General features: G+C 38.8%; 2 long non-coding RNA genes across 10 annotated transcripts; one reads left to right on the top strand and one right to left on the bottom strand.

Moving 5' to 3' along the window:
• Nucleotides 1-58,721: 58,721 nt before the first annotated feature.
• On the bottom strand, nt 58,722-108,210 carry LOC135290697 (uncharacterized). 9 transcript variants are annotated; one of them, XR_010353470.1, is made up of 8 exons: nt 105,225-107,494; nt 103,440-103,522; nt 94,309-94,436; nt 65,872-68,181; nt 62,376-62,496; nt 61,547-61,631; nt 60,701-60,836; nt 58,722-60,082 (listed from the first exon to the last, which is right to left on the bottom strand). It is a non-coding gene; the product is annotated as an uncharacterized LOC135290697 (long non-coding RNA). The 9 variants fall into 9 exon arrangements; XR_010353469.1 differs by lacking the exon at nt 58,722-60,082 and having other exon boundaries at nt 60,605-60,836; nt 62,376-62,493; nt 65,872-65,940; nt 67,440-68,181; XR_010353467.1 differs by lacking the exons at nt 58,722-60,082; nt 105,225-107,494 and adding an exon at nt 107,865-108,210 and having other exon boundaries at nt 60,605-60,836.
• Nucleotides 108,211-109,245: 1,035 nt separating this feature from the next.
• LOC135290698 (uncharacterized) lies at nt 109,246-114,456 on the top strand. Its single transcript, XR_010353475.1, has 3 exons — nt 109,246-109,476; nt 110,812-111,066; nt 114,285-114,456. It is a non-coding gene; the product is annotated as an uncharacterized LOC135290698 (long non-coding RNA).
• Nucleotides 114,457-144,179: the final 29,723 nt, after the last annotated feature.

Genomic DNA, 144,179 nt, shown 5'->3' with positions numbered 1-144,179 from the left:
GGATTCAGATACTGCAATAATTCTAGCACAAGTTTCAGTTAAGAAAAGATTCCAAGTTAGGATTTGGTGTGGAGGGAAATAGAGATGTTTTTCATCATTCTCTGTATTAATACAGAAGTGAGGAACTAGGGCTAACTCCAGATTGTTTTTAGATGTTTGCAAAAGAGATATCAAAAAACACTTGAAGTTCTTAGTTTTCTGGGGGATTTTTGAGAAACATATGTCCCAATTATTTTAGAGTTGAATGTATGATGGTATTTCTAAAGCTCCACAGGAAGTCTGTACCTTTTTCTTCAAAATAACAGTATATAATGAAAGCATATCTGTAAATATTCAAAATTTTCCTGTTGAGGACTTGAAAGGCACTGTTATGATTTTAATAAAACATTAATTTCTGCTGATGTTTAGAATGGTTTCTCCCAATTTCAGAAACATTTTAACCAGATTTTTAATACAGAGTTGGGAAAAATACAAATTTTTAATTGAATTGCTATTATGGCCGGATTTGCAATGAGCCTTTCAAGACACTTCATTTTATGGATTGCTATTAAATGTAATTAATTGCTTCAATTATGTATCTCCATGTGAATATACACATGGACTTACACACATGTTTATATACACATGCATGTAAGTAAATATTTACACTCTAGAAACACATACATGGACAAGGGAGATACAGTCACTGCAAAACTTTGCTTCAAAATTCTGTTTTGTAATATTTTCAAGGTTCTAGATAGAAATGCCATGCTCTGTCATAGTTTTTTTCCTACTGTTTCTATTTTCCCATCCTTTCTTAGAGCATGAGTAAGGCAATTGTGAGATACTTGCATAATAACATATACACATGGTGAAATCAAATTTTAAGGCCCTTTGTACAGCTACGTCTGACTTCAACAACTTTGGCATTTTATTTCCTAAATCCTTCCATCTTTGGAAATTTTCTGCTTTCCTCAGTTTCCTACCTTCTGTGGCTATTTTCCTAAAAAAAATCCGAGTAAATTCCTCAGATTGCACTGGTTATGGGAGTAGTGAGACTGGCAAGTATAACTGCTCTTGATTCATCCATTTCAGTTAGTCAAAGCAGAGGTTTCAAAGGAGACAAAATCAGGTTGATCTGTGGTTTTCCTCCTCTGCTGAGAAAGACAGGATCTCTCAATACACTCCGGTGTGTCTGGGATGCCACATGGAAAGATCACTTGCAGTATTTCAAATACCTAGATAGCCATAAATGGCTTTCTAGAAAACCATGGTATTAGTAAAGGCTGCTACTTTCAGGCTAGATGAGGTCTAAAAGACAGAAACACTCAGACAGAGGTCACCCACACCCTGGTAAAGCTTAAGTTTGCAGTTACCTAGCTTGAGCAACCAGACATGCCTTCACAGGGCCTTAACCTTTGTGTTGTACATGTTGTGCATCAGAAGATGAAAAAAAAGCAGAACTATTAAAAGCATGTGAGAGTCAGGACTGAAGTTCCTGCCCTCAAAGCCTCATCCCTAGCCATGATAATTCCTCCATTTTCCCTTCCTTTCGAATGGACACAAATATTTTTCTTCTGAGTCTTCCTGCCACCAGAACTAAAGCTGTAAGAACTGGCAAGACTGACAAATACCTCCTCCCATCTCTACCACCTCTGTACTGTACTTCATACTACCTCTCCTGACTTTTATTATACCAAACATTGTAATGTTAAAATTGTTGACACTTTTTTTTTAATAGAGTAATGGTTAAAATTCTGATAAATTACAGTGGGTGTTATTTTTGATAATTTAACTTAATGGATGCAGCCTTTTCACTAAAGTAGCAATTAAGTCATCACTGTTGCCTGGCCTACACAAATTTATTGTGTCTCAGTTTATTGCTCTTACCTTCAGAACCATTTTGCCACAAATCTGACACCAAAGTCAGAAATCATGCAGAGAAAACTGGTAGAAAAAGAAAGGCCATTAACTGAAACTCTTATTTTTCAGAATTCTCGACTGATATTTAAGCAGTTGCAATTAGCTCTGCATCTAAAACACTGTTTTCCCCTGCAGTCATTGTGCAGGTACATGTCTGTTTCAGTCTATTTTCACTCTGAATAAGAAATACACACAAGGATATACAACCAGAATAATATGTCTTTAATGTGCTTTAGCTGCATTGCTTTTCTTTTAATTCTTGGTTTGATTATGAGCAAAATATGTAAAAGATTCCCATATTTATGTCATGCCATCTCTTCTTTTTCACAGAAGCCCATGTACTGATGTAAAAACAAATTCCATTACAAATTTTTGTCGTTCTGGTTATGGTGTGGTTATTTATTGTTTTTTAAAAATTTCATTGCTGTGGCTGCTGCTATCTATACTAAAATAGTGACATAGAATCATAGACTCACAGACTGGCCTGTGTTGGTAGAGACCTTGAAGATCAGCTTGTTCCAATCCCCCTGCTATGGACAGGAACACATTTCACTAGACCAGGTTGCTAAGAGCCTCATCCATACTGGCCTTTAAAATTTCCAGAGATGAGGCATCCACAACTTCCTTAACAACCTCTTCCAGTACCTCATCACCCCCACAAGAAAAATTTATTTTCTAATCTAAACTTGCTCTCTTTCAGTTTGAAGCCATCCCCCCTTGTCCTGTCACTACATGCTCTTGTAAAGAGTCTCTCTCTGTCTTTCTTGTAGACTCCCTTCAGGTAGTGGAAGGCTGTGATTAGGTCACCCTAAAGCCTTCTCTTCTTTGGGATGAACAATCGCAATTCTCTCAGCTTTTCCTCACAGGAGATGTGGTCTTTCCCTCCAATCACCTTGTTTACCCTCGTCTGGACATGCTCCAACAGGTCCATGCGCTTCCTGTGCTGTGACCCCAGAGCTGATGCAGCCCTGCAGGTGGGCTCTCAGCAGAGCAGAGGGGCAGAATCCCCTCCCTGGCCCAGCTGCCCACGCTGCTTTGGATGCAGCCCAGGACACATTTGGCTTTCTGGGCTGGACGTGCCCATGGCTGGATCATGTCCAGCCCCTCATCCATGACTGTCTCCGAGTCCTTCTCAGAAGAATCTGTTCATCTCACAGCCAGTATTGGTATCAGGGATTGCCCCAGTCCACAGGCAGCACCTCCTACTTGGTCTTCTTAAACCTCTTAAGATTTCCATGGACCTACTCCTCAAGCTTGTTAAGGTCTCTCTGGATGGCATCCCATCCTTCAGTATGTCAACCACATCATTCAGCTTGGTGTCATCAGTGAATTTGCACTTGACTTCTTTGTCCATGTCATTAATGAAGATGTTAAAAAACACTGGTCCCAGTATGCACCCCTGAGGGACACCACTCGTCACTGATATATGACCCCTGAGATATTGACCCCTACCCTCTAGATGTGACTGTCTAACTACTTTCTTATTCATCAAATCCATCTGTCTCCAATTCAGTGAGAAGTATATTATGGGGCCTATGTCAAAGGCTATACAGAAGTCCAGATAAATGACATCGGTGGACCTTCCTTTGTCCACTGATGAAGTTACTCCATTGTAGAAGGTCACTAGGTTGGTCAGGCAGGACTTGTCTTTGGTGAAGCTGTGCTGGCTGCCCTGAATCACCTCCCTGTCCTCCATGTGCCTTAACATAGTTTTTAGGATGATCTGTTTCATGACCTTCCCATGCACAGCAGTGAACCTGACAGTTCTCAAGGTCCTTCTTTCTCCTCTTTTATGTTTTCCTTTTTCCATTCCCTAGGACTTCAACCAAGTGCCATGACTTTTGAAATATCTTGGAGAGTGGCTTGGGAGCTACATCAGCAAGTTCCCTCAGGACTCTGAGATGCATCTCACTGGGTCCCATAGACTTGTTTAAGTTACTCTTTTACAGCATATCAGAAAGGAATCATCAGGCTTTTATCTCAAGCCTCATATCTAACAAGAACAATTGTGAAATTCTTTCCTCCCAGTTTAGCTAGCAATTTGAAAATTCCATTATTTGTTTTTGATATTCCTAAACTGATTCGGAATAGAAGCTAACATATCAGAACCATCTGCCTTGCATCTGACCTTATGCATGGACTTAGACAAAACACCAGTTTTTCCTATTTGTTTTGATATTTGTAGTTATAGTAATGACAGAGGAAGCCAGATACCATCACAGCCTTGAAGGGTCCACAGAAACCTGTCCTGCCTTGGCAATCTGTATGCTGCTTAGTGGAGAGACGTGTGAGCATAAAGACAGTTCCAGCCATGTACTGCAGGTACACACACAAGGGTCAGGAAGTAGCCAGCACGTTATCAATTGGCAGCTGAGCTTACTTTATTCATGTAGTCATGACCCAAGATAACACTAGAATAAACCACCTACTAATAAAGCGTTAATATACAGCAAGTGCCTAATTACATAAACCAAGTTAGAACTGGCCCTCATTCTTCTGTGAAAAATTGTGGTTCTTAAAAATCCTAGCTAAAGGCTTTGCAGAAAGGTATGCTGTCACATCAAAACCCAGTATAATACAAGACCCAGGGGGACTGATCAGTTTAAAAAGAGAAACTAGTCTGCCCCTGGCAAAAAAAAAAAAAAAAAAACCAAACCAAAAAAGAAAAGAAAAAAAAAAAAGAAAAAAAAAACCTCAGAGCAACACTAATTCACACTACCAAATGGAAGAAGACAGCAAGCTTTCTGCTCTATTGATAATATTATTCTCTCTTCAGCTACCCTCCTCCCCTACAGGGAGAAAAAAAGAGAAAGAAATCTACTTCTACCAGCTAATGCAGCTTCAGGGGATTATTTTTACTCCCCTAAACTCCAGTTTGGTTCACAACACTGTTCCTATCACAAACAAAATTCTACATGTGTATGCTGGGTAAATAGGAAGCATTACAGGAAAGAAAAATTATTAAGTCATCGCTTGTACAGGCATGCTATCCTTCATTTCCAGCTAAAGAAGGTCCTATATGAGCAGCTCATTAAAGGGATTAAGTATGTTGTCTTTAACTCTGCTAAACCCAGCAAAAGGAATTCCAGATACCCTAATGTTTTGTATGTCCAAAAACACCAGTTTGGGCTTGAATGAAGTTCTGTTCCTGCAATAAAATCACAGTGTCACACTAGGCAGTGGGGGTCTTTCCTTCTCCCTACCCTCATTTCCCTTGCAGTTGTTGCTGCAATCAACGACTAAATTGATCTGACACTTCATCCATATAGCAAGGACCCCAGGGAGAGGGGATGTATGCACCATGTGGAGTGCATTGGAGAAGAGAGGATCTGGGTGGGTGGCAAGGGGTGGGTGGGAATATAAAGGGTTCAAAAGTAAAGTCATCAAAAATAATGAGAGTTCTGCCCAGCTTCCACTACAGCAGAGGAGCAAAGTGCCCTTTCAAATAGGGTGTCCCAGTCCACCGCTGAAATAACTGGTCACAGAAAGCTGCAAGCAAATTGCCTTGACAAGGCTGTTACTGTTGTTAAGGGTTCAAAGGTTTTGGACACTAGGTCAGCAGCTGCCAATCAAGCAGACAGAAAAAGCTGCTCATTGAGCCTGTGATTTCTACCTAGGCTGCTATTATCCCTGACTATTCCTGTACCTCAGCAGCTCCTCTGATTAAACTAGCCTCCCTTTTACATCTCTTTCAGAGTGAGATTCACACACTAATTAGTTGCCTGCTCTCCACTGGGATGTCAGACCCTCAGTCAATTTATCTCTATTTCAGCCTGCTCAGAGTGACTTCCCCAGTTATCAAAATTTAATCATGCCTTCAAAAATGTTGAAAAGTGGTCATTAGAGGCAAAAGGCCACAGGATACAATATTCATTTTTCTCTATCTTCCAGTCATCCAGCTGGCATCTATAATGGATATCCTGGGGGCTGTGAGAACACGTTGATTTATGCAACCTTGCTCTTGCTCTCACTGTGGTGCACCAGCTTGCTTTAAAGAACAGGTTTTAACAAGGTCTGAGGTGGGAGGACATTAATCATGGTAGCATTGTATGTGAAAAAGGGTGCTGTGTAGTCAGAAGAACCCCCTACAGCAGGGCAGTTAGATTTTTTTACCACCTTCTCAGAGATAAAGGAGAGTTTGACAATTGATTAGACCTTTCTGTAACCTTGCAGTCCTCTGAAATGATGAGAGAGAGAAAGGGAGGGAAAAGAACAGTGAGAGGGGGAGGGAGAGAGACAGAGAATGATTCTCATACTGACGGTCTTAAATGTGCAATAACTTTATGATTCTTGACTGAAACTGGCTATCAAAATCAGTCCCAACTCAATACAGTCTAAAAAAGAAGATCATTCCTTGAATAAGAGTCGTTTCAGCTGTACATGTCAGAGGCAATCATGGGCACCAGCAGCCTGCAGTGACTTCCCTGAATACTCTGTATTGCACAGTGAAACCCTGATATAAATGGCATTGGATAACATCAATCCAAGCTGTAACATTCCAAAGTAGGTTTCAGCAAAATCAACAGTGATGAATTGAAATTTGTTGACAATAGGCTGGGGGGTGAAGGGGAGCAGGGGAGGGTAGTGGTAGTGTGATTATTATTCTCTCTTTTTCTTCCTTGAAACCAGAGGAATGATTTCCAAACCTTGGTGCGCACAACTGAATGCATACATTTGCATGTGATGAGCCAATGCAGAATACGAAGGCAAAATCTGAGTGTGCAAATCAGAGCCTTGCTTTGCCCGTGGAGGGTTCCCTGGTGAGCAATGCATATGTAAATGAGTGTTGAAAACTGGGCTCACCCAGTTTGTTTACTCTACCATGACATCAGGCGTTGTTTCCCTTGACCAACAGACAGGAGTAGAGGGTCACATCTTAAGAGTGTCTGGAGCAGGGTACAGTATGTTCTGCCTACTCCATACCCACTCTGTCAAGTGACTTAATTGTTAACTGCAATCCCCCTGTTATTTCTGTCCTGAGCTTTACTCTCTATCAGATGCAATATTTGCCATTTTCCATTATCCTGTCCTGGGATTTCTCAAGCTGAAGAAGTCTCTGGAGTTCTCTCCCTCCCTCCTTGCTGACACTTGAGACCCTAGGGGTAAATGTTCAGCACAGTATGCAGGCATTGAGCTGAACAACTCATTACTTGAATGGAGAAGAGAATACAGCTAATCCTCATATGCTGGAAATTTAACCTTGGATGTCATAAGACACTGTTCTTTTCCACAGACAGCATTAAAATGAGCTGGAGAGAATGTAGGAAAAAAAGCCTCAAAAGCATTTTCCAATTTTCCTTCTTGGCATTGGTGGACTGAAATCCATTTCTTGACTGTGGCCAGCCCACGAGTCTACTTCAGTTTTCTAATTCCAAAGCAGGTCGCTGCTAGCCACTTCAGAAAGTGCCTCTTAAGGGCAATGTTAGATACTGATCTAGGTATTACAGGTCAGTAAAGTAAATTGCATCAGATCTTTAAAATCTTTGGAGTCATAAAATGCAGGGCCAATTTTTTTTCAACTGTACAAGGACATTTCTCCACAACACATTCTCCCTAGAGAATGTGAGGACATTTTCCAGTCTATTACTCAGTCTCTGTGTTTCAAACATGCACTGCAATACTAGATAACAACTTCTGCATTAGGTTGCTAACCTGTTTCTTGGTCTCTCCTACTGAGCAGGAAAGGCATCAAGCACCAGCTATTCTTCAGCATATGAGCTACTCCAGGAAAGCAGTTCATTTGTCACTAAGCAGCCTGTGTTATGATGCACCATGAGATGTATTCAAAAGGATTTAGACTTGCTATTTAAAGGGGTATATTGGAGCAATGAACACAAGAGTGCATGTGCCTAGCCACATTAATTTCAGACCGGATCCTTTAAATTCAGTAGCACTGGTTCACACAAGCAAACCTTGGATACATTAGCTGAATGTAGTCAGACATAGTATTTGTCTTGGACTGTAATAGACTGTGTAGACCGCAGTAGACTGAGTGATACTGAAAGGTTGCTCAATTTTCAAAAAAGGTTGGGGGAGCTCTGCCCTCAGCACCTTTGTGAAAACCAGCAGTGCTGGTCTGGAGAAGAAACCCTCCATTTTCTGCTAAGATTTTTGAGCTTGCAGTCAAACATGTTCTACATGCAGCATGTATGCGGGACATCTCTTGTAAAAAAGGAAAAATTATTTTCGAGGCAGCAAGAACGAATCTTGAATACAAGCACCAAAAGTGGAGTGTAGGTGGGTTTTACTAAAAGACAGAGCTGTCACATTTCTTTCTTTGTTGACTCAAGATTATTCAAAGAATATTCATAAGTAAAAATATCATCTCTTGTTCTGGTATTTTACAAGGTTAACAGTGTATGAAAAGGAAGGGAAGTTAAAAATCCTGGAAAATGTTGATTGCATGAGACTAGTAGCCTGGTAGCTGCTAGTGTTTTGGACAGCAGACATTTTACGTCAACACCTCCCCATATTGTATGTCAACAGTATAGAAATAGAGGCATTAGTTATGCTTTCTGTTTGGTAGAAATGAGTGGAAGTACTAAATTATGGTTTTGCTCCATGTACTCTGTCTTTGTGGCACTGTTGGCAAGCATGAAAGCTGTAATTTTCATTAAAAGACTCATCCAGATATTTGGCAGCAATTATATTATTGCTAGAAAAATTCAGTCACAAACAGAAAATTAGCCCAAAAAGTAGTGCTCATATTAGATTTAATTTAATTTTTGTTATTTATCGGTGGTACAAAAAGAAAAATCTAAATGAACATTGTAAATAAATAAATAAACAACATCACAAGGCAACAAGTTAGTAGTGACTATGGAGGGAAATAGTTCACTCTCTATTTTTATACCAATAGTGTAACTGAATAAAACCAAATTAGGACCTACAGCAAAATCCATTTTAAAAATAGGGGAAAAAATATCCAGACTACATGGAGAACTTGAAGAAATAACACTGCACTTACAGTATTGTAAAAATTCTGACTATAGCTGATGATAACATTGGAAGAATGTGTATGTATCCATTTGCCTGTGCAAATATATTTATGCACATATAATATCTAGTTCATATAACAGTGGAACTGATAACTATCAACTAAAAGGAGAGGAACTTATGATGTATATAAAGCACTTACAACACACAAAGATTCATGCTCTATTTTTCCTACTTAAGGATCTAAATTGACATAAAATAAGTACTTCAAGAGACACCATTTTTCAACTGGAAGATTCTTAGTAATGGGCTATTAGTCAGATCCAATAAATAACAATAATAGTCATTTGCATGCTGTTGCAGTAGTATAGACATAGTGCATTTACCAAGGAAAAAAATTAACTGCTAACACTTTTCAAAAGTGTTAATTCAAAGTAACTCATCCCAAGCCAGTCACCTTGAGTCACTCCACAACTCTGGAATTTCACTCTGAAATTATCATTCAAGTAAACACTTAATCCCAAGAAATTTAACAGAAACTGCATACAGCAACAGGTAAAGCCCTAGTAATGTCTCAGGTTTTAGCTTTTATATTTTTCAGATTCTGTACTGCTTTAATGTGTAGTTCTGAGCTTCGTATTAGGGGATACTAAGTTCTCTTCACAGAGTAGGCAGCTAAAACAATTGCTTCTCTAGCTGGGGACCAAGGACAAATGATCCAAATTTCAGGCCCAAGAGCATAAATAATGTGGACTGAAGAAAGAGAAAACAAGGACGGGACTTCATAAGCTAAAGCTTTAATTGGACAATTAACTCCAATATGCTAATGGACCAGAACTTATAAATGTGTGAGACGGCATGCCCAGTCATCCATTTTGTCTATTTTGGGTCCATCTTGGGTATAGCCCTCGCCAGGCTCTTTTATTGCCCAAGGTGTATCCATTGACGCCTTCTAATAAATACCTACTTTAATCCTTTAACTCTGTCTAGTCTCTGTTCCAGGTCAGTCTTCACAAGGCGCCACTAGAATGTCCTCGCAGATACTGTGAAGAGGTTGGGAGTTCTTGTACAGCTTTCAGGCAAATGGCTTTCATAAAAGTGAATTGTGAATTTTTATATTGTAAATTATAACATAGACCAACACTGATATCCATAAAAAAGAAATGTCAAAATAGTTAAAAATAAAATCTTTTACAAAGAACAACATCCACTATTTTTCATATATTGCAGTTACTAGAAGAGTGTACATTCAAAAATCCAGATGCTGTCCATTTCACAAAAAACTGAACATTGTAAAGCAAGATATTTTTTTTGTAAATATGAATGCAGAGATTTTTTTTTGGTTATGGGGTTTAAGAGGTAAATAATAATGTACTGTTATTTAATTTTTTTAATCAGTGTCTTTACTCTTACTCCCACACATGGTAAAAAAGGTTTTTTTAGGAGCCTATTAGAAGCCACTGCTAAATCCACTGAAACAACCAAACAATATGAATATTACTTGCCACAACAAAATACATGTTTTCAAGATAAAATAACCTGCATGTTCTAAAGTAACCCACATATACCAAAATTATGACCCTGCTATATTTATACACATGGGTGCAGTTTTCACACACTGTTATAGTCTCACATTGTATATCTTTAAATCATGCTGCAAAAGTTTCTGTCTTCCCCTAATGTCGGCTCTAATTTAGGATGAACAACTACTCTCATAAAGAAAAACTGCTGCTGCTGCTGTTTATTAGGCTGCAGAAAGGTCTCGCTGACTAATGTCCCAGGATTAAATGAATGTGGAATAATAAGAGCTGATTTATTTGTGCTCCAGCAGGATAAAGCTGCCACTGATTTTACAAGAAACTATTCATCTGAGGGCTACTACAGCTAGTAAATTGTGGTTGTTGCTGAAATTAGTCTCCAGGCCTTCGTACAATCTACAGAGTGAAGTAGCAATGCGGTAATAAAGCTATTGTGAGTACTTGATGCATTTAAAAGGTCCCACTTTCATCCCAGTCTTAAGGGACTGTAGAAGTCAGCTTTCAGAGTTTGCCATCAGAATATCTACTGGCTTTTCCCTACAATTTACATTTCTACACTGGGAATGTATGAGAATTAAAAATATATAGCTGGCAAAAAAGGAGAGGAAATCTCAAGATTGTGGAGATTGAGCTTCTTTGGGGTTTTTTCTTTTCATGTATTGGACAAACGTTTTCATTTCAGAATTGCAGTGGGAATACAGTTCTCCATCCAGACCAGATATTTTACTAAGACATGGATAGTGAATCCTTAATAAGATAGCAAAGAACCCTTTTTTTTTGGGACTTCCTAAAAATTTTCTGATGTTTGCAGTAAGATAATAATGAACTGAAAATGACCCAAATCACATTAAAGGAAAAAAAAAATAAAATGGTTGAGCAGTAAGGAATTAACAGAGCCCTTTACAAAGAAGAAATAATGGAAAATTATGTAAATAAAAATTTAAAAGTGAAAACCATATTTTTATACAGGTCTGGGAGCATTATACCCTAATCCAATAAACGGCTTCAAAGTAGTATGTCAGATAGACAACTGCAGAGATATGAATGAGTGGCTGAGCCTTATGCAGAACCCCCATATTGAAAACAAAAGTGAAAACCTTTTCATGAAATTTGTAAATCTCAACACATAATTTTTATTTAAAATTAATTACATTTTTATCCATCAGGAATATTTCTTCCAGGCTAAAGATCAGATTATATTTCTCTTGGGTTTTGCATTGATGAAATGGCTCCTGAGGTATTAAAGAGTCTTTTTCCCAGCCCCACAACTGAAGAAGAAGCCAAGATGCATCAGTTCTGCTTTTCAAGGTTGTTTATTTTTCCTTATCTATAACATTCTTTTTCTGAGCTGCGGAGGTCTGTCCAGCAGGTCAGTTCACGGCACTCTGACCACCCCTGGAGCGTTAACATTTTATACCAAAAACTACGTGTACTTTATGTACAATAATTTTCCAATACCTATCACCTATGTTAAACAGTCTACTGTAAACCAATCCAAAAGTGTCATCACAGCAAAAGAGGGAGGACAAGAAGAAGGAGAAGAAGGAGAAGAAGGAGAAGAAGGGCAGAACACGCCCAGATTCCTCCATCTTGCCTCTTGAACCCTCATTCTAAAACCCCAAAAATTCTACTTTTTTCACCCTGTGACAAATTAACTATCATTCTACTTAAACTCTCATGGCCTGTACATCTTCACACAAAATTACCACACAAATGGTAAATTTCTCCATGGGTTGAAATCAAAGACAAAAGTGTCTTTGACTCCGTGCCAGGATCTCTGAGCCCCCTGCCAGGGTCTCAAGCCATCCAGGGCAGCCAGAGGAATGTCCTGGGTTCTGACATATTTCTATAATAATTTGATTCTCTGTCTTGTATGTATTCTCTGAATAAAATATGATATACATGATTCTCCAAGTCCACAGTTACGAAATCCATTCAGCTGGAATAAATCAACACACATGTTCCACATGCATTGGTGCATTAAAGTGTGGTAGCCCCTATTTCCTTCACAGGAAAACTTTGTTGGTGATACTGCTATAGTAATGTTGGCATGACATACATTTCTGTGGAAATGAGTATGAGAAGTGCACACCATCTGAAACTCCAACATTAACTCTCACAATTTATTCTGAAATATAAATATGACTGTCACACAAAGAGGTCACACAACCACACACACTTGAACAAGTAAAGCGCACACACAGAACAAATAAAATCTTAAAACTTACAGCTGAGAGATAATATGTCCTGAGAAGAATTCTGCCATTCCATTTTACCCTTCTTACTATTTTTGCTGCCTATTTCTGAACTGAACGCAAAAGTATGTAGGATCTATTTAGGCTTGAAATGAAAATTCGGCCTGGGATTTCTTTGGGTAAAGAGCATCCATTAGTGAATTATTCTGAGATATTGAACAAGCTGAGAGTGTCCTCTGTCTCCAGTTCAGACTATGCTAGACAACACTTCTCACCTACAGTGTATTTAATTTCTTTTTGTTGTTACTATAGTGACAAATTTTATCCATAAAATATATTGCACTCAGCACTAGAGCTTTTTGTTTTCAAATGAAAGGTTACCAACTTTTTCTTTTTATGCAATAGTTTATAATTGAGCATTATCTTCAGCTATCCTATCCCTAATTTTAGGCATAGTCAGTCTTTATATTATAAACATTTCTTATGGTGTATACTTAATAGTGCCAAAAGTGCTACAGGGGAGGACTATTGTGAAGACAATATTATAGGTTTAAGTTCCTTTTCAGGAGGGGGGGTGAGAGTGATCCATATATTTGAATGCCAGCATGCACAATAATCATAGGAAAAGGTACCACTGCCTCTGAGCTGAACATTTTGTTACAATTGAATCATTCTTTTCCAGAAAACTAAGATTTTTCTAGGTTCTTAGGTACTAAAATTATTGTTACCAAGCTCAATTCAAATTTCTAAACTTATGATCTGGTTTTATACTAAAAAAGGCTACTTTTTTTTTTCCTCTAAGTCCTCTGCCTTCAAGAGCTTTTGAACGTCTAGTTGCTGCAAATGAACAGGAATTATGCACTTTGAGGAAAGGAAATACACAAAAAGATACTGAGAATAAATACCAAGGCATCCCAGGAAGGGAAAATAAACTTAGCATACTGACTTAATCACATTGTTATTTGGTATGGTGCATGACAGACACATTTTAATGGAGATTTCAATGCATACATTACACCAAAAAAGGACCATAACTGCTGTTTAGAAGCTCAGAGCTCAGAGATAATAGTATTTATATAGCCAACGTGTTAGCAATGGTTTCAAATCCTTCTAGCTGGGCTCTTTTTTCCCCCTTACATTTTTTCCAAGCATTTCTTTGTAAAGTAAAAAAAAAAATAAAAATGTAAAAAAACCAACCAAACAAAAAACCCTACCCCTACCAAACAAGCACACATTTCATCAAGAAATTTTTCGGTTATAACCAGATGCTGCATGAGTATACCAGACAAACCAGCTGTAACACTGGGGGGCTGGGGAAGTAGGATATGAAGTGTTGTCAAAGAAAAGCACTTACAGTGCTGTTTTCAAAAAGCAACAAAGTGAAAAAGTCTGAGGGATTCCTTATTAGCTTTTAGCATTAGATTTTTACAAAACATGATCACAATTACAGAAGCATGTTTTTCCTACATCATTCATAAGGTGCAATGCTGGTTAGTGATCACCTTTGTTATCTTGTCAGAATAAAACTGCTTCAGAATTAGATGCTGCTCATTTATTGAAAATGAAAGGATAAATTAACTTTTTAAAACTCATTTGTAACTCTAGCTATTCCCAAAGTAATGAGTAATGCTCACCACAGTGTTTCATCAGTTTATCACCTGTGGTCATATTTAGTTCTGCTCAAGTTCTTGTGCCAGATCTAATGTCAAGACAAAGCCCTAGATCGAGGGAAAAAAGTCTGCCTGTATTAAGTAAAGTTACTAATTATTGGGGGTAAAAACATTAAACTTCTGTTTGTCTGAATATCAAGGAATCCAGCAAGCAAGAGAATTGCTTTCCTCTCTATGCAAAGCCTTTGAGACAGAAGAATTCAAAACCATCTTCTCTCAGACAAACTTCTCTTAGTAGTGATTCAAGATGCTACTTCTTCCCAATGTTTCTCTTATTTCTGTCTTTCTGAGATGTTTTCTTTGCTCCTCATTTTTTTCCTATTTTTTCTTATAAGCAAACTTTGATTACATATTAAAAATAAATATTATTAACAATGTATGGATATTCATACATAAAGTTCAAATGTTTTGGTGGGACTAGATTTGCTGAAAATAGTGACAGATGGTTTTTGGAGTATAATCTGCTCTTATATCTCAGAGAGTTCTTGACATTTCATACTACATTCTTGCTGACTTCAGTGCACAAACATATGAAGATTTCAGGAACAGTTTGTTGAATATATGCAGCACTCACAAAGCTTTAATATAAGAAATTAAGTTTATTACAATTAATAATATTTTTCTCTGGTAAATATTGAAGGATAATAATGTAAAGAACTTGAATTACAGTGGTTATGTAAAGAGGAAATTCAAGCCACAGCCCTCTTCTAACTGGATATCAGGGTTGTGCTTGTGTGCTGTCATCAAGCCCCCATGTCATACAGGAGAGCTTCAACCAGTTACGGCACAGGTGTGAGAGCAGATAGATGTAAGACATGGTGATGGACTCCACTTCCAGCTGCCCTTGTGACAGGGAGTTCAAAAAACATCTGGACAATTCTCCCAGGCACGCAGTATGACCTTTGGGGATGGTCTTGTGCAGGGCCAGGAACTGGACTCAATGATCCTTGTGAGTACCTTCCAACTCAGAATATTCTGTGATTCTGTGAAAATATTTGACTATATGCTACAGAACACTTCAGGAAAATTTTGGAATTTGGAAGATTCCCCCATCAACTGTGCATAGTTCAGCTGATGCTCACTATTTATACACTGAGATGTGTTGATTATAATCCTGGGTGGAGATTCCAGCCATCCAGACACCTTTGGCTGCATATCTGACCAAACTGCACCTAAATGAGACCCTAGTGAATTTCAAAAATATGTCCTTCAGATACAGAAATAGACATGTAGGATGACCTTCTGCCTATTTGTGCATGTTTCTATTCTAGATGGCTTAAGATAATCAATAGCAATGGATGGATTATATATACTTGGGAGTTCTCACGCAGAACCACTGACCACATGAATAATAATAATTCATCAGAACAGTTCAGGGAGCACAGCTGATCCAGCAAAGAAGAGGAAAACCTCCTCAATCCAGACAACTGACCCTTGGATTCGAGGGATTCAGTTCTACATGGGATTACTTAACTTTGCAAAAGGAGAATAAAATCAGTTTTAAAAAAAACAATGTGGTCATGATTGACTGTTGAACAGAAAAAACCATTTGCTGGAAATCCATCCTGGAGTCTAGGAACTCGTACTGAAAGACAGCAGCACTGAGTGGGTAAGCATCAAGTCTAAAATATTTTTTCTAAGATTGTCCTTCCAATACTATCTCTGTAGACTTACATAGGTAAAACTGTCAGCCAATCTTTTCTGATATATCCTGAAAATTAGATGGAGGAGCATCTATAACTCCACAAAATGATCATAAAATCCTACTAGATTACTTCATCAGAACTTGATAATGAATGGACTTTTGACAAAACTTCTCTCTAATAGTTCTGGAAGGTGGTGGGGTTTTTTTGGTTTTTTGGGGTTTTTTTGGTGTTTGGGTGGTGTTTTTTTTGTTTTGTTTTTTTGTTGTTGTTGTTGTTGCTGTTGTTGTTGTTATTCAAATTAGTTACTTTTGGAACTTTTTTTTTCTTGTGAGCACAAAGTTCAATTGTTTCCTTGTATACTTTAATCCACACTTCTAAAAAATTTATTATAGACTAAGAACATGGTATTTTGACAGCTTTGAGTAGGAAGCTGTTCATATTAAGGAAAATTCAAGTCATATTGAACTCAACCAAAAATCTCCTATAGAGAAGATTTCTCACTTCAACTCTTTATAGAATTTTCATATAAATTAAGAATGAGAAAATCAGTCTGGCAAAACAAGCTACTGAGAACAGTTTTATGGAAATATTTGTTCAAGCTTCTAAAGGAATGTCCTTCCAGTCAGTTTCAAACTCTGTTCTAGATTTTGGGGGCGGGTTGTTCATATTGTGGCAAACTTCTGGAGAAGAGCATTTGTAGATGATATCTGCAATGGATTTTCAATAGAAATCTGAATAATTTTTTTTACTTTAAAAATGCACAGTCATTAGTAATATTTGGTTGACTGTCTACTGTTTCAATCAATATCACAGTATTGTTAAACATAGCATGGATATTAATTTCTATCTAATAAGTAAGAAAACAAAAGCAAGCTGCTTTGCATTATGCAGGGACAAAACAGCTCACCAAAAATTCAAATTCTTACAACTGTGTGATCAAGGTCAAAGACAATGAAAGAAGAAAAAAGTAATATGGACACTGTGAAACTATAGTATGATTAAAATCTCATTTTACATCAAGAAAATTGCTTGAACACAAATAGAACCTCTTCTAGCTAACTTTTTACCCTGTAAACCTTTTAGATGTTCTTGGAATGTTTGATGAAATTTTCATCCCCTGTACAATAGCCTTTTGTAGCTTTTCTTATTAGTGTGGACCTGCAGCCTGCCAGCATTAAACATTAATCCTCTGCATAATGAAACTGTGAGAATGGATTTCTATGAAATTTCACACATTTGTTAGTCTGGTGAGGAAGATGCTCATTTTCATGTCTGGCTTTTCAAGGTTCTCTGATTAAAAAAAGCATCTCTAAACTCAGAATCAGTTGGAAACTGGGAATAGTTGCTTTTTCCCTTATTAGTGTTAATGTTTTGGGTTGATATTTAAGGAAAAAAAAATAAATTATTCAGTGGAAAATATTTGGGTTCAAATGAAGCACATAGAATGTAGTGAAATTATGCACAACTCACACTAGGCACAGCAGTACCATATGACCAGCACTGTCCAAATATGCCCAGGTGATAATTCACAAGTACATCATAGTGCATAATTGCTTTTCTTTGCATTTGTACAAATCTAGGGTTTTTAGATACAAAAACTAGCAGGATCTACACATGACCACAGTCTCCATACTTAAGAGAGCTGGGGGTAGGGGTGGGTCATATCCCAGATTTTAAGGCTTAGACTATTTGACTTCCCATTAGCAACACAGGGATGCAGATGCGGGATAACAAGTTGAAGTCATATTCACCTGGGAGGAGACATTGAATGAAACAATAAAGGAAATTACAGACTAGGTGAAACTACATTGAGTTAATTTGCTCTGTTTCAGTAGCCAGAGAGAATAAAAGCTCTTTCATCTGACTCTCCTCATGGATGGATGTGTCCTGGTGAATTTGTGGTTAAATGCAGACAAGATGATGATACTGTCAGACTCTCTTCTGAAGACATTATCCAATACCTCAGCAAGAGGCAAGAGCCATCCCTGAGATAAGTACTTTTGGCTTCAGAAAGCTTCTTCCATGAGTCAAAGAACATTTCAGAAATGAAGCAAAATCTGTCTCTCTATGCATTGAAGAGCACTTGCGTCATTTTTGTCACCAGCATCCCAAGTAACATTTCCTGTAAATGGAAAAAAAAGGAGTCACTGGATTTGACATAACTGATGGAAATGGTGATTTTAGAGTATGACATTAGCATACATATATCAACATTTTCTCCAGCTGGGCTTGAAGCATATATCTAATCAGTTATACATGCTGTTACCTAATATTGGCATACAGACCCAGTGCATTATAAATGCAAATATAGACATACATTTTATTAACTCCTGAGTGAATCTCAAAGTGTTGGTCCTGAAATGCTTTCTTTGAGAGAGATGGATAGTTTTTCAAATTACTTCAGAAGTCTCTAGGGCAGATAAAAGTAAAATTTGGAAAATGTCTAACAGAAAACATCTACAAGTGCTGTAGTAATCTGAGAAGTAAAACAAGTGTCCATGGTGTTAGAGAGTTAACCTGCTGTTACACTGATTCTGTGTACAGGTGAGGAATTAGCAAGGATTGCATTTTTTCAGGATTGAATGGGATCTGCCAGTCACAGTTCCCTCTCTGAATTCTTTTGCACATCTTATCAGTGCTTAAAAAGACAATTTAAAACCAAAATATAGCTTCTAGAGTTACAGCAGCCGCCAAAAGATCCCTTCCTTTACACAAGACAATAATAAAAAGCAGCCATTAACTAGTGTGCTCAATGCACAGCAGTGTGAGGTAAGACTGCCTAAAGCGTATGGAGTCCACTACACTTTCAGTTTCAGTAAGGGTAGTGATGACCTTTTGGATGGAATTCTCATGTCTTTTAGAGTTAAGGGACTTAGGATGACAAGGTTTCAAATCATGGGCTGTTTTTCAGGTATGAAAATGCAAGAGCTCCTACTTCAAACAAATTAAATTAAAATATGTAAAAGATGGGAAAAATGCAAACACCACATTAAAACACCAACTTGATGGCTAATGCAATGTCTTTTGTTGTTCATAGTATTTTGAGTTATTATGCTTCATTCACTCCATAATCATTCAACACCACCTAGCTTGTTCCTGTATTCACTGTCATGTATTTTCCTGTCAAAGGAGCTCATTAACCCACACTTCTATAGCATTTCCTTTCCCCTTTTTTTTTTGAACAGAATTTCAGAATTTTATTAACAGAATGGTAAGACACTAAAATAAATATACAAATAAGTAATTTATTAAACTTAATTATTTTGCTTCTCAGCAATCAACATATGGTTGTTAAAGGGAGATTTCACTGAGCAGCTTTCCTGACCATCTCAAGAAGGAAAGAAATAGCAAAAAGAAAATCTTAGCAGAAAATCTGCATTAAAGGTGTTGGGAATTGACAAAACAAGAAAGTGAAGAGGAAAAAGAAAGGTAAATAATATCAGAATTAAACCCTGTGTTTTAAGAGATCTGACTTTAGCATTGCAGCGTGCAGCTGATTGCTCAGCAGCAGGAATGTAGCAGCACCTGTCTGCTAACGTCAGGAACTGCCACTGTTAAATTTGATTTCAGTCATTTCATAAGAATCAGAAATACTGATATATTGCAGTGTTGGGGAATAAAAAGGTATTTATTGACAAGTGAAAACAAATAAATGGGTCAGTTTCCCAATTCTGGTTTCAAGTCACAATAAACATATTTGGAAAGTATCTCGTTTTCCATGATTGCTCACCTCTGTAACATAAGATTAGTGAACTTCAGATTATCACAGAGGACTCACACCTGTATCAATTATGTGAATCCTTTCTTGAAATGCACAGGTAAGTATTGGAGGGAGAGACTTTCTATGGACAGAATGATATAAAATGACAGGCTACAGATTTGACAAGACACTGGATATGTTCTGTGGAATTTCCCCACTACCATGTGTAAATCTAGATAGTTAACTGTATTGGGTGGGCACAAAAAAGCTTCAGTAGCAGGGCAGGACTACAGGGGTGGCTTCTGTGAGAAGCTTCTGGAAGCTTCCTCCGTGTCCTTTAGAGTCCTTGCCAAGATGGCTCAAAGAGACACTCACTGGGCTGGGCCAAGGCTGGACCAGCACCTCTGTGATAACACACTTAAGAACTGAAAAGAAGGTCTTGAGCAGTTGTAATTGTGGCCAGAGAAGAGCAGGATGAGCATACATGAGAAGAACAACTCTGCATACACCAAGGTCACTGCAGAAGGAGAGGAAGGAAGAGCTCCAGATGCTGGAGCTGAGATTCCCCTGCAGACTGTAGCAAAGACTGCAGTGAAGCAGCTGTGCCCATGGAGGAGCCCCACACAGGACTAGGTAGATGCCTGAGAAGAGGCTGTGACCCCATGGGAGGCCCATGATGGAGCAGGCTCCAGGAAGGGACCTGCAGACCTGTGGAGAGAGAAGCCCCCATTGGAGCAGGTTTCCTTGTTGTACCTGTGAACCCATGGGGGACCCAGGCTGGAGCAACCTGTCCTTGAAGGTCACAACCCATGAACAGTGACCTGCATTGGAGTAGTTCATGGAGAGCTGTCATCCATGGGATGGACTCACATTGGAAAAATTCATGGAGAGCTGTCTCCTTTGGGTGGGACACCACACTGGAGCAAGGGAAGGACTCCCCTCCCTGAGCAGTGGGAGGCAAAACATGTGATGAACTGACCATAACCTCCATTCCCCGTCTCTCCGCATCACTGGGGGAGGAGGTAGACCTGGAAATGAGGCAGGGGGAGAAGAACGTGTTTTTAAGGTCTGTTTTTACTTCTTATTATCCTGCTCCAATTTTTGTAGTAATAAATTCAATAATTACCTCTAATTCCAGCCTGTTTGCCTGCAACAGCATTTGACAAGTAGCCTCTCTCTATCCCTATCTCAACTGAAGAACCCTTAGTTATATATTCCTTCCGCTGTACAGCCATGGAGGGGAGTGAGAGATCAGCTTGGTAGATGCCTTGCACCAAGTCACTCCATTAACTTACACCAATGTTGAGGGCAGGAGGAAATGCTGACTTTTTAGTAATAAAATTATATGGATATTCTTAAAAATATATAATAAAGTATAAAACTTTTGTTAAAAATAGAATAGAATCAATGTTCTCTTAATTTACCATCCACAAAATCATTTGTTTTTGAAGAGAGAGAGAATACTAGAGGTCTCTAGAAAAAATGAAAAATAAGATCTAATGGATAAAACAGACCATTTAAGTGTTGTTACACTGTATGCACATCTAAGTAGTCATCAATACCTACAAATTCAAACTCATCATTTCAGTACAACACAGAGATACATGAGTTAAGCATATTGGCAGTGTGCAGTTCTTACCGGTGCCAGAAAGGAAAATCCCAGCACTTGCATGACTACTGAAAATCATATAAAAAGCTGCCAATATTCAGCTAATCAACCACTCCAAACATATGTGTAGTCAGAAGAATTACCCATTAAAACAAAAGGTACCAAAGAACACGTGCACAATAGGGAATTTGGCTCCAAATACCAAAAATATATCCAAATTTGGCTTTTGGATAAAATTGTCCAAATCACCATAAAGATTTGGTTCTTTCACAGAATCACAGAATAATAGAATCATCAAGGTTGGAAGAGACCTTCAAGGTCACTGAGTCCAATCATTCACCCAGCATTACCACAGCAACCCCTTAACCACTAAACCACATAACCCAGTGAAAGATCCAGACTTCTCTTGACCATCTCCAAGGATGGTGACTCCACCACCTCCCTGGGTAACCAATTCAATGCCTGACCACCTGAACCATGAAAAGATTGTTCCTTGTATCTAATCTGAATCTCGCCTTAGTTTCAGCCTAAGGCCATTTCCTCTGGTCCTCTCACTGCTGGCACAGACGAGGAAACCAGGCCCCGCCTCATTACACCCTCCTTTTAGGGAGTTGTGGAGAGCAATGAAGTCCCCCCTGAGCCTCCTCTCCTCCAGACTAAACAAACCAGGATCCCTCAGCCATTCCTTATAAGACATATTTTCTAGTCCTTTCATGAGCCTTGTTGGTCTCCTCTCCAGCACCTCAAAGTCCTTTTTAAAGTGAGAGGCCCAGAATAAACACAGGATGTGAGTTATGGCCTCCCCAGTGCTGAATGGAGGAACAATCAGTGTTCTGGTCCTACGAGCCACACTATTCTTGATACTAGCCAGGATACCATTGGCCCTCTTGGCCATCTGGATATATTGAGTCATGTTCATGCTCAGTTGTCATCCAGCACCCCCAAGTCCCTTTCTGCCAAATTCCAGCCACTCTATAGCACTGCATGGGGTGCTTGTGACCTGAGTGCAGGACACAGCACTTTGCCTTGTGATACCTCAGATAGCTGTTCCTCAGCCCATTGATCGAGGCTGTCAAGGTCTGTCTATAGAAATTCCCTATCCTCAACTAGATCAATACCCCCACCTAACTTGGTGTCACCTGAAAATTTACTGAGGGTCCACTCAATCCCCACATCCAAGTCATAAATAAATGTTATTCCTAATGGAATTTTCTATAAATACTAGAAAGTTCAGGTGAGTGTCATTACTAAATGGGTTATCAAATATACTTCAATAGAGAAGGCCATTTATAGTAGCCAGATTTCTGCCCCACCACAGTTTATTATTTTTGTCATTACTGGTGACCATGCGAGCTTTGTTCACATGATCAGTGATTGCACAGTAACTGAACATTCAAAATGGCCAAATTTCTGCCATCACCTTTGTCAGTTATGTAGCTAACAGAGCCTATATTTGTATAGCTCTCTGTCTTCAAATGTCTTATGTAGCATCTTCTCACACTGAATTAAACACTACCCTAAAAGTCTAATCCTTATTTATTATAAGATCCTTTTCACCTCTGTTCATAAAGTATGTACTTATTTAAATGTCCCTCTACTCCTTGTCAAAGTATAGAGGAGACTTAGCACAAATTAAAATCTATTCCTAAATATGCAAAGAGATGAAGTGACAGAGTAATATATTGAAATAATTTTCTCAATGCTGCAGAAGAGATACACATATATCCCCTTCTCCTTGGGTGTCTATTGCTACCTGCACATGAACATTCATTTGAATTCTGTTCTTCTTTAAAGGGCTTCCTCCACACAGTTATCATACAGATCACAAATAATAGCTGAAAGAGACTACTAGCGTGGTTTGTCCTCATGGACCATTATAAATAAGGACAGTAGTTGAAAATCAATATCAATATCATCATTAGGTCAAGGGCACTTGATACTTCAGAGCAAGAAGGTGTGTCTTGCTCAGTTTTATACAGAATAGCTGGAGAGGCAGAAATTTCTGTTTATGTGAAATTCCTGAGCCTTTGTGATGAAGTTACTATAGTGTACATATTTCTACAGCCAGAGTTCTTTGGTCAGGACATTTAAACCATGAAGTGCTTTTGCTGTTGATTCGGCTGTTACCAGAAGAAAATTACCTGTAGAGACATTCTGAGTAGCTAAGCATTTTGTATACATAATGGCAGCGAAACATGTAAAGAAAAGTGGTAAGAATGAAGTTTACTAAAGTCAGTACAAGCAGCTTTATTTTCCGTATTACAGCAAGGAATTCATAATCTTCTAAACTAAAGGGAAATAAGCCTGTCAAGATAAATACTCACAGAATTTGGGATTTGCAGAATCAGATGGAATATGTTGAAAAAATATTTAAAATTACAAAGGCAAATAGCACAAAACTTCTCAACCTCTCCTCAGTGTTGTCAAGAAGGAAGCATACACATGAAGGGAAGTATTATAAGTGTAGGCCTTGGTATTGAAATTATTTTTCCAGGAGCTATGATGAGGGCAGAGGGCAGAGAGTCAGCTCAGAATCCTGTTTGCCATGCTGATGTACAGCAGGACCTATAAGTGGCACAAGGACTACAGTCCTCCCAGGCATCTCCTAGAGATCGACACTTCTAGAGCAGTGCTTCTCGGATGCATGATCCTGTAAATATTCATTGCATATCTGTGCTCCTCTGCTGTTCTTCAAAAGAGCTGTCACCAGGCAGAGACAACTCCTGCTGGACTTCCTGTAAGGATTGCCTGAGATTTCAGTCCCGTGCTCAAGGGAAGTACATAAGGTGGCCAGAATACTTCCTCCTTCAGATAGTGCTGTCCAACCAAACTGGTGGTAAGCTACATACGTCATGAGCAATGCCATTCTCAGATGACCACATAAAATGCCAAGGAAATCCTTTCCTTACTGTGCTGTCCAATGGGTTTTGATTTAACCTTTCAGTCCGCTGAGCAAGACACAGGAACACATTGGTCCTACTTTGCACGAGGCAGTTAGTTCTTGTTACTGAATGAAAAAGGTAATTGAGGCATTAAGATATTTCCTCCCACTGACATTGTTTGAAAAATGAATGAACCTTTTGTTTTCTAGGATTATTGAGCTTTCTATTTTAATCACATCATTGTAGCTGCCTCAATATGCACAACATCACTTCTGGAAACAGAGAAACACATATGATTTAAAAGACTTAGAGATTGCTATTGCTACTTTTATTTTTTATTTGCTTTCATGAACATCACTGCAGCTAAAGATCTGTCAGCATTTCCATTAAAAAACTAAACTTTCAGCAGTTTATATATCAACTGTAAAAATTCACTCCGGGCTGCACCTGGGCAAACAAATCTTTAATTGAGGAGTAAATCAGGATTCTTTTTTTCTTTTTGGGTTGGTTGGTAATTTTTTGTTTTATTTACTTCATGTATTTAAAAGGAGTTTTGGTTATTTGAAAGTTAAGTCAATACAACCCTAGAAATAAAGAGATAAGCAATTTAAGCTGCACAAAAAAGCTTGCTTTCCAAAAAAAGTTTTCAAACAAGCTATAGTAAACTACAACAAATATACCTTGGCATTTTAAAAACAAAAAAAACCCCAGGATCATAATTAATTTTTAAATATTTAATAACAAATTTCTATGAAGACATTTTCACTTTAAGGTGCACAACCGAATAATTGGCTAATTACCTGCTCATAAAGCATGACTATAGAACATTTTCAGGTCTTTAATCAAAGCAATACTTTATACAGCTTCCAAATTTCTTCATCCCATCTTCTGCCTTGCTAGATACAGAATACAAATTCTATACAAACATTTCTTCGTGTATGGAAGTAGATGCAGGTGTGTAGGTGCACAGGGAATTACCCCAGAGTTTTCAAATGGATAAAGTTACCTCATATCATTTGCAGTTGCTATATGCCACATATGTAGCAGCTGCAGCCAGCTCTCCCAGCCACTTACAGCCATTGTGTGGTAGCATTCAAAGCAATTCAGCTTTTCCATTAAATATGCAGAACACATAGGCAAACTGACAGTGAGGTAAACATGACCCTAAGGACTGTTGGTTTAGTTCAGACAGATGTGGGATCCAAAGTGATACAAAGCTAGAGATACAAAGCTGGAAGAGACCAAAAAAGCATTTAAAAATCCCTCCGGCAAAGAAGAGAAACACATGAGCACAAATGGCAGAAGTGTCTGAACAACAGTGGAGTAATTAAGAGAAAAAACATGTGTTGTTATCATTACCCAGGCTACAACAAAAAAGAAGTACAGAGAGGTAACATAAACAGCTGTTGAAAGCTGCTTTGCACTTCTTTCTACATAGGTTCTAGATAAGGAAAATATTTTCTCTGACTCAGAGACCAAAGATAGTGAGCAGACATGTTGATGTATGCGCAACCTCCTCTTAAAAGTTGTGTACCACAGATCTTCTGAGCCAGAAACTATTTTCAAGGTAATTAATCAAAGTAGACATGTAAAAATGGCAGCTGCTGAAGTACAAGCATACAGATTTACAAGCAGTAGTTGTGTAAGAGGACCTTAGTGAACAACATTTAAGAGAGCCCAGTGAGTTCTCTGCACTGAGCTGATGGATTGGCAACATATGCTGTTTCACACACAGCTTAGGTTATATGAAATAATTCCCCAAACAGCAGAGCTGAGCACAGACCATCATGAAACTAAATAAGCATGGGAGACATGTAGCCTTTCCTTTTGTAACTGATGTTACTCATGGTATGAATTGACACACACAGGTAACCAAGGCAACCACCAAGCTACAGCTGAAATACAAAGAGCAGATTTATTTCAATACCTTGCTAGCAATACCAGGCAGCTGAGACACATGGGGACACAGGCTCTGTTAGGGTTAGTTCATCCTAGAGCCCTGGGATGGGGTCTGCTGGCCCACCTGATGTATCAAAAGGCTTCATGAGGAAACTATTCAAATATTCCCTCCTCACCAAATCTTTCAGTTTCAAACCTTTTCTCCCAACACTCATACACAGAAATATATACAGGTCCTACATGCATGAAATGCCCATTCTCTCCCTTCCTTCATTCCTTTTATCTTTCTTTCTTTCTTTCTTTCTTTCTTTCTTTCTTTCTTTCTTTCTTTCTTTCTTTCTTTCTTTCTTTCTTTCTTTCTTTCTTTCTTTCTTTCTTTCTTTCTTTCTTTCTTTCTTTCTTTCTTTCTTTCTTTCTTTCCTTCCTCCCTCCCTCCCTCCCTCCCTCCCTCCCTCCCTCCCTCCCTCCCTCCCTCCCTCCCTCCCTCCCTTCCTTCCTTCCTTCCTTCCTTCCTTCCTTCCTTCCTTCCTTCCTTCCTTCCTTCCTTCCTTCCTTCCTTCCTTCCTTCCTTCCTTCCTTCCTTCCTTCCTTCCTTCCTTCCTTCCTTCCTTCCTTCCTTCCTTCCTTCCTTCCTTCCTTCCTTCCTTCCTTCCTTCCTTCCTTCCTTCCTTCCTTCCTTCCTTCCTTCCTTCCTTCCTTCCTTCCTTCCTTCCTTCCTTCCTTCCTTCCTTCCTTCCTTCCTTCCTTCCTTCCTTCCTTCCTTCCTTCCTTCCTTCCTTCCTTCCTTCCTTCCTTCCTTCCTTCCTTCCTTCCTTCCTTCCTTCCTTCCTTCCTTCCTTCCTTCCTTCCTTCCTTCCTTCCTTCCTTCCTTCCTTCCTTCCTTCCTTCCTTCCTTCCTTCCTTCCTTCCTTCCTCCACTTCCTTCTGCCACTTCTGCCCACCACTTCCTTCCTTCTGCCACCTCCTCTTTTCTCATTTGAAATACTTTCACTTCCCTGGAACAGTTTAATTCCTGAAAGAATACTTTTTGGCTTTTATTCCTGGAAGAATAGCTTTTGGTCTCATTCATACACATTCCATCACTTAATAAGGAAAGAAAGTATTTAATACAGTCTGAAGAATTAAAAAGAAAGCATTCCTTGATCTAGCAAAGAACATCTACTGGTAAAGAAAGAATTTTCTCAATTTGCTAATGGTGGTTAATCCTGCTTTACATCTTCAATACATACTTTCTAACACTGTGCTAAAAAACTGCAGTTTCTTTGCATTTAATTCCCTAAAAGCAGAATATTTTTGACCCATTCTTTAGCAACAACCTTCTATATATTATATCTTGTGAACTCAGACCCTGATCTTATTTTTTTCATGTTTTGTTTTTTTGTTTTCACTTTGTAGTGAACTGCAAGCCAGGATAATGCAACACAGTGTCTAAAATTTCAGTTTTCAATAGCCATATATTGCTTAACTTGTATTTACGTATTGCTTAACTTGGATTTATCTCAAGCCCTAGATACTGCAGTCCAATCTGAGAATGCATGCAGACAGTAGACACTGGAAAATATGTCCTTGTGTAAACACAATATAGCTGAATCTGTTTGTCAGGATGCAAAGGTGTATGAAAGGACACTGCACTTGGTGCCCCAAAGGGAAGATATGATGTACTATACAAGGCAGAGTATTAATCATAGCTGATATTTCTGGGCAATAAAGTAGAGTAATCCTTGTGAACAATCTTCCTTCAAGGAAAAAAAAAGCAAAATAAGAAACTGGCAGTATCATATGAAACTACATAGCCTGACATAGGACAAAGCTAGAAGCACCTCAGAAATCTCATATGAAAAACAGTTTAATAATTGCTACATGGTTTATTTGGGCTAGGGTAAATTTTCATCCTATTGCATCATGGTTATTATTTTGCTTGCACCACAGACACCTGGTCTCCTTGTAAAGTTAGCAGACGTGTAGTAAGTGAAAGCACTTTTCCGTTTAGACTTATAGAGTTCACAAGGTTAGATCATTTCTCCCACAGACAGAAAAAATGTTATTATAATTTCAAAACCCCCAGGAACCAGATATGTAGACAGTGATACTGTTACCCATTCCTACAAGGCACTTCAGCTGCTAGACATCTGATATCTACCAGTATCATGTGATGAAACAGAAATTACATGATGGGACACAGTAGGTTCAGTTTTAAAGAAACATTTCTTTTCATAATGAATGTACTGAACCAACGTGGGTTGGCATGTAGTTTTAGGACAGCAACACTGGGAATGCAGTGGAAGGATTTACTTAAGTTCTGACTACATAGTCAGGAGCACTGGAAATGTTCTCTGACCTTGCACAGAAGCGAGTTCTTTTGATTATTAATTCTGCTTTGTAAGTATAGAATCTTTCTAAAAGCAGAAAGCTGTATGTTAAAATGAAGAGAAATGAGGTCCCTATATATCTGGGTTGAAAACAGTGAAGACTAAGAAATACAAGAAATTCATTAAACTTCAGCCACACAAAAACCAATGAAAATTCTGACCTCTGAACACCAAAATCAATACTTTAACATTCCCCATGTAAAAGATTGCCATGCTTTTTAGACTAGAAACCCTGAACTTTAACTCATCTGAGACAGAAATTCACACAGTGGTGGCCACAATTCACCACGGTCAAAGAAATGTTCCTGGTTTTCATCATTTTGATGGGATATACCCAAGATAGCATATAACAGTACCAATGCATTATAGTTAATGCAGAGTTTCAGGTTCAATATAAAAACCATTGTTTTTTCCTTTGGGATGTTTCCTTGTTGAGTGAGTAAATATTAAGCATGCCAGGAAATGGTTTTGTCGTGGTTTGGCCCGGAAGTGAGTTTCTGGAAAAGTTGAGGTCAAACCAATCAGTGGCCAGATTTGAAATTGGCACCTGGTGTGGCCTCTGGGGATTTGGGATACGCCTCTGAGAACACACAGGGGTTAAAAGCAGAAGATTCCCAGAGAACTTCCTCTTTTGGATCTGGCGGTGAGTGGAGTCTGAACCTCTCCCCTGCTCGTCTGGGTGGGGGAGGGGGAGGCCATGTGGCCTGTGGGGAGGAGGCCAGAGCCCCGAAAGGTGCAGGGGTGGAGGAGACCGTGCAGGGGTGGAGGAGACCTGGGATGTTTGGGCAGCCCCCCCGGAGAGAGTGATAGAGCCTGTGCTGGCAGCACGCCCGGCCAGAAGCGGGGGATGCATCGAGAGAAGGTGCCCGGCAGCTGTGGGAGTCCTGGGCAGGCAGAGGTGAAGATTTTAACCCCTTGGTAGAATAATGGAAACCTTACAAATACTGAATCCTCCTGAATCTGAATGAGGAGAGAGAGATGAGAGATGAAATGGGCAAGCGTGAGGAAAGCTGGAAGAGGTGAGAAGAATCCTAGGTGGGAAGAGATGATGGAGTGGCCTTGGGCTGGACTCTTTCTTGTATGGCCATGGACAGACCCATGTTTTTCCCTGTGACCCAGAGACTGTATTTAAGGGGAGGCAATGCCTTGGAGTCAAGAGTGAAGCAGTGGTGTGAACAGAGGTGGGTGAGGAGGGTGTGGGATGCCCTCTGTCTTTAGTGAAGAGGAAGATCTCTGTTCATGAGGCCCCTCGGCCCCAGGGGGTGAAATCTGGGGGGGACTGGTGTCCCGAAGCTGAGAGACTGCTGCTTTTGGAACTGGGTGGAGCATCCTTAAACGGGGAGCCCTAAAAGCAGTCCTGGCCCATGTGCAGTGGTGAGAGCACTGGACATGGGGGGAAGAAGTCACGAGGGCCGATGTTCTCTGGGCGGTGCCATGAGTGACACAGAAACACAAGAGGTTTCAATTGTGTTTCCAGGGGAGGCCTATGGTGCAAGGGGGGACTCCTCTCTCCCTGATGGATTTGAGGGTTGATTATTTGAGGGGTGATGATGGACTGAAAGTTGATTACCTGAGAGATGGTGACTGGGTGGAGATCTAAGCTGTTATTTCATTCTGTGGAGAAAAGGGAGGGGGGAGGAGGAATGTATTTGGAGGGTTTTCGTTTCTTAGCTTTGTGTGTGTGCTCCTTTTTAGATATTGTAATTAATAAAGTGTTGTGTTTTTCCCTCCATCCCCAAGTGGGAGCCTGCTTTGTTCTGTTTCCAGGTCACATCTCACAGTAACCATTTTGGAAATACACCTTTCATGGGGGCCCTGGCATTGTGCCAGGGTCAAACCATGACAGGTTTTGATCTGGAACACTGGGTAATCTGTTGTGACTTTTTAGCCCTTCCTGCTTCTGTTGACCATCCAAGGAGGTCTGGGCAGCATCTGGCTTCCCTTGTTCTTCCTGCCTTCTCCATTGTCATCATCCTCTCAGGGTTCTCCATCTTCATCCCCTCCCCCACTTCCTTTCACATCACCATCTCTCCACAGAGGTTCCCTGCACAGCAGTAGAGTGCACAGTACTGCCCAAAGGGCAGAAAAGGCTCCCAGAGAAAGGCAGAGGCATGTTGAACACACAGACTGCCACTGCCCAGATTCTGACTGCTCTTTGTGTGCCTCTGGATTTGACCAGGGCTAAGGAAGAGAGTGCCCAGACCTCTGTGCAAGATGGTCTGTTCTCTTACACATAATCAGCCATCATCTTCCAGCTAAGCCTAATCATTGGCCTTATTCCTCTCTTTGGTCATAAACAGACAAAAACTGCCCTTATGCCTAAAAACAGGTTGGTAGGGTATTTTCTCACTTTTCTCAAGTGTTACCAGCAATCCATGATGAAGAAAACAGCAATAAGAGATGGCACAGTCCATGCTGAGGATATAACAGATTGCATGTCTGGAGTTTCAGATGGAACCTGAGCCCTTGAAAAGGGACAATGCTCAGTCACAAACATTTAGTGAGTGAATGGCTTGTTACAAAAGGAGAGGGGAGTTTTAAACAAGTTTCTGTCTTTCCCAGGCCTCTGGCAGTAGACAGTACTTTAACTGAGGTGGCCAGCACCCCAAAACCCACGCTTGTTGCAAGTTCTTAATAATGGCTGATTAGGTCTATTACAAAATGAATTAATTATTTGATAGACACATATTTAACAGACATAAGACTTTAACAGATTACTTACCACAGAGGATAAACAAAAAAATACTACTAGTGGATAAACACTAGAACAGGATTGAGGCTTCTATATAACAGATAGCAAAGAAATCAAAATTAGGATTCAATGCATCTTACCATCCAATTTCTGATGGGCCATATGGAGGACCCTTCCTTTCAATTTCCAGAAAACTATCCATGGAGATGTGTCCAAACCTTGTGGGGGAAGCCCTGCACATTTCCAATGAGTGTGTAGGAGGCTTCTGTCTCTGTGATAATTTGTGTAGTTTTTATAGTGCAAAGTGGTGGTTTTGCAAATTAATGATATTTAATCTTTGTCTCTCCACATCTGCTCTCCAGACCAAGATATTGATGCTTAGCAGGGGGTCTCAGCCCTCTTGGCACCAGAGACAACCCCCTGTCAGTCACTGGTCCTGGCCTGGGCTACTTCTTCCATGAGCACCAGCTAAGGTGTTGGTGGAGGGGGCAGGGGGCATCCTGCCACAGGGCTCATCTCCTGCTGTCTCATTTCATGTCCCCAAATTTAGTATCCTGCAGCTCCATATTCCAAGGGGTAGATAAACTCAGGCTGTTGCCAATGCTATTACTCACCCAAAAAGTCAACAGCAAACTGTCAAGCGGCACCTTTCAAGCACTTCGCAGATGTCATTTATTTTAAAATATTTGCTTGGGTTTAAATTTTTTATATAAAATACAAAATTAATGTGGTAAACAGTGAAAGCAAGAAATATTTTATGAACACATTTACCAAAATAAAAAGAGCTCCTAATGCTGCTGCCTAATGATGGAGCATTTTAAGTACACTCCTTTAGCACTATTCTTTGTTGTCTGATCCACAGCTTAGGGCAGGAGGATTTAATTTTTTTGGTGTCATCATGAAATGCAGTGTGCAGCATATGAAATGTTAATGTAATGCATAAATGTGCAATTAAAAAGAACAAAAACAAGGTGATGTAAAGAAGGAAGTATTGAATAGCTGAAATATTCCATGGTTTGCAAGTGCCATTAGGCAAAACAAATTGGGTTTTTTACTCATTTGTGCTTTGACATAATTCCCGTTTTTTCTTTCTCTTAATCCCTTAAATAAAGTTTCCAATCTGAACTGAGACGAACCACACATTTCTTAAGCCAAACATAATATTGCACTGATTAATACAGAGAGTACTGACCTTTCTACAGATGTGAACCAGTCAAACTGCAATGCCATCAGTGAAGCTCCACCACTAAATACCAAGCTTGACTTACTTGGACAACAAACACAAATTAGGGATACTTTATAAGGACAATAAGAACAAATTTTATAATTTTTTTTAATGTATGAAAATTGAGAGGTTATTTTGAGATTCAGTACTATCTCTGTGTCTTTTCCACAACACTCTTTGCTCCTGGATTTGAATGACTGACATAGGCCTAGAACTGACTAATTGACTCAGAATCTCAGACTGACAGTGTTCAAGAAGCATTTGGAAGATGCTCTCAGGCACATGCATGACACTTGGGGTTGTCCTGTGCAGGGCTAAGAGTTGAACTTGATAATCCTCGTGGGTCCCTTCCAACTCAGAATATTCTGTGACTCTCTGATGATATGATGCATGATAGTATATAAATGACAGTATAACCCCATCAGGTAGACAGAGGGAAACCTGGTGAAATCTAATATTTGTTACTAGCACTGAGAGTCATCAAAATGTCCCATAGGTGCCTCATCTGATTACTAAAGTTCGTAGAAATGCCCCTGCCCGAATTAAGGTGCAAATGAGACAATATGCCAGCGACAATAGTGCAGGTTTTAATTGATAGTAAATATGTGAGAGAGAGAAAGAGAGAGAGAAATTGGAAGTAGATGGGGGGGTCAGAAAGAGAATGACAGGGACAGAATAAGGAAAAAATTACCACTCCGTGGATCCTGGTGGTGTTCCATTGATTGTCTCCAGCTGGTCTTCTTGCTGGTGAAGATCCCCCCAAAAGCACAGAATCCGATGGTTAATATATGTTTAGACCAGGTAGGAAAACCCAGGCACCTCCCTGAGGAGGAGGGGGCAAGTATGCCGCTTACAACAGACTCAGGGTTTGTGCATCACATGCAGTCCTGTGGTGCAAGTCTTCAGGAATGACTCTGGGGGGCACTTCAGGGGGCCTTTGATGGATTAAGGCACCCCTCAGATACCCCTCATGTGAACGTCCCTTGGATGTGGCATGTGGAGAAAAAGCTCTGCTGCGTTTGGCTTTCATGTGGGTGCATTCCTCTCCTTCAGCATTGTTTGTTTTGTCTCAGCCTGAGATTATTAAAAAATGGGGTTTCCCTTTATTTAATCTTAGTGATTTAATTTACAGTCCAAAGTTCCAGTCAGGTATCTTCAGGGAGGATTCTTTGGTTATAGCTTCTTTATACAGTTTTTGTTATAACGAGCAAAACTTTGTAGCAATGTTTGAGTCATGAAATGTTTCAGTCTTTGACAATAAGGAAATAGCTAATTCACTCAATAAAGGACTGAGCAATGAGATGCCATACCTAGGCTGCTGTTGTGGTTTAACCCCAGTAGACAGCTGAGCACCACAGCACCACAGCTGAGACTCTCCCCCTCCATGTGATGGCAAAAGATAAAAGTGCAAATGCTCATGAGTTGAGATAGACAGATTAATAATTTTTTTAAGGGAAAGGCCAAGGATGGTGGGGAAAGAGAAGGAAACAAAACAAAACTTAGGGAAAAAAGCTGTGCAAGAGAAAAAAAATGGTCACAACCTACTGATCCATGTGCACCCTGTCCCTGACAATCAGCAGTCCCCATCATCTTCCACCTCTCAGCTTTCTCTGCTGAGCATGGCATCACATGGTATAGGGAATACCCCAACTGGGGTCAGCTTTTCCAACTCCATGACTTACAAACCATGTGTGCACCTCCAGCCCACTTGCTGGCAGAATGAGGAGCACAAGAGGCATTCATGCTGTGTAAACACTGCTCAGCAGTAATGAAAATATTCCCAAGTTATCAACACTGTTTCCAGCACAAATCCAAAACAGAGTTCCATGTTAATTATTGTGAAGAAATTTAACACTGCCCCAGCCAAAACTAATGCAAATGTGAAAAGTAAGAGAAACAGCACCCATTCATATCTCTTTCTGATCTGGCATATGAACACAAGAGAAATGCAAAATTAGAACACAAGATCCTTGGATAATTACATGTCCTCTTTAATCTATTGTATAATTGTTCTTGATTTGTCTGATTTAAACATCTGATTTGTGGCATAAATTGTAATGTTACATTTTATAGCAAGAAGTGACATAAAATGATCTCTGGAGAAAAAAGGAGTTGAAGTTTAAAACTAAAGAATTTCTGTTATCTTGTATATTAGTCCTCAAGTGTTTAAGTATTCAAGAGTACATAACACACATAATTTGAAACAATAACCAATCTACAGAAGCTGTTTTAATAGGCAGGTGATAGTAATAATTCATTTTTCTTTGAAAGACACCAAAAATTTCATAGTAATCACAATTAAGAGAGAATAAAGCCATGAAACCTTTTGATTTCCTTCTCTGTTGTCCATTCATTTGAAAAAAGTCATTAAAAAATGTAAATAGTTTTTTCTTTGTATCATAAATTTGTGATATGTTCATATCTCGATTTTCTACTCTAGAATGCTTAAGTTGTGACTTTGCCTTTGAATAAATTAAAACTATTGTCTTAAATGTAAATGTATAGCTAATTTTTAGTGAGACCTGGACCAGCACATTTGCAGCTAGAAATTAGGCCATAGGGTCACCATATTTTTCACTTCTGCATATCAACATTAAATTGACCTTCTCAAATACTCCAGTATTTTAAAGTAAAAAAAAATAAAAAAATTAAAAAAATAAAAAAAAAATAAAAAAAATTGGAATATTGCAGCCAGATCTACTTCAATGCTTCATGTAGTTTGTACAAACTCCCACAAATCCAAAACTCACAATTATCAGCAAAATTGGATCTGTCTTACCTGAAATGCTATGAGCCACAAACTTTGTACTCAGCCAGCAGTGGGTGGGCCAAGGGATGAGAAGAGGTGATCAGCACCCTCAGAGATGGGCCTGCTGAGATTCTCCCTGAAGACCCAGCTTCTGACTGCCAGATGTGAAAAGGCAGGCCAAATCTGTGGCCACTAGCAGGTGCTCATTCAAACCCAGTGATTTCCTGTCCAAGACACCTGGCACTTAACTTGAACTTGAGTCTGTCTCATACCACACCTAAATTTGTTCTTGAGATCCAGATATCCCTCCCTCTGCTCTTGCATGGAAGGTCTTCCAGGTCTTATCTAGCTCCCAAATATTAAATCCAAACTGGCAAAACTGATATTTTCATTATCTGTAATATTAGTAGCAGCAACAGCAGCTGTGTTAGAAGTATTAAATAGCTCAAGTTAGTACCTCCTAATTCCATAGCCTTGGCAGTAAACATGGAACCAGAGAACATCCCTGTTGGTCCTGTGAGAGTATTCACCTTTCAGCAAGGCAGTATGTAGCCTTATCAGACTTCAGAAAGTCCAGAGGGAAATGCTGATACAACTTGGCTACTCCTCTGAAACTTGTTTTTGAAGTTCTTCCATTTCTTTTTCACAAAAACTCAATAGAGATTTAGTTTTAAGCTCCTGCCTTCTCTCCTGAGCTGTGTTTGACAACTCTGTCCAGAAAGAGAATACCAAACTCTGTTCTCACTTGCAGCCACAAATCTCAGTGGAAGTCATTGTACAAGATCACTTTTTGTGCTATTTTTACTGTGTAACTTTAACCTTGCAACATAAGTTAAACAGATGGAATTGATTTCAGTAGAATTGTCTTGGATGTTTATGAGAGCACACTTGATCCAGAAGTAGATTATGTAAGAGACGAGCAAAGCAAAATCCTGTTAGCTTAAGAAGGAGACAGTTGACACCTTACAATGCAAATCATAAAGTCAGTCCGGATTATGAACTGGTTTCTAAAGTTTATTAAGCATATTTTTTCTGTAAAATTCTGCTGCAGAAGGAGCAATCTTTTTCACCATGTGCAAGCAATGCCTTATGTTGCAATGTTTTCTCTTAAGGTTCTACGTCCTAGAAGGACAAAACAGTCTTCTGAAGAAATCCTAAAGAAATATTTTTGAATTATAGCAAGTATAATGGAATGCTTATTTAATTATTTAATCATTTACAACAATTAATCATTTATGTAAGGTAAGGTTTGTTTAAATAAAACATTTCCAAGTCAGATCAGCTCCAGTCAAAGGAGTTTCTATTATGATACAGTTACACGTAAACAGAAAAGAGGGTGAAGAAGAATTGCAAGATTTGTTTGAGAGTATAGATGATTTTTACTTCTATTAGGTCTTCTTCACCACTTTTGCAAAACTCCTTTTACATTGCTCTTCCGTCATTTGTGTTCTGTCTCATCCTGCCATTTGCTTTTTTCTAATTTTTTTGCCTACTCTTCCCTTGAGTTTATTCCCTTTGTTTTTCTCTAATACAAGAAAATAATTATAAAAAACATTTACAAATGTACTTCTATGTTTTTTGCCAAGGATTTAAAAAGAAATCCTCTGGACTACGGGGATAGTCTCCATGACTGTCTCCCTCTCTTTTTTTCTCTTTTGTGTAATCATTCTCCATTTTCTGTTCCATTGCCCAACTTGAACACATGGATCTCACAAGAAAAAGGCTACCTAGAAAAGCATCCTGGATTATTTCACTCCTACCCAAACTGTGCTTTCCCAAGGAACTTAAGTTTCCCTTTTCAATAGAAAAGGTAAGTAACTGTATAGAAAATACCTCCAAGTTCTCTTCTATAACTTTACCGTAGCATGATAAATCAGTGTTTAAGAAGGAAGCCATGAAATATTAGTGGTTGAGATAGTTCTAACACAATGACTTTTCATTGAAAGATGCTGCTTATTTAATAATTGGCAAACTCTTACCAAAAGTCAGGCAGAATTCCACCAGAAAGAAACCTTCCCGTTCTCTCATTTGTTCACCTGACACCACACTCTGGATCACAGGACACCCTCAGAGACACAGGGCTGAGGACCCCAGGGCCTTCAGGCTCAGCAGAGGAAGAAAGCCCTGAGCTGAACAGACATTTAGAGTGTATCTGAATTTCCCCCAGTTTCAAACCTGATAGCCCAGCATAGCAGATCACTGTGTCACCAAGATGCAAGAGGAGTTAATGACATGGAGAAATTATATTTAGATGGTGGCTTACTTACAGATTGTGCCTTGACCTTTCATGCAATCGGCAGACTAACTATGTCACTGCTTTCTGAGTAGCAGCTGGAAGATTTTACAAGGAGTGAAATAATGGCATGAAGAGATGTTTTGTTGCCAAATTTGTGGGATTACTAAACTCATTTTCATTGACAAATATCTACCAAAACCCAGAAAATCTCTAAATGCTTGCAGATAATGGATATGAACCCAGCCATTTAATCAAATTAACAGCCCCTTTGAAAATCATTTCTGGACAACAGACAAATCCAGAGGGTGCCTTATGAGGCATTTGACCAGACTCTTTCTAGTAGTGTTTCAAATTACTCAAGCACCAAAGGGGCCTACACCACATCCTTTGGGAGAGAATTTCACAAACCAGAAGACCTTACACAGGTAAGGCGGCCTAAAATGTTCCCTCCAAGGTAATCTTTTACCTTGCATACCCTTCCAGACTTCTTGCAGCATTATGAAGAAGCTCTTCTCATATACTTCTCATATTGGCAGGTGGAAATCTGATTAAATGGGAGGTGCTGTCAGCTCCACATCATTTTGGTTGTGAGATGAGCTTCTATAATTGTTATGTACTGAAGCTAAACTATGAGTTGCAAGGTGAAAGGGTAATCTTGCTGAGACATTTTGTTCAGCCTTAGAAAGGATGTTTATAAACCAACACGGGAGAAATGGCACAAGCCTTGGCATTTGTAGTCAAATTGAAACACACAAGAAACAGGCAGAGATGTTTAGCCCACCAGGAAGAAGGCATTAAGCAGAATCTAGTCCTGAAAGCTGGATCTTTCAACTTGCTTTGGGCTTCCTAACTAGAAATACTAGAGAGGTACTTAGAGATATGAGAATTGTAATAAAGTGAAGAATTATATGGAGAGAAATGAGAGGAATCTGAAAGCCAACCAACTAACACTGGCCCCACAAGTACTGGACATCTGCAGGAGACACGTATGTAAGTGATTAGAGTCCTGGAATTGTTAGCAACTTCTCCATCTCCCTGCAATATAAAGAATAGATAAATAAATAGTGGGCATATGTGATATATATTTAGATTGTGCATTAGACTTTAAAATCTCAGTCTAACTGAATGCATTAGCCTGTATTTTCTGTTTATGCCTCTGGGATGCCATGGAAACACAGCGCTGAATCGTAATGGGTCTCTCCTGGTAATAAATAAACAAAGTCTTTGTCTGTTCATGTTTCAATTTCTTTCTTTTTCTTTTTATTCATGTAATTTACAGTTTCAGAAGGAAAACAGACTTACCCCCACCCATTGTCTTTGGTTGCAAGGCATGCTTAAAATAAATGCAAAATGCACCTTCTAGTGGCCACTGTGGCTTCCTATACAGCTGCTAGTACCATCAGTAAGCAGTGAATGCCACCTATTTGTGTTGAACTTCCTTCTGAGGAAAAATGTGGCCTTTATAATTGAACCTGGAGTCAGGGTTGCTTTACTAAATTGCAGCTAACCTAAAGAGCACTTAATATACTCATTGAAATTGAAAGCTGTTCTTTTCCTTGCAAGTCTAAGAGGCTACAGGCAGTCCCTTTTTCTATAGACGGTAACAACATTCATTGCCTTTAAACTGCTCCTCCAAATCAATGACACACTATCACTTCCCATGCTCCAGAGCTTATTAAAGCAAACCAAAGCAATCATCCCCATCAGGCTAATGCACGGGAGCAAGGTGAAACTCTAAGCACCAAGTGATAGAAATACCAAGTATCACACAGCATCGGTTTGCCATCTGGCACCTGCTGTCCCTGTCTGAAATGAATAAAGTCATTGAGAGGGGATGTTGTGCAGTAACATGAGTAATAGAAAGGCTGATAATTATCTATGTGGAGAAGTGGGCAGATTTAATTAGAGTACTCAAATCTGAAAAGTCAACTGAATCCAAAGGCAGTAACCTCGGCTGTGGAGGGCAGCCATATGGCTGCTCTCAAGCTTTCAGGTCAGACTGAAATTCAGCAGGGACCTTCGTCACTAATTTAGAAATGCAAAGCCATGTGCTTGACACCACATCTGTCAGGCAGTTCTCAGGCAAGAACTACAGCAATACCAGGTACGCAGGTTTGGTGCAATGAAGGCTAGAGTGCATTGGACCAAACCTGCATACCTGGTATTGCTGTAGATGTAAGATGACTTTCCTACCACCCCAGCTGGTCAGCCCTGGGAAGAGGGAAGCAGGAAGAAAGAACAAGGGTACAAAATGCCCTTAGGGTGGCATTCAAGTGTATGGCTCTCCAACACAAGGGTGAAACTGAGATACCTTTTAGCAGCCTTGGGTCTCCTAAATGCAAACGGGCTCATGAACTGAGGCAGATCTCCTGGGTGGGACAACTGATTTTCTTATGAATTTGAATCATATAATGAAACATTACTGTGCTGGGAACCAGATGGTGAAGAATTGGTCTTGGAAATCATAGTGCAAGGTGTGAGCCTTAAAAACCTTTTCTCTTACTCTTCTCCCAACCTGAGTGCATGTACATAAAGTAAAATACATGGATTGCTTTCTTTTCCTGCTTTTCCTTTTTCTGCTGCCAGAAGCATTGATCAGTTGTTCATTCATATTGGGATTTTTTTTTCTAATCTGACCATCAGGCTAGGATAAAAAATATTTTAACTTTAATAAGTAATAATATATTTAATGATATTCTGGTAATCCCTGGAGAATAAAACAACAGTTTTCAGAACACACGTAGTACATAAGGGAACAAGTAGACCATCACACTATGTATTCCAGAGAGAGGTACCAAGAATCTAGTTAGGATAACTGGATGAGAAAAGTAAGTAAATGGTGGACTTAGTTTGGTTTGTTTCTCTAGGATTTGCAAAATCTGTAAGGCTTTGACTGCACTTCTCTTTTGGACATGCTTTTATACCAGAAGGCAGTAGATTGCGAGGAATCTACCATGCAGGGAATGACAATTTTCAGCAACTGCCTGCCTCCTCCTGGGTCATGCACGGCTACAGCAGAATCTCCTGCCCCGCTTCTGGCCAGCAAAGAGAAGGAGCAGATGCTCTCCCAGGAAGTAACTTGCTATTTGTGGAGATGGCAGCACTACAACAATCATGGACCAAGAGTGATGTTGGATGTAACAGTTGGGCTCGAGTCAAACAAATACAGACAGGAGGGCTCAGTGAGCAGCACAGTATGAGCTTCTCTGAGCCCAGAAAGATATAAATTCCAGAGTACCACTAGCAAACCCAGCTACTCAGGGTTTCCCATACCTTCAGTCATCTGGGAGAACCATAAAAAACATGGCATGAATATGACTGATTAATAGTAAATTTTAAGGTGTAACTGGTTAAAATACAACTTAGTTATTGTCACCTTCTCTTATTTTGTCACCCTGTTAGATACATGGTTTTAAGGGTTTACATGTCCCAGTGGTGGGGTCAAGAGGCCCTGCTGTCCACAGCACTTACTTTCGCACAGGGAGATTTGGCAAAAAATTGCCAGTATAAGGAATTGTTCAGAAATCTCTCAAGTTTATGTCAGTGTCTGCTTCTTTCAGTATCTGTGCAGCACTAGATTTTGTGAACCTTTACATAACATGGAAGTCAGTCTTATGCTCTTGCCAGGGATGCTTATCTGTGTAGTTTATCACACTTCATATAAGCAGAGAACACCAGCACTGAGCAGCTAAAATCATTGCAGAAGGTTCTAGGCATTTGAGGCTGGAGTCATCTGTAAATGTACAAAAAAGCATGACCTAATCTCATTAGATTAGCTAATATAATCAGATAGCTACTATTTCAGCTGAGGCCAATCAAGTCAAGAATATGCCTTTAAATCACAGGGTTTTTTCAGGGAAAAGAGAGACAGACAGATGGCTACAGAAAATGGTTACACTGCATCAAGCACTGTGGTAAATTGACCTTGGCTGGACACCAGGTACCCACCAAAGTGACTCTGTTAATCCCCTCCTGAGAAGTACAGGGAGGAGAAAATATAACAAAAGGTTTGTGGGTCAAGAAAGGACAGAAAAACATCACTCATGGGCAAAAATTATTCAACATGGGGAAATAAGTCTGTTACCAAACAAGTTCAAGTTGGATAATAAGAAATATAATCAAATATTAAAATACCTTCCCTCAATCTGTACCTTCTTCCTGGACTCAAGGTGGCTTCCAAATTCTTTACCTCAGGGAAATGGATCTTGTGGTCAGTTCACCACACATTGTGTCTGCCACTCCTTCCTCCTCAGGGATAGGACTCCTCACAATCTTCCCCTGCTCCAGCATAGGGTACCTCCCATGGCACACAGTCCTCCATTAACATTTCCAGTGTGAGTCCTTCCACACGCTGCCATTCTTCATGAACAGCTCTAATGTGGGTACCCTCCACAGAATTCAGTCCTTCAGGAACAGACTGCTTCACCATGGATCCTCCAAGCAACCCAGTTCCTGCCATTAAACTTGGTCCAGTGTGAGCTTCTGTCTTCTTGGGAACACAGGTCCTAGCTGCAACCTGCCCCAGTGCAGGCCCCTCTCTCCATGGTGCCACAGCCTCTTTGTTCATCCAGCTGCTCTGAAACTTGGTCCAGCAGCTACAGGTGGATCTCTGCATCCCCATGGACCTCCAAGGGCTGCATCACAGGCTGCAGGAGAATATCAGCTTCAGCATATGGAGCACTTCCTCCCCCTTCTTTTTTACTGACTTTGTTTTCCGCAAGGCTGTTTCTCCCACATATTCTCACTCTTTTTTTTTTCAGCTGATTTTTGGGTCATAGGCCACACAAAGCCATTTTGAGTACTTGCTTGAATTCACATGCAGCACTGATGTTTACCAGAGAACTTAAATATTTGCCTGCATTTCCCCTCTGTCCCTTTTTTATTAATATGCCCAGCTCAGATTGTTAATTAGATTAAAGCAGTGGCTGCATATATAGCTCAGAACACTTAAACCATTCCATATGCAGGACAACAATGCTTCTACACTTGGAAAAACAAATTATGAGAAGGACAAGGTATTCAACAATATTTTTGCCTCAGTCCTCAATAGCAACTTCTCTTTCCATGACTCTTGAGTGGATGGACAGCAGGATGGGGACTGGGACAGCAAAGTCCCTCCCACTGTAAGTAAAGATCAAGTTCATGACCATCTAAGGAACATGAGTGTACATAAGTCTATGGGACCTAATGAGATTCATCCCAAAGTCCTGAGGGAATTGAATGATGTAGTTGCTAAGCCACTCTCCCTGACATTTCAAGAGCCACAACATTTAGGTTAAGTCCCACACAACATCCCTCTCCCTTAACTTTAGAGAGGTAAATTTGATGGGTGGATATAAGGATATATCCCTCGTAAGGATAAAAAATTGGCCAGACAGTCACTAGTAGACAGTAATCGTCAATGGTTCACAGTCCTGATGGACATCAGGGACAAGACCCTCAGGGTCCATATTTGGACCAGTGTTATTTAAAATCTTCATTTATGAAAGAAACAAAGGGATCAATGTGCCCTCAGCAAACGTGCAGATGACACTAAGCAGAGCGGTGCAGCTGCTACACCTTAAGGACAGGATGCCATTCACAGGGACCTGGACAATATCAAAAAATGTGCCCATGGGAACCTCATGAGGTTTAATAAGACCAAGTGCAAGGTGCTGCACCTGGGTCAGGGAAATCCCAGGTACCAACACAGGATGGGAGTGAAAAGATGCAGAGCAGCCCTGAGGAGAAGGACTTGGGGGTGCTGGTGGCTGAGAGGCTGGACATGACCCAGTTATGGGCACTCCCAGCTCACAAATTCAGACGTGTCCTGGGCTGCATCCAAAGCAGCATGGGCAGCAGGACCAGGGAGGGGATTCTGCCCCTCTGCTCTGCTCTGCTCTTCATTCCTCTGCTCTGCTCTGGAACACTGCATCCAGCTCTGAGGTCCTCAGAACAGGAAGGATATGAGAGAGTCCACATAAGGGCCATAAAACAATTAGAGGAATGGATCACCTCTCCTGTGAGGAAAGGCTGAGAGAACTGGGACTGTTCAGCCTGGAGAACAGCATGCTTTGGGACTACCTAATCACAGCCTTCAGGTACCTGAAGTACTTACCTACATGTAAGATGGAGAGAGACTCTTTACAAAAGTGTTAGTGACAGGACAAAGGGGAATGACTTCAAATGGAAAGAGAGCAGATTTAAATTAGATAGTAGGAAAAATTTCTTTCCTCTGAGTGTGGTGCAGCACTGGCACTGGCTGCCCAGAGAGGCTGTGTATCCACATTCTTGGAAATGTTCAAGGACAAGTTGGATGGGACTCTAGTCTAGTAGAAGGTGTCCCTACCCATAGCAGGGAGATTTGAACAAGCTTATTTTTAAGGTCCCTTCCAACTCAAGCCATTCTATGATTCTATCAAAAAAGAATGATCTAATCATTCTGATGACAAATGCAGCAGAAAGTTAATATGAATATCAACTTACACTTACAGGTGTATGGCACATGTCACCACTACAGTCCTGCATGCTCCCCAGCTCTTAGAGAAAGATTGATTATTGCTTGTAGTAGAAAAATCTGAACTGAATTCTGAATTTCTGTAAGTTTTCTATCTACATAGTGAAGCTTTGGAATGTTTAAAATGCAGATCTTCATCCCAGTTTTGTGACTTGAATATTACCAGAAGAGCATACTATCTATGTATACGACAGAATTGTTTTCTCATCTTCCTACAAAGTCCGATGGCTTCTAATCCATCAGCGTCTAAAAGCAGATAAACCTACTCATTGCTCTCAGCATACAGGAGTGAATTTTATATCAGACATATGTGTCTCATTGTAATCCCTGCAGGGGGTCTTACACTTCACTGAAATGAGTCCTCTGATTATGCCTTTCTTCCCTGCTCTCAGCCATGTCTATTAAGACCTGGGCATTGCTTCCAAAACTTCTGAAAGACCACATATTCTTTTTATGCAAATACCAAATAATTACACCATTCACACATTCAGATCCATCCTTTTCTTATGCACTAGCTTCTCTATCGCTTCCAGTTCCTTCAGTTCTCCTCTCCATGCTCCACCAACCACATGCATAGCCCACACATTAAGCTGAATGCTTTTAATATAAGAAAATATGTTTCAGATGCACATTTTTTTGTCTAGTGGGAATTTTTTTCTGAATCCTTTGAAACAAAAGCCACCATTTTAGTGGTACTCTGGTACCTGATACATGAGGGCAAATCCTTCACACAAGATCTCCACAAGCTTCTGAAACCACATGCGGTGCCTGCCAGAGCTTTCTGGTATTGATGACTAGTGAAATGGAGCTACTCCTGCAAGGGCCAAAGGCATCTATTCTTCTGTTTGCCTTATTCAGTTATCAGTTGTACTTGCCATAGTCTCCTCCATTCTAGGGACTTCATATCTTAGTTCTTAAATCAAAGGGAGACCTTTTCAGATAGTTGCATTGTTTCAAATTGTTTATTGGTATCCCACCACTTCACGTGGTAATATTTTTTGAACAGATATGTGTAAATTCATATAAACAAATTACTTAAACTTCATTACCCTACCCTTATGCCACACTGATTTTCTATTCTCAAGCTGTGCTTTTGAATGTATCCACATGTGATCCTAAAAAATACTTCTGAGACTTAAAAAATCAATGTCAAACTGTCTGGTCTAATTTCCTGCAATTCTTTTAGATCCTTTTCAAAAGTAATTGGAGCATTGCATTAGTTATTTCTCTGGCCTCCAGAGACTTGCCCTGTTTCCTAATATTTTTTCAGTTTTTTGTCTTTCCTTTTCTGTTCCTTCTGTGCATCTTGTACCTGGTCATATTCAAGACTCTTTAAGGGGTTCAAGACCCTTCATTCACGGCAGCATGATCTTAAAGATCACACTCTGTCTACATGCTTTTCAGCTTCTGCTGTTACAAATGACACCAAAGGTATATAGACTCAAAAGAGACTAGAGAGAATTATGCTTCCATTTTCTTTAATTTGTACACTTGAAAGTATTTCCTTCTGCAGCTAGTTCTATAGTTTTCCTCATTTTAACAAGCTTCAACTGGTTTTTGTACAGGTCACTCAAACGGGTGCATGAAACAGAACAGCAAAAAGAAAAAAAAAAAGAAAAAAATATAAAAAATAAAATTAAGACACCAGAAGGACCTGAAGACAAATGTGGTCACAGGAACCATTTTTAACTAATTTTCTAGGCAAACTAGTTTTGAAATTATTATCATCTTTTCAAGTGGACAGGGCAATCTGAGCTGCCAACGAGGAAAGGTGCTAGGACTTGCATAAGATATGTTCTCCTGAAGACCCACACAGCAGATGAAAATAGCCCCACAACTTGCCATTCTCTGTGGAGTCATATACTAGATACACTGCAGCTCCCTGTTGGTTCATGTATCAGTGGTACCCTCCTCTCTGCTGACAATAAGATTTGCCATTTGCCCTTTTTCTATCACCCCACAGCCAACAGCGCCAAGAGGACACAGAGCAGGAGGCTCCCCACTCCAGGCTGAGCAGCTGGAACACCCTGCCCAAGGAGCTGCTATTCACAAAAACACTGGGGCTCCATGCAAATTCTCCAGCACAGACAGGATGACCAGCTTTGTAGAGCTACCCGTCATGGAAACTAGGTGTCCACCCACACCTGAGAGGTAACCAGGGTACTACTTCCCAGGTGCTGTGACCTGAGTAGGGGAATTGGAGAGGCCCACTCTGCTTCACCCCAAGCTGCAGAACATGTACAGCTTTGATCTCTGAATATCTCCAGTCAACAGACTTTCACAAATAGATAATTTTCCCCTCCACCTCAAGGCCTCTGCACTCATCACCAACAGGGTACTCCAGGGCACTCCAGGCTGGAAAGTTTCCTCCAGCATATCCCTATGTAGCATAGTGCACAAGATCTGGAGAAAATTTAGTATCAGCATGGCAAGGTGATTAGTATCAACTTCTACTTAAATATTGCAGTAATCAAAGAGTGGAAATACCTTTGTTTATGAATGAGCACAATTCATGTTGTACTTTCAATATATCCAGCTAAGAAAGAAGGCAAACTGGGTCCTACTTATATTGGTCTATATATTTCAAGTAGAAACAGAAAGTAGTAACACTGTACAAATGTAGTGATCGCTGGGGAACAATTCTGACTGCAGGCCTGCAGCTGGACTCTGCTCTGCTGATCACAGCCAACAAGATCTGCCATTCAGCCAGCTCTTGACCCACTTCTGGGCCCATTGATCTAGTCCACATTTCTTGAGCCTACCTATAAGGATGTTACGGGAGATAGCATCAAAAGCCTTGTTGAAGTCAAGACAGACAACATACATTGCTTTTCCCTTGTAGACCCATCCTGCCATGCCATCATAGAAGTCTATCTGATTAGTCAAGTAGGATTTCCCCTTGAGAACCCATCCTGACTACTCCTGCAGTCCTGATGATCTTCTTGTCTTCTACATGATCTTGATGATCTCCGGAATTACCTGTTCCATCACCTTCCCAGGAACTGAGGGGAGGCTGGCTGGCTGGTAGTTTCCTGGGTCCTCTCTCTTACCATTTTTGAAGGTAAAAAATTTGCCTTCCTCCAGTCACGAGGCACTTCTCCTCCATAATTTTTCACAGGGCGTGGAGAATGTAACATCTGACAACTTCATTAGGACCTCTGGGTGCATCACATCAGAGCCCTTGGATTTATGGATGTTAAGTCTGCCTAGCCAAAGGATCTCTAACAAAACCCTCTACAGCCCAGGGAAAGTCTTCCTTTCTCCAGCCTTCTTCTCTTGCTTCTGAGGTCTGGGATTCCTCCAGTTTCATAAGTAAAGACTGAGGAAAAACAGCATTCAGTAATTCTGCCTTCTCTGCATTGTCTCTTACCAGAACATGCCCCTGATTCCGCAGCAGCCCTACATTTTCCATAATTTTCCTTTTGGTGCTGCTGCTAGTGCCCTTCCAGTTTTCCAGCTGTCTTGGATCCCCTTCTCATCTAGAGCCCTATCCTATAGGATTCCTCCAAGGAGGTCTTTGAAGAAGCCTGGTTAACTGTCTGCTGGTTCAGGGACCTAGTGTTGCTTACTGCTGTGCTTCCTCCATGCAGGATCCTGAGTTCCATTATCTGGTGGTCACTGCAGCCAAGGCTGCCACTAATGTTCACATCTTCAACTAGTCCCTCCTGATTTGTTAGTTCAAGGTCCAGCAGCACATCTTTCCTCATTGGCTTCTACACCATTTGCATTAAAAACTATTATCAGTAATCTGCAGGAACTTCCTAGATTGTGTCTGCCAATTGTGTTGTCCTAACAAACATCAGGGTGATTGAAGGCCCTCAGAACCAGGGCCTGTGATCTCAAGGACACTTCCTGCTGCCTGTAGAAGTCCCTGTCAACTTCCTCCTCCTAATCAGGTGGCCTATGGAAAACACCCACAACCGTGTCATTTAGCCTGTCCCTTAATACCTACCTCTAAGCTCTCCACTCATTGTCTGTCCCTGGATCGAGTTTGATACGTCCAGTTGCTCTCTCACATAAAGAGCAATTCCACCACTTCACCTTCCTGATCCATCCTTTCTGAAAACACTTGCCTTCCCAAATTTCTCTTTGATTATTATGCAAAAGACACTCAAACTCATCATCCCTAGCCTTGAGCACTGTAGAGTTGAAACACTTCCTAACGGAGACACTCCAACACTTCTCCGTCCTTGTCTGTCCCTTGTGAAGAACTTGTAGCCATCCAGTGCAGCACTCCAGTCATGAAAGTCATCCCACTATGTTTCCATGGTGGTGACTGAGTCACAGATTTCCTGCTGCACTCCAGCTCTTCCTGTTTCTTACCCACACTGTGTGCATTGGTGTAGATGTATTTCTGCTGGGCTATTGGTTTCATTCCCAAATTATATTTCATCTTCAGTTCTTCTGAAGATGGTTTAGAACTTCAAGTGGTACTGATTTTCATGGGTTTTGGTTGGCTGCTTGATTGAGTGTTTTTTTCATTTCCCTCCCAGAATAAACAAGTTGAAAAGCAAAACAAATATTTTTGATCTTCTTCATAATAAAGTATGTGTATGAATTTAGTATGTTCCTGCACTTAAGTGACAGGAAAGCAAGCTGGGAAGAATTTTCATGGTTGTAACTTTCAGAATATCTTACAGCAGTGAAATGCATAAGAAGTGCTGGAACATGGTTTTCAATTCTTTTTGTACAGAAAAAATCAAGGAGTTCTGCAAACACAGTGTTCATTTTGCTCACTAAATAGAGCAACTGAGACAACAATTGTATTTATTCAAATAGGTACAGTAAATCCTAGATCTTAGTTCCTACAAATATGACAAGTTGAGCAGTTGTGGAACAGTTTTCTTCAAGTCTTCGTTTTCCAGGTACTCATTGCTTGAGACAGATAAAGCAGCAAGCATAAGCTGATATGCAGCAGTCTCCTTTTCTGAATAAAAAGCCTTTTTTAAAAATGTGTATCTTCCCACTGTGCTAAGCTGCCTTCACAATTTGTGTTGACTTTTTACACAGTTTTACAACTGTGATTTATTGATTTATTGTCATAAAATAATCATTATATACCATGTTTTAATTTGAGTCTTGGAATAAGAATATCCCAAATCTCCATATATCATGTGATGGAAATCGGGTTTCAACACAAACCAAAAAAGTAGAAATTAAAATCTCAAAAAAGACTTGAATAGGCTTTGTTAGATATACAAGCTGAAGCTACCAGTGTTATGCTCAGGAAACTCAGGGTAAAAAGTCATCAAAGCAATAACTTTATGAATGTTAATAGCACATAAACAATGCTTCTTAGAAAAAAAATTTCATTTCAGTCTTCACCATAACAAACACAATGACAACTTAAGCTTTTAACTGACTAAGATGGTTCTAAAAATTAATTATGAGAAATACTATGTTGTCCTTTTTGTGACCTCTTTTTACCAAACTAAATAGCTCAGATCTTGAATATTCATATTCACTAAATGGAATACAGCCCAGAGTGTTTGTGCCACATTGTCTAATAATAGAAGCATTTGAGAGGAAAAAGAGGCTAAATTTAACAAATTATTCACCGGAGATTACTCACTTTTCTCTGATGAGAGCAGGAAAATGTGACAGCATGAACAAAGTTTGTAGGCTCATTCGTGTCAGTTGAGCATAGTTTTATGTCAAAAAGAATGAATGATAAAAGCCACAATTCAGAATATTAAAATAAATACCTTCAGGGGAAAAAGACAGCAAAGACTACAACAAAAGGATAAGACAGAGTAGATAGAGCCTCTTCTGAATGTACAGCAAAGAATTCATCACTTTACTATGTATTTCTAATTAGTAGGAACACAGAAAAGGCATAGAAATTTTGGTAACATTGAGCAGCAATTACTGCTGCAATTTCACTGTTGCAAATACTTTAGGGAAGGAGATGACCAAAGGATGTGACACTGCACCTTCCCATGATGCCATATATTTTCTTTGATTTAGACCCTTTTTTCCACAGAGTATTGAGCAGTACCAAACAAACTGTGACCAATGACCAACCAAGTGAAGCAGTTAACAAAACATTTCACAAATATTTCTTCATCACTGGAGAAAAATGTAGTAGATTTCTCATTTTTTGTAAATCATGGGTGAGCTTTTCCTTCAGTAATGTGAGGAAGAGCATCCCGATGCCACAGCCAATGGGCAGAAGATTGACTTCAAATTCTACTGACATGTCTTTGAGAAATGTATCCTTAGTATTTCACTCAAATATCTCTTAATTTCTAGGGCAGTTAAAGCATTAAATGTTTAAAATTCTGCTCACTATCTAAAAGCTATCTGAAAATGTTTTTAATGGCCAGGTATAACACAGTTTTATTCTCATTTCAGACAGTAAGTAACTTTATTTTCTACCCAATATGGTAAATTTTTCTAGCCAGATTACCAGCACACTGATAGCCTTTGGCAATTTTTTTAAGACTGAGAGGCTTTAACATTTGCATGAAGGAGAATTGTCATTGACATCCTGTTGTAAACCAGCATGACAAGCTGAAAAAGGGAATGTCACTATACAATTTCTCATCAGAGCAAGCAGAGGTGTCACACACAGAATAGAGCACAGGAATCATGATATGATCTGGCCAGAGTATTCATTCTTTTGCTGAGCAAGCCCAACACAAACAATGAGAGGACTCAAAGCTGCTATTTGGTTCTCTATGTCTCAACTCGAGAACCAGAAGAACAAAAAAATTACAATAATACGTTCTTCACAATGAAACTACCAAACCACTTCCATTTATAAAATAAAAACTCTCAAGGAAACAGAAAAAAAAATTACAGGTTACAGACTTGTGAGAGCTGACAATATATATAAGTAAAATATATGAAGTAGGCATGTATTTTTTTCTTTCTCCTCCCTATTCCAAAAGTTTATTTGGGACTGGAGTTTCTAATACTTGGGTAATTGAATTCTTAATGAAAGACCAAAAAAGTAATCTAATCTCTGAATGGCCCATATGTAGCTGTATCATAAAAGCCATGTCTTCATGTAATCACAAAGATCCTTCCTATCACTTGTCTCTGGCATCAACAAAGAATCCTTTACCCACTGCTTTGCAGAACTTCAATATTTACTGTTTTCAATTTTGGAAACTTTTAATGCTTAGAAATTTTCAAAGATAACAATTTGTCATTCAAAATCACTGTACACCATCTCAGATGTCTTTTATCAGATGCTACTTAATTCCTTAATGGTAACCAGTGCTTGTTTATGGGCAACGTCTTGCAACGTTGGATCTTGCTGAATTAGTACTTTAATCCAACAAAACAGACCTCTACTTCTTTCTTTATTTCATTTCCAAATAGTCTTTGGAAGAAATAAATAAGTAAAGGGGAAAAAAATATCTTTTTTATTAATCCAAACCAATGTGAAAGAGAAGCATATAAACTTCAGGTATAGGAAGCAAAAGGTTCATTTGTGTTTCTTATTCTTACTGCAGCGTACATAACATGAAGGAGCCCGGCAAGCACAGCAGAATCCAAATACCTGTTTATCAAATGTGTAACAAAGGTCTGTTACACATTGCTCCTCCTCACTGCCAGCCCAGAAGGAATGATATAGAAGAAGCAGCTGGAGCAGAGATCCAGGCCACTGGAGTGAGTTAGAAACAGTCTGAGGCTTCCTCTGTACTAGGGCTGCTCAGGTGACTAAAGAGTGACCCCAAAAGGTTTGGGAAGCAGCCCGGCAAGTCTTTTCAAATCACCTCAGGGCAAAAAGGCCAATGAAAAGTCCACACAGCACTCATAGGGATAATATAAATCCAATCAGTCCAGGTTACATGAGGTTACAGAGTGTGAATAGAAATCTCATTATGCCTGACAAGATTGTTTGGCAGGTGCAGAAAAAGTGCTTGGCATTTTGCAATTTATACTTCATGCATTTGGTAGCAGCTGGGACAGCTTCCTAAGTTTAGTCATGTTTTGGTGTCATTTGCTGTGAGATGAGATACACCACTAACAGCGATAGCACTCACACTGGATGACAGCGGAAACCAGACACAGGATACTACACAAATACATCAAACATTCACAACTGGCAGGCTTGCAAAACACTAGCTTTAATTTAGCTAGCTTTGATCAGCATGAGTTGACCCTTTCTCACTATCCAGAACTTTAAAATTAAGTGTTTACATGTTTATTTAGAAAGGAATTTTCTTTTACAGGGAGATAACTAAATTTTGGCTAAATAATGATAAGTCCTATTTGATTACTTTTTCCCATACAAGTCTTTTTTCCAGTTTGGATGCTAGCCTTAAAGTAGAATAATGAAGTAGGGAGCAAGGAATGTAGTCGGTTTAGCCATTACTCTATCCACTTTTTTTATTGATATGGCTGGAGAATAAGTTGTTCTGTGAACACGAGTAGCTTAGTCCATGAAGCAGAGCACTATGACCTGCTTCTCCTCTGCTGAGCTGTTAGGCCTCTGGCAGTCATTATTCCTTTTTGAACTAATCCAGAGAAGATGCAGACCACTCCTCACCATGAGTCAACCTTTTACATTTTGTTCCTGGTCTTTTGCTACTCTGTGTTCTATGCAGTTCAGCCTAAATTTTCAAATGGATGTTCTGAAGGAAAAATGCTTTGAGGCTGTAGCTGCCTTAGCTTCTTCTGAGCATACTCAGGAGTAAAAGTCAGAGACAGATTTCACCCAGAAATAAAACATGACCAGTACACCAAGAACCAAGGAAAAGTACAAGAAGGATTATTCGACCATCAGGAGGAAAATGCGGAAGTTCAATGCTGTGCTCACACTTGTCAGGCTGTTCAGTTGTTTGCAGTGGCAGTATATTGCACCATGTAGCCTCTTTTCTGTGCCTTCCTAGGTTTATTCTCTCCCATGCTGACTTCTCCCTTCCCCTTAGAAAAAGAGATTTACTTTTAATCCATTTTCAAGTTTCTGCAAATCTTTGCAGTTTTTTTGAATAATTGAGATTTTCATCATGGAAAGACCTCCTGTTTAAAGTGAGTGAAGCAGTTTGGATAAATCAGGGCCAAACAGGATGATTTGTCAAAACTGAAACAATGGAAAAATCTTTACTGACTTTTTTTGGTAAAGACTGGGTAGACTTTTTTGGTTTTGTTGATTGATTTTTAAAATAAGCCCAGTGTTTAATGTCTCTTCAACATTATTAAAGGCAATGCCCTAATTACCCAGGCCTAAAACCCCAGAAGTTTAAAGACTCATTTTCTAGATCAGAACAGAGATCTCTTTCTGCAGTGCTGCCTTCAGCTTCCCATCCCTCAATTTTTCCATATAATTAAGATTACCCTGTCCCAGGCAGAGAATCCTGGGCTGCCCAGCATTCTAGCCTATCCAGATCTCTCTGTGAACCCTCTATAATCTCCAGGGAGATTATAGCCCCTCCTAGTTTAGCAGCATTGTCAAATTTAGTGACATTTGTTTCCAGCATCCAGAACATTTACAAAAACATTTAAGAGCATTGGCCCTAAAATTGAACTCTGGAGAACCCAGCTGTTGATTGATTTAACTCAGCTTACTATAACCCTTTGAGCCTAACATATCAGTAAATTGCTCACCCAATGTATTATGGACTTGTCTAGGTGTGTGCTGGACATTTTTTGCAGAAGGATACTTGTAAAGACACTAACAATACGAAAACATGTTCATGAACTGAACAGAACAAGGCAAATCTTTTACTGAACACAGAGATTGAATTTCTGAGCCTAAAAACATCTTCCTTTTACTCCCAGGCAGAACTGGTTTTCTCAGTATAACTGAGGTTGTTGGATAGTAGTTGTTACCCAATCTGGCACTGCCCCTTACCGTAAGAGCATTATTTTTTCTGCTCACTTTCTTCTTAGTGCAAATTGTTGTATGCACGATAAAGAACAGTAATGCTCCTTCTATTCTTAGCTCACAAAGGCATACATTTTTTAAAAAGTTATCTGTTTTGCAAAACTGGCTATTGTCAGGCTTGCAATGACCTGAGATGTCTCCTGTGACAGTATCACTCTGCAGCCTCATAGCACTGAAGCTGCACCTGTTAAAATGATCATTCTGGGCAACACACACTTCTGAATTTTCCTCCACTTCAGATTTAGAGCAAGCACTGAATTTCTAGTGTAAAAAGTGCCATCATAATTCTTGCATTTCAGATGGGCAGAACACTACAGTTTTTCCCAAGATCAGCTCTGTTCTTTAGAGAGAAATGCAGTGTAGATAAATTGTGAATTAAGTTACATTGCATCCCTTCAGGTTTGGGACATTCAGCAGTTGTGGTCTGAACTGTCTTACTCTGCATATCACATACTCTGCATATAAATGAGTAATATGTAAGCTCTTATGACAGTATTGTCATGTACATTCTAAATTCCAAGACAAAAGGATTCTTCACCTTTAAGTTAAAAGACAGAACTAAAGCATGGTATTTAATGACAGGCTGAAGTTTGTAATTCATTCCTTAAGGTGTATACACCCAGTTGAGTGTATACTCTTTTAAGTTATGGCAAAGTGCAATTACAGTTTAAAGGGAATATTTATGTACATTAGTTAACAACATCATTGCAACTTAGTGCTCACACATCAACACTTAATTAGTGTAGGCATAAGTGACATAATTGCTACAAGGCATGTATTACCCATAATGTGAGGTAATTTCATGCACTATGCGCATTTTAAATATCTAGTCTGTATTTTTCCAGCTCAGATTTTTAAATCAATAGGAGATGTTTGCATATAGTTATCTTAAATTATTTTGCATTTTATTTGAATGCAGGGCATTGTCCTGAAATAGAGAAAAAGAAGTTTCTTTCTCCTTGACAAAAATCTAGCCACCTTTCAATATCCAAACCTGAATTCAAAAATGCTGTATTTCAAAACAACAGAAATGTCTATGTGAAGAATACACTAAGTTTTATATTAGACAAACATTATTCATGTTTTATGCACGGAATAGTCAGTCTTAATATGCTGATGTTGTTCTTCTGTAGGACTAACCATGCTTTTGTCTCCAATCCCACTCCTCACATGAAAGACCCTTGCTAGCTGATCAATAAAGCCTGCAAAAACAAAATTCAGTATATCGTGAAGAACCCCAGTAGTTATGGTAACTACAAGAAACCAGTGAACTAATGAGTAGAGGGGGCATCTGGGATTATATTACGGATGTAGAATAGGTTTACATATACCAATAAAAATGCAGTAATTCATTCTCTGTTTTGTTTCCTATTTTATAAGAGGATTGTCTCTTGGATTTTATTTTCTGTTTCAGAAGGAATGACTCTACCAATACTCTACATGAAATGCATTTTGCATACGACTGCATCTTATGGTAAAAGAAAACTAACTTTATAATCTAAAGACAGGAAACAGAAAATGCTTATGTCTTGCTTTGGAATCATTTGCAGAAGTTATATGTGATCATACAGAGGCAAAAAGAAACTAAGCAGTTTTAGAAAGTTTTAATATTCTCCCATCATGTTACATAAAGAGCTAGAAATCTTCAATAGGATTGCTGCTTCCTGCCTAAACCTAATAACACATTCAGCAATTAGTGTTTAATAGTTCTTTTAAAAGGATATTCGAAAGACCATCCTTCCCTCTCATAACCTATAACTTATAAATAAGAATAGAGCTTAAATATCCGGAAGAAATCAGGAACAGCAAAGTTTCTCTGTTTTTTTAGTAAGGAGGGGATGGGTTCAGTTAACACAGTTGACAGAATTTTATGTGTAATCCCTCTTACTCTTTATTAGTCAGTTATATCACTATTGAAGCTGGAGAAAATTTTACCAGGAGAATATTTGCCTGATAGAAAATTTTCTTTTGTATCATATAAAGTCTTCCGCAACAATATACGAATGTTGAAAAGTTTCTTTAAGAAATAATTAATAGTCTGAAGGATGACATTTGTTCTATGCTAGAGCTGTCAGAACTTTTATTGCACAAAGATTTTTTTCTACTGATTTTAATTTTTGTTATTATAAACCAAATAAATCTTTTAAATAAAGACAAAAACTGAACATTTTTCTTTGAAACTGTTCTTTTGTGAGGATAACTCAAAAATATAAACATCACTGTAATTTGCAATAGTCAATCAAAAGAAAAAAGTCCAGTACCTGTACAAATCCACCTGCAAACTTACTGGAAGAGTTTGTACAAGTGCAAACACTTGTGGGATCAAAACAGAGAAGTAGTTATTTTTTCTTTATATAAATATAGTTTTTCTAGTCCATGACTTACCAAGAGAGAAGCACCCAGTATAATGACCTATTAGTGTTTGAAAAAAGAATTATGAACATGTTTATCTTAGTATAATTTTTTTTTTATTGTCATTGACATAAATCTTAAATTTTTTGTACTTACTGGAAAGATTGATCAAACAGTCATCAAAATTTGGGAAGATGTTGCAAGTAGAAGTACCAACTATTTGGGGATAATCCATTGACCTTTAAATTAACTGACTTTTCTTACATCTTTTTTTGAAAATACCCATCAGAATTTGGATCTGGAGCAAGCTTGATAGATCCTACAAAAAGCCACAATATAAAGTCCTTCCATGTATTTACTGAACTCTACTAGGACAAGTGTAAGAGTTGGGATTTTTTCCCAAAAGATTTGTGTGTTTGTTATGCTCAAGCTATACTTAAGTCTCAGTTTTCTCATGCTGGGAAAAATGCAAGTTTGCAGCCCTTTATTTGCTGCATTCCTTAAGTTCTTTTAACAGCAGTAATATCTACTAAAAATATTTTCTCATATTTGTAATGCAATAATAATTACAAATACAACTTTTTTTTTTCTTGATCTACCAACACAATCTATTTGGTGGTCTTCTGATATGAGACATTTCCTAATCTCTCAGTTGCCCTCTTCTGCACCCATTTGATTTGAGTACACCTCTCTGAGTAACCAGTATAGGATGTGATTACTGCTGTCACCGATAATTTCTATAATAGTATCACTATCACTTCTACTGAAAATATCTTGCTTGATATACCCTAAATCATATTAGCTGGTTTTACTGACATATCACATTAATGACTCACACTTAATGTAAGATCAATAAGCACATCCAAATTCTTATCCTTCTATGTTGCATCCAGTTCTGAACCCATCAGTTTATAGCTTACTTTAATTTGAAAAGTATTTTACAGTTTATTTTAATCTGAAAAATACATTTATACAAATAAGACCCATAAGGTATGTGAAAGATGAGGCATTAGCTTAGAATATGCATTGGTACTTACCAGAAAGCTTACATACAGTCTTATATTAATATAAATATGTATATCCACATATTATTATGTATTTTCTAATGTGTAAAATTAGATTTATAGTTTGTCATTACTCTTATTATTGTTTATGTAATTAAATGCATTCTACATACAGCTCCTCTCTCTAACCTACCACGTACTCCTGTAAAATCAGATCTCCTGCTTGACAAGATAATATATTGCTGTCACCCCACTGAATATTAGGATAATTCTGATTTTAGTTTACTAAAATGACAAATGCAGCTACTTTATAGCTGCTTTGGACTATAAAACATTTTGAAAGTTATTTTGCCACTGAATCAGTACTGAAGCAGATATGCAAGAAGATTTGGCATTTAATATGTGAAGTGGTTTTGCCCCTTTTCTGTTGTGGGAAATTTGGTTATAAATTTTTCATGACATAGTTCTTTTGTCTGTCAGCACCTTTTACTTTGGGAAAAAAGTCTTCTTGACAGCCACTTTGAGCCTGCTCCTCCAGAGTTTTTACTCGTCACAGTAAAAAAGTTTAGGAATAATAGAATAAAAATAAAAAAGAAGAAGAAATATGGACACAAATAAAAAGAATCTAAGAAAATATTTCCTTATTTGCTGCTTTTTAAAAACCACTAGATATGAGATATCTGTCTTCACATGAAATGAAATGAGGAAATGTTTTATGGTTCAGGAAGAAATCAGAAGACAATGTTTGTAGCTGCAGGCCAAAGGCTCCAGGATTGTCTGCATTCCACATTGCAACCAGGATTAAAAGCCTTTCCTTTGAAGGAAGCAGACTGAGAAACAGTAAGGCCCTAAGTGATACCTGTGCTTAATCTTATGAACAGTGAAAACTTACACTCTTCTAAAAGCAGAGCTTTCTCTGGTACAGGTACTCTAGGTGTACAGAGATTGTCACAAGTCAAAACCAAACTTGCTCTTCAGGGTTAACTGATATGTATTGCACTACCACCATAGTCAAGAAAATTAAGGAATGCTAGCTTGTCTCTGTACATATGCAACAGGTTTGGTATAAGTAATTACATTTCTCATACCAAAAGGGATAAATATACAGTTCAGTGCTCCAGGTAAAAAAATGTAACTACAGACATAGCTGTACAGAAGTATTCAGCCATGTTGGTCTTTAGCTGTGAGTAAATTTCCTCAGAATACACTTCAAAAAACTCAGCTTTCAGTGCTAACAGACCAAGAAAAAAGCAAGGTCATCTATTATCTTAGATGTAGGTAGGGGGCACTTAAGTGCATGTACATTGCATTGCATCTCCAAAAGTGGACAGTACCTCATGAGAAAACAAGGCTTGCATTTTCCAGAGAGTCCATAACAACTTATTTTGTTTAATCTAGGGTGAATGGTTATTGCCTGTTGTCTCTTGACAACTTGCCTGACTGCCATTTCAAGGAGGTGAGTACCTCCACCCTCCCAAGGACATCAAAACAAGGCAAACATGACAGCCTGCATACAGATCAATGCCACAGAGAAAGTTGCTCTCTTTCCTCCAGAGCAGTGCCATCAGCAATGCTGTCATATTTTGCAACCCAAGGAATTCCAGTTTCAGAGTTAATTTGAGGAGAAGGGGTTTTTTCCCAGAAAAACAAACAAAAAAAAAACAAACAAACAAACAAAAAAAAAAACCCACAAAAACCCACATGCACACTAATAACTTCCATTAGACAAGCCACAAATGTAAGACAACATGTGAAACTCAAATCCAAAAATACCCCTTTTTCAAATTCTGCATGTAATTTACACCTGGCAACAACTAGTCTCCAGTTTATTGATTACAGAGTTCATTTGATGTATCCAATTTTCCCTTTATAGAGTTAAAACCCTTTAAACAAAAAGTTACTTGCCGCATGGCTACAGAACATAAATCACATTATAAAAAACATAAATAAAACAGCACAAAATCTGAGTATCCAATGTGTAAAGCTAAAAGGAAATAATTTTACACATTTCATTAGACCTTCTAAGAGAGACTCAGTTTCTTCTCCTCCTCAGAACTTGGCTTTAGTCATTTTACATAAAATAATTTCTGTTGCACAAGAAGTGGTGATTTTCCTGTTTGAGTTACTTTCTGTTTTCATCATTCCTTGCCTGCAGTCCTTCCTTCATTTTAAGAGTCCTTGAACAGTGCTTCCTGTCAGTCCTCCCTTGTCATCATACTGTAATCAGCCAAAACTCTCAAAAATCACTCTCAGTGTCTATTAAAATGAATTGTCTGTATAATCTGTTGTTGTTCAAAAATGTACATAAGGATAAAGAATTGATGGGAAAACACCAGTGCTTTACATTACCTTCCTACAACATGCATAGCTGGAGAAAGAGAATGAATCAAAAGTCATAGTAACTCTGAGCAATTCAAACAGTCAGGCAAAATATAGTTAGCCCAACAACATTGTGAATATTTCAGTGACTTCTGTAGTCTACAGTGATGGTCAACAGACAATAAAACAACCAGATATTAGAGAAATGAGGAATGATTTTTTCATGCCTATACCTCTTCCTCATTTTATCCCATTGGCCATGGTCACTCAAGAGTGAAGATGAGCAACAATGAAAGTCCCAGTTTAATAGTTTAAACTATTAAACTGGAACTTTCTGATAGTTTTGGGGGCCTAGAGAGTTTTGGGGGCCTAGAGAGTTTTGGGGGCCTAGTTTTGGGGGCCTAGAGCACAATAAAATTCAAAATTTCATTTGAAATTATGAAAAAAAAAATTTTGGTGGATGTATGGTTTTTGATAGACATTGTTTTTTATAGCATGAGTCATTCTGTTTTACCCTTGGAGCATTAAAAAAACCCCATTAACATTATCTGAAAAATTTTAAAAAAACCTTGGTAAAATATGACAAATTTTGAGAGTTTTATTTTTTTTGCTTTATAATAAATACAATAATTTTCCTTAAAATGTTATCCATAATTTCTTTAGCTAGTTATAGTTGCCATGCACTCAGAGAAAAAAAATTGTAAAAATTTCTGTTACATCACTCTTATGAATAGAAAGATGTCTTCACCTAAGCATTGATGACTGAGAAAGAATGAGAAGAATGGTTCAGTTCAACAGGATGATGTTGGCAGCTTCCTCATTCTGAAAGGAGTATAAATAAATATGCTGAACATTGCAATCTCAAGTTTAAAACCTGTATATGAAAGAAACACTCTCTCCTGCTGTGTATTTTTTACACCCTACTATTGTGTATTTTGTAAGACTGATGATAAACTTTCCTTTGTGATCTTGTATATCATCTTCACAAGACTGGATAAAAGATTCTAGAACCCCTTCCTTGTGGAAATTGAATGGAATTTTATATTAATTAGAAACCTATTTTTCTCTGTGTGGGTTTTTATAGCTCTTTGCAGGTCATGTTTTCTTTCTAGTCAATAATACCATAATATTAATATTAATATTTATTATTTTAGAGTTTTCTTTACCTTTTACTGTCCTACTCGTTTTTTATCTCTATGTGACTAGAGAAAATTATCAGAGTGCTTTCACTTTTCCAAAGTGGGGTTTTTCCTAGTTTGAGGAGGAAGGTAGGGTAAAGAGAAGATAATTATTTCCTTCTCAAGTACAGCATTATGCAACACAGATGTGTTTCTAACACAAACATTGATCTTTACTGTTTTTTTATTAATATCAAGGGTATGCAGCATGATTTCTGAAATGTAATTAATCTCAAACTGCTGAACCCAAACGAAGACTTACATTTATATCACAATTATATTTCAATGGCAATGATGACATCACCATAAATTACATGTGTTTAGCGGTAGGAAAGCCATCAGAAAGCCATGTTGTCTCCTCCTTGCACATGCAAATTTCTTTTGAAGACATTATGATCCTATGAAAAAAACAAAGAAGTTAGTCATTCCCAATTATGGCAAATACATCCTTGTTGTCATCGTGTTATGAACTGAATGCCCATTAAATCTTTGGAGAATTATATCTCTTCTGTACTCAGTCTGTCACCATCTTACTAAACCCTTCAGCTACACAGGAATAAATTCATATACAGAAATTATGGTCAGCAATAAGTAGGTCATGTTTTTATCACCACCGACATGAGGAGCAATACCTTAAAGAAATCAGTATTTTAGTAAGTACGGAAAGCTAACTATTTTCACAGAAAATGCTTTGCATTTCTGGAATCTTCTCTGTTTTCCTTGCCTAAACTCCAACCAGGGATTAACACTCTGCAGCTCTAATTCCACAAACACAGCCGGCCATTCACCACCTTCCCTCCCCAGCACAAAGCACTCCTCGGAGGTGAAAGCAAACTCCTACAGAGGAGATCTTGTCCCAGTCCTACTCCATCTGTCTCCATCCAGTTACTTCTGCAGGTAACTATTGATGGCTCTAACAAGTCTTGCTGTGTGCATCACTTTTCCATTTTGCCTCCAGACTGTCATACTTTTAAATTGGTAAGTAATACGCATGTTAGTCTATAACAACCATCTAAAAATTTGACAGGTTGGACTGATACAAAAAGTCAACAGATAAAAACGAATGGTCTTGGTAAAAAACCAGATATATTGAAATCAGAACAGATACCTGAAATTATGAGATTTTTTTTCTTTGCTTTTAGTTCTCTCTCTAAAAGGCATTTCTCCTCTGCCAGGCATAAAAAGTAGCTCCACTGTTATTACATGGAAACAAAAAACAGGACTTTAGAGACAAAGGTCTGACAAAAAAGAAAAAAAACATCATTCTTTCACAGTTCTGGTTTTAATTGCCTTAGGCTGTACTAATATGGAAACAGGTGCAGTTTAGCAGTTGAAGCACTTATAAAATTGCAGCAAGTCATGCCTGTCTCTAAATCTCCCTAGCTTACATTTTTGGGAGGATACATTCCAAAACTACAATGCCTTACAACACCATTCTGCAGACCCAGCACAGCTTTTGTTTTAGTAAAGAAAACATTAGATTGAGAAAATTCTGCCCCTTAAGTGAAATGGAAGCTGCACCTTTAAATTATGAAAAAGTTTGCCTACTCCTTGTGTGGGTTGAGTTTTTTTATGGATTGCTCAGGAAGGCATGATGTGTTCTAAGTGAGAAACCTAGAAGCAAGACATCTGGGGAAGACTTGTTAGTGAACTCAGTTTTCTGAAGCAAAAATAATTTCTCCTCCTTCAATTTTCCCAGTGTTCTCTCATGTTTATTTTCTGTAATTTTTGTCACAAGGCTGCAAATAAATCAGCAGAGGCTTGCATTTCTTGTCAGGCTTTTTAAAAAAAAATTAAACACGTTCAGTGTTGCTTGCAAGGTTCTCCCCTTCACAAGACACAAACCTTTATGCACACACATGCATGCACACACGCACACAGACACACACAGACACACACGACATCATCTTGCTACTAGACAGAGATAAATTCCTCACCACTGTGATCATCAGACTCTAAGCCAAACTCATCTTCTTTTCTTTTCTTTTTTTTACCCCACTCTGTTATTCATAGAGACCACAGGTGAACCAGGAGAAAATTATTACAGTGTGATGACTGCTGAAATGATAGAAGGTAAAGAAGATGGATTATCACGGTGCTGACATGATTTGTATGGATTTCCAGAATTAAGCTGTTCACTTAAAGTGACCGTCTTCTTTGCACCCACGATATTGCAGCTGCCCTAGTAATAACCTTCATCTGCACTTGTGAGCCAAGTGAGCAGAGCACGTTTCCCATTACCTGTCAAGCGAGTATGTAGAGTTCTTCTGGCCTCACAGTAATAGCAGGGCTGCTGGTGAACAGAGTAATAAACACCTACTGAGAGGGATGTAGCGTGAAAAGATCTCATCACCTGCCATTAGCACGCTGATGAATAATGCAGCATTTTCGGTGGCAGATGTCAGGGGTGGGAGGAAGAATCACTTCTGTAAATGCTCTGGTGAACACTTCAGCACAAAGTGAGAGGTGATAGCAACAGATGCATGTGACAAAATTACACTTGCTATTGTGTTTTAAAAGAAATGGGAACATTTACTTCACAAATAGCTGGCAGGCTTTCCTTTCTCTCTCTCTCTCCCTTCCCATTTCCTCCCCTTCCCCCCGCCCCTCCCCCCTCCACCTTTTTGTTCCCTCAGAGTCACAAGAGGCTGCAAACTATCAAACTAATTCACATATTGCTAAGCATTTACAGCTCCTAACTTAACCACTGTGTAAGAGGCAGTGGGACTTGGCAGTCCAACCAGTTAAGTGCTTTTTCCTGCAGACCCAAACTGGCAAATCAATTGAATAGATTAATAATAATAATAATAATAATAATAATAATAATAATAATAATAATAATAATAATAATAATAATAATAATAATAATAATTCCTTTCCCATCGTACATTTCTTTTCTCTCTTTCAAAAAATCCTACAAGCCACTGTAGAAATGACAGTGCCAAATGAAGCGACAAGTCCTGGATTTCATGCAGTTAAATCCCTCAGAGGCTCTGGCACCAGTAAAAAAGGTCTCACTTTAATGTTAACATTATTAAGAAACTGCCTATTAGTCTTCCTGTTCCACTCACCCATTTTGCTGCTGTAAATAAGGCAAAGAAGTGACCTAGCAGTAGCACAACTGGTTCCTGGGTGTGATTTCAAGCATGGAAATCCCCCTCGGGTAATCTAAAATCAGGACAGGTGATGCTAATTTTTCACAATAACTTTTTTCACTTGAAAGAAACCACACACCCAGACCAAGTCCTTGTTTATGTCAAAACGTTTTGCATTTTGGGATAGTAAATGACTTCCAAGCTGCCACAACAACTTTATTCCCTGTACCTACAAGCATAGGTCTCAGAAAACAGTCGGTTGAATTTTATGTATGTTTTATGCCATTACTTTCTTGCAGAAAGAATTCCTCAGTGCTAGATATGAATGAGGCTCAAAATCTGTCATATCTGACACCTACATGTACTGGAGGGGAGAAAAGTATGAATTCATAACCGATAATAGTATTATATGACTGAAATATTATTCTTGGCATATGCTATCATATTGTCTGGCAAATCACAGATTCCAGTAATTTAAAGCAACCAATCCCAAAACAGAAATGTTTTCCAATCGTCTTCAGACTTCTCTTTTCAGTGGCATTTTAGCCAAACAGCTCTCTTTGGTCAATTGCTGCCACTTGGCATAATAACTTACTAACATCAAAGGTCCCCAACAATCAATCATGTGTTTGACGCCTGAAGGACAGCTGAGAAGAAAAAGTAAGAATTGTGGGTTATACCAGGGGATGGTAATGCTTAAAAACCTTATTGTAACAAGTGAGACGCAGGATGACATATATGGTGTCATTGCTCAGAAGACTTGTTCTTGTGCAGGTGAACTGCACAAGCCACAAAAGCAAAATTTATGTCAGGAATCCTTGTTTCTGCCCCTCTGCAAGCCGTAATTTTCATAATTTTCTGATTGGTTACTGAAAGTCTAGGAAAGGCCACTGGCCTTTATAAGCTGGGCATCAAAGGGCCCTGAAGGATGAAAAAATGCCTCCACTGTTAAACAGATGGAAAACATACTGTAGGACAGAATCTGTCCTCTGATCACCTTTTTGGCTGCAGCTGTTATTGCCTAAATTCTTCTGCCACTGCCTGCTCATACACATTTCAAAGGTCAGTGGTCTCTTGTTTGCTAGGGCTGTGTCAGAAAGACACAGTGAGACTTAGACAAAGATGCAACACTTCAGCAAAACAAAATCTGTGAGATGAGCAATGCATTGGGGAACTTCCTTTGAATTATAAAAATGCCATTATCAGAAGCAGAGCAGGCAGAGCATATATCCCAAAAGAAAAAGAGAATGCTCTTTAAGAAGAAAGGCATATAATCAACATGAAGCAGGGATGATCAAGACAAGGAAAATTCTCATAAAAATCCCATATCAACACAGTTCTTATTAGTACAGGGTTACTTTGAATTGTGATTTAAAGACTGGGTAGAATTGAGAGGAACAGAGACATAGTTTCAAATAAATCTGGCACACAGGACCTGTGCCTGTTAACACAGAAAGTTTCAAAGGATGGGTATAAATAACACCAGTTTCCTCTGGAGAAGAATCATGAATAATCTGGGAAAAAAGATCACCACCCCTTCACCCTCACCACCCAGCCTGTTTATCTGGAAAATTTATACCAAACCCAAGGAATGAACCCAATTTGGCTTGTTTGGCATTTCTCTTTGCAGTAGATCAGATTACATGGAAGTAGTGTTGTAAACAATATGCTTGTAAATGATGCGGATAGTAAGTGAAAGTTACAGGAATCAAAAGACATCTGTCTTCGAGGTTAAGGATTGAATCACCTGTAGATAATCCTTGGATCAGCTAAGATTTTGTTTTTCAATCTTGAAATGAAAAAGAAATATGGTAAGTGTAAAATAAATATTACTGTATAAAGGAAATTGGTGGTTCTCCTTTTATATCGGGGATCAACTTGAGACTGTCTAAAAATAGAGAGTTTGTTGTTTTGGTAATTGTATACCCACCTGGAAAACTGCTGTATTATAATTTTTTTCCTCATAATTTCATAGCTTTTTATATACCAAAGCAAATACATCTTCCCTGCCTTCTAAACTTGTAACTCTTCATTGCTACACTTACAGTTTGATACATTTCCCAACAGGTGGCGTTCACAGAAGGTTTGTAAATATCACAAGAATTCAGAAGAAAAGACATTAAAAACTAAAAAAAGTTTTGACAAAAAGCAACATTTGCCATGTGTTTTGTGCCCTACTATTATTCCCACCAATATGTAAGTCTAAAAAGGGCCACCTATTATTGTAGTGATGTATCTAAAAAAATCTCAAGTTGCCTGTAATAATCTCCATTATGTATAATGACAATTTTGATAATAGTCTTTAGAAGAGGTAATGGCCCCGCTGAATGGTTATTACCTGTCTGCTCATGCTGGAAGCAAGATGCAGAAGCCAAAGGGGACAGTGAAATGGTCCTTGTAGCGCAGTCTGAAGGAATAAGAAATATTTAACAGAATGCAAGTAACAGACAAGTAAGCACCTTTGCTTGCAAAACTGTCTGCAGTGACGCAGTAAGCCATTGTGAATTTTGTGAAACAACAGAGGTATAAAACAGTAAATAAATGAAATAATAATAATAATAATAATAATAATAATAATAATAATAATAATAATAATAATAATAGCCAAACTATCACCATGAGAGCTATTTTAATTTTAAGAGTCGTAAACTTTAATAGAAAATAAAATATTATCTGACTGTTAAGCATGGTTGGTTCATTATTGAATGCTAAATATTGTTATATTCCAATTCTAGACTGTGCCATAAGAGCAATATCACTTTAGTCCAGAGAGGCCTCTGCACAAATCAAGGGTCAAAAGTGTTTACATCTTCCACACAATTACTCCAAAAATGTCCCTATATACAAAGATACCGGGCTATAAAAACAGAAAATAAGTCATGTCAGAACTCTGAAGTCTAGCTTTTAAAACAGACAGAATTTTCTTGCAAATGAAGCCTGAGCATAGACAATCCACTGCCACAACAACATCAGGACATCAACAATTCATGTCACCTTTGCCCAGGCTATATGATCAGCTCTAGAAGTTAACTCTGAATTCACATCCATGAAAATAGTAAGTTCTTCCAAGCAGATATTGCCTTTAAAACCTGCACAGTGTTAAATAAAATTTGGCCCCGATTTCAGTTGCAGCCTCTGGGATTTACCACAGAATAAAGATGTGTGTAAGAAATAAATGCTGAATTACTAAATTATTAAATATTATTCTGGACTCTTGTTTAGAAGTACAAGTACCAGAAATACTACTTCACTCAATAAGGTAGGGTTAAAAACAAAGATCCTGTATTTGAAACTAAAGGAGACAATTGCGAGAATCTCAGTTTAATCAAAAGAGAGGTAAACTCTTAGTTCAAAATGCAGGCCACCATGAATTTTGCATGGTTCACTCCATGTAGATTGAAAAATACTGCTGAACCATGGTATTTCAGAAACACAGTACAAGGATGTGTTTTATGTCTTTAGGTGTATTACATTCTCCTAACACTTACTCTGTTTTCACCTCTCAGAAGCTCTGCATGTAACAGAAAAATGTGACCATTCAGAAAGTGAGATCTCAGACAGATCTGTGATCATTTGAAATAAGGAATGCCTTTAGCAGAGATTCCTTTTGTCAACACACTATTGGGTTTACGAAAACTCAGAAGTCCCAGTAAGAAAGCTCATATATCATAAACATTTTATTGCTTTCTTCTCAAGGTTGTTCAGGAAGCGATGAAGGAATGCCAGCTGCATGCACTCCTCTGGCATCTTGTTGTGTGGTAGTGCCTTTTTAAAGTAATATTTCTTCACGTTACTGTCATATTTTATTCAAAGTCTTCTATGATAGTTTGCCCGAATGGACCCCACTGTTGGTTTTGCCCAGAAGCATTTCCTCCCATCTCCTGATCTGGTATCCCAAGTACCTACCCCTTATCCCAGCTCCTTCTGTGTCTGTCATTGTAACCCTGCCCTTTCTCCCTACCAGTCATTGTAATCCCTACCCATTTCCAGAACCCTCTGTGTCTGTCATGGGATCCTTAGATCCTTATTGGTTATGTGAGAGTGTTCTCCTCCCCTCAATCCCCTTACTGGTTTTGAGGTCTCCCCAGAGACCTCCTCCCTTTATAAGCTGCAGCATTGCACTGTTCTGGGTTCCTTTGGCACTGCTTTGCTTCAGAGTTATTCCTTTGTGCCTCTGTATCATCATCTCCCCCTCAGGGACAGAATAAAGGCTGCTTGGAGACGCAAACAAGGTCCCTCCTTGTTTCCTTCACTGCAACCCTGGACATTTCATAACACCAGTCCGCGGTGGAGATACAGCATCCCGTCCCGGGCTGAACCGCTGCCTTTCTGCCGGCCTGTGGCTGAGGCAGGGAGCGGTCACTCATGACACGCGATCCGAGGGAGGAAGCTGAGCCAGCCTAAAGCCTCCCTCCCCAAAATCGGGTATGGCATCCATGTTGTACTTGATGCACTGAATGGAGACATTCCATCACTCAAGAAGAAAGAGTTACTAGAGCAGACCAGTGGGCACTGGCAATCCTGGGTTCAGGTCTCCCTTCTGGATTGGCTCAACTTGTGGCTTGAAACATGAAGTTTGGTCTGCAGGGATAGTGATGAGATCTCCTGTCTCGTTCTTCTCCATTTTTATTACATTAGCTTGCTATCACTAACAAAAGAAAGAGGGCAAATTACAATCAAGATTTAATATGTAACAGATGTTTCATTTATTATTACAGACAATACTAACAAGTAGTTTTCTCTGTCCTCTTCTCCCATTTTGACTCCTTTTTTGGTCTTAAATTGGATTCCATAGATCATCTCTCACTCAGTTCTACAAGACAGAGTAGGTAGGTTTTAGGTAGAGTGTTTCTTCTTGATGTGTGAAAGAACTTTTTTGGTGTTGTCTCTACTTGACCAATTTGCCCTTTGCCTGAGAAGCCCATAAACATTGAATATGTCTGGAAAAGCAATTCAACGTGTCTTAAAATGTTGATTAACTTGATGAAGTTACATATTCTGAAAACACAGTTGAAACCCTGTATCATGAAGGGGTTTATGAAGGAATAACAATGATAAAAAACTGTCCAGAATAAGAAAGTGCTAGAAGGAGAATATGACACTTTTTGTCAGAAATGGGAAACAGCATACACCAGCATGAGAGAGGGGACTACCCTGACTTTTTTTCAATTTACACTTGTTAGTGATTTAACTTGAATTTAATGATAGAGACTACACTACTGGTCCTCAGTAAGATGCAAAAACAAATGTCTAGGTAGTGTCTGAAATCTCTAACACTTAAGAACACAGGTGACTACACACAAGTACAACACAAGAAAATGAAAATGTGAAAAACCAGTTTGAAATTGCACGGCCTTGGACATAATTAATGCCACTAAATAAAAAATTTAATCCCTGCTACTAGCACCACAAGTAAAAAACTCATTCTCACAGAAAAAATTACAAGGAAGTATAGAGGGAAGATGCAATGTGGAACAGACCTAATAAGTTCCTGGTAGTCTGCACCTTATCTGGAAAGATATTTTTACAGAAGAAATAGATATTGTTCCAGGACAGAATACAAGACTATATAGAATTACAGAAAACTGGCTTTCATTTGCTTCCTTGTTACTATGGTTTGTGAACTCCTCAGACTTTTTTTTAATCAAATTAGGCAATATATGACATACATATGAAAATTCAAATATATTTCTCTAATGGATGATGGGTTTTGGCTCGTACCTAAATTGTCTTAACTTCTCTAAAATCTTTGCCTTTATAATAGCCTCCAGCATGTAATTCTACCTGGCAATTAGGTGTTTCCTGAAGAAAAAAATTCTGTGATCGTTTATAAATATGACAATTATATGTCTATAATTTAATTCTTCTTTTAATATTAAAAATCAAGCCATCTCAGATACCCCATCAAATGGAAACATCTTATGGAAAATACAAAACCTTTACAAATGCCCTTTCAAACTCTCACCTAATCTGAAAGAAAAATCTGTGATCATTTCAAAAAGATAAGATTATAAGAATGCTCATAAATAAAAATAAATCAATAAATGAATGGACAGATTAGTTGTACATTCTGAAAGAAAGAATGAAAATAAAATTATTTTAATCTCCTTTCAGTGCATTAAAGCTGAAGACAGAAACATTAACATTTTGCTTGTTATTTACCAAAGAGACTACACCAGCTTCTTTTTGTTACTCTTTGATGACAATTTTGCTTTTAAAAATCACAGACAAAAAATATTTTTAGGTTAGATTTTTCTCTTTTCTTCCTTTATTGAAATATATTTTTTCTGGAAAAGGAAGGTTTTTCAATAGCATTTTGTGCTTATACAGTTTCTGAGCTGACCTTCCCAAGTACTTCATAGGCACAGGTGCATATCCTTGCCACAGACCTCGTTGGGCAGGTTGTACTTAGCTTCATGATTTAGCCACTTGTAACACTGTGGTAGTACTCTGCTGTTTCTCAGCCTTCTCAATCCTGCAGGACTGCAGTGTTCTGTGCTGTAAGAACAGCAGCCAGACACCTGCCACCTCCAAGGCACTTCAAGATTCTTGAGGTTTCCTAGTTACCTATGCAGCACAGGAATTTCTTAGACTGGTGTGGTGTAGAGAAAGCCAGCTCTGTACCTGGGCAGGGAAAATAGGGCACGGTAAGGCTGGGTAGCCCCACATGCTGCCCCATAAGGTCTACATTGTGCAGGTTCATATTTCTTGCTCTGCTGGTTTAATCCATTGACCATGACATCCACCAGAGCCAAGACCTAATTAGGAGGCAGCATCTCAGTGCTTGGGGAACTCCGGACTTTTCACACTCTGTATTTTTCACAGCTGAAAACAACAGATAATTATCAGGCAGCAGAGAGCTGAATGTTCCAGAAATACATTTGTTTCAAAAGCTTAGTATATATGAGTCACACACAAGCTGACAGGATGGCCTGCTCCAAGATCTGTCACTCCACTCTTACCACTGCTAGCTATTTATATGCTTTCCCATTTATGGAACCATTCTGTTAGCCATCTTTGAGGTAGGTTCATGTTGAACAAATATTAAAACTGCATAATCACAGATTGATTGAGATTGGAAGGAAGTCTGGAGGTCAACTGGGTCACCACCTTGTTCTAGCTGGCCTGCTTGGTCAGTTGCCCAAGACTATGTGCAGAGCACTTTTGAATAACCTCAAATAAATGGGTATTGGTACCACAACACATAGACTTTATATTCTTGTAGAACATGGGGGTTCTGGAGGATACAGGAATGAATAATGTGATTTCTTTTACATGGCTATAACACCACATGTGTCTGTGCATGAAAAAGGTACTGATGATTTGTAAAAAATAAGGCTCCTAAGCAGTTAATGAAGCAATCAAACTATCTTCTGTGCAAAATTTAAAAACAGCTAAGGGAACAACATGATCTGTCAGTTTTGCCTGGAGCAGAGGACATATAGCACCCACAAAAGAATTAGGCTTCTAGGTGAAGAAGAACAGGAAAGGAAAGGAAGCAGCAGACTATCAATTAGCACAGAGAATATGCCTTCTCAGCCTAAATAGATATATTTGAACATATTTTATGCCAAACTTAATCTTTTTGGATTACAATAAAAGTAAACATTTAAAAAATTAATTATAATAAATTATAATTCATATAAATTTTAAATTATATCTGAAATGCATAATGAGTAGAAGAAATACACATTGATCATGTCAGAGATTACAGTATAGAGTCAAAACTGCTGCTTACAAATAAGTGTCAAATGTTTATTGTGTGAAAAGGTCTCAAGAATCTCTTCTCTCAGTTGGTCAAATATATTCATTTCAGACCTTAATAAAAAGGTCTCACTTTTAAAATCATACTGAAATCAGAAAACAAGTAGTAACAAAAAAAATTACAAAATGGTAGTTCTGTGTTCAGTAATATCATTCTTATTTTCTCTTTCCTTTTTTCACTCTTTTTAAATCCCAGATCATATAAGCTTTCTAATTCAGTCTGATCAATATAATACATGAGCTTGTCTTTTGTCTACTTTTTTGGCAGCAACAAAGAATTACTGTAATGAAATAATTTCTGGCTGGCATGGTGCCCAGGAAACTTGTGGAACCATTGTGACTGGTTTACGTTCATTCCTCACAACAGCCATTTGAGTACAAAGCCCTGGGATGATAATTTATTTCTCCTGCAGTTTTACGATATTTCAATGGCCTGAAATACCCTACTTGATGGCTACTTGCATCATTATGGGTCTGCCATAAACGATGCAAATTGCCATAAAACATGGGGGAAGCCCTACATCACATATTTATCTAGGTTTGTCACTGATGACATTTGGGTTCATGGTAATTCTATTCATTCAGTTGCAGAAAAACACCGTCTTCTTATCAGACAAGACATTTCTAGACAAGACATTTGGGATGCATATTACATAGGACAAAGAAAAAGAATTTTTTTCCAGAGCACTGAGCACTAGCTCAGGAGTAAAAAAAAACCCACATGGATTCTCATGTTGCATACTCCCAGACAAATAGAACCACCTTTTGGTGGGTTTTTTGAGTTTTTTTCCTTCACTGAGGAACCCCCATTACAACTAGATTAACAACCCTAATCCCTATTCCTATTACTATTACTACACCTTTAGGAAAGGTACTTGCCTCTGTCTAAATCTTGCTACAGAAGATTGTCTATCTCATTTACTGCCTAAGTGTCAGAATTTGAAATATCAAGCATGTGAGAATCTTTGAAGGAAAACACAGGAAAGTTGTAAACAGTTAACTGCATTTCTGTTTGGTGATTGCTGTCTGTGAGAAAAAGCTGTCTGTCCCATGGATATAGGGGCTTGTCTGTTGTTCCAGCTGTCACACGTATGAGGGTATGGGGGGCAAAGTCTGGGCTTATTTTTGTTATCTTAAAACTGTTCTTATTCTTATACTAACAATAACCAGCTCTGTTAATAATAATAATAGTAATAATAATAATAATGATGATGATGACGACTAATCTCTGGTCTCATGTTGAGATTTAAGGCAAAAGTTGGTCCAATATGAATGTAGTTACCTGAGAGCATCCCTGGTAAAACTGAGAGCAAAACTGGAACAAACATGGGTAGATAGTACAGCACTAGTAACATAACCACCGCTTACAAGGACAACTACTAATTAGCAAATAGAACAAATATTCCAATTTACAACAGGGAAGTTACACAGCCTTGTGATGGCACTTTTATCTAAACTGAATACCGTCCATACCACTAGAACTTCAATATTCTGACCTATACACACTAGTGGGAAGCTGCAGTAACTTTCTTGAAATCAACAAGACAGTCCAGGTTTATGACAGTATAGTCGAGATAAGGATCTGGCTCAATATTTTGGCAGAGGCTCTAAATATCTCCTCTGAAATCATGCCTGGATATCAAAAGAAATCTCAGGAAATTATACAAAAGTGAAAGCTTGTTCCAGTTCTCAAGTGTATGTGGTTGTTTTAGGATGTCCAAATTACTTACTATCTTTCTTATTTTATCTTCAGGCATAAAAATACTTTAGGCACATTTACAAGATTAACTTAGCACAGTTTAGCATCATTCTCAAAAATGCATGTCAATTGTCCGCAGTCTGAATAAATTTGCCAGTTATGGTGTAATTAAAGTAGGATCCAATGAAACAGTTGTTTAATAAAAGAAAGGTACTGAGCTAATAAAGATTATCAGGGAGTAAGTCTATCTAGATATCTCATCAGTGATGCTTTCTGTTCTTTGCCTGATAATACCCTACTGTGGGTCTACAGTAGACCATCTTAGCACATTCTACTTCACTATTCATAGGGCTGTTGAACTCCCATTGAGGACTAGTGATGTTCAGTTCTGTAAGTTGCTAACTAATTTGCCAAAACATCTAATTTTGTGAGTCACCATCCTTGCTGATTGTACTGCTTTGAGCTGCATTTTGTTAAAATCCCTGACCGTTAAAATAATGTTAGCTTCAGTTTTATGTCACAGTGAATGCAATGAATTTGTTGTTTGCAAAGAAATAACAAACTTCCCTTTAAGCCTGCAGGCCAAATCACATATGAAACATAGTTACAGTAGCAGAATAAACAGAAAAAATTTGACCCATCATCAGGCTGACAGAGAGAATAAGAGACCTCCCATTTCCCAGCGGAAAACCTATTTGATGATCCTTAAAGAGCAACATTCCTAGTTGTATCCTTGCATTTTGTGTATACAAATCCACCAGCACATTTTAAAATGCTGATTACAGATTTGTAATGATCATTCATTAATTTTGATTTCCTTGAACATCAGTTGTACTGAACTAATTCTGTTTAGTAAGTAATTACCAGGAAGAAACTGTGTTTTCAGTGCTTCTTCCTGCAAATATCAGACAACATATCCAGAAAGCTTTTCAGTGATGGAGACCAGGTGAACTGCTGAAAGAAATGGTCCTCATTTTATTATCATGAACACCGAATAATGTAAATGTAGCGGTGAGCAGGAGTCCTCAGATTTCTTAAATATTCTGGGACAAAGATAATCAGAACCAAGAGAGTCAGACACAATTCCTTCTTGTTCTTTGAATCTTATATCTTATTTTGAAATACCTTTGGCACTGACAATAATATACAAGGGAATGTAGCAAAGGAACTATTTTTGTCAGTAGCAGTAACAGAAAACAGGGAAGTGCTGAGATGTTGTCCTGCACTGTAGCTCTGAGATATATGCTAGCTTCATTTATGTATCCTGTTTCTATTTCATAGCTTCTTCAGGAGAAAACTGCCCACAAAGCAGGCTTGTGAAATTAGGAAAAGGCTCCAGTCAACACCAGCCTTCTGAAGGCTTAGCAAAGACACCTAGGGTATAGAGTAGAACTCAAAAATTTCCCATTTGGAGCATTAACTTCTCCTGTGGGACAAACTAAAAACAAACAAACAAAAAAGCTAGAGAATAAGCCTTTTAAGATGAAGTTATCTTTTTCTCATTATGTCATTATCAAAGGGGCTTCTAAAAGGAGAAGTGGTGTGATATCTTCATTGAGAAGACTGAAAGGAAGTGCACAGGAATACTCTAAAGCAGATGTCTAAAGATCCCAAATTCAAACTAGAAATGTCGCTCTGGGATCCAGCATGAGTGAGAACCCCTAGGGATTTAAAGTCATGTCCCAGCAGTGCGAAGAAGGAACCTCACTCAATGTGGAGCTAGAAATGAAGTTATCAGACAGGAGCTGTGAAGTAGAATATGATTTATAGCTGAGGGACAAATATGTTTCAGACTATTTCTGGCTTACTCTGGATCTTCCAGAAGAGTGGTGTGGTAGATGTTCTCTGACTTGCCCAGAGCAAAATGGATTTGCCAAACACCGAAGAACTATACAGAGCACAAAGTGGTAAAAACGCAATAGCACTGTACAGTCTTCTTTCCCTGTGTGCAACAAAGATTCAGACACAGCTTTCAAATGAGCAGAATATGACTTACCAGTTTGCACAGTGGGTTGCTTCTACAAACATTGTAGATGTTGCATAAACAAGACAAAACCCTCTTTATAATATTCAGATTAAAAAAATAATGAGAAGATAACATTCACAGGCATTAGAAACAAGCAGCATCCAGCCAGAGTAAAGATAAACTGTTTTTAAGTTGCTGTCAAAGTTAAGAACGTTTCTACTGCTGTTCAGAAGAGCAGTGGTGCAATCGAACTGTGAAACACATTTGAAAGTCCCAGGTATCACTTGTTTTCTGAATGCTGTGATCTCTGAGAAAGATCATAGACCTGCAGAATCATGGAAGGCTTGGATTGACAGGGAACTTAGAGGGCAACTATCTCCAAACCACTTGCCATGGATAGGGACATCTTTCACTAGACCCAGCGGCTCAAAACACCGTCCAACCTGGCCATGAACAATTCCAGGGATGGGGAATCCACAGCTTCTCTGGGCAACCCATTCCAGTGCCTCACCACCTTTACTCTGAAGAAGTTTTTCCTAACCTGTAATCTAAACCCACTCACTTTTGAGTTTGAAGTAATTTCCCCTATCCTGTCTCTACAAGTCTTTGGAAAACGTCTTAATCAATTTTTCCTGCAGACTCCCTTCAGGTAACGGAAGGCCTCACCTAGGTCACCCAAAGCCTAATGAGAACAATGGTGCTCTTAAAAGTCAGGCAAATCTAGGATATTTGTTGGAGATAAAGTAAGATATTAACTTAAAATCCCGAAATAATTTGCATGGCTGATCTGCTTTGCAAGTTCTCTGTGAAAATATCTGTCTATATATTTCTTCACACCAATTACCTTATTTCTGATTAACAAGCAGTAAATCACCACCTTGACAACTGTAATAGCATTGCAAGGACTGTGTCCATGCATTAATAGTAGATAACTACCTCTTTCTTCAGTTCTTTTCCCCAGACCAAATAAAATGCATTCTGAATTCAGGAAAGAGGTACAGGAAATAGGGTGAAAGATATTTGAAAGTAAGGATTAGAGAACTGTTCCAAGAACAAAACTTTTCTGATGCTTGTTGTTTCTTTGGTTTTCTTTAGCTGACTGAAGACAAGACAGCCAGGAAAAGTGAAAGAATTATGAGAGAGGGGAAAATTGTCAGTGTGCATCAAGGGGAGGGGTGTGTGTGTGTGTGTGTGTGTGTTTGTGTGTGTGTGTGTTTGTAATAACTGAGGCTCCATTCGAGTCAGCACAAACTGAATTCAACCTAAACTTTGAGTATCAGATGATTCTCATAATGATTCCTGCTGCCACTTTGCTCTCCACAGTAAAGCATGCAAAGCATCTGCAGCTGAGCTGAAATTAGCCTTATCCTGATGTTCCTCTCTAAATGTTTCCCCGTTATCTCCCTCTTGTCTTGATAGCTAATATAGTTCTTACAGCTGCTATATCATATTAGGTCAGAGCAATGAAAACGAATGCCATTTTCTTGATGGCTTATGCAGAATTGTTGTAATTTGAATCAAGTCTCACTAGCCTCTTTCTTTCTTTCTCTCCTTTCTGCCCCTCATACTGAATATATTGGGGTCCTGGCGAGCTGCCATTCTACTGCACATTAGAAATGGTAGAGTTTTCCTCTATCTGATTCTCTAAAATGAGTTCACGAAAAGGTGCAGACCCAGCACATTTGTGGTTTTTCCTATAAATTACTTTAACACTGTGTCCAATCATATATATAATTTCAGATTTTCAATTTCAACTCGCTGCTGTGTCAGCACAGACTCCACTGATATGTCTAATGTATTTAGCTTAAAATGAAACGGATGGCATTTCATTACCAGGAAGATAATATTTTTGAATATGTTTGCTGCATGGCAGGATCCATCATTACTCTGCCATTTTATGTTCGGAGTGTGTAATAGCTTTTTAATGCTTTGATGTATTTTATTTATATATGTAATATTTTTCTAATATCATGGGGTGGTTTAACTCATTGAACACATTATACAGCCTTAATTGAATGCTTTTAAATATTAGTTAGGGAGGAAAAGCTTAACAAATTGCCAATATTTTGTTTGAAATTTAATAGACAGTAGTTGAAACACCAAAAAAACCCATTTCATTCTCATTCCTTCACATTGCTCCTCAGCTCCCTCTGACACTCAAAACACTTTGAAAGGAAAAAAAGGGAAAAGAAAATCCCACAGTCCCCTGAGACACTCAAGCTGTCAGCATGAAGGTAAGTAATGCAGGAAAACTTGAACGTGCCCAACTGTGAATGACAGAAGCCCTCTTATTGGAAGAAGCTTCTGACAGGCCTGAAATCCTTAATACCTGGTTTCTCAGTCCTTTGACCAAAGTCATGGAATTTTAAAACTACTAAGAATTTCTTCAGAGTTGGTTGTGGTGGCTTTGGGTTGTTTTTTTTTTTGCAAGGAGAAGATGCTACTTTGTACATCAGCATAATACCACAGCTTAAATCTGCCCAAAGAGAACAGGTAAGTATTAAAGGGCATTTCTTGATATTAGCCATAAATGTTAAACTGAGCCTCCTCCACTGGATTACTCTTGTATATATGCATGGGATTGCCCTGACCTTTCTTTTGGCCTCATTGAACTTCATGAGTTTCAATGGGTCCCCCTCTCAAGCCTGTCAGAGTCCCACTGGATGCACACTGACACTCCACAGTTTAGTGTTATCAGCACAGCTGCTGAGGGTGCACTCCCTCCCATGGTCCCTGTCACCAACAGAGCTGTTAGACAGCTCCGGTGCCAATACCAGCCCCTGAGGACACCACTCACCACCGCCCTCCACTTGGACATTGAGCCATTGACCACAACTCTTTGAGTGTGACATCCAGCCAATTCCTTATACAACAAGTGGCCCAAATGCCAAATCCATATTTCTCCAGTTTAGAGATAAAGAAGTTGTGTGGGAAACTGTAAAATGCTTTGCAGAACGCCAAGTAAATGGTGTCAGTCGTTTTTTCTTATCCACCAACACTGTAACCCCACCATAGAGAGCCACCACCACTGTTAGGTACAATTTGCTCTTAGTGAAGCTGTGTTCACTGTCAACAAGGACCTCCTTACTTTTCATGTGCCTAAGCATAGTTTCTAGGAGGATATATGTTTCATTATCTTGCTGGGCATGGAAGTGAGACTGACCAGCTTGTGGATCCTGAGGGTATTTTTCCCTTTTTTAAAAATGGGGGTTGCCTATTCCATTTTCAAGTCAGTGGGAACTTCTCCAGAAAGGTGATGTTAAATTAACTACAACCTTCTACATCAAATTTTTGCATTATTGTATTCTTTTTATTTTTAAAACAGCTTTAATGACTTATTTTTACAATAGTTCTATTTCTTCAGAAAAGTCTGCTTCCCCAAATGGCCAGTTTAATATTGCAGAAAGCATAATTTTCTCTAAGCTGTTTCAGGTGCACTTTTCAGAGGAGTAAATGCACTCCTGTCCTTAGAGCAGGGGCAAGGTACAAATAAGTCAAAGTCAACCTTTACTTAAGCTTCATAGGATTTCATGTTTCTCAGAAATACCAAATGTCCTTTAGTCCTATTGAAAATGCCTGTGTGTTTCTGAAAAGCAAGTTACTCCTTTAGATGTCTAGATATGGAGCTAAGTCTTTGCATTTTGTAGCCAAAAGCTCTAGTCATCAAGGGTAGTTAGGTATCTAAGTTGTGTTGAAAAATTACAGCATTATGACCCAAATATTTTGAAAGATCTGATTTTGGCTATGAGATGCTGAGGAGCAGACATCAGAAGAAAGAATTTAATTCCATCTCATTTTACTGCTTGCTAAAACAGGCAGAATAACAAATCTATGTTTAGGAAAAGTGGCATTTTTATATGGTCTAACTGATGTAAAATAACTATCAGAACACCTTAAGATGGGGGAGGTGGAGAAAAAAAGGAATTTTAAAAAATGCATAATTAATAACTCCCAGGAAGAAAAGGCTGTAAATTATAGTAACACATTGTTTGTTGGTCTAGTGGGAATTTGTGCTAAAATATGAGAATCTCAAAGGAGCTTTATGCTTCTAAGCAGAAGTTATTGAAAAATAAAACATATTCTAGGTAAGTCCTTTTTATTTATTGTTGGGGTTTAATTTCCTCTTTAAAGTTTTTTCCCTGTGTGACAGACCACAACAATAATTCATATCTAAAATATAGCAGATAGCTTTATAAGAGCTCCTTCTCATATCTTCCCAAATAGTTGGATTATCAAGATAATAGACGAAACAGATGAAACCTTCTTTCTTCACCAATCACAATTTGCTCTCCCTTTACCGTAGTTTTAAGCACACTACTTCCTCATCAAGTAAAACTTTGTAAAATAGATTCCTGAAGGAAATTGTCCATACACAGATCTTAACACATGTACTAGCAAACAGAACCAGAGAAGCTAATGTGAGAACACACATATTATTCACATTTATACATTTCTCCAACTATCATTTCAGGAATGACCTGCTGCTGATGCTTTGCAATTACATTATGCCTGAAGATCACACACCAGCTGCAATGACAATGTTAGTGCCAAAACATAACAGCAGAAGTTTCCAGATTTACCAGGTTAGCATACATGAGTCATAGAATCATAGAGTTATAAAACCATAGAATGGTTTATATTGGAAAGAGCCTCTATGATGACCAAATCTAACTATTAACCCAGCACTGCCAAGCCCACCTCTAAACCCCAGCTGCCACATGTACCTGTCTTCTAAATACCTCCAGGGATGGTCACTCCACCACTTACCTGGGCAGAGTGTCAGAGTGCTTGGCAACCTTTTTGGTGAATAACTTTTCCTTGATATCCAATCTAAACTTCTCCTGGCACAACTTGAGACTGATCCCTCAAGTGCTATCACCACTTACGTGGCACACTGACCACCACTGCACTACAGCTTCTTTCAGGTAGTTCTAGGGAGCAGGAAGGTCTCCCCTAAGCCTCTTCTTCTCTGGGTTAAATACCCACATCTTCCTCAGCCACTCCTCATAGGACTTGCGCTCTAGAGCCTTCACTATCTCCTTTGTCCTTTTCTGGACATGTTCCAGCACCTCAATGTCTGTCCTGCAGTGAGTAACAGGCCCAAAACTAGACATGGGATTTGAGGTGTGGCCCCACCAGTGCTGGGTACAGGGGGAAAACCCCTTTCCTAGTCAGCTGGCCACACTGTTTCTGATATTAGCCAGGATGTCATTCACCTTCTAGGCCACCTGAGCACACTGCTGCTCATGTTCATCTCTCTGGCAAACACCTCAGATCCTCATCAGCTGGGCAACTTTCCAGCCACTCTTCCCCAAGTCTAGCATTGCATAGAGTTGTTGCAAGCAATGGGGACCAAGTCAAGGCCTCTTCTAGAGCTCATATCTGAAAGATTAAAATCAACTGATTCTCTATTCAGCCTCCATACTGCTCAGTAAATCTGAAAAGTAGTTCAAATATTTCAAAGGCCAAGGTGTTAACTTCAAAACCATTGAGTAGTTGAATTTTAAGTGCAACTGTGGGGGGAGGGTTAATGCTTGCTGTGCATTTTAATAAAAAACTCAAGCTGTCAGATCTTTGATTTGTACCTCAGTTTCTCCACTGCAAGTTAATGGTAAAATTGTTAACTCGCTGGAATTGTGAATCTCACAAACTCAAAGATAAGTTGACTTGGCACCCTTCAAGTCAATTAACCCCACAGCACATCCATCTCCCAACATAAACAATGGATCATTGAACTAACTCAGCCCTGAAAGTGGATGTATGCAACTACATGTATCTTTGTTTAGAAGCTATCCTCAATTAGAAGCTGCTGTCATTTAGTAACTGTACCATTACCCTGGAAGCCTCCAGGGAAACTAATTAAGCTTAATAGATGCTGCACTCCATTTAAAGCTGTAGAGAAAAATAATTTAATATTGTAGGAACTCTGGACTTGAAATAAAGATACATATGGCAAATACAAATCAATCCACAACCCCCCAATTCATTCCACAGTAATTTTAACCCTTCCATGGGGTGCTGCTCCAGTGTTTAGTCTGTGTTAATACTGGAAGATATGCAAATGCAAATGCCAGAAATCTATTGGAAAATATCTGAAGTTTCTGTGATTCTTTAAATTGGAACATGATATAAAAGCAAAATTTTAAACTGACTCATGGAAAGGCAACATGCTGATCCAGCAATAAAATATGGCCACCTTTATTTGCTTTTAATATTTTGTTGAGGATATACTTGGTTCCACATTCTGAAAGGAATTTCACAGGAATTACAGCCTTCAAAATCTTGGATGCTCTTTGTCTGTCCATCAAAATGAGATTGTTTATCTGCATTTAAGTATCTAGGGTCGGAGCCTTCCTTAAAAACTGAGCATCACACTGAATAAAGAGCATGTTTTCAAGGTTATTTTCTTAGAAATACCACAGAGTGACGATTAAGCATGTTGGTAGAGAATTCTGATATACTTAGTGCTGTTAATTCTTGATTTTAATTCCAGGACAAGATGAGATGGGTTAGGGAGAAGAACACACAGGCTAATAAAATAGACTGATTTGCCAAAACATTATTTCCAGGCATTAGATCAAAATAATAACATAGGAACTGGGATTATATCAAGATGCCTATTTTGTATTTTTCAAGCTACTGAAACTGAACACAGTGCTGGAACCCTTTGGCCAGTTTCCTCAAAATAAGTTTAAGCAATTAATGTGTTTGCATCAATCTGCCTATATATTAGCTTGCCAAGGAGCAAGTAGTGCAGTAATATATTCTCCACATCTTTTTTCATGAAGCTGCTGCCAATCACTTGTTGTTTTCACAAAACTTTGCAGTCTGGGATGAACTGAACTAATTCAGGTCTTCCAAATTTCATAACATAGGATTAGACTGATTAGCCATGAGTGAAAGAATTCCCATTGACCATGCTCTAAGCAATTTCCCTTTCAGATAACTTTGAAAACAAACATTGTTCTTACCAAGTGTACATTCTGATTACTGACTTGTGTGATAAAAAGCAGATAAATTTCCCATACTTCTAAAGAATGTCTTAATTTTTCTTTGGAATGAAATAGGCATAAATTCCATGCAAGGTTTTAGGCTTACAGCTGAATACTTCTTTATTGCACTTAAACCCATAGATGATATACTGGTATCCAAATTATTGAACATTCTACTAGTCTGATGCTGAGAAATAACTGGGTGAATGTAAGTGTACCAGTAACCATCCTGGAACAAATTTTTCAGGAACAGCCTTAGCTGTTAAACAAGCTCCCATAACAACTAAAGGCCATCCCAAATTTCTGTGTTTTCAACTCTAAGTGAAAAAACATATTTAAACTGCCTTCTTAGATATAAGTGTAAAGCTGTACGCACTTTAACAAAACAAATGAACAAAGCTCCACTGCCCTAACAGTTCTTATCCTAGAGGAAGAGAGGCCAAAGAGAAAGAACTAGTCACTAAGATTCTGCTGTTAAATCAAATTATAGATTATAGGCTGAAATTTTTCCACAATGAAACAGGGTTTGGAGAATAAAATGTAATTATGTCCACAGCATCTTTATTTGACATTTATCCATTAATATAAAGGTGGGATATACTCCAAGGACACTCTGAGACATGGAGCCTTTAATTCAATTCATACAAAGATGCCTTCACCCTTCTAAAACTGTAATAAGAAACCTGAAAAAGGTGAATCTGCCAGGTTTAAGGTCTCTTTATATTGTATTAATAGTAAGAGGACTGCTTTGGCAAATATGTGATACTCCTAACTCTTTTAACCAAGAGGAATTAACTAGGTCACAATGCATTAAACCATGAGTAAGTCTGAACAAGTACATTTTAAAAAAACCCTTGAGCATTGTCTTTATGATGAGCCATAGAAGCAGGGCATGTTCTACATATCATATATATCCATATCACTGTTCTACAAGAGATGAAGTGCAAGACCCCAATGAAGAATTACTGTATTGTCTCAAAGTTTGTAATTTGCTATTAAAAAATGCACATTTTTTAGCTGTTTTTTTGTCTGGAATTATATCTCTTAAAGTCACTGAATTTGAAATTATCTCAACTAGTGACAGTTTTTTATCCTTATTCATCCCAGCTATTACAGAAGGTGGAACCCCTCACCTCTCCTGCCTGAATGCACTGATGGATTTGCTTAAGTAGTGCCAGGTATACCCTGACTCCAGAGCACCCTGCTGTGCACCTGTGTGGCAATATATCAACGAGAAGTGTTTCTTTTCTTTGACAATAGATCTTGATGCCTTGCTCTCAATCCCTTGTATTACTCTGCAGCACACATTGGTGTTCTTTTAGACTATATTGGGGAAAATACTTCAATTTATCATAAACTCAGTCCATATCCCACCCTTCTCCCAAAATACATTCTCTTTCTCTCTGTGGTTGGCTAAAGTGTTGTTCTTGATCTCAGATAATACAATATTAATACAAAAATGCACTACTTCCTTGTTTGACAACCACAAGCAGCAACTGAAAACACTACAACTTCAGGTTAAGCAGAGTAAATGGACTTGGGTCACTTGAAGACCTCAACTACAAGAATTAAAAACCTCTCTCTACATGAAAGCACAGACTTGGAATTCTATTCATAATTTCAAGTTTGCCATTCCGTAAGCCCCAGGCTACTTTTAGAGCTGTTTTTTTCATGCTCAATCAAAATTTTTACACAGCCATAATGTACAAAGGACAACAAAAATGGAGTTATGAAGATAGGGGTGAAGCCTGCTCCGTAAGAATGACTCCAACACTGCTATCATCAGAAAACACAACATCACCAAATTTTCCCACATTGAGGAACAGTCATAATAGGAACTTAATTGATATCACCACGACTTCTCCAGTTAATTTACTCTTGAAAGCTCACATATCCTATCTGTAACTTAGTCTTCACCACAAGAAACAGAATTAAACATCTCCTCTAAAATTACCACTTACACCTAACTTCCTGGATAGTTAACCAGGAGTTCTCATTCAGGACTCTGATACATGACATACATACAAAGAATACAAAAAATATTGTCTGGAGAAGGCTTCAGTCCAAGCTTATAACAAAAGATGAAGCACAAGTGAGAGTTGCCCATAGCCTTTCAAAATTAATTAATTAATGATGTAAGGTAACAGAAAGCAAGCCCTTTCAAGGGTCAGTGTAGCAGCAGGGAGCACCAGGCAGTCAGAGCAACTCAATGGAATGGTCACTCACCGTAAAAAAGTGGAACATATGCAGAGAGATTGTTTTGAGGTTTGTGTTATGCTTGCTGCACGCTTTCAAAAGTTTAAGAAGTTAAGAGAGTTATGGAAAAACACATTCACAGAAAGGATTCTCCAGTGCTGCAAAAGCTGTGTTAGGTATCCAGTAAAAGGGATGTTGAATCACAGATAGAACAATTACAGACTAATGGTTTTATCGACATCCCTGCTTCTGAACCCTTACTGTAGTTATGTAAAACAAAGCAGGAGGCATATGGTTTGTAAGTGAAATGAATTGATTTCTCCTCAATAGATTTAGCTGGTGTTTACTATCAACTGGTTCTTCACCAAGACACTGCTGACTGAGTTGACCTCATTGGGAGACTTTCCTGCATTTGAAGGACTTTTCCACTATCAACTTGCATATGCTTGCCAGCAATTCATGATAAGATTGTTGCAGATGTGTTGCAGAAACTGAAAGCCATGTACAGCTAGATAAATGAGAAGTTTTATTTAGAGTTAATAACCTGCCATAGCACTGTATAATTGTACTTTTTCCTCTAGAGTAAATCTTTTCAAGAACAAATGAAAGGAAAAAAGACTAAACAACTGAACTCCTTTCACAAACCCTTCTCTTTCTGAACACTTTCAATTTCTTGAAGCATGGTCATACCATGGTATATCAGAAAAAACTGCAGGATAGGGTTTAGCATAATCAGCACACTTCTAACTGTAAAACCCTTCAGTCATGTGCATTGCAGCAAATAGCCTATTACATTGACTGACCATTACCAATTACACCTAAAATAACCTTCTTGTCAAGTTGCTGTGCAGAATAATGCACATGTGACAATAACAGCACTTAGCTAGCTCTGGTGTCATTCCTTGTAAATCATATGATAATGGTTCTCAGCTTACCTGTGTTGAGTTTGCTGGTTTTTTTTCAGGTGCACATAGGTTTGCTAGAATGTTATCCCCAATCTGATGAGGAATTTGAAAAAGTTAGTCATGTCCTACACAGCCTAGGAAGATCTAAAACAAGCCACACTATCTGGCTGAAACTTACTTTCTTCATCATTTTCTAACCATACCAGATGCTTTTTACTGTATCATTTAGGAAATCTTTTTCAGAAAAAGCTCCTTAGTGACCTCTAACAGGCTATCATCTTTTTTCTCTATAAGCAATCAAGCAACTATAACAATAGTCATTTTCAGACTGAGAACCTGGGCAAAATGCGCTGTGTATGAAAGAGAGATGAAAACAGTGACAGCAATAAATTCACAACCTTGGCATTTTTTGCCTTTCCCGCACTTGAACATTTTCCAGCAGGAAAGACATCACTGGGGCTATCCCTGTACAAGACAGTCTTTAACTCACAAAAGTTTTCTGAGTTTTTTACACTACTGTGTATGAAAACACAACTGTAGAGAAAAACAAGAAAAGCAAGGCAAGAGAGAAAGGGGCAGAGAAAGAAAGAGAGAAGAGAAAGAGAAAGAGAAAGAGAAAGAGAAAGAGAAAGAGAAAGAGAAAGAGAAAGAGAAAGAGAAAGAGAAAGAGAAAGAGAAAGAGAAAGAGAAAGAGAAAGAGAAAGAGAAAGAGAAAGAGAGGAAGAAAGAAGTATGAGCACACAAGCACATATGCACACCTTCTTCAGAATGGATAATTACCCTATTAATATTTGAGCCTGGATCTGGCATAGCATATGTTCATCCACACACTTTCTGAATCAGAGAAGCATCTTCATTTTCAATTCTCCCTTAAACTGTGAAGTTCTCTGACTGCCAAGCTATTGAGTATTATGGAACTGGTCTTCCCCCAACAATAATTAGACAAAACCTGAAACTAATTATGTGAATAATTTTCACTTGTCCTGGAGAGGTAAAGGAGAGGTGAAAGGGAGTGAACAGTCTGGAAGAATAACTGAGGGTTGGTCAGCCAGCTGCCACATAGCAGTGCATTATTAAACTTCTGGAAAAGAGGGAAAGAAGAGAACAAAAGCTAAAGAGCAGCGGAGAGACCATATGAATCAAGAGATGCCTTTTCAAAACTCAGTCAGAGACGTAGCATGCATGCTAATGTTTTGTGCAACTCTGGACAGAAATGGAGGCTAGAACCAGCTCTAATGGCAAGGAGACCACTAGGTCTCTGTCTTTCAAAGTCTGTTGGCATGCAAGTACCAACTTTCTCTTTCATAGCTTGCTTACAATTTGTAGCATGTCTAAAATTGTTACAAAAACATGCTTTATTTAACTGAAACCTTGTAGTACTCCACCTGAAAGCAGCTGATCAATGTAACAGGAACCTTTCAAATATGCCAATGGGAATTAATTTCCCCAACAGTTCAGAATTTTTCCTCAGGAAATGTCTCCTTTCTATAGCAGCTGTAGTTTATATGTAGTTTGTTATCAGACTGTTCATACCAGTGACAGTACTGCCAAGCTTTTTGTTACTTCTGAGACAAAAGTGCCAGCCTCAGGTCATTAGCTTCTTAATGCAGATGATGTTTGAACATCCACTACAAGCTTCACCACAGCATGGAAGTCCTCCCTATAATCTCTCATGCTGGATTTCTATTCCCTCCCCTTATCCTCACCATTGTCCAAATTACCCCAAGGTGGTGTTCTCAATTTTTCTGGAGATTTAGCTGCCTGCTTTCAGTTTCCAGACCAGAGGGAGCTGAGCAATTCCCTTCAGGCAACTTATATGGTCTAGCAGTTCACTGTGTGCAATGCCTTATTGATTTCTGCCACAGCCTCCATAGCTGACTCAAGGATCAGAGGCTCTGGCAATGGCTAACAAGTTTAAACAATTAGTCCCATTTGTAACTACTTGGTGAAAGGCTTGTCAGTCTCAATGTACCTTGTACTGTAGCTTTTAGTGGATTTCTAGTCCCATTCATTTTGCCTCAATGACCTCAACCGTTAATGGGGGTTATTGGAAAATTATTTTTTTCCTTCAAAAGCTTTTCTTTCTCCTCCCTGCTTTTTGTTTTCAGAACATAAAAGCCATTTAGGTTATGATGTTAAAAAACAGCAGTGCAGGCAATAATCTGTTGCTCTCCAGTGAGAAAATATGTGTCCTTGTGTACTGTGTGTTATGTCTGATACCAAAAAACATCTTTGTCAATCAGGTGCCAGCAAAGTAATTCATTCTGAATAGAAAGGTTTGCTGAGAGCAGTATTATTCTTTTAAATGGTCATATTAAAAATTCTAACCCTCTTCAAGGTTGAGAACTTCCCATTAGTATAATTTCACCATATTAAAACCTTTCTTTCTTCTCTGTCTAACCTTCTCAGAGCAGTATTTTGCAGTTTTGTCACACACACAGTAAAATAACTTCCATTCCTAGAAGTAGATTTCTACTACTGAATGGGCCCAATTATGCCAATTTTCATAATAATTAGCACTATACAGTAGAAGCAGGTCCAAATAATTTTGACCATACTGTTCCCTTAGGTGGGTCTCAAAGGCCACTCCAAAAGTGGTCTGATGTTCACCATCCTTTTCTTTACTGCAGGCCTAAGAGACCTCAGTATTTCCCTGCTCTTCACTGCATGGAGCAGTCTTAGGTCAGAAATATATATAAAGTAATGTCTTAGTGAAAAGACACTGCTTACCACTGTTTTGTTCTCTGCCAACATTGCAAAGAGAAGGTGACTTAAAAGGTTCAAGGGAAGAACCAAGATGCTTCACAGGAAATTTACCAGGCTTAAGATACATCTGTATCTTGCTGCTAAGAACTCGCCACCTCATCTCAGGAATCACAGCTTACATTCTTTATTATAAAAAGAAACACCACAGCCACCCTCAGATTTGCTAAGAGGACATCCACATGGCTGAAGCCTGCCACAGCTGAGGATTGACTCATTGGTAGTGGTTGGTTTGGGCATGTACTGCAGGCATTTACTAGAGAACGATGCTGCTGTCCAGAGAGAATGCTGGAATGCTGACCAGCAGAAGATGCCTGAATTCTAAATGCAAAGCCTCCAGGTCCAGAGAGGCAGTATACCAGCTTCTAGATTCTGATTTCTGATTTTTCTGATTTTCCATTTTAATATATTTTATCTTTTTTTATATATCTGGTCTGTTTTTTTGTTGTTGTTTTTTTTTTGTTTGGTGTTTTTTTGTTGTTTTTTTTTTTTTTCTTGTTGGACCACTTATGCTAGTTCTCTATTCCACCCTTTCAGACTGAACAGAAATTTAGTTCCCTATACTGTCATTATCACAGAAGTCTGTGAGGCCATGTGCCATTCCGTTTATCATGTCCAGAGAACTTCTGTCCCTAAAAGCAATCAGGATGTTTTCTAATGTGTTCCGGAAGGGACACACACTTGCTGTGCTTATGTGTAGACACAAAAATCTCTCCTCTCTCAGAGGCCACCAGACGCCACCAACAGTAGTTCCTTTGGTGTCTGCAGGAAGTCCTTTTGGGTTTGCACTCTGATGTACATTCCCTAGAGCCATGGATCTTTGTACTTAGGTGTTGTCATTGTGCAAGCCACTGATAAATCAACAGAGATGTGCATTCTACTGCATATTCTACCTTCTCATCCTGTCAAATATTCATCAAGTGCCATTTTTAACAGCTCAGAACTATTCACAGTGTTTATCCTTGGCACCAGCATGAAAAGCAGCTTAAGCAATGCTTGAGCAAGCCTCACCAGCAGAGTAATGCACAGAGATCATCCCTTGCTGGTGTGTCTGAACCCCTACAGGGGTTCTAAAAGGGGTGCCTGACAGCAACCACAAATGAAGTATTAGCAGACTCCCAACCTCTCTTGTTTGAATTAAGGGTAAAATCCTTCTTTCCAATCTCATTACAACCTGCATAAAGATGAGAACTTACAGAGAAAGGGTACAAAGCTTCTTTCTCTTCTCACATGGAGAAAGCATTGTTCCCAGCACTCTGTTCTGGAAGCCCAAAAAGACAATCTCACTGTGTACTTGGTCTGTAGCTGTCCTCTGTGCCCTCACCACATTCAGGCACTGCCACAACTTCTCCTGATCTTTGTTCTTTCCTCTAATACCTGTTCTGCAGATGTAAGCTGCCTTTTCCAAAACCATGCATGTGTAGTGGGTCCAAATATAACATAAGTCCAAGGTCAGAGACTGACAGTATTCCCCAGTTTGCTTCTCCATCCCTGGTGTGCATTCTGTCCTGGCATTCTTCCTTGACTCCCTGCATTGAGGGAAAGGCCAGTTAGCCTTTCAATGTTACCTCCTCCAAGGACAGGGTAAGCAATGCTGTCAGGAGGGCGCTGCAAGGCAGTGGGGGAAATGGAATGCATAAAGTAGCATTAAAAACAGTATTGGCTTAAAAGTGATAAACAGCATTTAAAACACTACTGTTGATGCCACATGCTGAGGTAATTGACACGGCTGGGATAGTTAAATTGAGAGACTGAGTATTTCAATACCATCCTTTCAGCCAAAAATGTCAATTAAAAACAAGTTGATGCTGCCTTCATCCATTTGGGTATCTTCTTCCTTTTTCATGCCTAGTGACTAACATCCCACCAGCTCAAAATGTGACCGTACATACCACAGGCAGAATACATAATGGTCTTCTTCAAGAACTAAGGAGCATCTCAAACCCTGGGTGACAACTTCTCTCCAGCTAACACAGCTGGAGTAGCTGTGCCCATCCAGACTCCTTCGCTGCCTCTGCCTTGGCACAGCACTGTTCACCTGGCAGCTGCTTGCAGCCACAGCCATCACCCTCACCCAGTGAGGCACCTCTGAACGAGGCCATGGCCTGCCCAAGGATGTCCTCCCCTACACACACACCCTGTCTCTGGCACATGATGTGATTTTTGGGGTTGTGATGTACAGAGACAGAAGTTGGATTTGATGATCCTTGTGGGTCCTTTCCAGCTCAGGATATTCTATGATTCTGTACAGCAGCATGCCTGGGGAGTTGTACGTAGCTGACTGACTGACTGCTAGGCAGAACAGTCTGTGCCCCAGCTGCACCACAGAGCCATTTTGTCTCAACACATGGCATTTAGGAAAATCTGGACAGTGAAATAACGGTGCATTGAAATAGGCCATATTGTACAGCTATGATAGCAATGTGCAGTCAGGCCAGGAGCAAGAATGAATTAGACTAAAGGATAGAGAGAGTCTTTGCATGCCTGTCTGGGACACTGTGGCTATGGTGTCAGGACAGAGGCTCCATGGGCAACATTTCACCTCATGAAAGTCGAAAGAAAACAGTAAAAAAGCAGTAAAACAAATTAAGGTGTAACAGAGAGAAAGACTAGTCTGTCATGGTCCAAGCAAAACTTGGGCGTATATGTAGTATTACAGAATTAAAAGGAAGCAGCTGAGCTTTATATCTTCCCTGATCTGATCAGGAAGACCTCAGTGCCAATCGCTGTGCTGTCTTTGCTGTAGAGATACTGCTGGTGTATAGCATCAGAGAAAGGGCCTATCATAGAATTTTCCATTAGATATTTGAATTAAGCAAAAGACATGTATAACTGAATAGAGCAGTCCTTGCTCTCAGGGTCCTTGCTCTCTTATCTTTAGCTTGTAAATAAATACTTTTGGGTGGCTTAAATTTTCATGCTGTGCACCTTAGTCAGCCTCAGGTCAGAAGAAACATGTTTTAAATGCAGAGTCACTTAAAACATATTTTAGATGTGACTTTCTCATTCCGCCACCAAGGTGAGGTAAGATGAAGTGTTCATTTGCACAAGGTTTTCCCAGAGAATATTTTCTGGCTGTGGTGTTGGCCTTATCTTGAAGTTACAGCACTTTACTTACTTAGGCAGAAGCCATAAAGAGGCATATGTGTAGACAGCACGTCCTTATCTAATCTCCCAGAAAAAAAAAAAAAAAAAAAAAAAGTTAAAAAACCCAGACCAAATATGACAGAAGTGTAAAAGATCACAGTCCTACCAAGAAATACATCAAAGAAAGAAAGACTTAAACACATATTTTTCTGCTAAAACAGGAATACAGAAAATGAGATCTCCACTGTCAGTGATTTTCTTTTCAACTGATTCTTTCTGGGGCTGGCATCTATAGGATGCCATATTATGACTGCTTAATTGTAGCGTGGAGTACAGGAAATTGCTGCTGTTTTTTAGAACTGGTGCAATTCTTTGACAGCTTAATACTCTTACAAGCTTTACTTCCACCTAGATGGATGTGTATGTGTAATAGCAGGAGACAAAGCCACACTGCCTGGTGGAGACATGAGCAGGGAGAGTGAACAGCAGAATAACACCCTTAAAAATGGCACTTAAGAACAATTGCCATAAACATGCTCCAGTATTTCTTATGGATCATCAGCAGTTTCACAAGGGCTGCAGGCTGGATTTTTACACTGTCTTTTAAATGAAGGAGATTGTTCTCAAAATTCTGGCAGTCCTATATCCTTTACTTTATTTAAGACGCATGATGAGTATTCAATACAGGCTATCCTACAAGATTTATTTTCTTCCTGAGAACACAGAAAAAGAAATAAACCTGTTTTCTGAGTTTAGCTTTAAAAATCTTTTAGAAATTTTTAAAAGGCAGAAATCATCCTGGATTACATAGTGACATCTTGTGGTGGAAGGAGAGCACAGCTGAGTGGGAGTTCAGAATCGTGATTATTATCAGCATAGCTTGAAAATGCATAATGTCTGGCTTTTGATTTTCTTAGCAGAGGACTGTTGCTGGATTATCATCACACCCTGTTCATTATGCCACCTAAAATGCTTTTTCTGAACAGGGTATTAACTCATAATTAATCATCTCTCATTAATGTAAATTTATCCACGCAGGCATATTTAATCAGAGTTCTTTCATTTTTCATAATATTTTAATAACAGAGCACCAAAAGAGACTTTCAAGATATAAAGTTATATGAATAGTGTTTATAATCTTACTCGATTCAAGCAGTTGCATTCTTGACTTTCAAGGAAGTTGAAAAATTACATGATTTGAACCTATGCAATCTCATTATGATTAACCTGAAAACTAGATATATTTGTGGAATTTTACACTCTGCAGAAGTCATTCATAAAAATGATGTGTTTTCCAATAAGAGTAGTTACAAACGTAGCACTTAATTTATTTTAGAAACCTCAGCACAACAGTATATAATCAGAAAAATCAGAAGCGGAAGGCTTTGAGTGCATGTTCAGAGTGTTTATGCAAGAAGATGCATTTAAGTATGTGGCAGGTTTGGAGATAATTAAATTTATCTCACTTAATTTTTCTAATCCTTGCTCTAGAAGCAGTATAAAGGTCTGATGTTTTTAACAAATATTGATGGCAGCTGTCTCTAAAAAGACTGACTTGTTGTGAATAATAAGCCTGAACTCATTGTAGGCAATTACTACTACCACATTTCTGACAACATAATTTACACATTATCTTCTAACCAAAATGCCAAAAAACAGCAATATGGTCTATCATTCTGTGACAAATTTCCTATTCAAAGGTAAGTCAGGCATGTTACGCGCAACAGAAACACTTCAGAATCTTCATGAATTTGGAGCTCTGTGAATAGGGCTCAAACGTGTTCTGCAGAAACCCCAGGTAAGTTTGGGGTAAAGCTGTCTCTTTTACTTGATCGGGACCATCCTGAAGTCTGTTACCCCTGCTCAGATTCAACATGCATTCAGTTAGCTTTCAAGAGTTCTCCTTTGCTCTCATCCAATGTTTTTCCCACTGTGATGTTAGAGAAATTAACAAACAGACTGCAAGCAGACAACATCTATAAACTATGAATGCTAACAATATCACCACTTGATGTAGACCACTAGGTGTTTTGTGCTATATATAGATTGTGATCAGTTTCTACACTCTCATTAGAAATATTCATTACTAAAGCAACCAATTGTTGAAAAAATTGAATGTTTCTCCAGGATTAGTGGCCACCTGGGAGCAGATTAAAGCATGCTATAAATCCAAGGCCATTAAGACCATTTTGCCCAGTACAAAATTACTTATTCAAGATGTTTGATTTTTCCAATTGAGGAAATGTTTGATCCTTCCAATTAAGGATCTCCCCATGTTTTACAAACAGCAGTGATTTCATAACGCAGCGTCCACAGTGGGTAGAGAAGAATGGTTATCCCACTTCCTGATATAAGGTAACAGATACACAGAAAAATTAAACAAACTATCAAAAATTCCAGAGGACATCCGCCAAAACCTTTTCTTCCTCATGTATGGGTTTGTATCAGGGCAAACAGGGACCATTTTTCTTCCAAGCAAGAGCTTCAGCAGTTACAGAGGACACACACTCTGAGCCATTTGTACCACTTTGATCCTCCTTCAGTCTCACATTTGGCTTATTCTTGTTTCTGGCTGCTTCCCACACACCACTTTCTCTGTCTGAGTAAAACAAACACCACAGCCATCACTGAAAGAGATAGCTAGCTGATGATAGCTAGCTGATTACCCACTAACAAATATGAATTTTAACAGATTTTAATTTTGGTAGATGATTGGTTGAAAATACCTCATTTTCACCTCCAACCACTTTTATATTATTTTCCTCCACATAAACAAGAGGTGAGAGAGGATGAAACTTCAGTTATGTAAGTCAAACACATACCCAAAATGAAGAACATTCAGTAATTAATGAACAGCTGAGCCCCCTCAGTGGAAAACAGATTTCAGAAGAAGAGAGTCAGAACTTGTTTATTACAGCCATACTTTCTCCTTTTCAGGAAAGGGAGAGAGGAGATGGGGGAACAAACAGCAATGCTTTCTGTAAACAACATTTAAAGGAATGGGAGATAAAATGCATATATACATAAGGCAGTTGCAAAACTTGACTCTTTTGACACTACTGTAGCTAGATGAGGGTGACTGTAACAGTGGAGTTTATCAATACTTTTGACACCATCCATGTCCTATGGGGCAGAGAAGTGATGAGGAACAAAGTGAAGGTTATTCCTTCAAATAAGAGGTAGTAAAGTGAAGTGGAATGAAACAAGTATTTGCTGTAAACTCAGGGGATTAAAGGTGTTTGAACTATCAAGGACTGGGTCTATGCCCTTTCATTGGCTGGCCTGAAGAAATTCACAGGTGCAGCTACAAGTAATTGGGCGTGTGAGGAAGAGTATTCCCTGGCAACATTTTTCACAGTCCTCTATCAGCCCAGAAATGGAGAGGTATAAGAGCAATACTTACATCTCACTGACATGGCTTCCTCTCATCTCTCCTATGCATTAAGTGCAGTACAAAAAGCTTCAGTGGCCTGAGGCACACTTTCTCAAGGCTCGTCTACATTTATAACATGAGCAGTAGCCTCTCCTGACCTGCAAAGGTGGATTATAACACTTTAGACAAGGATCTTCCTCAACCAGGAGAAATGCAGGAAGTATAGACCTCCACAGAGGGATCAAGGGAAGGTGGGTAGACAGGCTCAGAGAACTTCTGAACTTCTAACACAACCCAAACATGGCTCAGGTAATTAAATACTAACTCCAATCCAAATTCCTGAATCTATTTTTTGCTCCCTGTCCCAGTCGCCACCCCAGGAAAAAAAAAACAAAACAAAACAAAAACAAAAACAAACAAACAAACAAAAAAACAAACAAACAAAAAAAAAAAAAAAAAAGCTGATTCTGCAATCAGCTCCAAGTCTGGTAGATCATCAGAATTTGTTTAGGCACAGATGAATGACTCAGACAATGCTCACATTAAATTTGCCCTTTGCCACAGGCTGTCTATAGAGTGGTAAGTTATTTTTACTCTGCTACTATTCTATATTGCCAACACAACTGTTCAAAATCAAGTGTTCTAAAAACAGAAAGATGTATATAAAATAATTATTTCTCTGTGAATAACAACCGTGAGATGTATTTTCTTTCTTGGCTCCCAGCTCCTCAGCAGGACCTTCATTTATTTCATATCTTAAAGCCTTTTTATTCACTTGTGGTACACATCTGTGAAGTAACAACTCCAATGCTTTTTAATAGATTTTTAATCTACTATAAATTCTTACAAACATTGTATTCAGAATCTACCCCCTGAAGTTGCTCCTACTAGCACCTATAACCTTACACTTGGTAATGTTTTAAGTTTTTTTATCTTAAATTCTTAAATTAATTCCATGCTACACTACTTTCACAATGTCATTTCGGAGTCTTGTTAGGACTGTCGAGGGAAGAAAGACCAAGACTGAAAACCAGTGCAGAATATAAGTGGTTAAGTCATTAAGATACTAACTCAAAAGGGCAAACAGTGCCAGCTGTTTAAAGACAATCTCCACAGCAGAGAAATAGTTGTCAGAAATTAGGGATCTGACCTGATCACTTTCCTAAAGCCTTTCAAGAATGACTGCCAAAAAACAGAAGAAAATAAACAGTCCTAAAAGGTTACAATTTTTTCTGTTCTTGTATTCACTTTCATTTTCTGTATTCCTCATTATATCGCTTCTACTAATCACCATAATTTTTGCTTCACAACTGTCTAGGATTCTTTTCGCTTTTCTGTTCATTACTCTTTCTTTTACCTGCCCTTTTCTTTCTTAAAAAAATTCCTCTCACATATCCCTTATCACATTCATGGCAATATTCTCTCTCCTAGGACCTGCTTTGCTTTTCAGCCCCATTTCATTCCTCCCCAATGACCCTGCCTTTTCTTCCCTTGCCTCAGGTTATTGACAAGGGCATCACCAGGCTTGCCTGCAGGGGAAAGAAATGGGGTGAAGGAAGTGAAGTGACCACCAGATGAATGCATCTAAGCCATTCTGGCTGCTCGTTCCTCACGCAGGCCAGCTGCCTTGTCACTTTCCTATGCAACTGGTTTGCCTTTTTCATGCTTCTCTCTCACGTAACTACTATGTTTCCAGATGGAATTTCATCCTTAAACACTCTTACAGGGAAGGTACCAGCCACCTTTGATGTTGCAGGTGTAGCAGAAGCCTGTAAAAGTAGGCTTTTGCTAAGACACAAGAAGTCTCTCCTGCAGAAGTTGTGCTCAGTCCCATGAAGGTGACAGATGTCAGATGTTTATTAAGGATTTCCCTCCCTTACTGCATATAGCCAGGCTTCCCTGGATAGAAATTGCCCAGTGCTATGAGAAGGGGGAGAATGGATAAAATATCTGGGAAGAGAAAAAAAAAAAAGGGGGGGGGGGGCAGAAGGAAAAAAAAAAGAATTTAAAATATAAACCATTAAACATGAAATAGAAATTGGAAAGAACTGAGTCCATTTGAAATGGACTTGAAATTTTCTTAGGAGAAAGAGTATCAAGAAGAGCCTGCCACTGCTACACTGCCTTTTTCCTTTTAGTACAGGTGATGGCTATTATGCAAAAGAAGTGGCACTCGCGTGGTTATTTTGGAAATGGAGCAAGAACAGAGAAAGACAGTCTTCCTAAATGGAGACAATGTCATCATGGAAAAATGACTACACAAGAACATATCCTCATTCTAAATATTTGCAACTCTGGGAAAATTTCACAGAGTATACAAAATCAACATTGTTAAGACATTCAATAGCTCTGCCTTCCTTCTTATTGCACTGAGATCAAAAGGCAGACTCCGTTAGTCATTGGAGACAGAATTTCTCATACCTTTCTACTTAGTTAATTAACCAGAGTGCACTGAATTCATTTTCACTGTGATCTTAATTTGAAAATATGCCAATGCTCTGCTTTAGTGAGTATTTCCTCATTTTACAAATCTCATTCAGCACACAGGGACAATTCTCATTTCCACTGAAGTTAACCTCACATTAATCTTTATCTGGATTCAGAACCGAACTCCTGCTTAACTAAGAGAGGAAAGATTTTTTAAACAAACTCCTAGGGTCATACTTGGGGTGGGCAGAACACCTCTGAACAGTTTTTCTTTAGGAACAAGTTGTAATTAGCCTTGGCCTAATAACAATGAAAGAAGAAAAAATGCAGCAGCTCTTCCTTGTATCCCAGTACATCTGAGGACACCTTTGTTGGTGCTAATTCAGCTGCATATGGTTATGGCAAAGTTTGCAATAGGGAATCTAGTTTGCCCCCTTTCCTGAGTAGACCTCTAAGCCACAGTCTAGCAATATCTACCAGGAACACTAGAAACTCCAGGGGCTCCTCCTGCCAAGGTTTGCAGCTGAGATGATATTTACAGAATATTTTTTGTACCAGCATAGGTCCACTAGCTAAAACACTGATGTGCACAGATTCAGGCTGACTGAGGAAAAGTGGAGCCTCTAAGCAACTTTACTTGCTACTTAAACCAAATAAAATTATGGCACAGGACATATCAGAGGTCAATCACTGTTTGAGATACCTGGACCCCAACAGACACAGCAGGATCTCACTCTTTAACTGGCTTATAAATGTGTCCTTGAAACCTCAGCAAAGTAAGAACAGATGCGTACAGCAGTTGTTGCACAGAAAAGACTGTGGTAAAAAAAAATGGGGGGGAAAGACAGAATAATAGAAATGATTGTGCTTCAGCATGACACTTTATGAGTTCTGGGTCCACTTTCCAAAACAAGATATTAGAAGCTGGTGCAACATGTACAGGTCTGAGCTACTGACAATGAGAGAAATCCTTCCTCCACCCATTGGCTCCTGGCCCATCCTGACAAAAAAATTCAGAACTGGGAAGAAACATACGGTCAGAAAACTGGCAAAGGAATACTCTTTATTTCAACTGATGAGCCGTAGGCATGAAAGTCTTCGTATCATTCATTTATAAGCCAGTAGCTAAGAGAGACATCACATTTGTAATTTAGATGTTAAAAGTGTATGGGTGTTTTTCACCCTTCTAAGTGGTTTTTTGAATGCCTTAAATATTTCAAGTTGTCTCTTCAAAATTGCATCAGACATCTGGGATAGCTGACTGTTCTTGCTAATTAATTCTTATGTTTAGTGCTTTGCTGTTGTCACCATTTGTTCATGGACTTTTCATTATCATAATATTTGTTTATCTGACTAAAAGCAAACAATAACATTTTGAAGTACAGTACACTAAATGCAGCTTCCAGTGCAGGCAGAAAAGCATACATGAAAGTCTCTTCAGGAAAACCTGTGCCTGCCAAACCACATGTGACGTTGCCTCTAAATGAGTAAATTTAGGTAATTAACACAAAACTAAGCCAAAGAAATACAACAGGAATGAGCTGCCAGACACCAATTACCCGCACAGCTAAAAAAAGGGGACTAGAATTCACAAAGGATTCTATATTGAAGTCACAGGATATGTTCAGCAGTTTCTTTTTTTTACAATAAAAAGCCCCTCAGCTCTCTCTTACGGCCAGTTTTTCCTTCTGATAAAGCAAGACTGGTGACAAATGCAGAAACAGATAAAGTGGTTTCAGTGGAGCTAAACACCTGCAAACTCACAAACCATACTTTGAAGCCAAAAGTGACTCTTGCTGTAGGGCTTAATAGTTAGAAAGTATAGTGCATCCTTAAGGATTATAGCAAAATGGAAGTTTAAAGAACATTCCTCACCATTCATGGAAATCTGAGACCCAGGAGAGCCTTCCTGCAATGCACAGATATGAAATCTATCAGTAGGGTAGTAAAAAACATAGTCTTTGTGGTATCTGCCGTGGGGGCACATGCTGCAGTCCATTCCTGCAGTGCTGCATGGGAAGGACTGCAGATATCTCCTCTGATACATGGTAGCCCACACTCAGCCATCACAGGCCAGGCTCATCAGGTATCATCAAGAAAAAATAATAAAATATTCCCAGTTTGTTTTATACTGCATGCTGGACTAAATTCAGGAATTGCCCTACCCACCTTTCATTAAAGTGATTTCACCCAAGCACTGATATCCTGATCCTTCTAAGAAAGCCTGCTTCTGAAATGGTATCTTATTGGAGAGACTGAAAAACCAAGTTCCCTTGATGTTTCCCATGACATTCACAGACAAATCTCAAAATTTCTTTCTAAAACCAGCAACGTCCTCAAACACTAAGAAAAACGAATAAAACTTCTGGCCAGCTTCTCCACTAGGTTTAAATACCCATCCTTAGGAAGCTAAAGTTTAAATAATCCTGTTACCTTTAATAAGGGCTTTTCAAGTAACCATAGGTCAAAGTCCTCTCCTTGCTTTATCAAATAAGGATTCTCCATTAGACTCCAAAATCCTTCATCTCTATTCCTCCTTCAAATTTACAAATATGAATTGTATAATCACATAAGCAGAGGAATGCTCCTTATCTGATTAATTCATATTAGATTGGAGGAAATATGACTGGAAAAGTCAAAACAAATTTAGCTTTTTTTTTAATTGCATTTATAAAATAAGGAAATTCCTCAGCTTGCTGACTTGACTGTCAAATCCTAAGAGCTCTTCTAGGAGAAATACACATGAAAACCTGGTTCTTCTCTTATTTACCCTAATTCTATATTGATGTAATCCCACTGACCTTGAACAAGTTACTTTAGGCTTATGTCAGCAAAAATGAGTGGAGATATGAAAAAAGACTGTTGGTCTAAAACCATTATTCACATACTCAAATACAACCACGGGCAAGTTTTACAGTCTCTTTCTCCTCTGTAAAACTCAGCAAAATCACTGATAGTCAATCAGTCCCCTAAGATTTATGAGGACATCTCTGATACCATATTAGAAGTCTTGAGATATGCACAGACAGGTAAGAATGAGCAATACCCCCTGGGAATTACAATACACCTTACATGTGAACCACCAGAATTACTACGTAAGCAATGAGATAAGGAGGAGTAAGCAGAAAGACCTTATTGCAAGAGAGAACAAATAGGATCTTGGCAATGAAGAATTAAATGTAAAAATGAAATTGCTAACACTTTTATTTCCCTGTAATTATATTCATTTATTTGTAATTATTCACTGCAATAACATTGATCTCAAGTAATTCATTTGGTATTAATGCTGCTATGAGAAACACTTCCAAAAGAGTTCCCCTCTAATTCAGAATTAGTTAAATGTACCAACAAACCAAAATGTTATCAGTTCATTTCTATTGTTATTTGCAAGATCTATTGAAAAAATATTTCCTTGCATTCAGCTTTCTGAGACACTCATCAACCCTGTAGTTTCTATGTCAGAACACACCTCTCATTTAACCTTATTCCTCGTTCAATTTTCATTCTGATGCATTAGTATTAAACCATAAATAAATGGTGAATGAACATTGCTTTGGCTACACAAAAGAACAAGCATTAAAGAAACCTCTCATAAGGTATGAATCAGAGACAAGAAGCCTTTACTATTTTTTCACTCAAACTTCCCTGGCTGAAGAACTGCCTGCAGGAGCATGCTCCACTTGTATTTATGTCTGGCCTTATTTTTTTCACTCTCAAACCATTTTTGCCTATTTCTCAGTAAAATATACCCAGGTGTACCCAGGCAATAGACAATCTTTTTACTGACTGTTACAGTAAGATTTTATATAAGTCTCTTCTCAGTCTATAATGTAATCCAGCATGAGGAAGCATGAAAAGAAAGAAATTAAGGAAAAGGAACAGGCACCCTGACGTGAAAAACATGTCTAATTAATAAAGTGAGGTATGCAGAGAATTTAAACCATTTATCCTAGTGACCTCTGCAGAAAATAGAGCAACAAGACTGGCAAGTTTATGTTTAGCATGCAGAGATGCACATTAATTTCAGCTGCTTCTTTTGAACAGCTCAAAGCAATTTTCCATAACCTACATCCCTGCATAACCATTTAATGCTTCTGAAAATCAGTGAAAAGGTGTAAACCATAAAAGGATCTGTTCTTTGTTCTTAATATTCCATACACATCTTCTGTTTCCTCTTATCTTTTTACTTTATTTCATTTGCTTCATTGTGTGTTCTGTTTCTTGAAGAACTCAGAGAAGTTCATGTGTCCTTAAACTGAGAATAATAACCTTTGAACTAACAGAAGTTGCTGCCCTCAGCACTGTGGTAACCTGGTTAAATACAGGCTACATTACACAGTTAAGATTAGATGTTGTGTGCATTCCAAATCTCTGCAACACAGAACTTTTATGTCTTATCCTCAGGTCTGGAGTACGTTTAAGACTGTTGTAAATCAGGATTTGTTCACTGATTCCACTTCATTTGCACAGGTCTGTGCAACCAGACAGATGCAATGTTTGCTTGCTGAAAAAGGAGGGAGAGAGGGAGGCAGGCAGGAAGAGAGGAAGGAAGGAAGGAAGGGAAGAAGGGAAGAAGGAAAAAAGACACTTGCATGTCCTGTTTCACTAGTCAAGATATTAATGCCGCTGCTGAAGTCACTAGAGCTCTGTTGTGAAACTCAAATACAGAGAGAACTGAACAGGGCTCGTATCAGAATTAAACCTTGATCAAATGCAAGAGTCTCACATTTCTAAGGAAAGCCATCACATGGCAGAGCATAACCACATGTTCAAAACCCAAGGGACACATTTTTCAGAAGCCAATATCCAAAGAGATCACCATGTGCAAATTTCTGCCATCTCAAATCTGAGTCCAAAGAAAATAGCAAACAGCAGATGTTGCTACTGGCACAAGTACATCACAGGCTATGGCTTGTCCTCCAGATTCAGGGTGTTTATGATGTCCTTGAAGACTGCTCTAGAAAAGGAGTACAAAAGAGAAGAGGGACCCAAACAGCAGTATAACTCTAAAAATCGATAGCACATAAAATAATTTTTGCAGAAAAAATAACATATTTTAAATCACATAATACCTTGGGCGCAGTCCATGGTGATCTAGGCAACTATTGATTTCTGCACAGTTTATGCTGACATATCATTAGCTAAAAGCCTGGTCAAGAATTCAGAAAGAATGCTAAAAGTGTTAAAATTTATCCTGACTGTGGCATTATTAACACCAGCACCTTGTGATTTATACTCATGTGAGAGGGAAAAACCTGTAATACAAGCACAGAACAACTGAGCCACTAAAGATCATGAGAACAGTAGGCTCTCTTTACTATAAAGGTAACACTCAGAAAAACAAAAACACATGTTACTTTATATGAATTTTCATCATTTTCATTTGAACAAGGGCATGAATAAATGAGAGAAAATAACAGCTTAAGGTGGCAAATGAAAAAAGAGCACTGACTCAAGAAAAAACAAAATTAATGCCAGGAAAATTTTCCTGTATCTGAGATCTGGTTAGTCTTGGCCTAGCACTCAAAAAAAAAGATACATAATTTTCGTGCATGTGATGTTGAGAACAATCTTGAATCATCAGAAAAGTTATATCTGCATTATATACTTCTAGGATTAGAAAAATAAAGCAATGTTGAGCAAAAAAATAAAGCAATGTTGAGCAAAAAAATATTGGCACAGCATGCTTCTTGTTAAACCCAAATTAGTAAGATGCCTTCAAAGAAATAAGCTCAGAAAATAAGAGAGAATTGTGCATAGTCTTAATCAAAAGCCTCTATAGTACCAAAATAAACACAAACTGACTCCCAAGGCAGTCCTGTTCCACCTAATCTCTACTGCATCCACAAAACACAGAATAGCCCCAAAACATATACCCATGCAAAGCCTCAAGAATGATGGACTGAGTTCACATCTTTTATGTGTTCCTATTCCCTCCCAGACTGCAAAATTAAGCACACAGTTATCAATTAGTATAATCAATAAAGGAAAAAGAGAGAAAACAAAAATAGCAGGTCACCTGTAAAACGAAAGAAAACATTATGTTTGATGTACTAATATTTCATCTTTGACAGGCAGTACAAATAAACAATGCAGCTAAAAAGTAAAAAGTAGCAAAAGCAAACACTTTTGCTTTTCTAGTATTCCTTCAAAAGAGGAAAGAAGGTTTGTAAATTAAGATAGAACAAAAAAAGTGTTCTACAAACACAGAGGTATGTTGGGTAAATTAATCAATGTAGCTATTTCTTTAAAAGGTCTTTCTTTGAGATGCTTAAATCAAAATTCAAACAAGCCATCTTGTCCCTTGAAGTTTATTGCAGCAGTTTATCAGCAAGGAGGAAGAAAAATGTGGAAGAAGAAAGGAATATTTAGAGCAAAAGACCGGCACTCTCAATCAATAAATATTTTATTTGTAAGTATAGACGAATGCGTAGTCCTGCTTCAGTTCGGAAATCTAATTTCAGTTTTGAAACAGGATGTGAAATCTTTTCTTAAAACTTGATACTACTTTCTGCTGAAGGTGGTGCCAGTATATTTGCTTAAAAAACCTGTATGAACTTCATTTCTACCAAGTACACAGTGTTGTCTAGGTGTATGTCAAGCATTTTGGCATTGCCATCTCTCTTAATAGAAATTTGCAGGTATTCCAAGCAATGCAGTCAACAGAAGCCCTCTTTAACGATATCGATGTTGCAAAACAAATAGCAGCCCAAAAGATCAAAATCACACTCTACCTTTCTGGTAAGAACCTCTGAAAAGGTGGATTCTCCAAGCTATCCCTCTTCTGCACACCAAGCCAACAGTGACAGTGGAGTTCCTACAAACAACAGTAAACAACATTCATTACCTTTTTGGAGTTTAAATAAGTTGAAAATTAAGATTAGGATAAATGTAATATTTGGATTATAAATTTTTAGTTGAAGTGTCCCTAAAACAAACACTGATTTTTCCAGCCTTACAATTAAAAAATTATTATTATTAGTCACACAAATATGGTTACTGGAAACAATAAGGGAAAAGATACAAAATAAATAGCTTTAAGACATGCTAAGCAAGTATTTTCACTGTGGTATTGTTGTTGTTTCATATGTACACCTGATAAATGTTTAAACCGAAAAGATAATAGTAATTGTCATAGCTAAGGGTCAAGATCCATTTTTATGCAAAAATTCAGGAAATAAGGTTGAATTTTGGATCTGGGAGAGATTTCTAGGAAGGCAAACTGTAAGTGTCTGTACAAAATTTCCCTCATTTTTTGCCTGCCAATCATCATGGAAAGGACAGAAATCGGGACCAGCAGGGAAAAATAAAAATCCTGTTCTGGAATCCAGGTCCGACTGGTCCACCAAGCCAAGCCAAATACATCCACAGGTGTGTTTGCCCACCTCACGGGAACACTGCACTCAATGAAAAAGAAAGGGGCACTGTGCCCTTCTTCACCTGCACTGCCTTGCAACACTGATTCTGGAATTTCCCCACCTTTCGACTTGGCTGGACTTTTCCTGGAATGACCTTTTAGTGGTCCCCATGAAAAAAGAGTCTCCATTTACTGTACATAAACCACTGTGACAAATGGACTGAGATGAGAGAAGTCTCTCCCTCAAGGACAGAGACATGAGACCCCCATATGGCAAAGCTCCCCCATCGAAGGACTGAGAACCCGTATCACAGGGGGGAAGGTGTGAGTGTGTGGAGGCCAGCTGATGTTTGCTGACCACTGGACCAAGAAGACAATGGTTCTCACCCATTGCTGACAACATGACTATTGTATTTGTTTCCCCCTCCTTAGCTATTTTCAATAATAAAACACCAGAGTTAACTAGGAATTTTTTGAGATCTCCCCTGATGTGAATACAACAGGTTTTGTCAACTGGACTTCAAAGGACTACGTCGTTTTCCACGTCTGGTAGCTATACACGCCTTTTCTTTTCCTCCCTCTTTTTCCTTATTCTTTTCCTTTTTCCTCTCTTCCCCTCTCCCTAATGCATTTTGCTGTAGTCATTCAATACAGGTAAATTTGGGGTTTTTTGACCATCACTGCAAACCCCCTTGTCGTGTCAGTTTTTTGCACCCTGAGATCACTAAAACGAACTATCACAACTCTCGTTCACAAGGACAGATCGTGACACTAACATACCAGTTAGGTCAGTTTTAAAACAGTTATCATATTGTATCCAAATATTAATGGCTCTAACTGCCAGTCAGTTAAAAAGAATGCAGAAAGCAATGTATGTATCTATAACCAAAAAAAAAAAAATTATACGTTTTTTGCAAATTTTGACATGGATTGCGACATTAAAATAATCATAGAATGTTAAGGGATTGGAATGGACTTTAAAAATCACTTAGTCCCAACTTCCCCTGCCATGGCCAGGGACATCTCCTACTAGACAAACTCCATTTTTCCCCCTAAAAAAAACTGCAGGAATATTTCTTCACCAGCTCCAAGAAACTTCTATAGATAATAGAGATCAACTGTCAATCAAACAATCTCCCATATGGAAATAGCTGTTTCTTACAAAAGTTCTGCCATTGTGTGCACTTCAAAGGATGCTGGTTTTCTTCTGATTCTTTGTTTCATCTTTTCATTAGTCATCTAATGCAGGATCTCCTTTCTAAACAAGTGCTATCTAAGAGAAAGGTATTCTCAACAGTACATGAGCTATTGGGAGAAGTTCAGAAAACAATCTACATGCTCAACTACTAGGGAAAGATGCCACAGGAAGGGTCACCAAAATTTAAAGCCTGGGAGAGCCTTCCAATACAATTTGGAGCAGAAACTTGCTGGTAGCTTTGCTATTTTCCATTTCATATGTAGACAGTATTGATAGTCACAGTGCCCATCAACAGTTTTGTTATTAAAGTGTACATGGTGCTCTGCAAAATCACAAGATGAGAAACATTCCCCGATTCCAATTATCTATCTTATTCAGCAGGCAATAACTCACGTAAGAGAAAGGACTGATGAGAATAGAGATGGTAGGAAGACTTACTGCTAGTCTTTGCTGGAGCAAAGCAATAAACGAAAAGATTGAAAGCAAGCACAGGGTAAGATAGCATTAGGTGCTGACAAGAACTAAGTCATAGAGCACTTTGAAACAATAGGTCTTACAGATGCAGTCCTAAGGCAAAAAAGCTGAAATGGCGGAGTGATCAGGCAAATCAAGAACTGAAGAGTCTGAAAAGTGTCTTTTTCTTCTTGAAGTAGAAAAGCAGGAAGGGAAATGAGAGGCATTGAAAGAGAGGTATAGTGATGAGGGAGGTGGAAAGATCAAAAGGAGAGCTGATCAGCGAAAGACATGGAAGCAGAATTTTAGAGTGAAATAGGTGTCTGATTTTTCCTAAAATACTTCTAAATGAATGCCAAGGTCATGCCAGAAACTCTAAGATGCAGATAAAACCACCTGCTTCTTAATTTTAAAAAAAAAAACAAGTTTGTACAATGAAAAGATAGTGAACTGAAAAAAGTAGGGAAAATCTTTGGGCTAAAGCAGGAAACCAAGCCTACTGATTATCATGGGAAGTATTTATGATTTACCTATTTCTGCCCCAGATTTTTCAGACTGAAGTACATACACGTTTGCTATTTAAAGCTCCCATCATAAATGGAATCCATGGGAAACTGTACCTGCATGAAGAGTAAGTCCTTACTTTGGTTCACAGAGAATATATGCAAAGAGGACTTGTCTAGACTTTTCAAACATATATAGCTACCCATATATTCCTTCTAAATATTAAGACTCAGAAAAACACAGACCTTCCTCACAGTTTCCCAAGACAGAATTATGAGACAGCAAGAGAAATACATGTCTAGGGAATTCCAGACATCTTGTAGTCTTCTTAATGTCAGATTTATCATTTGTATAGATATTGCTGCTATGTATTTTCGATGTGTTCTCCAAAGCTTTCCTGCCTATAAACAGACTCAGTTTATCACTGGACAAGTATTCTGTAATATTTTGGCAAATTTTAAGTGCCTAGATCAGGCAGTGACCCTGGAAATTCAGAGGGCAACACAGATTTTGGACTGGCAAGATTGAAATATTTCGACAGTCAGCCTTTTCTTTCTTTCTTTGTAATTGGAGAGTGGAAGAGTTACAGACACTGCTGATTTTCTGTGGAAGGAGGTTCCTGAATGAAAACACAAACAACTGGAAATATTTTCATTGGCAAGTATACCAAAAAATGGTTTTACATAGACACAGAAACAGCCTTCGCAACAGACTTCGACGCTGCCCACAAGAAATCTAAATCCAGCACGTTTTTAAAAAATAGATAGAAAATTGTTTATCGATGGATGGCACCCCTGACACGAGGAGTAACATGCTCTGACTCCATTATTCAGAAGGCTGAACAATTGCTTTATCAAGCTATACTATGTAAGACTACATATTATCGTATTCTACAGTACTACTATACTAAAACTCTATCAGACAAATAAAAACTCACGACCCTTTCAGACAGTCACGACACAGCTTTGACCTAATTGGTCTATCAATCCAAACAACCATCACCAGAGTCCATTAACAAACCCCTTCTGATAAACAATCTCCAGAACACATTCCACATGTGCCAAACAGGAGCAGCAAGTAGAGATAAAAATTGCTTTCTCTTCTCTCTCTGAGCTTTCTCATTGCCTTCCCCAGGAAAAATCCTGAGAGAATTATGTCTCTCTCTGTTCAAACAGCATGTGAATACCACAGCTGTTTACACGCAAACTTTAAAATACATTAACGGAGACAAAGAGCAGCAAAGCAGAGAGGAGAAACACCAATTACTACAACCAAACATAAAGCAAATTATAAAGAAATGTACTTTAGAGCAACTAAGACATGAAAATCCAAAACTGCTGCCATGCCCAGGAGGAAGGGCGAGCCGAGTAACTGCGTAGCTGCCCAGCCCTTTTCCTCCAAGCGACGTCACCGAGTGGCCGCTCCCGGCCTCGAGCTCCTGAGCTGGGGCCGAGGATAGCGGTTCGGTCTTTCGGCTGGAACCTCTCCTTCCACTTGGCCTGGCCCAAGGTGGGCACCCGAAGGGGTTCCTCGTGGTAGCTGAGTGGCAAAAAGAGAGAGAGGAACTCTCTGGTGGCCAAATGCCAACATGTTTAGGAGGCAGAAGTCCCAAAATGTTACAATGAAACATGCCCAAAGGCAACACACCCAAAAGAAGGCAAATGAAAGGATTACAACAGTTTATAAAGGGAGGCAGTCTCAGGGGAAAGGACTGCCTACAAATCAACCAAGGGCTGGCAAGGAGGAGCATGGGCTGGGCTCATATTAACATAAAGCCAATGGGGAAGAAGGAGGGAGGAGTGAATACCTAATCTGCAAATGGATAAAGGGAAACAACATAACTGATACAGAACCTTCTGGCTAAAGGGGTGTAGCAAACAATAACTGGCAAGCTGCAGGGGCAGGGTTTAGAGGAGTGACAGGGAAGAGTCTGGAAACATGGGAGGTGTGGAGGGTATTGAAATAGGGATTGACATAAGGAAAGGTGGGGAAATATAGACACCTTCTGGGAAGAACCATTAGGGAAACTGAACACGGGGGTATGGAATAAACCATTTCCAAACATAGGAAAATGTAATGTATTACGAATTAAACAACTAAAGCTCAAGAGCGAACCACAACAGAGAACATGTGAGGTCTAGAAATTATCAGGAAATGTCTTTGCTCAGTTGCCGGGGGTTTGAATTAGATGACCGTTAGAGATTCATTCCCACACAAAATACTCTCTGACTCTGTGGTCTTAAAAGCCTAGATGTAAGTCATAACATTGTAGAAAAAACTAACAATGTTATCTATATACTTGTTTAATGGTACAGGAATACATCTTTAAAATATTATCTTCAGAGCAAATTTGAGTGAGAGAGAGAGAGAGAGATTTGTTTTGACTCCTCCAACTATGTCTCCCATAGCATAAAAAATTATATTAAGAGGAAAGAAGAAAATTGTGTAAATAGTACAGAGGTCATTGTTGGAGCACAGGAAAAGGGCAATCCCAGTGACCTCATAACTTTAACCAGACAGATCAGTTCTTGATGAGAATACCCTCCTGACCACATTCTATTTCAGTTTGCACAGTGAACAGAGAAACCTAGAGACCAGTTTTGTACTGTGTAGCTCTTGACGCAGATCATCTTCAGTATCCCATTCATGAATGCCACCTTCAGCTTCCGACTTCTCGCTTGCACAAGTGCTATTTATTCCCATAATGCAAATACACATTTTGCAAGCATATGAAAATGACTGTTCTCATATTTATGTGAATTATACTAAAATTATCAGTGGACAACTATTCTGCAGCAATATGAATGTATGTGATGTTCCTGTATCAAATGAAATCCACTTTACTGATAACCTTAAAGAATCAACATTTTCTTAACATTGTTTACATGTAAGATAATTCTCTACCTCCATCTGATTAAAGAACATAACTTAATACTTATTCTGCTCTTTTTCTAACATTTTTTGATTTTCTGTTCTTTACAGAATGAATTCATTCCATCTCATTTTGATCTGATTTCAATTTGAGCAGGTTAAAATTTCAAAATTCGTGCAGGTTGAATAGATTTAATAATTTTTCAGATTGAATAATTAACTCAGAAAAAAGGCATTCTGTCCAACTTTGCAAGAAACTTCGATAAGATGATTAAAAACATCAAATATGGAGAGCATGAGTTTGAAGTAAGACATGACAACCGCACCAGAACTAAATTAGAGAGAAGGATCTGGCCATGGTCCTAACACAGGAGTCCAGAATACTACAGTAAGTTGGCAGTCACAAAGACAGGTTCATATTACCATAGATATATTTACAGGTAACTTTTTTCATGGAATGGAATGGAATGGAATGGAATGGAATGGAATGGAATGGAATGGAATGGAATGGAATGGAATGGAATGGAATATTACGTGTGAGAGGGATTTACAATGTTCTGCACTAACTGCCAATGTTGCCATATTGTTTTAAACGCACAGAAGTTTAATTTGTAAGCTGCCATCAGGCTGTCTCTTGTGTAAGTGTGCGTGCTGTTCTGGAGAAAATGTGTTCTATCCCAAACTGCCCTGCATCTGTTGTCTTTGCAGGAATAAACTAGGCAAATTACCACTGCCAGCAGGAGAGAATGCTTTTCTTTACATGCAGCTTACCTGCCTGCCTTTTAGTGTGACGTGTAAAGACAAAAGTGTGTGTAGTCTGGCATACCAACATGACACTGCACCCATCCCCTCAATGAATGATCAAATGTCAGCGTCAACTTAATCAAAAATGGAATTTATTAATAACCAAGAGGCCAGCATCTAACATGGTTTTTAATCTTTACGTGGCTATGCAACAGAAATAAATACAGCATCTTCATGATGTAATGAGTACCAGTTTGGCAGGTTAACAGGTGTGGAACAAGTGAATGAGGAGTAGAAATGCTACTTATCAGAGAACATATTGAAGAGAAAGCTCATTTTTCACAAATTATGGCCTTTTTATTGCTGGTAATGGAGAGAATATTAAAGTGAAGTCTATATTTCAGAAATGGGAAGACCAAATGATTTAAAACCCGTTTTATAATGACCTGCCTGGGAGTGAAGAATCAATTTCTTTTACAGCAGGAATCTGTTAATATCATGGGAGTGAGGAATATAAGACAATGAGGAAAAGAAAGGACAGATCCCTTCTCCCATCTATATTTTCATATGTTTAATTACAGACACTGCTGTCACTATTTTTTAAGAAAAGAAATTATTCTTTAAAAAAAAAGAAAATAAAAATGCATAAAATTTATGAAGTACTATTAAAAGAAATGTGGTTACAATGTTTTGCAAGTTGTCTTTTTATTAACAAACTATAGGTGGTACATTTCTCCCAGAAATTTAGCCCACTTAATTGGACTGATACTCTTCTCAAATTCTGAAAATTATCCCCAGTACAATATCTTAAAGCTTGCTTTCCTTATGGCTGTATAGGCCAAAACTGTCAGTACCAAAAGCTATTTAATATGATTTGTGTCTCAGCACTGGAGGTGCTGGATTCTCCTTCCTAAAGTCACAATATTGATCTTCACACTAAAGCACACTGAGTTTTGACAACTTTCTTGCTCTTTTTCAGGCATTACAGAAAATAGAGGCCAGAGCTCACCATCACTGCTGCTTGCAGTGTGTTCTGCAAAGTCAAAGGTCTGCCATCCAACACCAACATCCCCTGCCATTTCTGCACTGTTGCATGTGGATACTGTCTTCATCCTTTGACAATAGTGGGTTCAGTGGGTATCTTGCACCAGGGATAACCAGGCTGCGTTCATCCTGATGACTCAGCAGACACCACAAGCAGAAGACAACTGACTTCTTCCTCCAATACCAAAAGGTATATCTAGGAAAACAGAGTACTCAACATTATTCACTGTCTATTTCTCTGAACTCTGTTTCCTTCTGATTTTTCATAATTTTCATACTTATCTAATATAATTTTCTCCAATAATAAGTATTCTGTAACTCTTTCCCACTCTGAATTATCATTTTTTAAATGAATTTAGACAAAATTGAAGGAAAAATCTAGTCTTATTAATGGTAGGGGATGTAAAAAGTCCTAGGCCCACACATCCACCTATACCAACACTTCACAAAGGACATCTAAGGCACATAAAACTGGCCTTCCAAGCAACATTGAAACAGAAAAAAATGTTATTTTCACAACATTGTCTCTCTGTCTAAGCAGAGAGACAATGAAATGGTACTAACAGCACCTGAGTCAGATTTGATGACCTTTGTGCAAAACTCTGCAGGAGAATTTTTAAGACATGATTTTATATTAAATAATAGATTTTACACATGTTGTATATCACCTTATTAAATTCCCTATTTTTGCTTGCTATAAGGAAGCATAAGGCAAAACAAAAACCTCAGAAATTTTGTAAGACAAGGAAAATCTTCCTTCTGGTAGTCAAACAACAAGTCTGTCAGAAGGATATGTATCTGTCCTTGTGCTGAGCAAACAAAGAAGGATTGCAGTGCCTCTTTCAACTCATAGCAGAGCTGCAGAAAAGGCTTCACAGAGGTAAAATACTCTACAAGGTTCTTTTTATTTTTACCACACACTCCCATATCTTTGCAACAATTCAAAACCAGCTGTAAAACTACAGCCATACTGAGCATTAGATATGTAAAACTGACATTCTTGCTAGGCATATGTTTCTAATTATTTTGCTTACACTTTATATTTTAAAAAGTTCTGTAAACTTAAAATCATTAATATAAATCCATAAATTGCAAATGGCAATCAAAAGCAACATGTAAATGTCTTGCTGACTTAAAACAACTAGAAAGCAAAGACAGTATTTATATGAGCCAAGTTATTTTTTTCAGGAATACTGCTCACAATAACATCATGGTAGCACATAAAACAACTTCATGTTTTATAAAAGATATTCATTTGCTAATGAGACATAGGGACTGTATCTTGCAGGAAGTTTTCAGTGAGTAGATGTTTAAGGAGAGAACTGAAGGCTTAAAACTACAAAGAGATTATTTGGAGTTCAGCCACATGCAACAGTGCAAAATTCACCGCCTCCCAACAAAAATAGACCACGGCAATGACAGGTTAGCGTAACTCAGATCCTAATCACATGGCAGTACCAAAACTTAATACCATTTAATACGTGCATTGGTTTTGCATGGCTTGGGTTTTGGTGGGAGCCAGCCATGGAAGTGATTTTCCGTGAGAAGCTTCCTCCATGCCTGGCAAAGCCAATCTCTTGCTGGCTCTCAGAATAGACATGCTGCTAAGTCAGTTACAAAAGTCAGGAATACCTCTGTGATAACATATTTAAGATGGAAATCAAAAATACACACAGTTCTTCTTTTCTGAGGGAGCACCATGGTCAGGGACATGTGGCTGCTGCCACCTCAGCATGGCCAGCAGTGACCTGTGCCTGCCTGGCCATTTATAGCCTGCCGTGCCGCCGACAGAAAGGCAGGGGCAGCAGCAGCAGCTTCTCTTTCCCGGTACCACCACACAGCCATGTGGCTGCCATGGCTGCAGACATCTCGACACGATCTGCAGTGTACTGTGCCTGCTTGGCTGCTTTTAGCCAGCCGTGCTGCGGGCCTAAGGGCAGGGACAGCAGTAGTGGTGTCTCCTTGCAGGCGCCCTGCATCAAGAGAGGCGCCTGTGCCGTGCTGGCCAGAGCTGCCCACACGGTGCCGGCCAGCCACGTGGCCAGTAGCAGAAACATAGCGAGCGACTCTTTGGCACAGAGCCCAGATGAGATCAGCCTTTCAGCACTGCAAAACCCCATAAAAACTTTTCAGCTGATAGAACTTGAGAACAAAGAAAACCACAGACAAAAGTTTTCTTCCAAGTCAGAGGAATGGAAAAGGTGAGGACACCTGAGGAGAGCCAAAATGGCGGCACTGGGGTAAATAAAGAAAGAGGAAGAAGTGCTCCGAGTGCCAGAGACAAAATTTTCTTCTGCAAATTGTGGTAAAAGACTGTAGTTAAGCAAGCTGTCCCCCTGCAGCTCACTGAGTCCACAAGAGATGCAGAGGTCCACTTGCTGACACAGAGAGTGGATGCCAAAAGGAGGCATTTGCGACTCATGCATACAAGCGACTCACAGGCAGCAGCTTTGGGAAGCCAGTTTTGCCTGTGAGAAGCACTCAGGTTTCCACCAGATTGGGTAGGGTTGCTGCTCATGAGAAGAGAACCAAATTGGAGAAGTTCACAGAGAAGTGTCTCCCATGATGGGGGGACCCCACATTACAACAAAAGAAACAAACAAAATGAACAAACAGAAGAAAATTAGAAGTGACAAACTGACAAAAACCCCATGGTTTGTCTCCCTGCATTATCAGTGAGAAAGAGAGAGGGGCTGGGAAGAAAAAAGTATTCTAAAAGTTTATTTTTACATGATTGTCTTTTAATTCTGTTAATAATAAATTTTTCTTTATATCTTCTAAGTTGAATCCTATTTTGCCCTTAGTGTTTTCTCCTAATCTTTTTCTCAACACATGAACCCCTCGAGGGTTTTTTTCTCCTCCTCTGTTCAGCTGTAGCAAAGAAAAAGTAATGGATAGTTTTTGTGAGTACCTGATGCTTAGCCAGCATCCAGCCACAACATTAGGCTAATATGAAGTTACAACCAGTACTTCCAAATTCCCCTCAATCACACTTCTTCATGGCCATGAAGTTCTCCAGCAGAAGGACAAAAGTTAAGACACAAACAGGAAGCTGTTGGTTGCTTAGAATATGGATTATTTATGAAAACAATGTACTTTGAGTAAAATTACCAAAATGTCACTAACCTAATGTTTCTCTAGGCAGTAAGACATGCAGTAGCTGAGGATCTGTAACAAAGCTGCAGATTAAATGCACAGAAAATAATATTTTTAAAAATGCAATATAATTTTTCCTCACAAATTTTCATATTCCTCGGTGATCTGTCACAAACAGATACTACGCCCAAATCTATAAAATGCCGTTGAGGGTTTCACAACCAACCACAATGGAGCAGCAGGGAATAGGAAGAGTCTTGAATTGCTACTACACGTAACTTAGTTTTGATTTTTCTTTACTTTGTCTACTAGAAATACAAGACCCTCACACCAAAAATCAGCAGACTTACACCAACTTCAAGAAAGATTATACTATCTCCCCCTCTTGTGGATGTAGAGGTAAGAATTCTGCAGCAAAGTTCAACAGAAGAAGGTCTACGAGCAAGGAAAAGAACGGGTGATTAAACTCAACAGTTTACAGTGAGGGCCTGCCTTCTGTTCACATTTTGTTCTTAGTGCACCTGAAACCACCAAGCAGCTACACACTTCTGGGTGATGTCTGATGCCAGAAATGTTTCCTGGTTACAGCATAATATCATATATGTAATTTGTGCCAATTTACATAGAGTCTATTTTACTCGATCTAGCTGAGACACAAATAAATGAATAATTAATATATGTACAATTTGTCATCTGCCATTTGAAGACAAGCCAGACCTACTCTGTCAGCAAAGAACTGGGATAATGAAGGAAAGGAAAGTACGTAATCTGCAACTGATTTGGTTTTTTCTGTGAAGTCATCAAGGATATCTGTTGCAGCTGTCACATCACTTCACAAGCAGTGCTTTATTTCTTAAGTTCAAGAGAAAACAAAAAGAAAAGAGAGAGAGAGAAATGAGAAACAAAAATAAAGATGTATGTAAAGAAATTTTTGAAAAGTAAAGAAGGGACACAAAAAAACCCCCAAACTACTGTGAAGAGGAAAAGGGGAAATAAAGACCAGACAAAATTAAACTTAGTAGGTTCAGAGGATGGGAAGAAAAACAAGTAAGATTCAGCACAGCAAGGCTTATGTACTAAATGTCATAGTTTCATCAAGTCCTCAAAGCTCTTAAAAGCTGCCTTTGTATATACAGCATTTAAAGTCACAAAAGGAAATAGGAAAATAATTAAATGTACTAGCTTTTCTGGACTTTTTTTTCTATGAAGATAAATGCTGCTAACAGACCTCTTTGCAATGGTCCAAAATGAATAAATAACACACTGTCTGCCAATTTTTTTTTTATTGTAATGTTTTTGTCCTGCTTTTTAAATTCTTTCCTTAAAAATGTTTTAATGTTTTTGGGGTTTTTTTTACAGAATGTTTTACAATTTTGTCTTGTTAAATTTCACCAGAGACTTGCAAATCAAACCAGATCTCACTGATTTGATAGCTGTGTTTACATGGTCCAATGGAATACAATGTGTTAGTATCATTGTCTCCAGAAGGTGAGTTTATTAGCAAGCTCTCCCTCCCCTGTTTCTCCAGTAAGGTGATGTGATTAGCAGGGGTATCAAGGAGGTTGTCAGCAGGTGGATAGAGAGAGATGTAAGGTGCCACTTGGTTTTCTTAGCTTGTGACCTTTGCTCACATGACAGTGAAAAACAAAACCGCATCTTTGACACAATATAATTAGGACCCTTGCATTTCACCAGGTCAGGAAAAGAGACAAAAGAACAATACTTGTTTTGCAGCCCCAGTAATTAGTCCTGGAGGATTTCTCCAACAGCTACTGTTGGAAAAGAGAGCCTATGGAAAGAGCCACCACTCTTCCTGTATATGCCGGCTGAGGAGCCTGTTTCCTGCTTGAAATTCAAATAAGCACAGCTCTGACCTTTACTGTCACATTTTTCATTTCATCGACAGTTTACAAGGCCTCTCCACCATGCAGGTCATGTTTTAGTTTAAACAGAAATACTCTCGTAGGTGTTAGATGCTAGTTAATGATTATACTGAAATCATTCTAATTAGGCTCTGTTGTTACATGTTGCCCTTTGGGGGCTGCTGCTGTTGTCACATAAAGTATTTTGTAGAAAAATAATTGGCCTGAGATCTTCTTTATTCTATTTTTTTTTTTTTACTTTTTACATGATTCTGTATTTGATCATGAGAACCACTGCACAAAACTCTTAGCAATGGCTCCTACCCATCATCCCACAGTTCAAAAAATGAAGGCAGGCAGGAAAATTTAAGAGATGCATGACATTTCTGAAATTTATTAACATGATCTGAAGAGGAAAATGTGTATTTTTTTAAATTTTCTAACCCACTATCTTGCCATTTCTCTAAGAACCTGGTTCACACTGCAGCCAGGGGAAGTTTGTGGGCCAGGGAGGCACTGCTATGCTTCATGCACTGCTGGGATGACTGGGATTAGGGAAAGCAGGAGGGAATTTAAGTCTACTGAAGAACTGAGAAATATGACAGAGAAGAGTACAGCAAGTAGCAAGTGAAGAAATGCAAATGGGGTAGAGAAGGTTTCATTTCAACCTTTTATATTTGGCAAGGGACATTAATATCATATGTTAGAGTGCTTGAAGGGAGTCTCAGCCACTCCTTCTCTCTCAAACATGTCCTCTTTCAAAAGATGTCATGCAAATGCCACTCTTTTCTGTGTAGCTTACATTTTTAAAATGTAAAGTGGTTTTGGATGGGGAGGGAAAAAAAGAAAAAAAAAGGAAAAAGAAAAAAAAGATAAATCCTAGAACCTGAATTGCAGAAACTCAAATCATCCTGTTACTAGAATGATAGTCAAGAATTTAGAAGCTTAAAATTAGTCAATCTGTAAAGTTCAGATAAACTCTCTGAAAATATTCAAGGCACTTTCAATACAAGACAGAGACTTCTTCATTAACTGTCGCTTTCTCTCTTCTTATTTATGAGACAGTCTTTTTTGTGATGAGCAACTGAGTTTATTATCAAAATGTTGCTAGTTCAGGCTGTTGAACTGTAGTCTTTTTTCTACTAGCAGCCATGTCAACTGCAGTTATCATGAAAAATTCTGCAGTATTTGTAAAGCAGTAAATCCATAATCAATGTATTCATGGGAACAGATTTCCAGTCTGTACTCCAGGTACACAGTATAGTTGGCCCATTATCTGCAAGTATCTTCTTGGCTACTACTACTGCCAGTCTACAGCCATGGCAATACATTACTAATACCTTTATCGCTGCCTAAATGAGGCATCAATAATTCAATTCCCATTTAAAAAAACAGGAAATTATTCATACCATCAGCCCTCACCATCAATAACAGAAGTAAACCTAACTATCTCATTATCCAATTGCAATGTGTGCAAACAGAACTGCCCGTTGTTGACAATAAATATTTGATAAGTGAGGAAACAGGAAGGATAAACCAAGGATGTATGGAGTGGCTGCTTTATAGTTACCACAAGAATTGACCCAGATGGCAATGGTTTACCCTGCTTGTACCTCAACTTATTTTCTTTTCATCTCAACAAGAAAGTGATCCCAGCTGGGCTGGATATCAACCATGGATACAAACCATCTGTTCTTTTCCTGTCTTTGTTTATGGTATTAAGTCAAGCTAAATACCCAGGTTCCTATCAATTTCTGTAATTCCCATATTGTTTTCTTTTAAATTAGCAACGAAGTGATAACTGCAGGGATCAATTAACAATACACAAATAACAAAATATTTACTTACTAAGAGTGCTTGAGCATGCTGTGATTTTGCCTATGTTCAGGAAAGGCTGTTGCTAATTTTAGTGTAGCTTTAACTTTATATTTACCAGTGAAATCTAAGCAATCTATTCCTACAGAGCAGAGTTTGGCAGAATGTAGTATATTTTATCTATCAATTATAAAACTTGCAAAGAAATTAGGAATCAGCTTTTGGAAACATCAGCCAACAGCAGAGTCAGATGTCCAGGATTTAAATGTCAGCTTTTCTCCCACTTGGAAGATGTTTTAAGCTCAGCCACTTTCACCTGAATTTTCACCACAACTGCACTCAGAGGACAGTGATTCCTAGAAACATGTCACGATTTATTACAGAACTAAAATCACCTGTATGTTACTTCAGGAAGGATATGCTGTTAAGATACATGAGTATAATTCTCCAGGTGATCAGTCAACTCTTTCACACTGGGCTTTAGCACATCTCCAGTGAGATCAAAGAGCATCTTTCACATGGCTGACTGCAAAGCCTAAGCTAAGCCAGACCTGCTGCTGGGGTATGACACCATCCTTTGCCTCCAAGAGCCTCAGAAATGGTCCAGGTATCATGTGACAAAATCATCCAAATCTGTAAAACCATCTGCAGTCCAAAAGATGAGCCAGTATTGTTTCGCTTCACACGTGTCAAGGGTGCTTTGCAAAAGTGAGAGGACAAGAAAATGGTATCACTGATAAAAAGGTTAAAAAAAAACAAAAAATGAATTTCTAGTAGTCACTTTGCAGGCAGTAAAGGGAAGCTGTTTCCAAAAGGAACAGTGCAAGGTCAGTGTCTGACTGTACCAGATGAAGCCTAGATAACTCTTACAAAAGAGGTCAGCTTGACACAGGAAACTGTAGTGTGCCCTGTGAAAATAGCTAGGATCCTTTATAATAATAAAGGTGTGTGTATGTACTGTCCACCAGACACATTCTCTGGATGGTGTTATTGTGCTGATAAAATTGTTTACTGAAAGAACAAACCAAACATTTTTAAACATTTAAACATAATTCATTTATGAAATATTCATCTGTCAAAAAAAAATTCCATTATAAAATTGTAAATAAAATGAAAACAAATAATTGAATGCAAATACAAGGGAAATTATATAGGGAAAATTATAAAGGGGAGGGGAAAAACACCAACAAAACAAAAAACCCTACAAGTTCCAGGCTATCTCTGCAAAATTACACATGAGTGAGGGGAAATTATATACATATTACCACACCTACAGCATTACACCCACCAGCACAAAAAGCACAGCTACCTACAAGCACTAACAATCTTGGCCACCGCCCTACCACACATTAAGCAAGCAGTACATGTAGCTCTTACAGGAGTCAGTGTTAGGTACAAGAACTCCAGGAAGAATTCAGTACTGGTTGACACAAACATTTTGCTTGCACTGTGCTTCTATCAGCATGTCTCAGTGTGCTGCAATATGGCTCTTCACTTTCATGGTCATATTTTGATACAGACGAGCTAGCTGCATTATAAGTTCCCTTCTTCTAACCCACTTCCCTTCCTCTAACCACCTCTAATCCCTTTCTGGAAGACTTTCTTCAGAAGCTTCTTTCAATTTCATCTTTAAAATTTAGTGAAGAGAACAAAAGTGTTTATGGGGCCTGCTCTGAGAATTCCTGAGAAATAGTGAGCGAGGCACAGGCAAACAGGGCAAGAGATGCAGAGGAAATATTAGGTGGGGACAAGGAGGTAAAATGCTTTATTTCAGGAATAAATGGAATTTTCATATTTCTATAATACTTCTATTAACTCTGTTGTCTGCAAATATTTTTACAAGCAATAGGAACATGCGCTAGCCTCCTCAATGGAAATTAGGAGAGAATTGCTTGAGCTGACATTAAAGGAAGAGCAAGTCACTCATACAATATCTAGTATTGAATATTTAATACAGATATTGCGAGTTCTATTGTAAATAAAGAACTGAATAAGTCAGCTGATGGAAACTGAAGTGTGATGCAGGTTGCACTCCTTTAAAAATGCTAAAACCAAAAAATTGAGCCACGGAAATAAAAGATATTGTCAAAACATTAGAAAGAAAAGGAAATTTGTCAAGGTCATGGTGTGAGTCATCTGTCTCAATTCTGTTGACAGATTAATATGTGTAGCTAAAAACTGTGTTGTCCTTTTCAAAAAACACAGTGTTCCACATATATCCAGTGTAGATGCAGCATTGCTGGAAAGGGCCAGACCTTTCTGCAGTAACAGCAGAAGGTGTTGGGTATATTGGATACATATAAAATGACAACCCTGTTGTTATTGCAGCTCTTGGGGGTGGAGGGTTATCTGTCCAAAATTGACATTTTGAGATATCAGCTTTATTTTGGGACATACTTGTGTGTCCCTAGTAAGTTTTTTTACTATAATGTCTTTTCATTGTGCATTTGTTTTCTCACAATAAACAATGTCAATTTGTTTAAAAATGTGTAGTGAAATCTCCAATATTTTCAGCATCTATCAGTCCTAGAAGTACATAATTGTACAACTATTAACTTTGTTTAAATATAAAATCTTGAAAGGAAGTTAAATTCTCAAATTGGAAAAAAATAAATCAATATTTTCAATTATTTTTCTTTTTTTCTTATTACTTCTTTTCTATAATTTATTTTTTATCTATTTTTGATCTAAATTTAGTTTATAGATAACCTCTTAGGTTAGCACCAATTTTATTTGATCAAACTTGTCCTACCCACCACCTCCATGTATATGTCTCCCTGTTCCCACTCCTGACAAAGACAAGCACTGACTTAGACAGCCTTGGCAAGCTGCTAATGCTGTGGATTAGTGTGTTCTGCCTTGAGTGAAATCAAGTTCTCTGCCCTTTGGGGACAGCACAGCCATCAGGTTTAATTTCATTTTCTGATATTTTAGCAGTCATGTCAGGACTGCTGCAGACAAGTGAGAATGAAACGCCTTTTTGACAACAGTCTTCAGCACACCCCGGGAAAGGACATGTATATGATTTTATACGAGAAGAGGAAGTCAGAGGCTATCAAACACATAGACGATAGGACTAAATCAAACATCAAAGTGATAGATCTCAAATATAACTGGATATGCACTTGATACATTTCACAGTGCTTCCTTTTATTATTTTCCAGTTTTGCTACACTCTATGGGACAATTTAATTCAGTGTATTTGTCCAGAAGTGAAATTCGTAGTCTTTTATGTTTCTAAAATGCAACTATACAGACAAGATAAAGGAAAATAATTATATAATTATATCACCTCAAGAAAACCACCACCAAAACAATTTTTTTTTTAAAAAGAGAGTAAAAAATTATTTGATCCATCAAACAAAAAATGTTACAGGATACATACTATTATATCCTTTCTCCAAGTGGGTGAACATTTTCTATATTATCCTTTGTCTGATAAAAATTCAGAGTTTTCTGAATATATAATAATATGCTAAAAGGTGAAAATATTTGGAGTAACCAGTGAGAACTCTTCCTTTGCAAGTGGATTAAGATTCCGAGATCAAATTTTTTTGTCTCAGAAAACCCCTTTGCACCTTTACACTGAAATACACATTAACACAGTGAATTTGATCCCACAAGTGCCTGAATTTCCTCCCCAGTCACAACACATTATTAAAATTAACTGATAAAAAGCAGATGTAAGATCATTATCTGTAATGAGTGCTTTCAACACTCCCTACCCACTAGCATCTGACGAAAACATGCAAAGCAGACTGTGAAACAAAATTATGCAGAAGTCGCAGTAGTAAGCAGTTTTTGGACTTGCACATCTTCTGACAAGTGAACCATTGACTATAACTGATTGTTTTAATAGGTTTGAAAACCAAATGCACTGAATTCAGAGGCAAAGCAGTTGATGATCTCCGTAAACTTCGAATAAGACTCTATATGAATAAAGTCTGTAAAATAGAATTCTTTTGGAGATATGAATGAAGGACTGAGAGTAAATATTGCATAACTGTCATTCTTGGATTTGGGGGAGGGGATGGGAGGAATGGAGGGGGGAATTAAAAAGGACATCAAGGTGCCAGATATAAAATTCAGACATACTTATGCAATCAGTCAGAGTATGTGAATGATCCTAGCAGAAAACTTCTGTAGGCAGCTGTCTATCTATCTGAAAGAAATCCTCAGGAGGCTTAATAGCTGTGTCCAATTTACATGATAGGAGTAAAAGGCAGAGGTTCTGCTGTAAAACAGATTTCTATACTATAAATCATAACTTCTCCTAAGAATACAAATTATAGGAAATAATTATATAAAAGTACATGCAAATGAAAAAAAAAAAAAAAACCAAATACACATATTGCTGAGCCAAGTTCTGTTCTTCATGCATGTAAAAACTTCCATTGACTACTGTAGTGGCCTCGTATTGTGACAGCTGAAACCAGGACACAGATGAACTGGGCAATCACTGTCAGCTACTGATGCTCCACCCCTTTGAAGTGTAGAGGTCTGATTCCCTGTAAAAATTTCCATTTCTTGGACTGACAGGCTGTACAGGTTAGACAGTCAGAGGTCCTGGGTTTGGAAGGTCAGATTTGCTGTGATATGTATTTCCCTACTGGTAACGATGGAGGGAGGGCTGCAGTGAGGTGTTGGAGTGTCCCTGGCACAAAAATTTGATGCCCAATTAGGTTTAGAAATAGTGACAAAGAGTTGATGCCCAATTAGGTTTAGATAAAGCTCTTCTCTGTAAACCTCAATTACCTGTGATGCCTTATGACATTCAGCGTTTACAAAGTATAATTACACAATAGTGTCTGACATTTAACGTCTATGGATAATTTAAAAGACTTCTACTTCAAAAGGGCTGCTCATGAGCAACAGTAATCACTTCAATTAGCTTGGCACCATTACAATGTAACAAGACCATTTGACTGCCTATTAGGACCAGCCAAGCTCTTCGAGTGTGTTAATTTAGCAGTCATTGCTAATTTCTGGGCTTTGCTGCATTTGCATAGGAAAACATAGCCCTGTTAGCCAGAAAGGGAGTTTTATTCCTGCGGCAACTTCTTATTCTTAGTGAGGTTTCTGTGCTGTTGTTTTCAGCGAGAAACATATTTCAAATCATGAACTATTGAGAGAAAGAGGAATTTGATTCACCAAAGGTCTTTTTCAGGATCTAGGTCTTGATTATTAATATAGTTTTCAAGCTGGTTTTTTTTGGTTTTTTTTTTTTAGCTGTTCAAGACAAGAGATCCCTGAATTAAAGAAGAAGGGGGGAAAAAAATTCTCAATCTCTTCCATGACCCCTTTATATAGTACTAAGGATTTATCCTGAGGGAACTATCAGTATCTTCAGGTTTTCCCAAAGCTTGTTGAGGCCTTGTTTAAATTTACTGGCCAGCCAAGGTATTATGGGGACTGTGGCCTGATAGGGTGTTACATCATCACAGATGCTTCTCTATTTTCAAGCACTTGATATATAGTATGAAATTCTGCAGAAGCAGGAAATCTCTGCAAAGTATAAGAGTTGTCCAGGGAGAAATCTTATCATCAGTTTAGTAATTCCCTTTAAACTATTTGGACTAATTAAAGGACTGAAGTGGAAAGATAAGACTTATTTGTGCCTCTACATGAGAATAGGTAGGACCTGTCATGGCTATGAGCAGCCAGCAAAAGCTGAAACTTCAGATCCTATTAAAGAATGTTCCCAAATAATTTTTTTAAAAAAAAACTTTCACAAAATCCAAAACCAAAACCAGACAATATGAGGGCTAGTCCTCCTCCTGAAAAATCTCAGCACAGATGCTGAAATGCACATGAATATAAATTGAACAATCCATTTGTTAATTGGAAGACTTAAACAGTGAATGGTCAGCATGTGTATCCCTGCCATAAACTCAAAAGTGTCTTGTCTGTCACTTAAGGGAAATTTCATAATGTCATCTCTGCCTTCCTTTAAAGTGATGTTCATTTTTTAAAACTCTACTGAGGCATCATTTCTGTAAGGGATTATAAATATAGACTTTACTTTTAATGCTTAATATTTCTACAGTACAGATGGTGCATTAACTCAATTACAATAAAGCAAATACCTTCCACAAGAAAATTTCTGGCAAAGGGATAGCCAAAAAAAAGCTTCTTCCCTCATCTAAGTCTAGTGGTGTTTTACAATCATTACTCTAGTAACAACAAGTAGTCCAAAATAAACTTACCATACCTTAATATCATTGAAATTTGATCTCTTGGATAGTACCAAGGAATTGAAGTGGAGACTACACTGAATATAAGCCAAAAATATGCTCTCACTACAAAATAAGACAAACCTCATAGAGAATACATTTGGACTTCGGCCAGAAGATGGAGGAAAATTATTGTACATTTTCTTTGGCACTGCTAACTTGGCACCAGCAATATTGTGTTCAGCTTTGGCACCATTTTCTGCATAATTTAAATCAGTGACTATATTTTTAAGAAAATAATCTTGAAGATAAATGCTAAAGTGACCTAAACCTTTCATCTGTGTATGCCTGGTTGGGAATGCTTACAAACCACCCCACCACCACCACCCCCCGCCACAATTTTCTCATATGCCTTCTTGAACTTCCAGCTCCAAGCTAATGTATATCAAATGTACATGACAAAGATTTTTTTTTTGTCTTTCTAATAGGAGCAACAAAGCTTACAAAAAATGTGAGTGAAAGTAATTTCGTTTCCACAGGCTTCTGTGATGGAAAGTTAACCCGTACCACTTTAATGCATCAGTAACCATTCCTTATAGTCAGGTGGGAATCACACCACTAATGAGCTAAATACTTGATGACTTGAAGGTTGAAGGACTGAAAGGCACATTTTGCTTCTTTTAGAAAATGAGGTGAGTTCAAAATCCTGACCATGTGTTAATAGGAGCAAGCAATTACCTCCATATGATAATACAGAAATAATGGGAAGTGTCAGTTAAAATTACCTTGAAGTGGCCAGGTGGAGAACTCAAGCAGAATTCAGTGAAAGAAAAAGTTTCGTGCAACATTTTCCCTTCATATCAATTTACCTTCTTGACCAGAGCAAAATTGAGCTCTGTGTGTTTGTACATTTCAAGAAGCTTACATTATTTCTATCTCATTTTCAAAGATATCAGAAAAGTTTAACAAAAGTTCCAAATGCATTACAGGTCTAGAGTACATGAAAATTACATAATATCATAATTTAGGTCAAGGAAGATTTGATTTATGGATACCACAACATCTTGACACATGTAATTTTGCACCAGTATAACATTTTATCATTTCCCAGAAATGCTAGGCACCAGCAATTCTCAGGCTCTGCTTTAAAATACAGTATTAACATAAATTTAGTGCAATATCAGACAGTATGATTCTGGAAATTCCTTCCATATAAAGGAAATTCTCTGGCTTTCCAGAGCTGGAGAAACACTTCCTCTTTATTTTTCTACCTTCAGCATCAGGTAAGATACGCAAGCAGAGAGAAGGGAACATTATCAGAGCTCTGCTCATGTTACAGTGATCCGTTTTCTGACTGCCCAGTAAGTCCATAAGTACACACAGAGAGACAGGCCTGTGTAAATTGTTAAAAGTGCCACCCCTGATCTTGTCTAGGATTAAACAGGAGAAGAATAAAAGCGGACATTTTCTTCCAGTTCTCTAGTGTAACAAATACAGCCTGCACAAATTGCAAGGACTACCTCTGACAAGTACCAAAACCACCAAGAGGATTTCAGACCAAATTTTCAACCTGCATTTTCTTCATTTAGTCTTTTGCAAAGTAATACAATTCAAAGACAGAAAATACAGACAAATGAAAACATATATAATCAGCTTTATTGTACTTTTCATAGAAACAATCAGACCAATATCTTTCTTTCTTTAATCCACAAAGAAGAAAAAAAAAAGAGAGTGATAGAGAGAAATTGATTATATACATAGGCAGGAAATCACACTGATGCATTTATAAAGGGAAAAGAAAATACCAGCATAAACCTGATTCATCAGCCAAACTTCTATGAGAAAAGGGCACATGACGTATTTCTTCAATATTGGAAAATCTTCTTTAATTTACCCACTGTAACAACTCCTTCAAACTTGCATCTTTTATAAGAGACAAGGCTCATCAGAACATAATTTTACAAATTCTTCTATGGCCCTTCTGGTGTTATTTCTTACAATAAACTGGCCAGTATATGATTACTCTTTACAGCACAATTTTCATGGAGTCATATGCTCATTTCAAGGTCATGCTCACTGCGCTCTCCTGAGGTAATTTGTTTGGTGTGGAAGGGGCCTCTGTTTTTCTTGTGGTCCTTGCGTTCATGCTACCAGAACCTCATCTCATCTATGTAGCAGCTTTCTCATTCTGCAGCAATTTCCAGCCTGATTTCTCAAAGCTCTCTGTGGACTTCATGAACTTCTGCCACCTCACCCCTTCCTGGCCTTTAGAAGTGGATGAACCAGAACAGCCAGAACGAGTATTCTGACTGGGGCTGCACTATAACACCTGAAAGAGAACTGAGAAATTAATCTGGACCACAAAAATCTTGTGCTTTGTTGAACAGAATGGAAGTGGTTTTGGTGAATCTCTCTACTCAATGAACTTTTTCCTTCCAGATCATGCCATGAGTGAAGGTAGTTCACTGATATTATGTTCAAAGGTTTTGTGTGTCTGTAAAAAAAAAGATGCCAAAAGACCAGAGGAACAGAGAGGAAACAGAGCAAGAAAGCCAAAAATATAGACTCAGCCACAGTAGGAATAGCAATGTGACCTGTGAAAAACTGTCAGAGATCAGGCTTTGGGACTGAACTGGCTAGGAAGGTGAGAAAGCTGTAAAGCAAAGAGCCATAAGCTCTTGCTATGCAGCTCCTACTCTACTGAGGAAACAGAATTTTTATGTTCTTTTCAAATAAGCATAACAATATGCGTAACAAAAGTACTTGACTCTACCTGGAGTTCCTCTCATTAGCGTTTTTTCCAAAGACTAACCTTTAGCTATCCAGAAAGCAACAATGCTCCAATGTAAATCATTGTATCACTAAAGATTATAGGATAAGAAAAATTATTCTCTCCCATTTTCGTGGGAATGAATGGGAATGACATTGGAGGGGAAGACTAAAATCTTGGCTCAAATTAAGCACCTTTCTTCTGTTACTCTCTCCAGACAGCCATTACTTTTCTCTTTCTCTTGTTTTTCCTTACTGCCATCACTCCAGCGTATATAGTTGCTGAAGGGGCTTCACACTTTGGCACTTGAGAGTTGCAGACCTCCTCTTCAGGACTTTACATAACTTTGCCTCCTATGGAAATTTTTATTTTCTCCTCATTGTACCTAATTCCTCACCAAGCCACCAGAACAATCCACACGTCCCATACAATATGGTGATCTTACACCAGGTAAGTGGGAGACAGTTGTATATTACATCTAAGGGAAGGAAATAGCAATCCTAATTTTCATTTCTTTTCTTCTATTCTCTTCCTGATAGAGCCATTTCCTTCTGCAGCCAGGGGTGATAACCTAAATCAACATGCATCCCCTGACAATCCCCATACATTGCCCCAACCTGATGTAACATTTATTCTCTTTCACAGGTGACAGACACCAAAATATTCCCTGAATCAAGTGGAAACATTTCTGTGAAAGATACTGCCATATTTCTTATCCTAAGCAGCCTTAACTGTCCCCAGCATGGGGCTAAAGAGGAGAGTATTAGGCAATTGGTACCAGCTGATTGATTGCTCTAGGGTCATATCCGACACCCGACTGGTCTGATAAAATGTGAACTTTGGCATCCATAAAATCAGCACCAAGAACGATGGCAGTGAGCAGTGCAGCTAAACCAAATTTTCTATCTCTCTGGAGATTCATCCTGCGTATGGTATGGAGTAGCTCAGTACCAAGTAATGGAAGATTTTACCACCATCCTCCTATCCAAAGACCAAAGCACATGACTACAAAATTAAGTAAGTGTGAAACAAAACCTCTCAACCTGGTAATAGCCAGTGTTAATTTACTGGCTTCCACTCTGTTAAAGCCTTTTCAGCAGCAGACTGGAGAGAAAAGCTGTCTTGTTCTTGCCTGCAGGGGTGTTTTGATGAGCTGAAATTTTATCTACACTGACAAGACAGTAGTGAGCAAGTGTCAGAGCATTTTTATTCAGATCTCGACCACACCTTTGCAATGCTTCCTGCATCTCTGGGGACTATAACAGGGAGAAGAAAGCAACCCAGATAATAAAACACACTACTCTGGTATTTCATCCAACTTTGGTTAAACATTTAACAGCCAGGATATACAATCAGATTAGTCAAAATTATATGACCTCCCCTGTCTCAGAAAGAAAGACCTGAACCTAAAGTTCTATACACATCTCAGGAGTTGGGTGAAGGGGATGGTGCTTGTGTGCCAGAGACAAAGAGGGAGAGAATACAGCCTATGCTGCCACTCCTCTCCAAAACAAGAAACAGACAAGCGAGGAATAAAATACATGTGAAGGGAATTTATTTAATCACCAGAAGTAAGTTGTAAAATCACTTCTTCCTTTCATGTCAGATTAAATATTCAATGATTCTGAAGCCCTCTCCTGTTCTTTCAGCTGAGGAGACACAGGGCATCTTTGTCAGCAGAGGCAGCTGCTCAGGAGGCTGAGGCAGACCTGCCATCTGTCCACAGCTGATCAGCTCATCCCTAATGCAGGTGAATATGCCCTCAAAGAGTGGGAGAGGTGAGAAATAAATGTACTGACTTTACACCAAGCAAACCTGAACCACATTTTAAGAGAGAAGACACAGCACAGAGACAGGTACAAAACTGAGAAGTACTTTACAGTCAGTGAGAGAAAACCTGTAAGAAAGAAGTTCCTACCGCAAATGCAAGCAATCTCTGCTCCAGTCCTTGCTGAAAGGATTGGCAATTCAAGGAAAACTGACTTAATACAATTGTAATAATTTACCCAAAAAAGAAAGCACTATCAGAGCAAATCAGTACTTTATTATATTCCTATTCTTCCAAACTCACCTTACTCAAGAGAAAAGCAGCACACAATGAGCTCGTTTTTACTTTCTAGCCTTCACTCAAGAGACCAACCACATATCAAAGGATCTTATAATGTGCATCATTTAAGCATCAGCATAAGATGCCCCAGTACATGCAGTAGTCTGGTACATCTTACATGTGTGTGGCAGATAACATGATTTTTTATGTCTCAGTACATAAGCCGCTGCACACAAGCTAGGATATTTCAAGGGATTTAAAATTTCTTAATAAATAGGCATTGTCAAAGTGTTATTTTTAATAGTATATATATTCTTTATTTCAGTATTCTGTTTCCTAAAGATAGACAAAATAAGAACACATAGTGCTGTATAACCTACCACAATATTATGATGAAATCTCAAAAAGTCTCACACAAAGAGAAGTTGAACTCCTTTTAACTGTTCCTCATTGTAAGTATTAATAAATCATCAGAGCGAGGGTCCATTCCAATGCTATGAAATTGACATGCTATGAAATTGACATTTTGTATGTTAATCGACATTTTTTTTTTGTTTCATGACAATGATAAGAAATCACAAAACTCTAATTTAACCTAACAACCAAGAAATATTTTTAGTGGCATAGAGTCATATTTAAAATAATGCTGATTGTAAAGTTGCTCTTATACTAGCTATTCCAGAGGCAAATGCCTGTCTGAGGTTTCTCTTTGATTCACTTCTGGCACCAAGACCCAGTTTTCTTGCCCCATGTTCTCCTCCTGTAAAAATCTGGAATTATACTTTGTCCCTAGCTGCTGGGAAAAGAAGAGCTTTAGAGCTGTAACCCTCAGTGATGTTTGTCTATATTGGACAGCTGGTGGTCCTGTTTAAGAAATCCACTGCCTCATGCTTGACTAATTAGTTGACAGCTGAAATTCAGTGTTGGAGACCTCTAAGGATAGACCCTTCCTGTTTACATATACAAACATACATGGTGATGAAAACTCCAAGATCACTTGGAAAAGAAAGGCCTTGGATTCATTCTGAACAGTTTCCTTAAAATGTGAGTTGAAGGCTAAGAATCAAAAGATCTGGAAATCAGGTCAGTGGTAAGCTCCTGGTATCCAACTGAAAGACAAGAATTTAAGAGTTTGCTTTCAGGAAATAAGCCAGACCTCACAGGCCATTTGCAGCACACCCAACCAGAGGAAGAGCCCTGACCCATCTGAGGCATGTGTCAGAAGAGCTGGGTCAGAACACAGAGTCCAAGTAATGTGTTATCCTGCTCCTGACTCTTAACAGCACTAAAAGCACTGCATGTCCTATTCTTTAGTTGTCTAATATTAGAACTGGGAAGTTTTCAGGTTAATAATTCTTCTGAAGTATGTACTGTCGTTAGTTGTTGCAATTCTGAATATTCTTGTTAGCTATCAGTGTCCTACCTTTTTTTCTCATTCATACTAACTTTAGTTTCCACATCATCTTTACAGCAAGGAGTTCGCACAGTTTTAATTAGCATGGTATGAAAAGACATTTCCTTCCCTTTGTTCTGAGCCCACAGTAGAATTCAGCTGTAATGAGTCAACTTTTAACCTGAATTTCCTAAAACACTAAATTTTGTCTTCTTTTCTAAATATATAATTGTAGAATCAACTTCAGACACATGGATCTCAAATCGAATTAATCCATACTCAATTACTATAGTCACGAGACTAAAAGGAAATTCTTTGTCCTCTCTCTGATTTTACCACTCAGAAAGAAAGACCAATGGACTTTAGAGTGATTTCCCCCCTGGATTTTGTTACTACTTTTCCCTTCCCACAGCCTTACCCAGGCCAAAAATAGTGAAGTGAAAGTGATGTTTTTCCTGAGTTCAGTCAATCAACTACAGAGCAGTTTATGACAAAAGATACACTATTTGGCTGTGTAGACAAGACACTATTTATCTCATTAGAGAGCTGTTCTGGTTTAAGTTATGCCAGACAGAAGCAGCAAAGCCAGTACAGCTGCAGGCAAGGATCATAATTTTCCCCAACTCACATCCCAGCTAACAGCCATAGGTCTGCCCACTTTGATGCATCTGTATGTACAGTATCTCCTGCAGACCTCCCACTCCTACCAGGCAAAAGCCGGTTAGGCTGGTAGCATTTTTACTACTTTCTTTGCAGCAGCCTTACTTTCCTTGCTGAATTCCTGGATTAAGTGTATTTTAGTCAAGAGCGTAGGAGTAAACAAAAACATGGGGATTTTTCTTCCTTCTTTATATTTATCCCACCATTTTCACATGCTGATTCTGTTTGCTAAATTAAGTGCCACCAAGTCTTGCTGTTTCATCACACCTGGATGTGTATAGACACAGAGTCCTTGACCTGCCAGATCTAGTCTCTCATGTCTGCCAATGAAGAGAAATTTCACTGACTGACAGATTATTAGTAGTACATACATTTTATAGGGAGAGATTCTGCCTTACTTTGCCTCATCCAGAACTGTAAATCCTTCAAGAAACTCCATGTGTGTACATGCACAGAGTGTGCATATATATATGCAGTATACACACAAATACAAGTGAACCGAATCAATAGCTCTGTAACTTCAAAAGGCTCCACAAGCTAGTCACCACAAGCAACAATCTCCTGTCAAAGGGGGAAAGAAATACACAGATGCAGAGTAATCCATGCAAGTCAAGAAGAGCACAATAAGAAAGCTCAGAGGAGGAGAAGCCTAAGAGCTGCAGCAGAAGGGAGCCCTGACCTGCTACAGTCTTCTGGACACCCCAGCAAGTGCATCTTGTTGCCTCCAACGATAGTCCAAGGTGAAAGGCACAAAGTGGTTTCTCAAGCAGCACAGCAAGCAGTATTACTAGCTCTGTTGCACAGACAGAAAATTAACATGCATGCTCCCCAGCCTGCCCCAGGCGGATAAACCTGCTGCCTGTCAGCTTGCATCCTCGTAGGCAGGAGATAGCAGCTGGGGCAGCCGCCAGTGCACGCTGCCTGACAGCACCCTCTCCAGAGGCCTGATATTATTACAGAGCGCACCTCTCTCTCCACAGGCTGAATTAACTTGTTCTGACTGTGTGACAGCCCTGACGACTGCCCGCACGGATGCAAGAAGCCAGGGTCACATGCTGTTGCGTGCATGGCCTGTCACCAGCCGTGCCACTAGAACCAGACAAAACCTTGTCAAAGGAGATAAACTCCTCCAGAGGCAGAGGTAAGCGACTCAACTCATGGCACAGCTTGTGAGGGTTCTGATCAAGTTCAAGGACAGTATCCTCTGACAGGGGAGTTGGGTGTAGGAGGGAAGGAACACACGCTGGAACACGCATGCATGCACAGACATAAAGCAAAAAGCAAAGGCAGACAGGTTCAGCTGATGGAGCACAGGGAGGAATGCTGGTGGGGGCACAGCTTGCTGTCAGCAGTCTCATGAAAAGGGGCAAAGGAAAAAGTTTCCAATTCTCACTGCAAAATGACATCAAAAGAGAAGAAAAATAAAAGCATGTCCTCCCACTTTGAGGTTCTGGAGTTCTGGATGTGCCCAAAAATTAAGTTAGGGAGCAGAGAAAGTGAGTTTGTAAAGAAAAATATTCTCTTCGATTTAGCAGTTAGCTTCTGCTGCAGATGATATCTCTGCTTATGGTGCATCTGGCATAGCCTGGTAAACCTAGCTGAAAAATTGCTTAATATTAAACTTTTTTTCCTCACCTTTCTTCATGAGTCTTTATCCTAAGCATGAGGCCCACAGGCAATTGTGCTGACAGTATTTTCAAAGGGCTCCTACAGAGTACTCCCTGCTCTGCATCTCAGTGAGCTGTACACCAAGATAAGGAAAGAGTGGTAGGGCTAAAAAACCCACTGATTGTTATCTTCTTTTTACTTGAACTACAGAAAATTTCCATTCTACTTGTTCTTCATCCTCAAATACCAAGAAAATGTGTTCACTCCCTGTATTAGTTGCCACAAAAATACTAGGTGTCTGAGAGATACAAGGGTTTTTATTATTCAAATGAAAACACTCAGCTTACCAAGCATATTTGATCAGTATATATGGAAAGCAGTTACTGAAAATAATGTACACTATTGTCCCAGGTCAAATGTTGGGGTGTTTTGTTTGTTTGTTGGGTTTTTTGTTTGTTTGTTGGATTTTTTTGTTTGTTTGATTTTTGGGTTTTTTTAGCAGCTCCTGTATGAAAACAGTTGCTGGTCATATTCCCAAAAAATCGTAGGAAATCAGCTCAGTTAGGATATATTCTAGTACTAATAGGATCCTGACTACAGCTCCCACCTAGAAGCAATGACAGTGGGATGGCACAGGTTTATGTTGCTTTTGTTTGTGCCATAGTCTTTTCTGCAAACCTCCAAAATAAGAAAACTTTCAAAGTTTTATTTTCCATAAAATACAAAAATGTCATTGAACAACCAATGAGCCACTTTCTGCTTATTTCAAAAAATATATTTGGCTACAGAAACCTTGTACTTTTGTGAAATGAATGGAATTTTTCTTTGCCAGTTAGTGTTTTTTTAAAAGCTTAGTATGTAAGGAAGGAAATTAACATAAGTGTCTATTTGTACAGAAACACCTGGAATAAAATATTTTCAGGGTAATATTGAAGATACAGGAAGTACAGGAACTTCTAAAAACAATAAGTATGAATCAAAATCCAGACACAAATATCCCAAAGACCTGAAGTTTTTTTTTCTGTTGGAGCTCTATATGTGTGATCTCAGAGAAAGATCTTAAGGGAGCAACCCCCTGTTCCCTAGCAAGCGGCAACCTCAGGTTAATGACTAGCCTTAACTTAAAATGATAGAAAAGAAAATGAGAATTAAACTACTTTTTTATGTCTATTCATTCTATTCATTCACAGGAAGCCTGTGATTTTCAGAGGAATGTCTGATGAATGGTGAGTCAAAAGTTACAGAAGTAGAAGATACTGTTAGCACAATTTTTTTTACTTCTTCTTCTAGGTATTTTCTTCCATAAGCTTAATGAATTGTTATTCATATTTTTGAGTCACTTCTCATTCATCATGCCTATCAGAAAAAGCACAATTTTCCATTGACCTCTTTGATTTTGACAATCTTAGACTTCTTCTAGGCTATAATATTTTTTTTATTTTGAGAGAAAAAAATAACCAAGTCTATGTTCCTCAGGATCATGTAATGAAAATCCTTTACAGGAGAACACAAGCATATCTGGCGGAAAACAGCGTAACCAAAACCAACTGACCAACTTTTCCTGTCAGTTTATCAATTTGAAATAATCATGATACTCCTTATCTTTATTTAGTATGGAAGTGGTACAGAGTATCTGGTCTGTAGGAGAGGCTTAGCACATAATGTTTCACACAGGGAGGTTGTTCTCAGAGACATACATCTTTTTCATCTCTCCTAGTGATTAGTTGCGTATTGCTCTCTCGTACACTTCAGGTTCAAAAATAAGTAGAGATTTTTATCCACAAGGTGAATGGTTTCCCTGCCACCAGTGACCAGTTATCAAGTTATCATTACCTTTAATTGTCAACTGTCAATAAAGAAGTTCCAATGAAGAATAATAAATAAATATGTGCAATAAAATTCTCTACTGGCTAATACTGAAACTATAACAGAACTCCAATCAGCAAGTTCCTCCTACCTACCATGGTTTGCAGATAGAACACATCTTGTTTTTTGTGTTTGCAGCTTTGGAGGCTGTTCACTGAAATAATTAAGAATTGCTGTAGCAATAGTACCATGCAACTCAGTGTCTGTGAACTTGAAGTATTAGATATGTTAGCCTTCTAACAGGACATTGTTAGCACATGATAATGAGAGTTCAGTGCATTTCTAAACATCAGCTTCTATTCCTAACTCCAAAGTAGCTGGTACACAAATACACAGTGAAAGAAGTCAATTGCTAAAAAAAAAAAAAAAAAAAAAAAAAAAGAAAAAACTGAAAGGATATGCCACTTTCTGGATGCCAGTGGGAGGAGTAATACAGATTCTCCTCTTTTATCTGGGGGCCACTGCAGCTCTCCTAGAGTATGACTGCTCCTTGCAGCTTGAGGAATGAAAAATCCCAATTCCATTTCCATTTCCATTTCTCATCACACTGCTTCTGGCTGAGATGGAGTTCATTTTCTTCAGAGCAGCCCAGAAAGTGCTGCTTTTCTGATTTGTGCTGAAAACAACCCTGATAACACAATGCTGAGCGCTTCAGCTACTGGCAAACAGTGCTTGTGCAGTGCCGAGGCTTTCTCTGTTTCTCATCCTGCCGGTGCCTTCCAAATGAGCAGGATTCGGGTAGGTAAGTGCCTGAGAGGGGACACAGATGGCACAGCTGACCCCAATGGACAAGGAGACGCCCCGTGGTGCCCAGCAAGCCCAGATCCAGGAGGGAGGCAGGAGGACCAGTGGGCTCATGGTGTCTGTGTTCCCAGCCAGTGTCAGGTGTGCCGAGGCCCGGCTTCTTGGGGAGTCCGCTGGGACATCCGCTTGCCCAGGGGAATGCCTTGTTCTGCTTTGCCTGCATGTGCAGCTTTTGCTTCACAGGTTGAACTGTCTGTGCTTTCATTCATGAGTCTTCTCCTTTTCCTTGCATTTCACTCCTTCCTGGCAGAAGAGGGGAGTGAGGGAGTGGCTGGAATGAATTTGGCTGATGGCTGGAGCCAACCCATCACATGTGTTCATATGTACTGTTTCTTCTCAGCAGAAGTTCCTAATAACTATAGAAATCATGTGGAAAAAAAACAAAGATAATCATTATGGTTCTAATATATTATTTTGCATCTCTTTTAAAACCCATATTTATGTAGTGAAACTCTGAACACGTGTCTGTTGCTCACAATCAAAACATTTCTCACAGAATGTGTAACTGAACACCTTACTTAATACTTATAGAAGTATTATATAGGTAATAATACTTAATTTTTTAATTAAAATATCTTCATATTAATTATTGTTCAGAAAAGTCACCAATAAGACAAATTATTTTCTCAGCACTGGACACAGAAAATGGAAAGTTTATCACATCATATCTTTCTATCTGTGTCCTGGAAGCATAGTTAATTATTTTGTTTATCCCAGTTTCCAGCATGAGGGAAGGCATCCCTGACATGGAACTTACCCAAAGTGCTGCTGTTCTTCTTCTATGTCCACAGAACTCTCAGGCTCTGCTTTGATTCTGTGAACACACTTTGTAACATGGCTTCCATATCCAACGATGTTCATTTTGCAAATAAATTTGACTTTAAATTGCCATCTTTAATACTGTGATATTTACCTCACGCAGGTAATGATACACAATTCCATAACCACAATTACACTGTTAGGATCATATGTAGAATGTAGATGCTTTAACTGGGATTTGAGGTGTTACCTTGAACCTGTGCCAGTGGGGGTATGTCTCCATGAGCTGTTACTGCAGAGCAAGAGTGGGCTGCTGTGCCTCGGCTGCTCACCATGGAGATCTCTCGGTGACAAAGAGGATAGAGCAGTACCTGATACAGACTAAACTTCCTCTTCTTGCTGTTCTGGACTGTTGCCTCATGATTTAGCCAGAAAAAGTCCTAGAGCTGCTGAAAGGGCAAATAAGATTAACAATCGGTGTACCTACTTGGTTGTTTGCATCTTCCCACATAGCAAAACCCCTGGATTATGCTACACTGTTAACTTGCTTCAAATCTTCTGACCCAAAAGTGCTTCCCAGGTGCCCTATTAAAAGAACTTCACAAGATTTTTTTTTCTTTTGTGAAGGGCAATCTCACGAAGGGTTAATTCTCTTTGTTATCTCAGTGAGGAATAACCTGAAAACTACTGCCAAGGTGTCCACAGCTGCAGTATCTTGGTAATAATTCTTTTTCAGCATATTTACAGAATGAATACTTTGTATGGTAATATATGACCACTGTGTTGTAATCTGAACTAACCTAATCAATATGAATATACTTCATATTCAAGTGAATTTTGTAACTGTACTTGCCAACAGAGGGTTTTATGAATATAGACTATAAAACAATTAAGAAACATATAAAAATAATACTTTTGACATTTTTACTCATACTAAAAACTCCTGAACATCTGTGTTTCACTGGATTACATTACAAGCTTATATATAGACTTCAGGGTTCCCAGCAGGACACATGAATCTAAAAGGAAGCCATAATTTATTAACCCTATTAATGAAATTCTCTAGACTTCAATCACTGTGGAGCATTGTGGTGAACTTCTGAATATCAAAATTTCTTTTGCACAGCTGAGCCTTATTCAGAATCTGTCCTTGAGGAGGCTCATTTCAGTATATTAAGCATTAGGACTTCAGATCATTTAAAAAGGAAGTGTATTGAAAAAGAAAGTAATTGTTACTTTTTTTTTTTTTGTAATTGCAGTTAACAATTTAACAATTGTTACAGCAATTGTTAAATGCTGGCATAAAGAATTCCTAGCATGAAGTATGTCAGTCTGCTGTTATTCTAAACTGTTACAGAAAAATACCACAATTTCCATGTGAATTTAATATTTGGTGGCATCCAAGCTATTTGAAGCTCAATAAGTATGTGTGCAAACTTAGTATAATAAAATAAAGGGCTGTTGTGGTTTAAGCCCAGCTACAGATTAAGCACCACACAGCCATTGGCTCAGACCTCTTGTCTTCTCCAGTGGAATGAGGAGAAGAATCAAAATCTAAGTTGAATGTTGAGACAGGAACAGTTTATTAACTGAAAATAAAGTATAATACAATAGTAATAGTAAGTTATAATGATGATTATAATAAAAAAGAAACGAAAAGTGATGTTGTTCACAAGCTACTGACTGATGCCAGACTCTACTTCCCAAACCCAGATCAGCCTGCCTCTCCAGGTAACTCCTCAGTTTACACACTGGGCCTGACATCCTGTGGTGTGGAATGTCCCTTTGGGGACTTCGGGCCACCTGTCCCAGCTGTGCTCCCTCCCAGTTTCTTTTGTGTATATCCTCAGTGGCAGAGCATGAGACAAGGAAAAATAAGTCCTTGAACCAGGATAAACACAGCTTAGCAAAACCCAAAACATCAGTGTGTTATCAACACCATCCTCATTCTGAAATAAAAGCACAGCATTTTAGCAGCTGCTGAAAGGAAATTAACTCTACTCTAGCTGAGACCAGCACAATGGTTAAACAATTCCAGTTGTCTTTTATGTGTGTGAAATGAGACCTTTTCTGTCTTCTAAAAAGAAGAGAGAAGAAAAGCTAATAATAATGCACACACATACACAAACACCTCCTACTTCAAAACAGAGATATATGCCAGTATTATATTCATATCTGTACAGAGTATTCAATTTACTACCAATTTTGAGACCCGAGATAGGAAAAAAGTCTCTAACAAATACCTTTTACAAAAAGAAGACAGAAGAGTTCTGCTCTTTTTAATAGTAATCATATTTCCAAAACCTTACACTGCTTAAGTTGTTTTGAAGCTGTATATCACAGTCAGCAGCAAAGTCCCCATTCCTCCTGCACTTACACCATAATGCATATGCAATTCATAAAATATTTACATCTGTTGCCTCTTTGTTGTTTTGGAAAGCAAAATAAACCATAAATTTTGTCAACATCATGTGTTTGCAGGGACACATATGTGAGGTAGGGTAATTAGTTTATCTTTTATCACCTTGTTGGTAAATTAGGGGCCCTCTTATTACATCTTGCTTATGTTTGCAATTATCTGATACCAAATGTTGCTTCTACCATCTTTCCACTACTTTTCTTCTCTTTTTTTTTTCTCTTCCTGTCTGTTGTCCTTGTTTCCTTAGCTTTTTAATAGCTTATAACCATACCTTGTTGCATACTGGCTGAGAGATCTTTCAAGTCCCAGGTGCAAATCAATAAGTTACAGCAATTCATAAAAATAAGACTGTCATCATTATTGTTCAATTATTGCTGTGTCTGAGGAAAGATTCTTCAAGTGCTGAAGGTGTCTTCACTAATATTTATAATCTGCACTGAACAGTATTAATGAATGAATGAGAATGTGGGTGTACATTCTGCTGAAATGCAGTGGTATTTGATTTATACTAAGTCCAGGGCTGATTTTTAAAGCTAAATCCATTAAACTGTCTCTTAGATCTGCCTTAATGTACTTCCCTGCGCACAACAGAGTTTAAACACTACTTAGCTTTTCATTATTGGTTGAATATTTGTCTTTATTAGATCATCCTAAGATAAATGGGACTTGGGATATTTTGAAAAATAGCAGTTTATTAAAGCTTCACTTGTCATTAAAAAAAATTTAAAAAATTATCAGCATGCTTGTTAAAAAATAATCAGTTGATGCTAAAAGTGTAAGAAGAAATTCAAAATATTTAACCTTAGTTCATAAAACCACGATGCTCAAGGAAGAAATTCACACTTCATCTTGGAGAAAAGAAATTCAAAAACAGTTTTCATTTGGAAGGAAAAATATACTTCGTTTATTTAAGCTGTCATATACTAAGTGACTCCAAGAGGAGAGGGTTTTTTGGTTTTTTTCCTCTAGCTAAAAATTGCTCTCTCCTTAAAAAAAAAAAAGTCCATTAAATAGAAGTGTAAATGGCAAAGACAGGGTAGGGAGAACATGGAGAACATGTAGGAAATCATCAGGTTCTAGCCCAAATTAGGCATATCTTCAAAGGCCATTGAGTATTAAACACTGACTACAGTATTTCTTCTCAGGTACAAGAGTTTTCCATTCACAGTACATACAAAACCAGCCCAGGACTGACAAGTCAGTCTGGGTTGTATTTCTGATACTATCTTCATGTAACACTTCTGTTTTTCTTACCTGTTGTTGACTACAATCAGAGAGAATTTCTCCATCACTATTAATATATTATTTTCAACTCATTTTGCTCAGGAAGTAAAGCCTTGCAGGCTTAATTATATCTTAAGAGGAGTGGTCAGCCATTTTATAGAATGCGGCCCATTTACAAGTAGAAAATCCTAATTTTTTGGTGCAGGAAACATTAAGCAACATGGCTTCTCTCTTTATATTTCCACTGTTCTTCTAGACAAATCTTTAACTCCCAAAATTTCTCTCAAGCCAGCAGTGCCATCCTCTTCTCAAACATCCTTGGTCTCTGATATTCTAGCCCTCTCCTCTCCCCCCTGCATATTTATTTTTTTTGTCTAAACTCATATTACAGAGCTTCTTCACCAACTACCAACTACCAAATAGTTTTGCACAGAGTACAAATATGCATAGTGATACATTATTACCTGCCTGCCACATGCATTAAATAAACTAATTTCACAATCTAGGGCTTCCACTGCTGTGCATGACGTGTTAGAGTCAGAGTTGTGCCTTTCCAACAATGCAAGATCACTAGAAGCACAAGTTTATCAGCTCCCTGAGGGTTTTGTCTTTCTAAGGGTTCACAAAACCCACATGGCATATGGGACACTAAAGCTAAAAACTGTCAGTCTCTGAGGATGGGGTTAGACCTAGAAGTCCCATGCACAAGATGAACCCTGGACACACGTCAAAAGGCAGCACCTGTTCCTCAGAAAGGATAATTGCACACTTGTGCAATTTTTACACTGTCCCTCACTTGGAACTCTGTCCAGAAATGCAGTATAGATCCAAGTATATAAACAGCTGTAAATTATAGAATCACTAGATTGGAAGAGACCTTGAAGATCATCAAGTCCAACCCATGCCCTAACACCTCAACTAAACCATGACCCCAAGTCCCAAATCCAACTTTTGTTAAGCGTGTCCAGAGATGGTGATTCCACCACCTCCCTGGGCAGACCATTCCAGTATTTTATCACTCTGTAAAAAACTTTTTCTTAATATCCAACCTATATTTCCCTTGCTGCAGTTGAGACTGGGTCCTCTCATTCTGTCAGCTTCCATCTGGAGAAAGAGACCAACTCCCACCTGGCTACAGCCACCCTTCAGGGAGTTGTAGAGTGACAAGGTCTCCTTTTCTCCAGGCTGAGCCACCCCCGCTCTCTCAGTCATTCCTCACAGGGCTTGTGCTCCAAGCCCCTCACCAGCCTCGTTGCCATCCCCTGGATGTGCTCCAGCATCTCAAGGTCCTTCCCAAAGTGAGGGGCCAGAACTGGACACAGCACTCAAGGTGTGGCCTCACCAGTGCCCAGTACAGGGGAAGGATGACCTCCCTGCTCCTGCTGGCCACACTACTCCTGATCCAGGCCAGGATGCCACTGGCCTTCTTGGCCACCAGGGCACACTGCTGGCTCATGTTCAGCCAGCTGTCACCAGCACCCCCAGGTCCCTTTCTGCCTCGGCACTGCCCAGGCACACTGTCCCCAGCCTGTAACGCTGCAGGGGGTTATTGTGGCCAAAATGCAGCACTGGGCATTTGGACTTATTAAACTTCCTCTTATTGCACTCTGCCCATCCATCCAACCATTCCAGGTCTCTCTGCAAAGCCCTCCTACCCGCCACAACAGATTGACACATGCTCCCAGCTTAGTGTCATCTGCAAATTTACAATGAAAGACTCAATACCCTCATCCATGTCATCAACAGAGATATTGAACAGAACAGGCCCCAGCACAGAGCCCTGAGGGACACCTCTGGTGACTGGCCCCAGCTGGATGCAGCACCATTCCCCTCCACTCTCTGGGCCCAGCCATCCAGCCAGTTCCTAACCCATCAAAGAGTGCTCCTGTCCAAGGCGTGGGCTGCCAACTTTTCCAGGAGAGTGCTGTGGGAGACAGTGTCAAAGGCCTTGCTGAAGTCCAGGTACACAACATCCACAGCCTTTCCTCCATTCCCCAAGCAGGTACCTGGTCATAAAAAATTGTAGTCAAACACGACCTTTCCCTCCTAAACCCATGCTGGCTGGGTCTGAGACCCCGGCCATCCTGTAAGAGTTACATGATGAAAGCAATGAGCAGCAATATAAACTGCTCCATTACCTTACTGGGTACTGAGGTCAGGCTAACTAGCCTATAATTGCCAGGATTCTCCATCCCACCCTTTTTGTGAATGAGTGTCACACTGGCCAGTTCCCAGTCATCTGGAACCTCCCCAGTGACCCAGGACTGTTGGTAAATGATGGAGAGCAGCTTTGCAAGCTCATCTGCCAGCTCCCTCATCACCCTGGGACTGATCCTGTCTGGTACCATGGATTTATGAACATCCAAGCGGCTCAGCAGTTCTCTGACTGAGATAACATTCATTCTGCTCCCTGACACCATCTACCAATCCAGGACGAAAGTTGTCTTGAGGACAACCTGTTGTCTCACTGAAGAATGAGGCAAAGAAGGCGTTAAGCTCCTCTGCCTTCTCCTCATCTTTAGGTACTAAGTTCCCTCCCACATCCAATAGAGAACAAAGTTTAGTTTTAGTTTCCTTTTTCCATTAATATATATGTAAAGAAGTTTTTTATTATCTTTTACAAAAGTTGCCAAATTAAGTCGGAGCTTTGGCCTCCCTAATTTTTTTCCTACATAGCAAGGCCTTAAATACTTCCTGAGAGACCTGACCCTCCTTCCAAAGATGCTACATCCTCATTTTATTACTTAATTCCTTCAAAACCTCATTGCCCATCCAGGCTGGACATTTGTTTCATCATTCAGCACACAGGGACTGTCTGCTCCTGCGTCCTCAGGATCTTTGTTTTGAAGCATACCCACCTTTCCTGGACTCCTTAGTTTTTAAGGGCTGCTTCCCTAGGAACTCTCTGAGTAAATCTTCTAAATAGACCAAAGTCTGCCCTCTAAAAGTCCAATGTTAAGGTCTTATTGATGTTCCTCCTGATTTCACCAAATATTGAGAACTTTATAATTTCATGATCACTATGACCCAAGCAGCCTCCAACCACCACATTTTTCACCAGCCCACCTCTATTTGCAAATAACAGGTTTAACACAGTCCTTCACTGGTGGGCTCACTCACCAGCTGTGACAATATGTTGTCCTCCACACTCTAAGAACTTCCTGGACTGTCTCTTTTCTGCTGCGTTAAGTTCCCAGCAAGTGTCTGCTAGGTGAGTCATCTACAAAAACAAGGGCTGGTGATTCTGAAACATTCTCATAAGTTATCCACCTCTTCTTCCTGGTTGGGTAGATGATAACAGACTCCCAGTAGGATGTCAGCCTTGTTGGCCTTCCCCTTAATTCTTACCCATAGGAATTCAACCTCATTGTCATTAGTTTCAATACCTGTGGCATCAAAAGCCTTCCTAATATAAAGGGCCACCCCTTCACCTCTTCTCCCTTTTCTGTCTCTTCTGAAGAGCTTGTAGCCATCCAGTGCAGCGCTCCAGCTATGTGAGTCATCCCACCACATTTCTGTGATGGTGACTACATCACAGCTTTGCTGTTTCACCATGGCTTCCAGCTCTTCTTGTTTGTTACCCATGCTGCGTGCATTAGTGCACCTGCACCTCAGCTGGGCTGCTGATTTCACCCCTAACTCTGGCTTACCACCCTTGGGCCTGCTTCCAGACAGCCCAGCTGCACCCCCTTCCCCCTTCAGACCTAGTTTAAAGCCCTCTCAATGAGTTCTGCCAGTTCATGAGCTAAAGTCCTTCTGCCCTTAACAGAGAGATGGAGCCCATCCCATTCCAGCAGGCCAGGTGCCGTGAAAGTTGCCCCATGTTCAAATAACCCAAAATTCTGCTGATGACACCAACCCTTGAGCCACTTGTCGATAATGTGGGCCTTTCATCATTTTTCTCTGCCTCCAAAGGGACTGAGCAGAACACTACCTGCACTCCTGGTCTATCAACCACTTGACCCAGTGCCCTAAAGTCCCTTTTAATTTCCCTGGTGCTCTTCTTTTCAATCTCATCACTGCCAGCCTGGAGTACCAGCAGGGGGTAATAATCAGAGGGTTGATTCAGCCCAGGAAGTCTCTCAGTAATATCCCATACCCAGGCCCCAGGGAGGCAGCAGACCTCCCTGTGGGATGGGTCCGGTCGACATATGGGGCCCTCTGTTCCCCTCAGAAGCGAGTCAGTCACCCACTACGACAATCCTTCTTTTCTTTTTTATGTTAGAGGTGGTGATCCTTCTTACAGATGAAATGTAATTGGGAGGATCACTGGCCAGATAATTTTCTTCTACATCTTCTGGCTGACCCTCTGGATCCAGGGCCTCATAGCTATTCTGAAGTGGCACCTGGGTAGGTGATGCAGGTCAGGAAGAACTTTTATTACCTCCCCGAGCAGGGACCCATTTCCACTCCTCTTCATCCACCAGGTGTCCTCCTATCACCTGACAGTGGGAGGCAGACTCCTGGTGGGCCTCCCTCAAGGATAAGAAAGGGCAGAACTCCACCAACATATTTCCCTTTCACTTTCCCTAGTACTCCTTAGTCTTTCAACATCCTCCCTAAGCTCGGCCACCAGCAATCATTCACCTGTTCACATCACAGGCAGGCTTCTTCTGCAATGCCCCTTGGTACCACTGATAAGCTCAAAAACTCTGCATATGAAGGATTCTGGACAGACGCATCCTTTTTGGAGGGTTCTAATTGACTACATACACTTTTACTAACTGCAATTTTTGATTGTGTAAAAACCATTACTAACAAAAAAACCACCAAAACCAACCAACCAACAAAAACACAACAAACAACA

This window comes from Passer domesticus, chromosome Z (assembly GCF_036417665.1).
Source record: "Passer domesticus isolate bPasDom1 chromosome Z, bPasDom1.hap1, whole genome shotgun sequence".
NCBI lineage: Eukaryota > Metazoa > Chordata > Aves > Passeriformes > Passeridae > Passer > Passer domesticus.
Note: the sequence above shows the minus strand (reverse complement) of the source record. Positions and strands in the feature narration are given on the sequence as shown.